Here is a 103,950-nt window from a genome sequence, read left to right on the forward strand (position 1 = left end):
AAAACAGCACGTTTAGCATTGATTTGTGATATCGGAGAATTCGGATGTAATCGGTTTGTAATAGCGAGAGACACAACGGAATGTCTGATAAGTGTCTGTGTATGATTGATGCCCTTCTGGCTCCTTCATTTCTCTACATGGGGTTTCCACCCTGAATCTGGATTGAGAAGAAGGGGTAAGAAATGTTTCGACCATGACGTTAGGGCATCTCGTTATATACGTGTTCATATTCAGCCACTTTTCTTCAGATAAAGAAAGAAAATGCGGACAAGAGTGTGTGTACTCTTAATTCATCTCGAGAATCACTAATTGTTGATTCATATTGAGCATCAACTAATTGCTAATTCATAGTGAGCATCACTAATTGTTTTCATAAAGATGCATCACTAATTGTTTTCATAAAGATGCATCACTAATTGTTTTCATAAAGATGCATCACTAATTGTTTTCATAAAGATGCATCACTAATTGTTTTCATAAAGATGCATCACTAATTGTTTTCATAAAGATGCATCACTAATTGTTTTCATAAAGATGCATCACTAATTGTTTTCATAAAGATGCATCACTAACTGTTGATTCATAGTGAGCATCACTAACTGTTGATTCATAGTGAGCATCACTAACTGTTGATTCATAGTGAGCATCACTAACTGTTGATTCATATAGTGAGCATTTAGAATTACAAATTCATAGCCAGAATTGTGATTTGCTAATTCATAGCGAGCATTATGATTCGATAATTCGTAGTGAGCATTACAATTTATGAATCCACAATGAGAGTTACATATTGTTAGTTCGTAGTGTGGGCATTAGTGAGCATTACGAATGGCGATTTCATAACCAACACATTACCATTTGTAAATTCATAACCAACACATTACCATTTGTAAATTTATAACCAGCATTACCATATGCAAATTTGTATCAATCAATAGAATTTGTAGATTAATAGCGCGAAAATATGAATTGTAAATTAATAACGAACATTACGAATTGTAAATTAATAACGAACATTACGAATTGTAAATTAATAACGAACATTACGAATTGTAAATTAATAACGAACATTACGAATTGTAAATTAATAACGAACATTACGAATTGTAAATTAGCAGCGAGCATAACGGTAAATTCCTAACGAGCATTACGAAGTGTAAACTCATAGAAAGTAGGATGATACTGTTACGGAAATCATGAAGATGTTGATTATTTATCATTTATTATGTCCTCTTTCACCTGTAAATATTCATTTCTCTGTAAATCTCACCAAACCGACGACAAACTTGGTGAATTTAGTGACCGCTCCGATGATTTGGCGATGTCTTGACGCCAAGTGAAAGGAGTGGATCTCACACGAGAATATTAAAAAGAACTTTCTAAAACTTTTCTTTTTCCTATATAACAACGCCACCAAAACGGAACTACGAGCAGTGTTGTAGAGTTTTTTATAATACGAGATCTCTTTGAATGTGAGAGAAGCGTGAATACGTCAAACCGCTGCTTGCGAATACGTGAAAATAGCTGTTCTGTAGAAAAAATCTATGTGGTCCTTGAAACTGATTCGTGCTTTGCCATCTCGAGTGCTTGTGAGATACATTATCCGGAACAATACGTTTATTCATGCTGAATATTATAATACGTGAATTCATAGCGAATGACATGATACGTTGGATTGCACCGGAACACCGTTGCTGTCGTGCAGGGCCGGACTTAGAAATTTCGCGGCCCGGTGCAAAAAAATTTTGCGGCCCCTCCAAAAAAATTTATGCAGTCGCTCCCCAACTTGTAATTTTTTAGACTTCCGAAAATAAAATTTCCCCTTTTAAATCTTGAAGGGGGAAAAATTGTTCAGGAAGAACTCATTTTATTACGCTTATTTTTCCACTGTTTCAGGAACGCGTTGATAGTTGAGATCGTAATCAAACATGGTATATTGAGAGGAAATTGCGTTTTAATTAATTTGACAAAATTTATAAATGACTTATAATAATTAGCGTGTTCCACCTGCTTACACTTCATCGTGGCTCGAATCATATTGAACAGACATGCATTTCTGACATATTTTTAAAGTGTTTCATCATCTTTATCAAAGGTATGTTACAGTGCGATAACTTTGATCATTTTTCGAATCTTATTTTTGTTTTTGCGCAACTAATGTAAATAATAGTAGTAAAGGAATCGAGTACTGGGATTCACGAAAATAAAGTGTATTCCGTTTAACGTTCCCACTTGGAAAGTTCTCGCTGCGTACGACTTATTTTCATAATTCTAACTTTTACTAACACTTGAAATTTCCCGTTTAATGTGTTTTCCCGCCTACAACGTTTTTTAAGACGAGTTTTCGAAAAACGCTTCAAGTGGGATTCATTATATGTGAGCACGCCGATGTTATTACTTGTTTAAAACCAAAAGTTTTTTGCCACAAATAATATCCAAGATTGCAATCTCAATATTTGAATATTCAAACTTGAAATTCAAAAAGATGCCCTTGTATAAGTTGTCGAATATTAGCAACGCTACTGCAATCAGTCTAAACCTCAGATATAATTTATTTAATAGTTGGCAAACACATTTTCTTATCAGAGAATGAACTATCGGGGCTACAAGCAACGTCGCCTACGTCCTAAATTTTTAGACATTTGTGCTCTTAAATGTTTTTATGCATGGACTCCCTGTTCATGAAACAAAATATCTCTAATGTCGGTACTAAATGAGTAATTAGATAGAGAAAACAAAATCAAAGGAAGAGACGTCTTACCTTTTTTTTTGAAAGCTCAGTTCTGAAAATTGTCACAATTTGAAATTCATGCATTTTATATCCATCTTCCGGGATATATGAGAGAATTACTGTATTCTCAGATGGTGGCGTTAGGAAATTTCGAAGAAGCTTTCAAGCCTCCCTAGCGAGGCAGTAACTAGGCTGGGGCAACCGGGGGCCCTGTCCCAGGGGCCCCGAGCCGAATGGGGGGGGGGGACTCCCAAAAATTTACATTCATTTTGATTAATAGAAACCCTTTCAGGAAGGGCTCCAAAGAAAAGTCTGCCCCGGAAAGGCACACTACGGCCTTGCACCCTAGGAAAACATGACAGTTCCCGGGAAGGTATGCAATTAACACTCCGAAGGCCAGTCGAAGTTGCCTCATTCTGAGGCAGTCGTCATCTAGAGATATCCATGTCACAGGCTACTATGGCTAATGGAAGCGCCACCGGATGAAACTACGCATTGTGAGTACTATTGGTACCTTCAGACCAGATGTTAACTCCAATGAGAGGGGAGGTTGTCATTGGGAAAAAATTACTAGATTTCTTTTGTGGTGTCCCTTTCGTTTGATGTCCTTGGCATGTTTTTTTCCCTTGGTGTAGCCCTGTTATATCTTTAATAGCAGAAAAAAGAAAGGCCAGACTTTTTTCAGGGGTAAAGAATGTGACCACTTGCATACACTCTTTTCCTATTTGAAATAACCTAATGCCATACCTAATAACACTAAAAATGATATTATAGGGCTTCTAACTGAAAGTCTCCTTTCACAATCAATAATAGTTTGATAGGGGGAAAATTAAATTTTAATCAAAAATTTCCAAAACATCTGCTGAGAAAGAAAAGGTTTTCTTCCGGAAGAATTGCGGCCCTGGAAATTGAAATTTTGCGGCCCGGTGCGACCGCACCTTTCGCACCCCCCCCCCCTAAGTCCGGCCCTGCTGTCGCGAATCAACCACGTGGGTATTCGTGCCACCGGAGGGTGAATTCACCATGAACACCAATACATGAGGAAAAATTTTGAAAATAGTGTGCTTGAATTTTCATGTACATTTTGTGTATTTTATGGTTTTTTTTAACTTCAACACACGCTGATTTAAATGGGGAAAAATTAAATACGACAGCATCTTCAAATGGATCGAGATTGTGAATTCAATATAAAGGGTGCCATTCAAGTATTACGTCAGCATCGATAGCGGGGTGGGGATTTTGGTTTTGCTGACTTTTGATAACGGGGGGGGGGGGGTTTGTATGATGGTCACGTCATCAAAAACCTTTTGTAAAAATATGAAATATTCTTAATCGCAACTTATCCGATGTGCTAAAAACGAGAAAAACCTTTCGCTAGTTTGTGGGCACCTGAACTAACATTCTCGCTATTGATAAGTCCTGTATAGAGTGTTGAAGTTTTGTATTCTGCTGGTTTACAGAATGGCAACTCTTCTGTTTTGTGTTTATCTTGTACAATTTACTTTTGATATGAGTGGCAACTACCAGTCTTGTTTACGCGGCCATGCTGTACGGTTGTATCTGTCTATCTCTCTATACAATTAAACTTATATTACGGGATTCCCTGCGCCCAGTCAATGTGTTTGACTATGAATTAGTTTCATAATTTTCACATAGAGCCACTTCATTGATCTCTAAATGTTCTGCGGATCCTTCAAATGATTTGGAAATCTGTGGCGGGCCGCTTAAGTGCTCTAGAAACGTGTCGCGGATTGCTTAAGTGCTCTAGAACTAAGCTACGTGTCACTCAAGTGATCCATAACTATGCCGCGGATCATTTAAGTAATCTGGGAATGTGCCGCGGGTGACTGGTTGAGTAGAATTTCACTGGGTCCACTTAAGTGCTCTAACATCGTGCCACATATGTGACCCCGCAGTGTGATTCTACATCCCCGTTGAAAATTCGTCACAGAGAGCAGCAGGCCTTCCTACAATGGTATGTTGATGACAGAACTATACATAACTAACATTACTCAGAAACAAATTTCACGGAAGGTTCACCACACGCACATTCCAACATGTACCAATTCGTTAGAAGTTCCGCAGAGGAATATGGACGAGGTGTATGTCTGGTTTAGTAGTAGTGCAAGATCTACATCACTCAATGGATCTCTAAATTAGTTAGATAAAGGATCCCTAATTTAGTCTGATGCTACTAAGTGTTCTGGAACTGTGTCGCGGATCACTTAAGTGATTTGCGAATGCGCCAAGGGCCTGCTTAAGTGATCTGATAATGTACCATGGCTTAAATGCTCCGGAAATTATTATTTTGTTAAACAGTAACGTGATCCTCACTTATTCCCAAGGGATCAGCATGATCCGTGCAGAGAATTTGTTAGTGTTAGTAAACATCCATTCCCGAACCGGCATTCGAACCCAGACCTGCACAGTGAGAGGCTAGCTCCCTAACCACTCGCCTGCCAGGCGGCCGGCAAATTCATTCCCGGGGCATTTAAGCGGCACATTCCAGACTGGAATTGTCGAGCCACTTAAGCGATCGGTAAGTGTACCGCTTAGTTCATATTTACAAAATTAGGTTTGAGAGATTAGATAACACCGAGGGCCACATTTGCTCCGCGCGCTATGGGTTTAGCATATATGGCTTAGAGGGTGGATCGAAATGAATTTCTTAAAGAATAAAGAAATTTCGAGTTCTTATTCTTCAAATACCATTGAAATTAACAGAAATCGATTATAAATAACGTGCAAAGGTATTTTCTTCCGAAATTTCAATGTTTTAATCCATTTTTTGCATTAAAAAGTAAATAAATTTTTGATCGTCTGGAGGGGTAGATATGCGTTAAGAAGTAGATGGCAGATCTGATGAAATTTCGCGGACTGGGGTGGGGGGGGGGGGGTCAGAGTCTTGCTGACTTTTGCTGACGGGGGGGGGAGGCGGCAAAGGGGTCAAAAACGGTTAAAAATCTGTTGACATAATACATGAGCGGCCCCCAAAGACGTTTTGGTTGCACTCAGTTACGAGCGAGCCTCACATCGGATGTTCACTTATCCGGAAATAACAGATGACAGAAAAAGGCAGTGTGAAAAAAAATAATAAAAATAATAATAATACGGTTTATTATCGTGGCCATTGTTCTTGCTCAAGACGCCGTTCAGTTTGACCCATAAGAGCAGTTTTAGCGCTTCCGAAGCGGGACAGACCTTCTTCCGAAGGACAAATTCTGTGATTTGCGTTTAGTGACGCTTGTATGTAGCATATTGTAAAGCTGATGCAAGCATTATTATTTTTTTTTTTTTTTTTTTAGTGCGCTAAGAAACACATATTTTACTATATAAACTCTCACTCCCGACGAATTTATTATGCAGTGGTTTATAGTGACGTCGAATACTGACGTAAACGATTCACTCTCTCTCTGACGTTTATACACGCGTTTTATTTCCCATCCATGCATCACAATGAGAAGCTTGTATCTGATATCCAACGTTACAAAAACTATCGGCAAGTCGAGATGTGCGTGTGAAATTCTTATCTCATTCCCACAGGTTCCCTGAACATGTATGTCAGGAAATGCCTGCTGCCCTATACGCCGAAATGCGACGAATTTAGGGAGATAACCGACGGAAAATGAGAATCGTAAGCCCCTGGTTCACATTTGCAAATACTGCGGTAGCATTGGGAGTGCTAGCACCCACTTGACGATTTTTTTTTTCCTTCGTAAGAAAAGAACTGGAGAGCAGTCATTGGTGAAAATTCTTGAAGGGGGTTTTAAACCCGCTTTTTCTATTTCCCATGTGAACGGATCTTTAGTATCACTCGATCCGACACCTTTTACACAGTCAAACCTCGTTAGCGTTTACCCGAGTAACTCTACACTTTTTGTTTTAACACTAGGTCACTTTTATTAATATCAACGGTCTTCTATGGCGTTCCTACGTTATCAAACTCCTGATAAGCCTCGTTTACATGAGGAAACCAAAAATCCGGTATTCTTCACTTCACAATAGGGAAAAATTCGCAAAGTTTATGGAAAAGGTGCAAAAATCCTCATAGAAGAAGGTGTATTTCCTCGTCTTCCCCTACGAGGGAAAAATGTCGTCAAGCGGGTTCCAGAACTCCCGATGCTACCATGCGTCTCCACACTCCACTTTTGAAAAAGTGTGCCTTCACATAAATTTTCGTAAAAATCGAACACTCTTCATACAATGTGCATGACAAGCTCGATGTCCACTTATTTGCGGTTTACCTGTCATTTTTGATGGGGGGGGGGGGCGGACACTGTATATGTAAGGCTTAAAAAATTGAAACAAACAGATACAAACTTCACGGAAGGTTCTCTACACGCACACAACACATGTGCCAATTCGTTTAAAGTTCCGCAGAGGAATATGGACGAGGTGCATGTCTGGTTTAGTAGTAGTAGCATATGTATGGCTAGTAGGCCTTCAGCCAGCACCTGCTCGTGACATCAGCAAGTTGTACATTTTCCCCTCAGAATATTCAGGGAAAAATTCCGCTGCTCGTGATAGTAACATCGTTGTGTGGAAATGAAACGATCGGGCTCAGAATTTTCGATTTGCATGCCCCACATCCAATCACCATGCGGTATTTGCGAGCCAACCAGCCAGATTCTACGCCAAAATAAGAAGAAACGAAATAGGATGCTGTGGTTCAAAATGCGACAAACTTGCCAAGCATTCTTACTGGCGTTACAGATGAACTTGGCAACCCGTGGAGGCCTTCTACCCATCGAGCTTATATTACTGGAGGGAGCATCCAGCCGCCGCGACGTCGTCTACATCTAATGCAATGATACCACGTGATTCGGTGCAAACAAACACGATCTCCCGTAGAGATCAATGTTAAAATTGCCGATTTTAACATAGAATTACGGAAATTTAGTAAGGTTTTCCGCCGCATCAATAATGTTAAAAATTGGATTGAATTCTCGATTTTCGAAATATTGAATTCGCTTAGAGATACGAAGCCCAGAAAATTAAATATAAATTAATTAGCCAGACCAACTTTTGAGGTTTGTATCCATGCAATAACATTAATTTCAGCTTTTTATTTATAACTTCTCAAGCACGAAAATGAAAATTAATGTCTCCGTATTGTCTTATGTTATTCAATTGCATCAATCCATATAATTTAGGATGTTTTGAAATTAATTATGGAATTATTTCTTTATTAATTATTATTTATTTCATTACTTCGTCTGGAGTAATTGCTTTAATCAATTCTGGATTTGTTCCTTTCATTATTGCTGAAATTATTTTTCGTTAACGCTGATATTATTTCTTTTACTAATGCTGAAATTATTTATTTCATTAATTTTGGAATTATTTATTTCATTGATTCTAGAATTTTTCTTTCATTAATTTTGGAACTATCTTTTACTTTAATTCTACTTCTTCAACTTTAATTTCCAAAATTTTAATTTTACTTTAATTTTCTTCACTTCTCAACTTTAATTTTACTTCAACTTCTAACCGCTTTCATTAATTTTGAAATTATCACTTCATTAATGCTGAAATTACTTCTTTCATCGATTTTGGAATTATCTCTTCCATTAATTCTATAATTTTCTTTCATTAATTTTGGAATTACCCCTTTTTCTTAATTCTGGAATTATTTCTTTCATTATTAATGCTGAAATTATCGCTTTCATTTATTTTGGAACTGAAATTCTGTTTCATTAAAACGAATTTTTCTTTCTTTTATTCTGGAATCATCTTTCATTAATTCCGAATTATCTTTCATTAACGCTGGAATTATCATTTTCATTTATTTGGAGCTGAAATTATCACTTTCATTAATTTTGAAATTATCAATTTTGTCAATGCTGAAAGTATCTCTTTCATTAATTCTGGAATTATCTTTAATTGCTCTCATGAAAGAAATGCCACATGCGACTCATGAAAGGAACAAATCGAAATGAAAGAAGCAGAAATGAATGGATCTGCCTGTTTTTGCTTCAAAAAATGCTTGATTGAAGCTGCGGAATTTCTTCAATGTAATTTATATGGGCCCCACAATTAATTTAAAAACATCCTAAACTATATGGATTGATGCAAGTGGATAATATAAGACAATATGGAGACATTAATTTTCATTTTCCTGCTTGAGAAGATATAAATAAAAAGCTGAAATTAATGTTATTGCATGAATATCCACCTGAAATGTGGGTCTGGCTAATTATTTTATATTTAATTTTCTGGGCTTCGTATCTCTAAACAAACTCAATATTTCGAAAACCGAGAATTCAATTCAATTTTTAAAATTATTGATGCGGCGGAAAACCTTACTAAATTTCCGCAATTCTATGTTAAAATCGGCAATTTTAACATAGATCTCTATGGGAGATAGTGTTTGTTTTCACCGGATCACGTGGCCTTCCGAGGAAAGATGTTGGGGGACACCTTTCTCAGCACTGCCAAGGCGGAGACCGCTGACGTCATGCCCCCTCCAGTAATATAAGCTCGATGCTTCTACCTCTATCAGGAGGTGCCCGTTGCACTTTACTTTAACTTGATTAATTTGATTCTTCGATTTACATAATTTTTGATTTCTTTGCACTATATGTAATCTTTGACGTATCAATAAATTTTGGTTTTACCGGAGATGCCCTGTTCCCCCCCCCCTCGGGGGGGGGGGCAAAGTGCTTGCGTTGCTTCTTGCGACAGAGCCTGGGTATCTCGCGGTTTCTCCAGTTCTCCAGGAAGTGCTGCTTCAGTCCCCGGAGACACGGCTCTGAGATCGGAAGAAGCCCTGCTGCAGAGGCTCTCAATTTTTATTTTCACGCATATTCCCATTATATAATTGTATTTGCGGGTCACCGATGATTTTGGGATCGTGAACACTGTTTGTTCATTATTAAGATCCCCCCCCCCCCATATGCACCTGGGAACTCCAGGCTCTACCCAAGTGGTCTGGAAAGTATGGTTCTGACTTCAAAGTGAGATTTTTCCCTTTTTTTAGCATTAGAATTTTTTATATAGGAAAAGAAATTTCTTACTACATTCTTTCTTTGGAATTTGCAATCGATGAATAAGGCATTAGGCATTTCGTGAGTCATGAAAATGATATTTTTCATCTATATATATAAAATTGATTTTCTGTGTGTGTGTGTTCTCTATACAAATCTACAATTTTAGATCGATCGTCGCCAAATTTTGCATATATACCAAATGGGACCCGACTTGAACGATAAGCTACTTTAAAATTTCGTCAGAGCAGGGCAAGTGCCCCAAATGGGCAAAAAAACTGTCCGGCAACAATGGTTTTTGGGTCTCAACAATCACTTTTCCGAACGTTTACTTTTGTTACCGTGGTTCCCTAGCAATGCGTTGCAGACGTGTATATGCCTTGACAATGGTTTGTCACTTCTTTAATCCTGTTAGTATATGTATATGTATAATAGTTTATGCTTTTATAATGGTTTGCCAATACTTTCAATACTACACAATACTACTATTCAATACAGTTACATTTCAATACTCTCAGTAGTGAGGCTTTATGAATATACGTCATAATCATCAGCATCGCTTTGAGGGTCAGGAAAAGGGTGAGACTCATAGAAATCACTGTTAAAATTGCCGATTTTACTGTAGAAATGCTGAAATTTTGTGGGGTTTTCCGCCACATCAATAATTTTAAGAATTGTATAGAATTCCCGATTTCTGAAATATTGTGTTTGCTTAGAGATATACTAAGCCCAGGAGATTGAATATGAAGTAATTAGCCGGACCTACTTTTGAGTTGGACATTCATGTAATAACATTCATTTCAACTTTTTATTTATATCTTCTCAAGCATGAAAAATTAATGTCTCCGTATTATCTTCTGATATTCAACTGCATCAATTCATATAGTTTAGGTTGTTTTAAAATTAATTATGGACCCGTAAAAAGTGCATCGAAAAAATTCCACAGCTTTAATTAAGCATTTTTGAAAGCTGAAACAGGCAGATAATTAACTTGAAGTTTGGGGGTGGGGGGGGGGGAATAGAAATACATAGCAAAAAGGAATATATTAAAAAAGGAATGAAAAGTATATATTCATTTCTATGTTTCTTTAAATCTAGATTTGCTTATTTCATGAGTCGCACAGGAAGTCGCCATATTGGTTAACTTAGACACGGTTTGCATGTCCCTCAAAGAAAAAGGGAGATATCACGTGATCCAAACAGCCTCATTGAAGAAAACCCGGGCAACGCCGGGTATTATAGCTAGTATTATTATATTATTGATAATGTTTCGGTGAACAAGGTGTCCTGTAACTCCTAATGCGGTCTTTATCTCATCAACCGTTCGTAGTAGAAGTACGGTCTTAATTCTAGAACTGTTCGAAATGTTTGCTATGCACCAGTTTCAAGAATGAAAATACAGTGCGTCACATAAAATAAAAAAAAATCTAAATTCCTATACGGTCACCCTCCCGTTCTCTAACCTCAAATTATTAACTTGCTGCGCTGTCTCTCCTGAGTCCAACAAAAAATATTCCATGTTTCTAAGTGCAATATTCACCGAGATATTCGAATTCGAAACTCGAAGAAAAATTGAGAACGAACAGCATAAATGAGGAAAGAAGCGTTGTCTGCTTGGGACATAAAAGCTTGGACTTCCCTTTATTGAACTGACCGCCTAGAATCTGGGCTCGAATTGTACTAAACACGTTTGGGACACTTTGAAGAAAAAAACAATACTCATTTCGTGGACACCTGCAGCTGATGTTTCGTAAAATATGCCATCAGCACATTTCTGCAAGCTGGTTCAATACATGTCTCATCGTATGGCAGAAGTATAAGTGCGAGGGGTAAGTGTCAGCGATGCAAGTGGTCCCACTCGTTGCTAGATGGTCATCCTCAATTCTGCGGCACTATAACGCAATAGGCCGGTCCAAATAAGACTACTCGATCGAGTCAGCTATGAAAAAGAAAATGATTAGTTCATCATTCGGCTCATCTCCACTGGTATTCAAATAGAAAATAATAGGTTTTCCCCCCCCCATTCAAGGTTGAGTTATAGGCTATTGTTACATCGGTATATAGTATATTGTGTAACTCCTTATTTTTCTGGAATGTTCATTTGGAAATCATAGAGCACTTTTGTTCGTAAGTGGTTTATCGTGAGGAAGAGTCTTCAGAATAGGATCCGAATATGGGTGGAAAAGCCTCATCGGTCGTGATGAACAATAAAGAAACCGACCACGAATCTTTATGTGTCATCTCTGCGCTGTGGTTTTTGAAGTTCGGGTTGAACGAAGATTCTCGAAACATGTTATTAAATACACACTCTTTCTCTCTGTCTTTTAGCGCAAAGAGATAAAAAATCACTTTACCGTAAAAAGGGAGAAACGAATTACGCAGGAATGCAATACAGTACAACACATGCGTATAGGTTTTTGTGACTATTGGGAAATTGCAATCGGAAATCTTCTCATTGTGTCCTTTCTATTTCGCGACCTATATCAATACCAAGGTCAAGAGAGGGAAATAATGTTTCCAGATATCAATCAAAGAAATACTCTGTGTGTGAGAATACATTAGAATCTCTTTAACAATCAATACACACTCACATTTTTTTTTGGGGGGGGGGGGACAGAACATGGACGGGCAGGCAACCTAAACACTTTTCAAGGTATCCAGCCATCGTTATGGTTTCAGAATGGCAATTTTCAATTTACAGAAGGAAACTACTTAATTATCAGCGTCTTTACTAAGCCATCGTTTACCAATGGCTTCACTCAATTGTCATTTGGTGGCTTTAGTCAGTGCCGGTGTTTAGACGTCATTCCAATCATGACTTCCATGATTTAATTTGGTTTTCTCATTTTACGAATGCAAATACCAATATACAAACACCAAAACTGGAAAATTTAGCTTCATATCATCTGCAAACTCGCCAACAATCCCATTGACACCCTAATAGACTTTATCGATAAAAAGTAAAAAAGAATGGGTCCAAGGCCACTTGCTTGATGGACTCCACTTTTCACACCTGTCCAAACAGAAAATTCCATGTGACCTATCATATCCCGCTGTTACCTATCTCTCAACCACACGATCCAATCCAAAAAGTTTCTCCCAATCCTAATCTCGTATAAACTCTTAAAGAGTTTGCCATGTTGGACCCGATCGAATGCTTTCTATAAATCTAGATAAACAACGCCGACGTATTCCCCTTTTCTCGAAGATTTAGTCACGTGGTCATACAAGCTATTCCCCCCCCCCTTCCGTTTTTACTTCCTGACGATCGCATTACTGCAGTGCGATCGCAGTATTCGCAGTGGTGAAGTACAGACCGATTTCTACATAGCATTATGTTGGCTAGCAGCTGTATCCTCGACTGCACAATGAGGGTCAGCAGAAGTTTGTTTTCTGTGTTTCCCAACTTCGAGGTGCGAATACGAGTTGATCTCTCCGTTAAAAAGTCTCGCCATAGAGAGGAAAAAGGCTTACAACGGGGGGGGGGGGTACTCGGGCGTACCTCCCACGTAGTCGCAGGGGTGGGAGGGGGAAGCTTTGTAGGCCAAAAACGCCTGTACAAGGTTGCTCCAAAAATAGGTTTCACACGGGTAGAGAATTTTTCCCAACCCACTTTTGCATATAACAGTACAGATAGTCAATCATCATACTTCACTCAAAGTTTGAAATATATCGAACAACTAAAACTCACGCACACTAGATAACACCAGCAGCATTTGTTGCACACCCCGAGGGAACCTCTGGTCAATTCAATCGAATATTAAATGTTTATGTAAAATGCAATGGCCGTGGTTGTCAGCAATGTATTTATGGTCTAAAAAATAAAATCCAAACATTATGGGCTCCCCCCAGAGCCCTGTCTGCTTGTATCCCACTTTGTGTGAGTCATGCCGTCAACTGATTACCACTTGGGACAGTCATCAAATAGCTATACATATATACAGTACAATACAGTCCAATGCCTGAGCGAGCCGTGTTAAGTGAAGCATATATGGAGAAACAAATTTATAATTTTCCCTCTGACTTTCTAACATCACCTTTCTAACAACCTTTCTTCATCTTAAACAAAACCATCCAGGTCTGACACCCTCCGGTCAAAGCAAAGTTAATGAATGCATGGCAACAACCAAGTTCCTTAGCTCTCAGATCTCTTATTTGCATTTAAATGGGGCTGAAAGGGGTCGGGGCGGGGAAATTTTTTACGACAATTAAAACTGAGACTCGGAAAATTTTAAAAAGAGCAATTAATTTCTTCTCGATGGTCAAAATAGCGAAGTTTTGCAGATTGTGTGAAATTCACTGACAAACTTAAAACTATGTTAAAATAGGCATTTATGGCTAAAAGTTCGGAAAAGACAAAAGAAAGTTGGTAATTTACAAGAACTTCCCAGCTCTGATTATAAATAACCTTTGACTAGAAATAAAATACTACAGTGGAATGTATTCCACACACGGGGGGAAAAATATATAAACACCAGGCAAAATACTCTTCTACCAGATCTCAGCATGTGGGGCCCCGGGATGGACGCATGTGTTGAGACGGCCATGGTTCCATGGGCAATCCAGTGCTTAGGAAAACATTCGTCCAGGCAGCACCTCCTAGAGATAGAAGGCCTCCACACGCTGCTCGTGACGATAGCAAGTAGTCCAACCTCACTCAGAATATTCAGAATAAAAAAAACAAATCCGCTGCACGTTCTAGTATCATCGTTGTGCGTATGCATCGTTGTGGGGGGGGGGCGCCTTCAACGGAACCTTCTTTTTACTACAACTACCACTCACTGCATACAGCTGCTATACAGGAGAAAATTAAGAAATTTCCTTACTGACCAATGCCGACTAGACCTGCTAAATGCGACCGCCATGCACGAAAGTGAACAAAAGAACAAAAGAAGCAAATTTCAGCGTTGGCTCCTTTTTTCTTTTGGGTATGGCGTTAGCTTTTATAGGGTGGGATGCCCAGAGGAATCTCTATTCACCCACTGTTAAAACCTGTTCTGAGCAAAATTTCTTTCTTTTTTCCTCACAAAAAAAAACATACTGTACTAAGAGACTTGTTTTAACCCCTTAACGGTCAAGGACGAGATACCTCGATCCAACGCAAATTGAAAAAATTCATTCTAGCTCTCCCGGTTTTTTTTTACCTTTTTCCTCATCATCACAAACCCTATTGACTGAATTTTGTTTTCACCTTTTTATTTAACAATTTTTTTTTCACAAAAAATGTATCCATCTGATGTAAACGAGAGAAAGCGCGCACACACACGCACATATAAGGGTGAGGGGGCGGAAGTGAAATTTACTGCACTGATATTTTTCTCTCTCCCCCCCCCCCTCCTATATTTCTAACATGCGAACAAGGAAAGCAGTTTTTTCAACAGATTTATCGCTGATACGTCAAATACAGAAAAACCAGACACACCTCCACGTCAGATACAGATTATCAAAATTTGTTGCCAAAAGTCTGTACGTAAAGGGTAAGTAAACTACAATTGCCACAAATAAAGAAAGGAAATTGACGGCGACTGGAGCAAAAAATCTCAGTCTCCACTTTCAAATGTCTGGGTTCAAATGACCGTTAATGTTCACCTTCAAGCTATAACCTCGTACACGTTCCTCTGTGTGTAATTTCCAACAAATCAGTACATATCGGAACGTGTTTCGTGAGTGTATGTATATGCGTGGCCCTAATGTATCTATCTCGACAGTGCTGTGGTTTGTTTCGTGTTCTTGCTGGTGCTGCCTTCCATGGTAAATGCATGTTATGTAAGTATTATGTTGAAGGTCTGCCTGCCCCCTGCAAAGATCTCTGTTTCAACTGGATTCTAAAAATAATCACACTTTTCTCCACCAAATTTCATTTACTGTTGATGCGCTCTCTCTGTGCCCCATCACTCTCCCCCCACTCAGGGTATGTTCGTCATAAGTTCGGGCCCTGGGCAAATACTAATTTCCATGGCGTCTCTCTCCAGTGTGTTCTCTGAGACAAAGACTGAAGAAGGGGAAAGGGATGCCTATATAATACAAAAAAAAAACAGCAAATTTCGGGGCCCTGAAAATTTGTGGGCGATTTGCATGTATTTGCCAATGCGAGAAACAGGCCTCGCTCTCCCCCTTTTTTCCTTAACCAACTCCACAGAGGGGTACACTGAGGCGGTGTCTACAAACTAAACATTTCGGAATGGCCACCTCTCACAGCTAGACAGGTCGCACAGCGCGACGGTATACTGGACACGAGGCAGTTGAGGAGTCCCTGTGGCAATTGGTCCCACTCCTGCAGCAACGCAGTTTTCAATTCCGGGATGGTTTCGGAGGGGGATGGTGAAATGCAATTGCCCTCACAAAAGCGTCCCAGACATGTTCTATTAAGTCAGGAGATCTGGCTGGCCAATCCATATGCCGAATATCCTCGCTTTTTAGATAATCATTGACCAGGTGAGCTCGATGTGGATGAGCGTTGTCGTCCATGAACAGGAACCGAGGGCCAACTGATCCCCTGAAAAGTCGAACATAGGGTTCTAAGATCTCCTCTCTATACCTCCTAGCAGTTACGGACCCTCTATCAAATACATGGCGGCCGTCCAACATGATTCCTGCCAAGACCATGATACTTCCACCAGGTCCATTTCCCTGATGTGGGATGGATGGTATGGGGTACCAGGCTCTCTCCAGATGAGTGTACGTCGAGAATCATCTACAAACTAAAATTTTATCATTTCTGTTGAAAATTTAAAATAATTACTATTTCAAAGATATTTCGAAGATATATTATTAATAATTATTTTTTTAAGAGGTTAAAATAATATGTAAAATAATATTAAGAATAGCCTCCTGCATCTTTCAAACGTGTTCGTAATTCCAATCCGCAGTTAAACATCTGCAAATCAGTATCATCGGAACGGATATAATCTCCTTATGTTACAGTACTACCTTGTTCTAATTTTTAATTAACCCTCTGATCGGCAATGACGAGATATCTCGCCTTATTCTCGAGATATCTTCCTTAAAAACTTATTTTAGCGAAGGTGTTTCTAATACGGATCGGAGAAGCTAATGGATGGGGTTGAAATTATGTTTGAGGAAAGTGTTAAAGCAACCAAAAACGTATACATTTTACTGTCAACGTAATAAATCCAGTTATTATGCATGATCTCGCCGACAATTTCTTTAAGTTTGGTGAATTTTCCTAAATTTATCACTTTTACCAACGGTTGGTGAATTTGAGAAATGCTAAAAAAAATATCGCTTTTACCGGTGATTATACATAATACCCAAGCGTCGTTGGTGAACAAGATAAAATCGTACTAAATTCATCGCATTCTCCTGTTATTATGCCTAATAGCCATTTCGCATTGGTAAATATGGCAAATTTGTTATTAAAAATGGCATTACTTCAGCCAAACTCTAAATCGGATTTTATGAACTCCGATTTAACGAATTTTTCCGTACATTCTGGAAATAACTCCTATAATTAACTTCTACACTCGTGTGCAAACACATTATGTCAAATTTCTAAAAAACTAGTGGACAGATTTTAGTGAAATTTGGTACAAATACGCAAAGAGATGTACCGTACTAAAGTCATAGTACGCACTCATGATTGTCAGTAAAGCTCATCATTGCAGGAATATCCACAATCCACGTTGCGAGATCGAACCGAAAATGTGTCTACCATGGGGTACGGCCACCTCTCATAGCCAGACAGGTCGCACAGCGCGACGGTATACTGGACACGAGGCAGTTGAGGAGTCCCTGTGGCAATTGGTCCCACTCCTGCAGCAACGCAGTTTTCAATTCCGGGATGGTTTCGGAGGGGGATGGTGAAATGCAATTGCCCTCACAAAAGCGTCCCAGACATGTTCTATTAAGTCAGGAGATCTGGCTGGCCAATCCATATGCCGAATATCCTCGCTTTTCAGATAATCATTGACCAGGTAAGCTCGATGTGGATGAGCGTTGTCGTCCATGAACAGGAACCGAGGGCCAACTGATCCCCTGAAAAGTCGAACATAGGGTTCTAAGATCTCCTCTCTATACCTCCTAGCAGTTATGGGCCCTCTGTCAAATACATGGAGGGGTGTGCGGCCGTCCAACATGATGCCTGACAAGACCATGTACTTCCACCAGGTCCATTTCCCTGATGTGGGAGAGATGGTATGGGGTACCAGGGTCTCTCCAGATGAGTGTACGTCGAGAATCAGTGTCCAGGCAGAATCTCGATTCATCTGTGTAGTGCAAGGTGCTCCACTGAAGTCTGGTCAAATTCTGATGTTATCTGCACAATGCTAAACGCGCGCTCTCTTGTGTGCTGCAGTTAGCGATACGCAAACAATGGGTCTTCTGGCATAAAGCCCTCTCTCACGAAGCCTTCGGGCAACAGTAAACCGTGAAACTCGAGTTCCAGTGGCAGCATGCGACTCACGTGAGAGCTGTGATGGTGTAGCTGAAAAGTGCCAAATAACGATCCTCATTGGTCGTCGTGGCTCTTCGACGACCTTGTCCAGGTCCTCTCGATATGGGTCCAGTGGCCCGAAACTGTTTCCACAAATTTCAGACGACACTGGGCGTAACATCGAGCTCTGTAGCCACCTGCTGTCCTGTGTTGGCCTTGCCTCCAATCTACCGACGATTCCCATCGCATTCCGTCATCCATACGTTTGTGGCTACTCATTTTACCTAATAGCTTATAAAATTTACCAAACTCTTGCGAGAAGCACAGCGAATGTCATGAGGAGTACGAGCCCACGAATCGTGGAAAATGCCTTGTGCCCTTATCATCCCATTCGTGGTTACAGCTCCACACGTATACGCTTACGTATTCGACACTGAATATATGCATACTTCTTCGGTGGCATTATTAGTACCGTTGGTTCAGTACTTTTTGTGAAAAATTACACAAAATGTGCAAATTCTCTTAATTTTGCAGACGAGTGTATTTGACCAATTCTGAAATCGTTCTCCGTTGTAACGAATAAAATTAGTCCGATTTAAAAATTTTACGATTGCACCCCGATATAATGAACTCTCTTTTAACAAATTCTCTCATTTAATGAATTTTTACAAGTTTTTTTGCTTACATGCAATCAGACGCCACTATAAAAAACTCTTATTTGATGAATTCTTCAATCGGACCTGGATATAACGAACTCCTTTTAACACATTTCACGATCGAACCCCGTTATAATGATCGGATGATTATTCCACTCATCCTTTCTTCTTTACCGCCTAAATGTTAAAAAAAAAGTTTGTTTAAAAATGATTAATTTCAATTTAACGAATCGGAAAAAAAGTGATAAATTTCAAAGTAAATAAATTGTTTAAATTTTAAGGTAAATTTTGGTTGAATTTCCTGGTAAATTAAAATTTACCAGGTATACTCTCTTGGATATCTTGTGTAATCACCGGTAAAAGTGATATGTTTCAGTATCTACCAAATTTACCAACGACACTTACGCCGTTAAAAGTGATAAATTTATCAAATTTACCGACACGATTAGCGGTTATACTCAATAGGGCCTCGGCCTAATTATGCATTTTAGGCTTCTCGGCCAACATTATTGTATAAATAAATAAACCGATTTGTCCCATTTATTGTAACACGCACATTTTGCATAACTGACAGAGTATAAATGCTTCTCGATCAATTAAAACTGCTGGCTCATTGAACACATTCACGTACAAAGATTCTGAAATACCTTGCAGTGTTAAAGAAATATTTTATGTGTCACATTCTGAGAAATATGCGGTGACATTTCGCTTTGCCGACGGTCAGTTTCAATCCATGTCATTGTATTCTCTCGTATCTCGTTGATTTCCATCAAATTGCATGCCATGACTTTTTGTGGCGAGACGAAGACCCACTGGTCTACATACCGATCCATAATGGTATCGAGAGGCAAAACAGTCTTTCTTTTGCGGTAAAACGGTGAGTAATCAGATTTAAAACCCACAAACAGCGGGAAGTATTGCTGACCAGAATTCTCATTGATGATAAAAGGAAATCGTGCAATTTGGTGATTCAAAATAAGTATGGATGGTCCGATTAATCGATCATTTTTTTAATCGCATTAAAAGAAAATTCGATCAATCCGATCAAAATTCGATTATAATTTTTATTAATAATTGTTTAATTTCACTTGATTTGTTTGACTTTACCGATTAAATGCCTAAAATTATGTTCCTATACATAACATCTCAGATAAGTGACCGTATTTAAAAACATTTGAATCAATGTTTTAATCAAATTTTTCGACATGAGGAAACACAAGTCGATTCAACGAAAGCTAGTGATGATTTCTCAAATTACCGATTTAAGACAAACACGACAAGATCCAAATTAAGAAATTCCAGGATATGACAAGCATTTTCAGCATATCGTCTTCTCTTAGGGGGGCCGTTCAAGTATTACGTCAGCAAATTTTTAGCCATTTATGACCTCCTCCCCCCCCCCTTCTTGTCAGCGAAAGTCAGCAAAACTCCGACCCCCCCCCCCTGTCAGCAAAATTTCGTCAGCAATGCCCCCGTCCCTACCTCGTAACGCGTATTGGTAGGATCAGAAACGTACTCGGGAGGGGGGGGGGCATAGGAGGAGGGGGCTCGTGCGCCTCCCCCCCAGACAAAAAAAAAAATTGAATGCAAAAAATATTTTTAAAAAAAGTTAAAATCTCGAAAGTAAATTTTATATTATATTATCTTTGTATGTTATAATCAATTTCTGTTAATTTCAATGCTATAGTAAACCCTTGATCCGCAGACCAAATGTGGCCCTGAGGGTTATCTGATGTGGCAACTCGCCCGGACAGTGAGAGAGTGGTGGCTCGATTCCCCACAGAGGAATGTGAATTTTCTTTCCGAACACCATCTCGATCTCCTCTTGGTTATCCAGGCTTTCGTACTTCGTAATACTGACCATATTTCCTTCTCGCGAAAGCGGGAGAAATTCAGGTATCTCGCCAATTTGTGACTTACTGCCAGTGATCGCGTACGATTCATCACTAGTGTTCAACCTGGAACCTCATGGCTCCTTTCTGATCCTAAGATATTTTAACGGGGCCTCGGCTATTAACAAAGTATCAAGTACCAACTAATAATGCTATCAAGTGAAATAATAGTTGGGGGGGGGGGATCGTAAGCATATATATATATACACTGCTGGCCACTGTAAATGCAACACCCTGAAGGAAGGATGCAAATAATATGAAATTTACAACATGCATTAGCGGAGGTGAGATATGCAAATGATTAGAATTTCAGCGCAGACGCACATCACGCGCGCCTGTGGCGCCACTTCAAAGCGCTATTTAAGGCTTGGAGATTTCGACGATTTGAAGTACGGCAATTGTGTTCTTCTTGTGGTTTTTTCAAAAAAACGATCATCTTTTGATCAAGTATCCGAGTTCGACAGAGGAAGGATAGTGGCCTACCGAGATTGTGGATTATCTTTCAGGGAAATCGGTAGTCGTGAAACCAAACAACTGTAATGCGGATATGTGATCGTTGGATGCAGGAGGGTACGACGGACCGACGTGTTCGATCGCATCCACCTCAGTGCACCACTTCACGTGATGACAGGCGTATTGTGCGTATGGCAGTGACGGATCGCTCAGCCACATCACGAACCATAGCACAGCACATTCAGTCTGTACCGCATCATCCAGTGTCTGCGCGTACCATTCGACGCCGTTTACAGCAGAGTGGTCTGTCCGCAAGACGTCCATTGCTTCGTCTACCCTTGACGCAGAACCACAGACGTCTCCGCCGCCAATGGTGCGATGAAAGAAGGATGTGGACGGCACAATGGAATGAAATTGTCTTTACTGACGAGTCACGCTTCTGTCTGCAACACCACGATGGTCGGATTCGAGTCTGGAGACACCGTGGAGAGAGGATGCTGAACAGCTGCGTTATGCACCGCCACACTGGTCCTGCACCGGGTATTATGGTATGGGGCGGTATTGGATATCACTCTCGCACTCCTCTAGTACGCATTGCCGGTACTTTAAAAAGCCAGCGCTACATCTCCGAGGTGTTGGAGCCAGTTGTCCTTCCTTACCTTCAGGGCTTGCCCACAGCCATATTTCAACAGGATAATGCGCGACCACACGTGGCACGCATTGTCCAAAGGTTCTTCGTCAATCGCCAGATTGAATTGCTTCCCAGGCCAGCTCGCTCTCCGGATCTTTCGCCGATAGAAAACATGTGGTCCATGGTTGCTCAACGATTGACCCAGATTACATCCCCAGCTGCCACACCAGATCAACTTTGGCAACGCGTGGAAGCTGCTTGGTCTGCTGTACCCCAAGAACACATCCAAAGTCTCTTTGAATCAATGCCGAGGCGTGTGGCAGCGGTGATCTCCAACAATGGCGGCTACTCTGGCTACTGATTTTGGCAGGAACCACACTTCACAGAAGTCTATAAATTTAATCATTTGATGCTTGGTCGACATGCTATCTACAAAATAAATATTGTTGCGATATCTCTTGTCTTTCTTGGTGTTGCAATTTGGGTGGCCAGCAGTGTATATATATATATCATAACTGTCCATAGATGCAGGACCAATTTAATACATAGGTCAATTAGGGAGAAGGTCGTGGCCTCGGGTCCATTGGGAGATCCTAAATCAGGAACCTTCAAACTTTAAGACACATTGCGGGCTAAATTAAACTTCCCACGGTGCCCGCGGGCCACCAAGTCATACTGTGGTATTCTCGGTTATTAATCAAGGTATCCAAGAAAATACTGAACACTTTTATTTGCTCTGAATTTATTTCTCATTAAATTTTAATTTATTTTCAAATAACTTCCTTTCATTAATTAATTATTTCTTTAATTGAATCTGTGAAATTTGCCCGATGATTCTGAAATTATTTCGTTCAAAAATTATTATGTTTTTCATGAATTATTATTTTTAACAATTCTGAGAGAGAAAATTGATTTTAACAATTCTGAAATTATTTCCATCCGTAGTTCTGCAATTACTTATTTCAATAATTCAGTAATTATTTTCATTAATTATAGATTTTTATCAATTATGAATTTTATTTTTCAACGATTCTAAAATAATTTCTTTCATTCTTTTTAGCTTCTCTGTGAATTCTGCAGTTGTGTTTTCCTTACAGATGCCAAAATTGTCCTCTCGAAATATGTGGCCTATATGCCTCAGTCATACGCCTCAAAAACTGTTTTGGCTCCGGGTCCCCCCGAATTCGTTGTGACGGTCCTTTTAATATATCATACGCACAATATTACAATAAATTTGCAAGGTATCTAATGGTTGCAAATACAGATTTTCCTGTTCAAAGAGCTCTTTAATGAATGCTTTTTTTTTTTTGGAATCCAATCGTTTTTCTATGTAAAGTAGCTATTTTCTAAAAATGGTCTGCGGACCACAGCGAAAAGCTCGGAGGGACACATTTGGCCCGCGGGCCAGAGGTTGAAGACCCCCTGTCCTAAATGATGCGGTTTGACACTATAATTTTCAAATTTGAACTATAAAAGACAGCTCAGTAGATCCTCGGTATAACGGACTCAATTATAATGCACTTCGCTTATAACGCAAAGTTAAAAAAATTGCAATAATAATAGTAATAATAAAAGAGTACTTGTTTTTATCTGACGAATTTGAAACTCGTTTCAAGCATTTGAAAAAGTATTGAAAGTTTTAAAAGCATTTCCAAGCAAGCGATTAAACATCGACCGCTCTGTTGTTCTGCGTAAACATGGATCCGTTGCATGTCTCATACCACTACTACTAAACCACACATGCAGCTCGTCCATATTCCTCTGCGGAACCTCTAACGAATTGATACATGTTGGAATGTGCGTGTGCATGTAGTGAAACCTGATGTGAAGTTTGTTTCTGTTATATTCCCGTAACGCTTGTTATGTGTAGTGCTGCCATCTGCCACCAGTTTTTCTAACTATGAGTGAAGTGTAATGATTGAATAATTTATCGTTGTAGGCCTGTTGCTCTGGGACTTTTTAATGGGGAGATCGGCTCACATTTGCGCCTCGAAGTTGGGAACCACAGGAAACCAACTTCAGCCAACCACCACGGTGACGTTCGAACCCGGATCCTCGCGATGCGAGTCCGTCACTATGACCACTCGACCACTACAGCGGCGCATGTCTCACCGCTCATCAGCCAGAAAAATTAGGATAAACCACTTCACGTACAAGCTTTTGGCAACAAATTTGGAGTATCTCTATTTGACGAATCGGCGATAAATCTGGTAACCTCGTCCTAACCAAACTGCACGTTAGAAGAAGGAGGGGGGGGGGGGTGTATAAAAGGAAAAATCATATGATAGATAAGGTAGATAATGTACTAGTAAGATAATTCTATGTATGAGAAAAAAAATCATTAACAGGAGTATAGAAAGAAAGAAGAAAAAGAAAAAGCAACTTTCTTCTCAGTAGATAATAGGGTTGATTAAATCTCCGCGATGGTGAAGAGAGAGAGAGGAAATAAAACACAGAGAACTTAAGTTTGTTCCACTGACGTTTGGACGCAATATTACGTCCGTGATCGTAAAGGGGTTAATGCACGTACATTTCTCTTTCAATATAACCTTATCTTGGCGGTCGTTTTTATTTGATAGACACAGTCAACAGTTTTTACAAATGACTACTGCACTTTAATTGACTCCCATCTTCTTGAATTACATCCCTATAAGAATTATTTGTTATAAACCGGGCTTTCATTAAAACGGACAACCTTCACAGTCCTTCTAGTCCGTTATAATGAGGTTCTACTGTATATAATGTAGAACAGCGCTTTTGAACCGGAGGGGGACCCTGAGTAGGCTTCTTTTTAGAAGACCGCAGAATAATTTTCATTTACTATCACTGCATGAATGACACATTTTGTGCTGTGAAATTGCAACTCATTCATTTTTGTTATAATTTGTCAAAAAATAAATTAATTAAATAAATTTTAGATTTTATAGGAGGGCGGCGTTGAAATTGCCCTTCTGACGCTACAGGGAAGTCGGCGAAGTATTGACTTTGACTACGGGTAGTTCGCGGCATCAAAAAAGGTTGGGAAATACTGCTGCGTACCACAAATTTGTGAGCTGCAACTCTCAGTTAAGTTCGGTGGTCTAAGAACATATGAAATTTCTTTTGGCCGGAAGACCTCCGTGATGTTGAGGTGATGTAGGGTGTTGCAGTAGAAGAAAAAATGTTGGAAAAGCTGCGTTAAACTACCTGTCATAGGAGCGCGATTGGGCAGAAATCACGCCAAATTCATCGATTTAAGACAAAAACATTAAATATATGGCCAATCTGGGTACAAACTATCCTCTCTTAGTTTTGCTTTCTGCTATACAGCGTACAGTGCGCAATTTAAACCTGGCTTAAATAAATTTCATTATAAACGTATATGTGTATACAGGGTGATTATTTAATTCCCCTTACCTTTCTGTCGCACCATGGTCATTTTCTGCACATGAGGGATAATTAGACCGGGACCTACAATTTATTGCCGATTCCGAACGGCAGACTTGTTTTTTATAGTCATTGAGATGTTGGTGTGCTAACCCCTCGATGGGGGACTCAATGCGGTAGCAATTTTTTGCTGCGGTCAAGTCGCCATTTTTTGTTGTACCCCTGTGTCAGGAAAGTTTTCTAACAAGGACGAACCGGGTATCGAACTCGCGACACCTCTAACCATCCTTTGGTACTTAAGGCGAGTATCTTATCGACCTGGGCTACCGCGCCCCGAGAACCGTTGATACCAGAGGCATACTTCCAATTGGGAAAATTATCCAAATAACGTCTATATAGAACACAGATACCTGACTCTTGGTGCAAGGGACTGTATAGTTATTGAAATATGAACATTAACTTTTTTACATTGATACCCCGTCCTCAGAAACCCAATTGGAAAGTTGCTTGTGCTCTCTTTCACTCTCGAAACTCATACAGAGTTATTTTTGAACACATTTTGAACATTTCTCATGGTAGAACTGTACTTCTGCGACGAGCGGTTGACGAGAAAAGGACGAATTAGGACTTACAGGACACCCTGTATACTGCATTAAGGGACACACTCCCCGTCAGCGGATTAAAATTCCTGTCTCATAGATGTCCGTTATCTAGAGAATTTTAATTGCAATATTGAAGTTTTTCCTTTACCATCTGAAATGATGTAGGTACATGCTGTTTGGAGAATTGTAGACATTTCACTAATTTTAAGTGTAAGTGCAAGTAACGGCACGGCAAATAGGATCTTCAAAACAGGGCGCCCGTACCAGACGCGGGGACCTGTGCGAATAGGCCAGTCGAACGTCTTCCCTGGGAAGTCGAAGGGGGACTTCCCCCCCCCCGCTTGCGTCGATTATATACATTTTAGTTTTAGGGGGGGGCAATCGGCGTCTTCCGTTTCAAAATGTACAGGAACGCTCAAAGAAAGAACATACAAAAGAATTTGAACACACAACTAAATGTAAATTAACACAAAATTGATGAAAAATTCAAAACTGAGGGAGCTCTTAAGAGCATCATGTGCTCCCCAAGGCCGCTGTGGTGGTCGAGTGGTTATAGTGACGGACTCGCGATGCGAGGATCCGGGTTCGAACCCCACAGTGGTGGTCGGCTGAAGTTGGTTTTCTGTGGTTCCCAACTTCAAGGCGCAAATGCGAGTCGATCTCCCCGTTAAAAAGTCTCGCCAAAGAGAGCAACAGTCCTACAACGATAAATCATTCAATCATAACACTTCACTCATAGTTAGAAAAACTGGTGGCAGATGGCAGCACTACACATAACAAGCATTACAGAGAAACAAATAAAAACTTCACGTCAGGTTTCACTACACGTACACGCACATTCCATCATGTATCGATTCGTTGGGGGTTCCGCGGGGGGGGGGGGTGTGGGAGGGGTGCATGTGTGGTGTAGCAGTAGTAGGTAGGGCCTCCAAAAAAATGTCTCGGGGATCCATAATGTTCTTAAGTCAGCCACCTCGTTGGGCAATTTGCCTGTTGTGGCGTTGTATTTGTATTTGTAATTTTGAACTAAATGAGAGGAAAACTAATGGCAATTTAAACGCGATGAATTGAAAATAATAGAAATAACTAATATTCGAGCATCAGAAAAAATATCAGAATTAATGAAAGAAATAATTCCGGAATTGATGAAAATTTAGAATTAACGGGAGAAAATAATTACAGAATTCGGATGATTATTCAGAAATGATGAAATTTATCATTTTTCAGAATGAATGCAGGAAATAATTTCAGAATCGGTGAAAATTCAGAATTGATACAAAAAAATAATTTCAAAATTAGTGAAAATGCATAATCGATGCAAGAAATAATTTCGGAATTGATGAAAGCAGGGCCGTCTTAAGAGCATCATGGGTCCCCGGGCCAAGTGATCTTTCTGAGGCCCTACCGGGCAAATTATCGGAAATTTTAACCAGATCTCATTTTTGTGAGGCCCCCTTTCTCTTGAGGCTCCGGGCTGTGGCCAGATGGGCCCATGCCTTAAGACGGCACTGGATGAAAGTCTCCAATCATTAAGCGTTAGGGTGTGACCACCACCTAAGGGCGGCTGTGTTTCAAAATACTACAGTAAGACCGCGATTAATTATCAAAGCCAATGTGAACCGAACGTCACTCGGAGAATGGAAACCTTGGATAATCCGGACCTTACAAAATGTTGGCGTTAAATGGGGAAAAAAAGAAGGGAAATGAAGTCTTAAATAGGGAAAATTACTTTTACACAAAAGTTATTTTTAATTACTTTATGGCACAATAACAACCAGGAAATAAATAGAGTAAACTCACTGTAAATAATAGAGTGTAAGATATTTATAGTTTACATTCCGAGGATTACAGGGCTCTTTAAAAAATAGTTTTTCAGTGTCATCTGTCATTGAGCCATCTCAAATGCTTCAAGGAGCACCAGGGTGCTCGTAAACGATAGATTCAAGATGTTTTGTCTTGTCAGGAGCGATATCAATTTATTTTGCTAATCGACCTCCTCAGAAAAATGATTTCTTATCGCCTCCTGGCTGAGCCAATCAACAATTCCCATGTTGCAGCTGTGTCTTTTATAGCGTCCGATTGTTTTAGCGCCTTTCCCAGGGGCTATATCACTCATTTCTGAACTCCGGACACCCTTGGACCTTTCACACGCATCGACATTCTGTGAATAAGTTTGTCGAAACACTAGGCGTTTGGCACATCGTTTTACTGAACCAACCAGTTTTGTAAATTTTTTCTACGAATTCATGAAGTACCTAAAATAACCCGACACTCTGTAAATCGAGGTCTAACTATTCTAAAATACTGGCGTCTGATATAACCCGATCAACACATTCAGCTATCAGTAAATTAGGTAAAACCTTTCAGACCCGAGCATTGATTTTATGGAATTTTCAAAATATTTTTGCATTTTTGATACTCAAAAAAATGCATTAAACGCATAAATGTCAGAAAAACCTTTCTTTTTCCTCCGCCAAGAAACAATTCACTTTGCTCAATTTTTCTTTTCAGCCAAGATGACATCCAGGGTGTATTCGTCTTCACATAAATTTTTCTCCCAGAATTTTATTATTAAATTTTAAGTTATCGATAAAATTTCTCCCTGAGGCACTTTCTCCTGGAAGCCATCTCAAAAAAAAAAAAACCACTGAAAGTTCAACTTCAAGTTCTGCCATCTGATGAAAGCCCCTCAAATATCATTATCTACAGTATTTCTAACTCAATACTTACACAATTCTTTAAGTTAGAGCTTAACTCTCTAAAGTCAAAATTCTATATAGCGAGAAAGAGCACAACACACATTAGTAGCAGTAGGGTCTGAAAGGGTTAATACCTATTACATACTCACACATTCATGAAATTTAAGTACATCGCGTGCTTAGTCTCCATGCAACTCACAATACTCAATATAATTCCAGGTCAAACCGAAAATACAATTAACCAACATTTATTGACATAATACAAAGCCATTAACCCCACGATATAAAATGCGATTTCAAAATACAATATGTACTAGCATATTAGAAATTCGACCCTGAATATACGTTGGATTTCAACAAAAAAAAAAAATATGATTTTCTCTCAATATATATTGGAATATAGATATGTGTAAAAAAAATATATAATAACCATTATGCAATATTACGTAATGTTTTCTTGTATGCCGATGGCAACACGTGTAAAAAAGGAGAAGAGAAAAGGGTTGTACGTGTGTTACTTTGAGAGAACCTGACCTCAACGCTGTTAAAAAAAAAAAACGAGTCGGTCGGCAACGTTTTCTTTATTACTATTTCTTATACATGTGTCTACCTTTATTTCACGTATTTTAACCTTTACATGTTTATTATTATTCTCCGTCTCTCTCGTGTGTTGTGTGTGTGTGTCTCTTTCTCCTCTTGACCTAGTGAAAGTTTGAGCTGAATCATAACACGGCGCTGATTCCATACCGAGATATTGTGCAAAAACAAGCAAAAGAAACATACATAGTAACATCTTTCAATTTTATTTCGGAGAAAGTGGTTCCGAGGCACTTGGAGATTTGGATTCGTCTCGGGGGGCGTTTTTACACGGATATGGCAGATTTTTGTCGGGGAACCCAATCGAAGGAGTTTTAGGCTGAGTATAACTCGCGATTGATTGGATTGTGGATTTTATATGAATATTTTGGTGACTTTTTGACATTCGCTGGATTCGATAAAGGTTCGTTTGTTTTTTCTATAATTATTCATAGTTTGAAAGTAATTGATGCATTTTGTTCATAAGAAATGTGATAAAATATGTGTGAATTTTTTTTTTATCTATTGTAATGGTTTAACATGATAGAAAATTTTCTCGCCGGGTACGGGACTGCCAGTAAATTATGAATTATTACCGTTTTTAAAAGTATTCAATTAATCATTCTAGACGATTTAAAATTATTTAAATTAATATAACTTTGAAAAGCAAAACTGTTAAAGCTCGCGTGAATGAATTTGAGCTGAATTGGCAGTTTTACCAGGTCCCCCCCTGGTTCATCGGAAATACGCATATGCACAGAAATAATACCAAGATTGAAACAATCGTGGATTATGCCAAAAAGGCTCTCGCCAGAAACTGCCATGATTCTCTACACAACTCTGACTACGAACATCATCGTGAAATCTCCAACTATAATAGCACTGATGCTGTTAGACTTAAAAAGCCTAAATATTTTCTCGAGATGCCCAGACACAATGTTCCGGGTGTCTGTCGTGTATATCTTACATGTGTTAGGCCGGGATTACAATATAAATGTTTAATAAAAGTCCTTTTATAAAACTTGAAAAATTCCATCAATAAAATCGCCGGTTGCATTTGCTCGAATTTAACCAATGCACTTATTGGTTGAATTTTTCAAGTTTTATAAAAGTCCTATTATAAAACTTGAAAAATGCAGCCAATAAGGTCAACGGTTGCATTTTCTAAAATGTAACCAATAGCCTTATTGGTAAGATTTTTCAAGTTTTATAAAATGAATTTTATAAAACTTGTAAAATGCCACCAATAAGGTTATCAGTTTCATTTGCTCGTATGTAACCTATGAACTTTATTGGTTGAATTTTTTGAGTTTTATACAAGGGATTTTATCGTGTAATACCGGCCTTATTATGTATAACATGTCCTACTTGTGTTGTATGGCTAAGGCCGGCATTACACTATAAAAGGTTTGTAAAAGCTCTTTGATAAACCTTGAAGAATTCAACCAATAATAGTCTCGGTTACGTTTGCGCAAATGTAACCGAGACACTTATTGGTTGCATTTTTGAAATTTTATAAAAGAAATTTTATCGAACTTTTATAGCGTAATACCGGCCTAATTTATCCGTACTGGCACAAGGCATAGTAAATACTTCATGATTTACACGTATACTTCCAATGTAACCAAGTTGAGTACCTATACCTGTATATCATTAATTACACATCACTATTGATATGTTGCATCTTAGCCATCGTATGGTGGCTTAATTATTATTTATATTACGTCATATCACATAATTAGTTAGCACCAATTTACACCAATATGGTGGTACTATGATATTGGGAACATATATAGAGAAACTATGATATCCATTAGTTCCTGTGAAGTTGGCTGTTAATTCCCGGGGTGAAGATTTACTTCAAGCCACATTTCTAAATTTTTCACCATCTTGAGATGGTGAGAGATGACGCGTAAATTGTCACATCATCCCTATTCTCTTGCACCAACCATGGCTTCAATGCACTACTGCATTTAATTGGCAAAGCGATGATGAAGGGGTATGAGCTGTTAAAGTGTCATCTAAGGCACCCCGATATGCGTGTGAAGATTCGAAGCCGAATCGTAACACGACACTGATTCCACACCGAGATATTGTGCGATAAAAATAGTCATACAAAGTGCATCTTTCAATTTTATTTGGAGAAAGCGGTCCCAGCACTTGGAGATTTGGATCCGTCTCGGATGGCGTTTTTATATACGGATATGGCAGATTTTTGCCATGGGAAATCCGTTTGATCCAGTTTTAGGCGCTGCACACACCTCGTTATTGATTGAACTTTGGCTATTACATGAACATTATGACGACATTTTGGATTCGATAAAAGTTCGTGTTTACTTCTACAAACATTCATATTTCGGTAACAATGTACTTTATTGTTTGAAAAAGTGTTAAAAACATTTAAAAATTCGAAACTTTATTATGACAACTTGCCCCCGGTGAGAAAATTCTCTATCAAGTCTGACACTAAATTATTATTCCAGATGAAAAATCTTTAACTAATGATTCAAAGTAATATAAAATTATATCGATTGCTATAAATTTGTATTGTTAACCGCTTTACGATGAAGGACGTAATATTGCGTCCAAACGCCAATGGAATAATTTCCAGCAAGTCTCCTCGTTTTCTTTCCTCTCTCATCACCGCAAAACTTTGTTGCAACCCTACGAGAGGGTGCGGTAGCCCGGTCGATAAGATACTCGCTTAAAGTACCAAAGGATGCTTAGAGGTGTCGCGAGTTCGATACCCGGTTCGTCCTTGCCAGAAGACTTTCCTGACACAGGGGGGTACAAAAAAAATCGGCGACTTGAACGCAGCAAAAAAAATCTACCGCAGGGAGTTCCCCCATCGAGGGGTTAACGCACCAACCACTCGATGAGTATAAAAAAAAAAAACAAGCCTGCCGTTCGGAATCGGCAATAAATTGTAGGTCCCGGTCTAATTAGCCCTCGTGTGCAGAAAATGTCCGTGGTGCGACAAAAAGGAACAAACAGCAACCCTACGAGAAGAAAAAAATATTTTTACCTCTAAATGTACCCTACTATATACATGTACATAAGAGTAAAAGAGAACTGGTAGGTGATTGTGAAAAGATAAATCTGCTTCGTATTTTACTCTCTTATCTCTAAGTATTACTGAAAATAGAGAATATATTACCTATTATAATGTTTTTCCCCCTCTTTTTTTTCTAACATGCGGTTAGGTTAGGACAAGGTTACGATATTTATCCGATTTGTCAAACGGAGATCATCCGAATTTCCCGCCTACCACTTGTAAGCGAAGCGGCTAAATCCTTCAATCTTGCATCATTAAGTTTGAACTGAATCTTAACACTGTTGTGCAAAAACGAGAATAAATAGTCATGCAAAGTAACATCAAAGTGGTCCCAGCACTTGGAGAACCCGATCCGTCTCGGCGGGGGCGTTTTTACATGGATATGCCTGATTTGGGTGGCATGGACTTCAGGTACGCTTCAGAAAGTCGCCAAATGTGGCACACCTTGGAAACGTTAATTTTCTTTGTGCCCGAACTGGATTATACTAACTTCTGTGTCTGCTAGGGCATTAAGCCTGCTTAGTAAAATAATAATAATAACGGGGGCGTTATAAAAAAAAATTACCTTTTCTTTCTGATTTAATCAAATGCTTTTCAGGGACATCAAGATGATAATAAGGGGTCTCGAAGCTACACAAATATTCCGATACATTTACATTGCGGTAAGCCGCAGCATTTCTTATTAATCTTTTTATTATTCATATTCGTGGGGGGGGGGGGCTATGAAAAAGTAACAGCATAATCACATCTATGGTTATAGCTGTTCATGGGCGGAGATACGGGGGGGGGGGCAATACCCCACCCCCAGAGTTAAAGGTGGAGTCGACTGATCTAATGTATATATCAGTTGACATCACCGTTCCCCTCCCTCCAGACTTCCAAGTCAATTCCGCCTATGTAGCTGTTGCAATTTTACTACGTGCCCCCTTATGTCTTATTTGTATAATTCGCATGTTAGCGATTGGACGAAGCGTTTTCTGCACTATTGCGTTGGTGAACTTTGTGCGATTTCCCTTTAGTCGCGCGGTGGTGCTGTTGCTGCATATTCTGCTCCCAGTCGCGTTTCAGCCCCCCACAGGCGTCGGAAGTATTTTCGACCCGTGGCTGCTCATAAAGGTGTATGAGGGAGGGTTCACGGAACCTTTGCCCCCGATATTTCACCTCCGACATTTCGTCCCCGACATCTCGCCCCTGGCACGTTTCGTCCCCAGTACATTTAGTCCCCGGAAATTTCGCCCCTGACATCTCACCCCGGTACATTTAGCCCCCGGACATTTCACACCGGGAATTTCGCCCTGACCTTTCGCCTGCCCTGACCATATCAGTGACCCAGTGAGTGACCATATGAGTGACTCAGTAAGTAATCAAGTAAATCGGAAATTTATCTCTGATATTTCGCCAGCCCTTATCGTACGCGTGACTCTATGAGTGAACATATGAAATGGTACAAGTGAGTTGGACATTTACTCGTCACATTTTGCTTCCCCTGATCGCATGAGTGACCAAGTGAATGAATACATGAGTGATCGAGTGAATTGAAAATTTATCCCCGGACATTTCACCTGCCCTGACCATATGAGTGACCCAGTGAGTGATCATATGAGTTACTCAGTGAGTAATCAAGTGAATCAGAAATTGACCCCCTGTCATTTTGCCTACCTTGACCGTACGCGTGACCGTATGAGTGAATATATGAATGATAGTGTGAGTGACCACACCGGTGTGAGTCGTAAATTTGGGAAAAATATTTTATGCTTAAACTGAAAATTCTAAATTCTTAGAATTCATTAAAGTGTGAGTCACTTGGTCACTCAGTGTTACGTAACCACCTATAAAAAGGGAGGGGATGAGGAGGATCATCTTTGCAGACAACTCCACCCTTTGCCAATCACTCAATTGCTCACTCTGTCAATCACTAAATCGTTCACTTTGTGAATCACTCAGTCGCTCACTGGGTCAATCATACGGTCATTCACTTCATCAATCTTTCGGTCACTCATGCAGTCATTCACTTGGTCGCACATTCACTTATGCGTTCCATCACTCAGTAACTCCCTTGGTCACTCACACGGTCAGTCCCTTGATCACTCACTTTAACACTCGTACCGTCACTCACCTGGTCACATATACAGTCACTCACTTGGTCACTCGTACCGTCACTCACCTGGTCACATATACAGTCACTCACTTGGTCACTCGTACCGTCACTCACCTGGTCACATATACAGTCACTCACTTGGTCACTCGTACCGTCACTCACCTGGTCACATATACAGTCACTCACTTGGTCACTCATGCAATTAACCACTCGGTCTCTCCCTTGATCACTCATATGCTCAATCACTCAGTCACTCGCAAATTTATTCAAGCATTCACTCTGTCTTTCATTCCGTCAGCCACTCGGTCACTCATACGCTCAATCATTCACTAGGAAACTTACACCAGTATTTAATTAGCCACTCACTTGGTCACTCATTCGGTCAGTCACTTATTCACTCAAACGTTCCATCGCTCAATTCCTCCCTTTGTCACTGACACGGTCAATCCCACTATCACTCACTTGATCACTCATACAGTTAATCACTTGGTCGCTCATGCGGTCATTCATTTGCTCACTCATACGGCCATTCGGTCATTCATTTGCTCACTCATACGGCCATTCGGTCATTCATTTGCTCACTCATACGGCCATTCGGTCAGTCACGTGGTCAGTCATACGGTCATTCACTCATAAAGTCAATTGCACACTAGTTGATACGGTCACTCACGTGGTGAGTCATTTGTACGGTCACTAACGCACTCCTACAGTTCATTTCACACTCACTTGGTCACTCATACGGTCACTCGATCATTCACACGGTCACTCATACGGTCACTCGATCATTCACACGGTCACTCATACGGTCACTCGATCCCTCATACAGTCAATCACTCATACGGTCACTCGATCCCTCATACGGTCACTCATACGTTCAGGGCAGGTGAAACGTCGGGTGTGAATTTTTAGGCCAGAAAGGACTGAATTCACCCTCAAATTGCTCCTACATTACACGGAATGGAGGGGGTGAAATGCGTTCTTGACCTAGCTGCCAAAGGTTCTAATTTCAGCTGTCGATTGGTTTTTAGCAACAAGCCAAACGTATAAAACTATTTCAAAAAAATGTCAATTCATACAAAATGTTTTCAATAGTTATTTTCATGTTGACACTTTCTCGGAACAGCGTGCGAAAATTAAAACCTTGTTTACAGTCATCACTACACAGGGCCGCAACTAGGGGGTGCAGGCGGGTCCGGTGCCCCAGGCGCGGGAAACGGCCCCCACATCCTGGAGCAGGACCCGTAGGCTAAGAATTTTGGCGGGCCTCTTCTATAGCTAATTTACAGCGTGAAGAAACTAAAAAATTGTAAGAATTGTCCCGGGATCAGAGCTAGAGCCCTGTCAGTCTTACCCTTGTGGGAGCCACGGCGCCGGACTAGAAGGGGCGCAAATTTCAGTCTTCAACCTCTCCTTCGACATTATGGGGGGGGGGCACCAAAATGTGTGCTTGCCTCGGCTGACCAAGCATCTAGTTGCCGCCCTGACTGTACACAAGTCCGCCAAAAATAAGTTATTTGAGCAGGCTATCGAGAGTGAAAGTGAATTACATTTTGACGTCAACTAGAAAAAAGAACCTGAGTTTGTCGTCCGGTCAAGTACCCATTTCGATGCAACGTAATTTTGAATGAATAAAGTGCAAACATGGCGCCCTTGTTGATCCAGCGTCCGATGCATCAGACGCCCCCCCCCCTCCCAACTGCTTTTTCCTAGTAGCATCCATGTTTTTATCATTAGGAACATCAGTGTCAATTTGGTTCGCCCGGATATAGGTGATGATCAAATATTAACAACATTAGCTGTAACCAGCCTAAACCTGGGGATATTCCGATAAATTCATTTAATAGGAGGCAAACACATGGGCCTTATCAGAGAATGAACCAATGGGGTTCCTTCCCCTCCAAACCTTAACATGGCCCACCGGGAACCACAGCGATTGCAATCTAAATTTTTTTAGGTTTTGAATTCTGTATTCTAAATGTTTTATGCATAAATTGTTTTTAATGTTACAAAGCATCTCAGATATTGATACTAGATGAATAAGGGGATTGACGAAAATATCCAAAACGGTCAACTGAAAATGGAATGAGTCAACACCTTCTATAGCAGAAGGCCTCCGCGCGAAGTTCGCGAGGTCGTCACTGACCTCGTCCACCCAAAAAGGTGATTTCGTATATCCAATGGCTACAGGTGAAATGGACGACTTCAATGATGTCAAAGCTTTGCGTTGAGACTTTCTCCTATTGATGCATACAATATGTGTCAATATAAGGCTGATAACATTTTCTTTCACTGGCTCCAGGCCCATTATGTTCCCTCCTCCCTCCAGTTTTCTCAATCGTTGTGAAGGTGGGGCCCAAAAGAGTGGCAGCGCACGGTGTCTAGTGAATTTTTATTATGCTCCAAAATTTTAAGAATTTGTAAATAAAAAGCCAAGACTGCATCTCCCCTTACAGCCTGCAGTGCACCCCCCCCCCCCACTTGAGCCGCTCCTGGGCTGTGCGTTACTTTGGCGTATGAGCCGCGTCGGCGAAGCTATCCCGAAAATTCGCGACTGTGCTCTTAGCTCGCATTTAATGAATGCATCAGAAATTAGTTTCCTCGGAGAGTCTTTAATCCAAAGTAGTTTGAGTTTTTAACGGACGAAACACTTTTTCTGAACTACTGAAATTTTATTTCTTCTCTTTAGTCCTGATCTAGTACGTCTCCCTATAGCGATATACCCATGACACACAGGTACCGCAGCCCAAGAGCCATTTCTATTTATATGCTTTTAGGGACCATTCAAGTATTACGTAAGCAGATTTTCATCCATTTCTGACCCCCCCCCCTTGTCAGCAAAAGTAAACAAAACACAACTCTCCCCCCCCCCCCCGTCAGCAAAATTTCGTCAGCAGCTTAGAACATTTCATATCTTCAAAAAGGGGTGGTTGATGACGTAAGCAACCTCTCCCCCTTGTCATCAAAAGTCAGCAAATCTGAAACCCCCTTTCCCCCCCCCCCACCCCCTCGACGATGACGTAATACTTGAATGACCCCCCTTACAATATTTATTGCTCTCATCCTCTATACCAGCGGTTCTCATCCTTTTTGGGCTCCCGGAGCCCTTTTCAGTATATAATTTCTATGGCGGAGCCCTGCTTCACTCGAGGAGCACTTTTTGCATATAATTTTTATGGTAGAACCTTGTAGGCCTCTTATTTTTTATTTATCTATCAAAGTTACTGATTTGTTTTATTTTCCTCGAGTCACCGCGGAGACCCTGGGAAGTGTACACGGAGCCCTTAGGGTTACGCGGAGCACCGGTTGAGAATCGCTGCTCTATACATTCCCTAAAAATTGATATTAAAAAAAATAGAATGTACGAATGTTCCAATATTTTACACAATACACGTCTCTTCTGCTCTAGTACTTAATAAATTTTTGTTTCCTTTAATTAGTTCAATTTTCTTTCATAAATCAAACTAGCTATTGTTCCCTATATATTTCTGTTCTCTCTCTCTCCTCCTTTCATTGAAATGTATTTTTCTCGCCCCTAATGGAAGTATCCGCTAAAAGAGGAAACCTGGGGTTTTTGGGAAAACGGAAAAGAAAAGATTACATTCTAGTTCAGCGGTTCTCAACCGGGGCTCCGCGGCCACTCGAGGATAATAAAATAAATCAATAAATTCGATAAACAAACAAAAAGAAGAGGCCTAAAGTGTACCTTCATATAAGTCATATACTAAAAAGGGCTCCTCGAGTTAAACAAATACAACGCCACAACAGGCAAAATGCCCAACGAGGTGGCTGAGAAAAAGATGCCCATAAAAATATGGATGTCATATATTTCCAAAAAAAATATATATATAGCAACCCAATTAAAAATACAATTAAACAGGGCTCCGCCATAGAAATTATACACTGAAAAGCGCTCGTCGTGTCAGAAAAGGTTGAGAACCGCCGTTCTAGTTAGGTTACTTGCACAACTTAACTAATATTATATTAATTAATAATATATACATGACTGAATAGTAATCATTACAAATAGGTAGCGGTTCTCTGTCGAGGAACGAGCATTTGACACCTCATTTGTTTTAAAACAAGAGCCTCATTTCTTTTTTTTAACTTCCTTCGTTAGGGACTGCTTATATTTTTGGCATGGGGCCGTTCAAGTATTACGTAAGCAAATTTTTAGCCATTTTTGACCCCCTCTCCCCCCACCCTTGTCAGCAAAAGTCAGCGAAACGCTGACACCCCCCCCCCACTTGGCGGCAAAATTTCGTCATCAGCTCTGCCCCTCTGAATCCTCATATTTTCATAAAGGGTGATTGATGACACGTAAGCATTATCCAAGCCCCCCCTCCCCCTTGTGATAAAAAGTCAGCAAATCGGAAACCCCCCCCCCATCCATGATGACGTAATACTTGAACGGCCCCCATGCGTCTAATAAGCACACAAATCTATTCAAAACTTAGAATTTTTACACGAAGCTCAGGCCTAATGCCTAATGAACTGCAGCAAACTATATAATGCCGAATTATCAGAGGCGTAAAGTTATACAAATACAAATACAAATACAAATACAAATACAACACCACAACAGGCAAAATGCCCAACGAGGTGGCTGATAAAAAGATGCCCATAAAAATATGGTTGTCATATGTTTCAAAAATACAGCAACCCAATTAAAAATGCAATTAACACAAATTACAAACAATATATACACATGATAAAATATTATACAATGCCCATAAAGAATACTTATGGTTGTCTTATTCTAAGAATGGATAGCTTCCCGATTTACCCCAACATGTTTATCGTATTTCTTTTTAAACGTGTCAATTGTGTTACAATTTACTACCTCCGGGGGTAAGCTATTCCATTTATTAACAACCCTATTGGAGAAAAATTCCCTGCGACACCATAACCTTGCATTGTCCCTCACCAATCGATACTGGTGTCCCCTTGTAAAAGCAGTCGATTGGCGGTGTACTAAAAGTTCATGGTCCATCCTATCCATCCCATTGAAAATTTTGAACACTTCGATCATATCTCCTCGACACCTGCGTTCATCCAATGTAAACATATTCAAAAAATGAAGTCTTTCTTCATAACTCAAGCCCTGTGTGCCAATAAGGACACGCGTAGCTCTTCTCTGCACCCCTTCAACCAAGTCTATGTCCCTCTGTAGGTATGGTCTCCAAAACCTTACAGCATACTCCAGTCCAGGACGAACTAAGCCTCGAAAAAGCGGAAGAATGACTTTAGGAGAACGCGAAGAGACCTTTTTGAAAATGAGACCAAGCATTCTATTCGATTTTTTGACAACCGCTGAACAATGTTCAGAAAACTTAAGTCGCTCGTCAATGAGAATTCCCAAATCGGTGACTCTAGTTGCATCCGGGATAGTGACACCATTCAACTCGTAAGAGAACCGTGGGTTGTTCGAACCAAAATGAGCGACCATGCACTTATCTACGCTAAACGTCATGCCCCATTCATTTGCCCATGCTGCAATCTTGTTTAAGTTGGTCTGGAGCAACTCCCTATCGCTTTCATTCCCGATTACCCCCATTAGCTTCACATCATCTGCGAATTTGCTAGTAATTCCATCGATACCCTGATCGAGTTTATCGATAAAAAGTGAAAAAAGTATGGGGCCAAGGACACTTCCCTGAGGAACTCCACTTGTGACGTCTGTCCAACCAGAGAATTCCCCGTTCACCATAACTCGTTGCGACCTATCTCTTAACCACGATTCTATCCAATTCAGCAAGTTGCCCCCTATTCCAATCTCGTGTAAACGCTTCAAGAGTTTGCCATGTTGGACCCGATCGAATGCCTTCTGGAAATCAAGGTAAACCACGTCGACATTTTTGCTCTTACCCAAAGCCTTAGTCACGTAATCATAGAAGCAAAGGAGGTTAGTTACACATGACTTCCCCTTCCTGAACCCATGCTGATTATCCGACAATACATTATTCTCGTCTATCCACTTCACAAACTGCCTTTTGATGATAATTTCCAAAATTTTCGCGAGGGAGCTCGTCAAACTCACTGGACGATAATTAGACACCACTTCTCTACTACCCTTCTTAAATATAGGAACAACGTTAGCCAGTTTCCAATCTCTCGGGACGATACCCTCAGCAACACTACTCCTGTATATCTGTGCGACTGGCCCCAACAATTCATTAGCACCTTCCCTGAGAACCCTGGGATAGATATCATCTGGTCCTGGTGCTTTGCTTGCACATACATTTCTTAGAAGATTTAGGACCTCCACGTCTTCCACTTGAATATCGTTGAGCGTTTTATTACCCCATGCAACACCCGTATATCGAATATCATTATCTCCATTAAAAACCGACGCGAAAAAGTCATTGAAAGCACTACACATGCCTACATTGCTCTCTACTTTTGAGCCTCCTATCGAGAGGGGGCCAACTGTCCCCTTACATCCATTATTGACGTATCGAAAAAATGATTTTGGGTCAGAGCCAATGTTATCCGCCAACCTAGATTCAACTTGCTTTTTACTATCCCTTATCGCTTTCTTCAACAGTCTTCTTTTATCAGTAAACAATGATAGGTCACCTCGTCCACTTTTATACTCTCTGAATGCTCTTTTCTTTTCAAGATAAAGGTTCCGCACGCTATCCGTGAACCATAGAGGGTGTGATGAAATTCATCACACCCTCTAAACTCACACTCTAAACACCCTCTCACTCTCATCCAATATTTACCACTCTATCTGTGTGTTTATATCTACACACACACAAAAACTTCAAAACGTTACTTTCTCATCTCAAATCGGCTTCTACACCTTGGCAAGTGAAAGAACGATTGTATTTCGTCCATATAGAACTTAATATTTTATCCGCCGTAATATTACGTCAGTAACACTGGACGGGTTAAAAAAAAAGTGAATTTCGTGACTGGATGTGTAATTGTCTTTTAGGGGTTCCTTTCTACAATTATGTTATTTGTATCTGTAATTCGCCTAAAGCAGGACTGTCTCAAAAGTACCATGGGGCTTCCGGGCCATGTGATTTTCCAGATTCCCTACCACGAAAAATTTGCATGCTTACCCTCGAAAATTAACATATCTCGCTTTTGTCAGGCTTTCTCTTCTCTTGAGGCCATGGCCTCACACGGGGGGGGGGGGTCTAGACCCTGCCCTCTCTGACAAGGGTCTAAATCCGGGACGATTGTCATTATTTTTTTGTTTTTCACGATATAAATTAATCATAGAGGAGCCCATGAATAGCCTTGCTTGAGGGAGGCGCTTTCTCCGGGATGTTGGGGCAACGCTTGAGGCCGTGACCGGGTAGGCCCATGCGTTGAGACAGCACTGGCGTTAAGTGTTATTTACCGAAGTGATCGGCATGGAATTATTTTTCGGAAGGAGTTTGGTACGGCAAAGAATGTAGGAGAGATACTAGCCTAGACTAGGTCTTTTCGTTTTAAAATCTTTCCTTAAAAAAAATCCCCGTGCTACAAAACACCGGGTTTTACTACAACCCACGGTTCCGACGCCACTGTCAGCACCGATTTTTTTCTCCCATTATTGACGGTGTTAAACTGCTTCTGTTGGGCTGAGGCCGGCCTAGCAACTTCAAATCCCGCGGAATGTATTTTCTTACGGTGAATTTTACATTTTCGTGATTTTTTTTTTTTTTTATTATTCGGTGGTATCAATGTACCGTCCATTCAATTTTTTGTGGATTATTTCGATTTATAACGTGGACTAGTGCTTTGATACACACACACGTGTAATAATCCAGTCTGTGTGTGCCCTAAGGATTATTGTCCGATTATTTCATGGATTATTGCTGTGTCTTGGAGGAAGTATGGGGGGGGGGGAAAGAAAAACAGGTGAGCGGTAGAAACTTTATCTCCCTACGTTATGCCTCGGAATGCGTTAGGGCAACACTGTCTATATCAGATGATATAAACGTTGTCGGCTACGATTACAACCCGAAGTCTTGGTGCCCATAAGAGTTAACTCCGTTTTCACCTTGCAAATCAAAAATAAGATCGGGGTTGAAATTTTCAGACTAGTTGTTGTAAATTTTCCAACTAGGTTCTCAAACAAATCCGAAAAATCCTTGTTCCGAAGCCCCTTCCCCATACTCTTAAGGTGACGTTGATTACATGAGCATTTTGGTGCCGCATTGATAATCGTCGAATTCGATAAAGGTTCGTTTTTTTTTGCTTATAGAAATTTCATTTCTTGCCGGAAAAATAGGTTAAAAAAATAAACTCTCGATTTCGTCTAAAAATTACATTAATTACAGGTTAGTTTCTCGTTTTACACGATTTAAGTATTAAGAATTTAAAGCCCATGATTTATCTTTAACATTCAGATTTTGAAATATTGAACGCATTTTCTTCTAAAGAGTGTATTGGTATATGTTTCTAGGAAAAACTTCCGCCATGACTAAAATTTTCTAATCGATCGTTCCAAGCGATTTGAAACGATATCACTTGCTATAACTTGTATTGTTAAATTGTTGGAACGTCTATCCTGAAATTGTCCATTTGAATTAATTTTACGCTGCAAATTAATCTCGTGATTGAATGGAGTTATACAGCGTGTTTCAAAAAAAGAATCACGCGATTTTTGAAATGCGTATATTACGAAAAATATTGAACATAGACACTAAAGATTAATTTTATATTGCATGGGTAATCAAAGTTTTTTTTGATTACAAACCAAATTAAAGGTCCTCAGTATGTACGCCTTCGGATGCACGGCATGTCTATACGGCGGTCAAATTCGTCCCAAACTTTTGCGAGCATGTTTGCATCCACTGCTGCTGTTATGCGTATCTTCAGTTCGGCTAATGTAGCTGGAAGGGGAGACACACATAAACGTAGTCCTTTATAAGCCCCCCCCCCCCCCCACAAGAAGAAATCGCACACTGTGAGGTCCGGTGATCTTGGAGGCCAGTGATGTTCAACCGAATCTCTCGTCAGGTCCCGTACGGCCGATCCATCGTTTAGGAATGCGATTGTTCAAAAGTTCTCGAACGTCCAAGCTCCAGTGTGGTGATGCCCCGTCTTGCTGAAAAATGAAGTCCTACGAATGGGTTTCTAACAGTGGGAAAAGCCAATCTTGACAAACACTGAAGTGGAGGCCGAAGGAAGACCTTAAGCGCTACCTGTCGGCAACTACGTGAAAACTCGAGATTTCCCTCTTTCCACCTATACATTATTCGATCAAAACGGATTAAAAGCTTAATAATGATTTTTTTTTAAATCGGGTGATTCTTTTTGAAACACCCTGTATTTTTGATATTACATAAAAATTTTGGTAGAAAAAAATAGTCATACAAAGTAGCATTTCTCAATTTTTTTGGAATAATTAATTCCCGTACTTCGAGATTTCGATTTGTCTTGAGGTGGTGTTACACTGTAAAAGTTTTGTAAAAGTGCTTTGATAAAACTTGAAAAATACAGCCAATAAACTGATCGGTTGGATTGGCTTGAATGTAACCCATCAGCTTATTCGTTGCATTTTTCAAGTTTTATACAAGCACTTTTATAAAACTTCTATAGTGTAATACTGGCCTAAGACACGGATATCCTTATGAAAGTTTGATAAAAGATCTTTTACAAAACTTGAACAATGCAAGCAATAAGAGTGCGGTTACATTCAAGCAAATCGGCTAATTTTCCGGGGTTTTTTTTCCAGTTTTGTAAAAGGTCGTCATCAAACTTTTATAATGTAATACCGGCCTCAGAGGACCCTTTCACATATGTCTAAGACTGGGATTACACTGTGAAATTTTCATAAAAATTCATTTATAAAACTTCAACCAATAAGGTTACCGATCACATTTGAGTGAATTCAACCAACAAACTCATTGGTTTGTTTTTTTTTACAAATTTTGTGAAATATCTTTTATCAAACTTTTATAGTGTAGTCCCTAAGACCAATATTGCACTATTAAAGTTTGTTAAAATTATTTTAAAACTTGGAAAAATGTAACCAATAAACACATTTGTTACATTCGAGCGATTTTAACTGATCCGCCTATTGGTTGCATTTTTCAAGTTTTATAAAGGAAGTTGTACAAAACTTTATAGTGTAATCTCGTCCCAAGACCAAAATTACACTAAAATTTTTAAAATTATTTTATAAAACTTGAAACGTGCATACAATAAACATTTTGGTTACATTCGTGCGAATGTAACCAATATGTTTATTGGTTGTTTTTTGGTTTTGTAAAAGATGTTTTATCAAACTTTTACATTGTAATCCCGGTCTGATTTCGGTCTTGAAATTATCTCTATTTATTGAGATGGAGTGGTGGGCAATGTACTGGGTTAGGAGGAGGAAGTCTTGAAATTTCCCAGTTGGAGGAATTTTAGGCTACATACAAACTGTTATAACGACATCGAAGATTCAACGAAATTTTTTGGCGTTATAAGCGAAATGTCCGTTCACCCGAGGTTGATGATTTTAAGGCCGGGATTACACTATAAAAGTTTAATAAAAAAATATTTCGCAAAACTTCGAATGTAACCGACATGCTTATGAGTAGAATTTTTTAAGTTTTATAAAAGAATTTTACTAAAACTTTTACAATGTAATCCCGATCTAAGACTTTTTTGACGAAAAAAATAATCATAGGTAATCAAAAACACTGTGCATTGATTTTTTTTTTTTTTTGGACGAGGGTCAGTCGCACTGTTCGTAAAATCTATCAATTTAATCCGAGGGTCAATTGCAGTGGACCAAAGCTTCCTAGATACTACTAGTACATCTAGGAGGCTTTGGCTGGACTCTCCTCTTATCAGATCGGTTCGTTGCACCGGATGGAGATAGATAAGATTCGTCAAACCTTATTTTATCTATAGTAGATCAAAGCTAGTTAAACAGATTGTACAAAAATTACAAATTTTATGCAGAATATTGAATCTCAGGGTGGCTAGAAGTGGAGATACGTTAAATGCAATCACAGTGCAAAAGTTGCATATTGATGAAAATTATAGTGTAATTTTGAAGCTGGATTTACATCACAATCCTGAGAATTTGAATAGGCAATTATGCAATATTATAAGACGTCGTTTCATGCAGCCCAGTTTTAACGGGGAAAAAATCCAGGAACTTGGTTTAACGAATGATTACAAATATAACTCAGATATAGGAAAGTAGCTGCGTTGGTCTTTTTGTTTGCTTTATTTGAAGCACGCAGAGGTTGCAGACTGTTTTGTAGAACGGTCGCACAGAGGCAGCTCTCATATGGATGTGCTGTGTGGAATAGAAATCCAACGCAGCAGATGCGAAATAGATTGGATGTGGCGCAGAGACCCTTCCTCTTATATATAACGGGGGCATACGTTACCACGGCTACCGACGTGCTATACGTTGCTTCGGGGAACCCACCGCTCAGCCTATTCATGGAGTATGAATCACGTCAGACAGCAGTTCTGCATCTTGGGGAGGACATCCAGATTAATGATCACCCGGTCAGTTCAACCCAATATGAGCAGAAGCACATGGAGTAGCTACATCATCCAAGTGTTGGCATCGCGCCTCTACAGGTTACGTGGTTCAACTCTACCGGATCCTCGATGGGATCTTTGGTCACCGACGAGACAGTACGGATATTCACTGACGGCTCTCTGATCGGGGAGGCAACGGCATGTGCATACGTAGTCCTCGACTCATCGGATGTAGTTAAAGAGACTTGGAGTAGTCGTCTGTCGCAGGGCGCAAGTATATTCCAAGCGGAGGCGTATGCAATCTTGAATGCGGTCATCTGGGCCTCGCAACAAAGCTCCCCGGTGGTCATACATTCAGATAGCGCTTCTTGCCTTCAAGCTATCTGCGATCCCCGCTCAACACATCAGGATATTCGTAGGATCCGACAGCTACTTTGCTCCCATCATTCGATTCGTATAATATGGGTTAAAGCTCACACGGGAATTACAGGTAATGAGATGGCTGATCGTCTGGCCAAGGATGCCACTAGTTCGACCACAGAGGGACAACACTTACTGCCACGCAGCCACGTCAAATACCAATTAAAGAGTGAGCTGTTGAGAAAGTGGCAAGCACAGTGGGATCATAACGTCCCGAAAGACGCATATAGAATCCAACGGCATGTTCGCTGGCATCCTTTCATTTGGTCGCACGAAAAGATTATGGTTACAGAGCATGGTCCGTTACCAGTATATTTAGAACGTTTTAAAAAGTCAAACAATGACAAGTGTCGTTGGGGTCAAGTCCTGCCCGCACACTAAACAGTTCCATTTCGGCCACATTCCGGATAATGGAAAGCTTTGCTGGAAGCGACGCGTACTTCAGAGCCCAATCAACTTCGGCCGACTTCGCCAGCTGATCCAATTCCTGGACAAAAATCTCAATCATATCCATACCAAATGGGTTGGCACGAAGCGTAAACGAGGTGCTGATGTACCAGCTACAGTAGGTGCTTTCGCCCGGCCTCTACTAGAACATACGATCTTCGGCCTCGTCGCCGAAACCCATCTACTGAGATCCAAGCGACGTTGCGCCTATCGACATTTCGTACTGACGAATGTCTAATCAACTTTTAAGTTGAGATTATATTCCAGAGACAATCAATCTTAATTAGTCTTGGCGATACTACGATTATTCAAATCAACTCTTTACCATAACAAGAGCGTGATCTGGCGGTTATACCTTTCGGAGTTCTTTAATTTCTTCCTCCGTATATTATGATACGTCCATTGACGAACATTGATTATATGTGCAATCTATATGTAATATTTTTATTTATTATTCTGAAGATATTTAATAAAATTTCCAGACACACCCATCCTCCAGGAACGCTTCGATATCTCAATGAGATGAGAAGCGGGGTGTGTTTGGTTTTCAAAGGTCAAAAACTGTTTTGCGGAAGATTTGACGTCCATCCTACCGGAGGACCGAAAGCTGTAGAACTATGCTTACTGTACAGCAGATACTTAGGTGGGAATTTTGCTACTTTTTAGTAACGTGAATATGGGTTTATGATAAATTGGAAGCAGTTGGAACACAACGAACGCGCGCTCGCGTGAATCATTCATACTCGCTTTAACGCAAGAGCGCCTTATCCCAATATCTATGCATTCATAGAAGTTATCAAACAAATCCAAATTTATGCTTATGAATTGAAAACAGTGAGGAAGATTGCTTCATTTTCAAATTTCTTGTTTGTCAAATATCAAAACAGAGCCGACGAAAACCTGGTCAGTGGACTTTAAAGTGAAAATTAAGCAATGAATCACAAGAACTGAAAAATTTACAGTACGCTGTACATTAAGCACAGCAAAACCCCTATCGAAGTATCAAAACAAAAGATATAAAATGTATAAGACATTTTGTGTGAATTCCAAAAAAAGAATAAAATAAAAGGTGAATGAAAAGAAAGTTTCATCACAGAAATTTCATGAAATTTAATGCATGCAGTTTCAAAGGTAAAAAAAATCGATGGGAAAAAATTCGAAATCAATTTTCTCCAAGTGCGGTCAAAATGATATCGTTCTAGTGTTAATAAATGTTTATAAAAAATTTCTCCAAGATTTGATACCAATTAAAAAATTTTTAATTCACCATTCATAGTGATATGAAATCGTACTGTCATAACTGGAGCCCGGATTATTTGCACTAAAAAAGTAGCTAAATATGCACTCAAAATTTTTTTGTATTTTATATCTGTATTGCATTCTATCCTGTTTGATTTTATTGTTTTTACATTTCTACGTCATACCTTGCCGTAATTGGATTGTTCTCTGTAGCGTGGTATATTTAAATAAATAAAATTGCCAAAATATGCATTAAAAATTACCCGAAAAGTCGTTAAAAATCTGTGTTAAAACTGAAAATATGCGTCAATAATACCCCTCAAAAAAAATGTTTTTGAAATATATGTTTTCTATTTCTTAGTGCATATTCATTTACAAACTGCTCATGCAAATAAACTTCTACGTTTAATTTATTCGGGAATTTATAGTTACTAGTAACTACTCAGGATTAAATATTTGCTCTTTTGAGAAAAGACTTATTCCTGAACACCAGTTACAAAATATAAGAACGGCGTCAAAAAATAACTAATTCTTCACGAAGAATTGGACTAAGACTTTTAAATTTAATTTTAAAAAATTATAGCCACACCGTGTGCAGCACACGCATTCGTGGGAAGCAAAAAAAAAAAAATCCAGCGCTCAGCTAGGGCTTATTTTAGCAAAAAGTTGCCGAGACTTGAATCGCGCCTGCACTTCACACACAGCTCACCACATTCACCATACTATTATTTAAAATACTGAATTTTTTTTCCATGCTTAATAAATGATTCGAATTCTCAATAACAATATTTCAATTTTGATAGTATTAGTGCTTAAAATTCTCTAAAATGCGAGATTTTCCTGGGAAATAAGGGTGAACTCGTCGCCCTTAGTAAATGGGGGCTAACAAGAGTATCCGTGACCTCTTTTTCCGGGTTCTCCGCATGATCAAACGCCCCGGAACCCTTAAGAAACAAGGAAGTTTTTTTCGAAAGAAAAATTAGCGATTTAGTGTTGCCGATACTCACTCACAACGCTGTTCTTTATTTTAAATTTCAAGGAGATATTGTCGTTGAAGAAAACTCCGGACCACTCTTGGATGACTAAACAACTTAGAAACAGTGACATTGAATTTTTTCACATCGATTTTTTCTTTATTTTTGAACCAGAAGTTTATGAATATCACTTTCCGTTTCATTGGGGAATTATAACTTGTAAAAACGATGTGTTTCCGGAAATTATTTATCCACTAGAAGTGAGGATTCTTGAATTGCGGAATTTACGGAACACCCCGGGCAATCTTGACACGCGACTCTCGTGGCGCATGAAACGCAACGGGGACCTCAGTTCCCTAGGGGCTTCCACGATAACATCTTGCGTAATAATTTGTGAATGTAAATTACGAGGCGGTTCCAAAGCCCTCTTTCATTTTGCCCTGGGGCTATAACGCTGTTGAGACGGCAGTAGGGATAAATATTCCTCGGATAATTATTCAAAAATTGGATTTCTGTATTAGCCTTATAACTGTTAAACGTTCTGCAAGAAGTTTTACTTTCGAATTCCCTGACCTAGAGTGTGTCGGTATGTGAGAGACAAAAAAGAATGACCTGGTGAGAAAGACTAAAACAATGACGGAACAGGGGTTCTTAAACATTTTCCACCCTCGGTGCCCCTTTCAACGCTTATTCGCATCTCTCCAGAGCAGTTTAACAAAGAATCTTTTCGAAAAACTTTCATCGTGGCAGCCGTTCCGCAGCGCCCCTGACAAAGATCGGTGGCGTACAGTTTGAGAACTGACCTAGAGGATGTGAAAGCATGCGAACGTCCAAAAGAGTGACTAAGACACAGGAATATTTACGGGAAGTGGGTGGCTAAGCGGGCTATAGTCCAGGGCGGCTAATTTAGGGGAATAAGTAAAAGAAACAAAACAGAATGGATGAAGTTCGGAAAAATTTGTACAGCCCACAGGTGATAAAGCAAATCTGCCTCCAGAAGGACCCCCGAGACAAGCCCTAAAATTATGTGACCCTTGTCAATTGCTCGAATTTCCGCTTGGGAAAAATAAGAAGTTGACGAAGCGGCGTCTCTGCTTTTTCTGACAACACCTGAGCCCATTATCGGACACGATAGCCCAGGTCAATAAAATACTCACCTAAAGTACCAAAGGATGTGTAGAGGTGTCGCGAGTTCGATACCAGGTTCGTCCCTGTCAGAAACTTTCCTGACGCAGGGGGTGCCTCAGAAACGGCGACATGACCACAGAGAAAGATTGCTACCGCAGGGAGTTCCACTTCGAGGGATTAGCACACCAACCTCTCGTTGAGTATAAAAGAATTCTGCCGTTCGGAAACTGCAATGCATTGTAGGTCCTGGTCTAATTAGCCTTCGTGTGCAAAAAATGACCGTAGTGCGATAAAATGATCTCAATGCCAATATTCACCCGAGGAGGACCCCTGGGCCATTCCTCACAGGGCCGGGGGCTGTGTTAAGATGTCCCCGGGGTAATTTATTATAGAACTAGGCAATCTTCAATTCAGAAAAAAAACTAAATGGGTGAACACACAAAACGAAATACACTATAATTAATACACTCCGTTGAAAAATCACCGTTGTAAAAACGCATGCATTAAAAGCGGTTTTGTTTTTGTTGGAAAATAATTATGGTTCTTGTTCGTGGCGCCATCTGTTTATATACGTGAAGGACATAGCCGAATGTGCGTGTGCGTGCGTCGTCACTCGTCATAACCAAGTTCAGGAATTTCCGGAAACTCCAATACTTTCTCTCGCATATTGAGTTCATATGTACAATACGAAATATCGCTACTCTGGAATCTCTGCTGTTATACGAAATATCTCTCTGAAATATGAACAATACTATGAAATATACTGTTGCCCGCTCTAATCAGAGCTGCACAGAAAAAAAATATTTTGTAATGATGAAAAATAATTTTAAAAAATGTTAGTTTAAATATTTATTTTACTGCAAAATTTCATCAGTTGACTGTTGCTTATTGTAAAATGATATAAGTAAATTTTTACAAATTAAAATTGCTCTCTATTTTAGTAAAAGTGTAATATCGATCCGATGCTCCCGTACATGTGAAGTAGAGCATCGATTAACCAAAACGTCGGTTAAGCGAGAGTGTTGCATTCGGAAAATTCAAATTTGCGCGCGATGTAGAAAATCCGCTAGTGCTTTTAGTGAAGCGAAAGAAAATTTTGGTCTTTTCCTGAACTGCAGGCCCCTACGTTAATGGCCATTTTGAACTTGGGACAGGAATTTTAATGCCGGGCTCGAGGTCAAAGCCTCTTTCTAAAAGGACCTTCTGTAACTTTGTTAATTTTATTTCTGTAATTTTTTGAACTAGGCCAGTGATTTTGTGCTATTTGTAAGACGTGTGATACAAAACAGTTTTGTGTTTAATATCACTGTTTCTATTCTTCACATTGCTCCTATGACATTGATCATTCACGGAAAAGAATTGTACCAGTTATCCGAACATCCCCAGTCCTCAATTGTTTTTGATAATCGATGTTCTACTGTAGTTCTTTCAATCAGTCAGTCAAGCCTCTTCAACAACAGACCGAAAAAAAAAAACCCTCGCGGGTTGTACTCGTATTATTTTTGATACAAACAGCAACTGTTAAAATTTTGAAGAAAACTCGATACATTAACTAATATTATTGCTCATAAAATATTTATTAATATCAAATGTTTTTTTTAATGCTGTACATTAGTCGAAAACCAGTCATCAATATAAACCGAAGACTTATAACAGTTGGGATTTTCATTTGATAAGATTCTGAAGGGGTGCAAGTTCAATTTTGTTTTTCACATATATAATATAAAACTTTAGTTTTCATTATTTTCTGGAAGGCATATTTTGCTGATAAAGTTGTATTTTTAGCCGTTAATTAGTTATGGAAAAAAAGAACCAAGAAGGCACCGTTTTTGTTTTTTTTATCATGGTGAATATGGACGTTTAGAGTCTGAGAATGAATGCTTCCGTGTAGTTTTTCCCCCACAGAAAAACCGTATAAGGTAGCGTGGTATTTGTCATTCTCCACAGATATTGAAATTCTGTGCGCAGAGTACGTGGACTTCATTTACGCAGGGATCCCCTCTATTATGAATTTTTAATGTATAAAACGAATGCAGCATGTGGTGACCTCAGTTGTATAGTAGGCGCTTCCACGATAAGATCTGGCACATTCATTTACGACAATAAATATGTATTTAAGAGGTGGTGCCTAAGCCCTCTTTCATTTTGCCTTGGAGCTATTAATGGTGTTGCTACGGCAATAGGACACTATTTTTTGGATAAATATTCCATAATTTGAGTTCCATGGAACAGCTTCATTATCATCGAGGGTTCCACCGGACATTTTTTTGTATGGGTGGTGTATTTTGTCTATCGCACTCGCGACGCACATAGTGTTGTTCCAATCTTGCCGGTCAAAAATCTGTTTTCCAAAACGCAGATGCGGCTAGTAAAATGTAGCTAACATTGAAGGCAAATAGCGTAAGGATAAACTTAAAGCCAGACATTGTTCCTCTGTGTTATTTAATTAGAGTTGGACAAAATCAAACTCTCTTGAGCAGTAAATTGATTGTCTCTAATATCAACTTCGACATCGTAACTACAGCTACTTTACTACGGAATTTTTAACGAAATGGTACATGCCGAAATGTGTGTTCTGGGTGCAAGTGTGGCCCTCAGAGACAGTTATGGTTTAGCTACCTGTGGGCTATAGAACAATTTTGCCGCCCTTCTTCAATTCCAATCTAATTTTCTTGACCATTCAACCTGAAATTTTTCAGTCGCCCCTCCCCACCCCTTTCCTTTTAATACGCCTTTGTCTCTAAGACGCTCTTTTAGTTTCTCACATGATTACTCTCTAGGTCACTCAATCACTTACTGACACGTTTTCCAGGTCATTCCCATGTTTCTCTCACGATCTCTCAATGTAACTCCTTTTGTTGTTCCTTGCTGTCTATGTCAGTGTTTCGGTCACTCCCATGCCTGCGCAACTTCTTTGTCACTATTTTTTGCCTCACGACCTTATTCATTGCTCTTCAAGTCAATCTTTCGGACACTCCCATGCTTGTACTCTTTTGGTTATTAACTGACCTGATCCCTCTCTATATGTCACTCTTTTCAGCATGCACATGCTTTCCCTCTCTCTGGTTCATTCTATTCATTCCTCGCTCACTGGGCCACTCATTCAGTCACTCACTGACATTGACACATGTTTTTTCCAACTCACTCCTATGATAGATCACTCTTTCCGTCACTCCCATACTTACTCACTCTTACTCACATGCTCGCACACTCTTCGTTGCTCACAGATTTGATAGTTCCTTGATCTCTTGGCAGAAGCGGATTTATCATTTTGCCACCGTTCTCCCACTTCACTACTTTTTGACCAGTCATTCCTTAAATTTGCCGCCCTGGACTATAGCCCGTTTAGCCCCCATATAAATAAACCTCTGGTGGCCAACGTATTAATGTTGTTACAATAGTGCTTGTTTCGTGTTCTTACTGTTGCTGCAAACAGTCTTCCATATTTATAAAATAGACCGTCACTGCATATTTTAGTGTGTTGTTGTTATTCATTTTTCTTATCTCCAATCTAGTAATGATACTAAATGCATTATTATAAATTTTTGAAAGGTCACGCATGTATATTTGCGTTCAATATGAATTTGTTTCCATTAAATATAAGATAAGGCAACACGAAAGATACGATATATTTTTTCCGATTTTTATAGTTGATTCGCTACATCCGATAAAACAAAATTTTATACTTCACGGTGATTTTTTTCAAGTTTAATTGAGTGTTCAATTTATGCAGTAAAACATTTGAAAAATTAGCCGCCAAATTCCGCTTGTTTTGAAGGTATTTCTGTCGGACGCAAATGTACAGACAATGTGATTGTATTTAAAGTTCCCGTACTCTGAGTAGTTTTTTCTCAAAAACTGCTTAGCAGAATTCAGCTAAATATCTAGGATATCATAATGAGACCATGGGGATATTTATGAAGTAACAAAAAATAGTTCAATTTCGGACCACCAGGTGGAAAAAGTAGCTCTTTCTATTACATTTTACATTTGCCCATGGTCCATATAGCCTACATACCAAGTTTCAATGTTATACGTCTACCAGAACCTGCGCTACATAAGTCAGCAGAGTATACTGAAACTACTCAGACCTATGTAGTGCCCGTTCTGGTGGAGGTATTCCGTTGAAACTTAGTACATACATATACGCTATATGGAGTCAATAAAAACGCCACTTTTTCACCTGGTGGTCGAAAATTTAACTTTTTTTTTTTTCTTCTTAGACCTCTCTCCCATGGTCTCTTTAAGATATCCAAAAAAAATTTGGCTATATTCGGATAAGCAATTTTTGAGGAGAAACTCGGAGTATGGGAACTCTAATCATAATTACTCTCATTCTTTTATGGTCATTTGGAGTGAAAATTATGTCAAAACAATATCACTTTGACTTTATGAATTACCGGCATTTGCTCAGTTTAGATTTAAAAAAAAACTAAAATTCCTTGATGATTTCTTATAAACAAAGCCGAATATTCAGAATAGCAAAGGCGTCAGATAAAACATGGTTCTTCAAGCCACAAATCTTTCACATACAAAAAAAAAATTCCGCTTCTAACAGTCTGTTACATCTGTCAAAAATATGGAGCAATTTTGAGCAACCAAAATTCAAACATTAGATCGTCTGAAGCCATTTCATTCCAATTACCAATACACTGTCATTTCTTAACGGTATCAGAACATATAAAACACTCAAGAAAACAAATGTATTGAATACAACTGCAAACATCTAATTTTTCGAAAACAAATTAATTTTAGTTGATTTTAAACTGCGGATATAACGTACCAAAAACCATTCTTTTAACCTAGAAAATGATTCAGATATAGCATACTGCGAAGAAAAACCTGTGGGAAAATATTAAGCCAAAAAAAATTACTTATTTTTGCAACCTTTATTGTACTCGGGTGGTATCTTGATGTATATTTCGGAGGAAATCGTGGGAATTTCTTTAATAACGAAAAATTAAGTCAAAATAATTACAGTTGCCACTGATAGATGACTCTGCAACTAATCAGAGTGGGTGCCTCCCCCCCTCCTGGATCCAGAATAGATAGCTTCCAAAAGCCAGAAATACAATTACCGGACATATAATGCACCATACGCTCTTTGCTCCCACAAATTTTCCCTCCTCAGCATATTACTCTGGATCCGTGCCTGTGATGGATGGATGGATAGAAAGCGATACCTGTTAGTACGTACGTACGTGTATTTTTTTAGGAAATTTCTTGCCATGGGGCCATTCAAGTATTACGTCAGCATCGATGGGGAGTTCCGATTTGCTGACTGATGACAAGGGGGAATGGGGTTCGGGTGATGCTTACATAATCAACCACCCTTTATGAAAATATGAAATATTCTTAATCTCGTTGCGCCAAATCTTACTCGGTGCGCCAAAAACGAGAAAAACATTTCGATAGTTTGTGGGCACTCTTGAAGAAACATCCCCCCCCCCACTATTGATAAGTGCCCTACAAGAATCACTTTAGTGATCTCTAAATGTTTCGCGGACCCAAGTGATCTTGAAATGTGTCCGGGCCGCTCAAGTGCTCTGGAACTGTGCCGCGCATCAATCAAGTGATCCGTAATTATATGCCGTGGATCACAAACACACTTGAACAATCTGAGAATGTGCCGCAGGTAACTTGAGTGATGCAAAACCCCACTGGGAGACACTTAAGCGAACTAAAACTACGTCACATGTCACGGATCTCTTAAGCGTTCTGGAACTGTGTCCCGGGCCATATAAGTGATCTGAAAATGTGCCACGGGCCACTTAAATGCTCTGGAATTGTACCACGGGTCACTTAAGCGATCTGTAAATGTACCGCTTAGTTCATTTTTACAAAATTAGGTTTGAGGAGAGCAGGGCGCATCAGATAACCCCCAGGATCATATTTGATCAGCGGGTCACTTAATGGGCCTTTATGCGACTTAGCATTATATGGCTCAGAGGGCGGGTCGAAATGAATTTATTAAAGATAAATTTTGAGTTCATAGCATTGAAATGGCATTGAAATTAACAGAAATTGATTGTAACGACACGTAAAGGTATTTTCTCCCAAAATTTCAATTTAAAAAAAAATATATTTTTTGCATTAAAAATAATTTTTTTGATCGTCGGGGGGGCCATGAGACCCCCCATGCCCACTCCCACCTGTATACGTCTCTGATCCCACCAATATGCGTTAGGATTCACAGGGGCAGAGCTGATGACGAATTTCTCCACTGACTAAAAATTTGCTGACGTAATACTTGAACGGCCCCTAACAAAAAACAAAATTTTTTTTTCCCCTCTTTCTAAGCAAAATGTATCATCGATGCTTTTTAAAATCATGGAATGTTTGCTTTTTTGTGATACTTTGGGATCACCAGATGGCAGTGATAAAAGAACAGCTGTTGCGATCGTGTAAAGCAGAAATTTTCACTGTTTTAAAAGCATCAAATTTACCTGTTGAAAGAATATGCAAAAACATGTCGATTGGTGACATTTTTAACGTTAGTTGCTTTTTTATAGATAAATTATAAATATAATTGCCAACTTTTTGAACGAAAACTATTAGTGTGATCCCAAATAATGGCAGTGACATCAAAAATAAAATATTAGCCAAAGATTTATGCATGTTCTCTGTTATCCTATAATAAATTTTTAAAATTCCCCATGACATATACCAACCAGCATTCATTCTATATCAAATTTAATTACGTGCCTCGTAAGCTTATTCTGTCTCTGACAATCTCAATAATGCACTTTATGCATGTAAACAATAACTATACAGAACACTACCAATAACGGACACCCGTGGTACGAACGAGGAGTTTCCGCTAATGGCTAGGTAGGTACGATATACAGTAGAACCACGTTTTATATACGGCCTTTAGCTTCGGGCGCAATTGGTTCTTATACATGTTAATATTAAAATGTGTATGTGTTACTGTGTGTGCAAGTGGTTCACCGGCGGTTGTGCATAATCACCAATCATCTCTCGATAAAGAAAGTTTGATTAAGTTTCACTGCATTTAATAACTTTTATCGGCAATTATGCGTAATTCCCAAATGAAGTTCGAAAGTCTGATAAATATGGACAAATTTATAACCTTTAGGTAGCTTCATTAAACCAATTAATTATTTTTACCAGTACATGATGCGTGCACTTCACATATTTCGCAATGAAAACTAATTAGAATAAAAATAAGTGTGAAGAAATAAAGTCATTATCAGTCTCGTAATGTTGGCTTTCTTCGCACGTATAAGCATGTGCAAACAGAATCAACATTACCATTCGAATTCACCATCCTGGACCACAGTTTCGTTCAGTTAAGTAATTGAATTGGCGATTTATCGTATTTACCAACCACAGCTTGGAATTGAACATTTAAAATTCTCGGTTCGTCACAAAAATTAATAAATTAGTTTTGAAGGAAAGAAATTAGATTTTGCTTCATTTTACTGTCCACTATCGAGAGTATCCACTAACGGGGAGTGGAATATACATTAAAGTCCTATCCCACTGGACGGGGATCATAAGTTTCCGCTAACGGGAGGTATCCGTTAGGGGTCATTCAAGTATTACGTCAGAATCGAGGGAGGGAAGGGGGGGAGCGGGGTTGCGATGATGTTGACGTCACCAATCTTAATGACATCTCACTCGGTGCGCCAAAAACGAGAAAAACCCTTTCCTAGTTTGGGGCACCCGAACTAACATTCTCCCCTAATGATAAATACCACCTTACAGAGCCATCAATGTTTCACGTATCCTTCAAGTGCTCAGGAGATGCGTTCGGGCCGCTTAAGTGCTTTGGAAATGTGGCCGGGCCCCTTAAGTGCTCTGGAACTGTGCAACGCATCACTCAATTGATTCGTAATTATGCCACGGATCACTTAAGTAATCTGGGAATGCTCCGCGGGTAACTTGAGTGATGTAGAACCGCACTGGGGGCACTTAAGTGCTCTAAAATTGTGCCACATGTCACTGAAGGGATCCCTAAATGTGCCACGGATCGTTTAAGCGATCCTGGAGCTGTGCCGCGGGTTACTTAAGTGATCTTTGTATGTGCCGCAGGCCGGCTTCAGTGATCTGAAAATGTGCCAAATGTGTCGAAATGGGGGGAAGGGGGGGGGGTTTGAAGGTTGCTTACGTCATCAACCACCCCTTTTTGAAGATATGAAATATTCTGAGCTGCTGACAAAATTTTGCTGACGGGAGGGGGGGGGGTCAAAAGTAGCTGAAAATCTGCTTACGTAATACTTGAATGACCCCTTAGGAGAGAGGTGGCCATTTTGCTTGTTGTGGCTTCTTGTATTTGTATTACATATATACTCTTCTCGAATCATTCAGGGGTGTATGATATGAGCTTACTCGACTATTTAATTCAGTATGGATGTGAGAGACCTAACCCGCGCACTAAAGAATTGTTATTGATTTTTCATCAGTTTTCAATGTACAAACTGTACTGACGGTTTTAAACAGCAGTTGAATTGTTTCCCGCGTAATCGATCGAAACACCCCCCCCCCCCCCACTCAATCGGACATTGTGTGCTGGAACCAGGACAGTAGAAAGAAATTTCGTTAGGGGTCTAAGTGATAGAACTATAGATTTGTCCATCTTTTACCCTCTTTTCAGTCATTTTTCTCAAATTCCGGGGGCTGGGGGACCAGAACCCGAAACCCTCCCCTCCACTAGGCTGAGACCGTTGATATCCAATTAAGCGGGGCCGACTGTATTATTTGATTGTTAATTAGAATTATTTTTTTTATCACGTTCCTGTGGCCTACCAGCACCATGGTCTGCGGGTCATAGATTGAGGAACGATGTATTAGACGATTCTAAACACATTGGGCCGGGATTACACTATAAAAGTTTTTTTTTGTAAACGTGCTTTTATAAAACTCGAAGAATACAACCAATAAACTGATCGGTTGCATTTGCTCGAATGTAACCGATCAGTTTATTGGTTGTTGTATTTTTCAAGTTTTAAAACAGCAATTTTGCAAAACTTTTATGGTGTAATTCAGGCCTTACATCAAATTCAACATCACGTGCTTTTTTTCGCCCCCACGTGCTCAAACACACTAAAAAATGAACGACACGTGCATTTCAAAACCTTGGTAAAATACTACGCGGAAGTTGCATCTAGGTGATGGAGTAATATGTACAATAAAAGAAAAAAGAAAGCATTTTTATGCGTTTCATTCTTTAGTGAAGCTGTACAAACAAAATCAATGACAAATTACTATTACGTGTCCTTGTTTTTCTTTATGGTTTTTCACAATAGGGTTAGTAATGTTTTACTTCATTTCAATGGCAATTTCCATTTCAGTGCCGGATTACGAAAACTTCCCGCCGCCGTTATCGCCTTTGATCTATCTATCTGTGCTTTCTGTGGAAAAAACAAGAATGGAATCTTTGAGGAATTTGAATTATGGATTAAACAATTTCCTCGACCAAGGAGGTAAATATTTCCTTTTAACTAATTTCTCTGAAGATCCATCGTTAAAAATAATTTTAGAGCTTGCAGTGCTTTTCTAGATGTAGGTTTTGTAACAAAAAAACAAAGTCCAAACATTGTAAACTTGTTTACTTGTACGTAACTTGAACGGGTTTGCAAACAGTATGACTGAGACCGACATTACACTATAAAAGTTTTTTTTATAAAACTTGAAGAATGCAACCAGTGAGCGGATGTAACCGATACGCTTATTGGCTGCATTTATAAATGTATTTTATCATGAAACTCTTAAAGTATTAGGGGGTAGGGGGGGGGGGCCTATGCAAGATTGTCGTTCGCAGGCGGTATACCGAGTTTGAAGGAAGTACAAGGAATATTTTCCAGAGAATTTTCAGTCTATATTTTTCAAATTAACAGAAATTGATTAACATGAAATATACAGTAGAACTTGGGTTAACGAGCATAATTCGTTTCCATAAACGTGCTCGTTATCCGAATCACTCGTATATCGAATCAAACTTTCTCGTAGGAAATAATGTAAGTTTAGATGATTCGTATCACAATTATTCATTTACGAAAAAATGGCATTTAGTCAATAATTACATGGTTCTCAACTTCAAGGTGCGATTGCGAGCTGATCTCCCCGTTGAAAATTCTCGCCGCAGACAGCAAACAGGCCTACGCCGACACAATTATTCAATCATTACACTTCACTGATAGTTAGAAAGATTGACGGCAGATGGCAGCACTACACATAACCATCACACACAAAAAAAAAAATTCACTTCAGGTTCAGTACACGTGCATTCCAATATGTATCAATTCGTTGTACATGCGTGGTTTAGTACTCCATAATTACTCGCTTATCTGCTGGCCCACAGTGATTATTTCTTTTTCTGTGTGACTTTAAAAAGGAACCTATCCAATGGCTTTTTCCTCTTTCTGAGGATTTTGCGGGAATGAGAGATTGTATTGTCGTTGGGCAGCTTCCATTTGGATGACCCTTTTCTACAAAACTTTGAGCGATTTCCCACACGCACACACACACCTCTCTAATATCATTTAAAATGAAGGATTCCCTCGAATTTCCCTTCCTCAGATGAGATCTCGTCCATAAGCTTTTGCTGAGGAGACACGTGAGTTCGGGGAATGATGTCACTGTCCGCTACCAATACGAAGGTTTTTAACTGCTGACTGATGTAAAGATATATAATGAGGACGTACGTTCGATTTCCAGCAAGGGCAGTTGCATTTTTTCTCTTTCCAAAATGCATCTTTACATCAGCCGGCTGCTAAAACCCTTCGTATACTTCATTTCGTCTATGTTTTTCCCAACTTCAAGGCGCGAATTCGAACTGATCTCCCCGTTAAATAGTCTCGCCACAGAGAACAACAGGCTTACAACGGTACAATCATTCAATCTACTCATAGTTAGATAAACTGATGGCAGATGGCGGCACTACATAGCAACACGGAAACAAAACTTCGGGTACATCTTTACTCCAACATCTACCAATTCGTTAGAAGCTCCGCAAAGGAATATGGATGAGCGGTTTAATAGTAGTTCGCCTGTGTTCCGTTCCTAGCTGTGTATCTTCATTAGTTCTCTCAAATGTCGTCTTCATTGAATTCCATTCCCATTGTCTTTTCCAAAACTCTAGGAGGATTCTGCTTCGTTTCACATGCTGACTGCGAGCGATAAGATTATCTATAATCGCAATTCTCGTCAATTTTCGTTTGTTGGTAGAAGCGAAAACCCATCAGTTCAGTTACGATCACTCTTAAAAAACACTGTTTGGTAAACAAAGCAAATTTTTCTGCTCGTAATGGGAACCATGCACGTTAACAGAGTTATTCGTTAACTGAAGTTCAACTATAAAAGTATTTTCTTTCGATCTTATAATTATTTCACTAAGTAGTTTAAAAATATATTTAATTTTTTTATTGCCTTGGTGGGTCATGAGCCTCCTGTGCCCCTCCCTTGATACGCCTATGAGTGGGAAGTGGAAGGTGAACGCAACTTAACAATAGGTAAAGACCATAGTGATCGTACGTCCTACATTTTACGGGACCGAACTAGTTTGTTTTCGAATTGTTAGGCTGTCTCGTCGATTTCAAAAGTTCGAATTTTGTAAACTTTTTATTGTTGTTTTCGTCTTAAAATATTGATAATTTTATTCAACTATAATTATAAGTATGATCATTAATAAATTATACGAATTATCGTTTTTTCTTCATTGGTTTGCACGATCCAAATTCGATATTTGTTTTTTTATTACACTCGAAGACCCAAGGGTTAAAGATTGGCCTCTGATGCAGACACCGTTTCCAGGATGGGTCATGATCGTAGCCTATATATATTTCATAAAAGTCGCAGGTCCGCAGTGGATGAAGAAGAGACAGCCTTATGACCTCCGCAGCATCATGATCTTGTACAATTTCTTCATGGTGTTCGCAAATCTGGCGATTTTTGTTGGGGTAAGTGACATTTTCAGTACCGTATACTAAATACATACTTGACTTATAATTACGTGATGTCTATAAGGTTATGACAACAGATGCAACTAGATAGTGATTTGCAGGGTCATGAAAAAAATTATCAAAAATGTTCAACTTATATGATGCAAGTGCACGCAAATTTTTAACTGATGAATCACTGAATGATCAATCTTATTGAGATATCTTTGTATTGGGAAATTTCTCATGTTTCATACAGTGAATTTGTCACGGAAAATAACTGATAATTGCCAGGATTTTTTAAGGATCGGAGCAGTTGCTGATCGCATGGGGTACTTTGCTTTTAGATCTAGTATTATGATTTAAACTCCAGAGCTTAGTGTTAAATGAAAGGTAACCTAGGGGGCATACCAGCTTCCAATGTAAAGAATAATCCGAGTGAAACTCATTACTACAAAGAGTTTCAATCGAATTATTATTTATAAGCATTGGAAGCTGGTATATCCCTCAAGAACGTTGCTGCAGTTTTTGATCTTCAAAAATGAAAAATTCATATAGCAAACGTTTCACATTGATAATTCTCGTATGAAAAATAATTCCCATCGTCATGCGGCATCTTTTGCCAACGTGGCTTGAGCTGCGCGAAGTGCCGGTGTGAAAAGCGCCCTTTTCCTACGCACAGAAGCCCATAGATACCTGCAGCAAGCCTGCTTCATTTGCATGAAGAATTCAACATAATTTCTAGGAGAACATGGAAGAGAGTGTGTAATTTTTTCTGATGCAAGGAACCATGGAGTACAGGATATGAGTTTTTTCCCTATGAACTTACGATAAGAGATCATCATATCCACCCTTGTGTCAATGAAAATCTTTCGTAAATTTAACAAAATTGCGGCAGAACCCACTGACACTTCTTTGAATACCAAGACACTCGATTTCATCTGTTTTTTCTACCTGACATCTCTCGCATTAGGTCCAACCACCTCTATTCTTTATCAAAGGAACTCGTCCTCTCAATCCACGCAAGTGAGCTTCATTCGTTCACTTTAATACACTAAAATGAACATTGGGAGGTACCTGATAGATCCCATGCGCGTCCTTGGGTCCCAGAATTCTAATTCTGCACTGATGGATCAACCATCAGGGAATCGCGTCACGTTGGCAGTGATTCTCGATGGAAAATTACATTGAGAGGATTATCAGAATGGGGCCGTTCAAGTATTACGTAAGCAAATTTTTAGCCATTTTTGACCCTCTCCCCCCCCCCTGTCTGCAATACCACTGTCGTCATCAGCTCTGCCCCTCTGAATCCTAACTCATATTTTCATAAAGGGGGGGGGGGGTTGATGACGTAAGCATTATCCAAACCTCCCCTTCCCCCTTGTCATCGAAAGTCAGCAAATCGGAAACCCCTTACCTCCACCCCACCCCCCCCCATCGATGATGACGTAATACTTGAACGGCCCCACTGTGACTGACAATCCTGATCAGCATTTCTGACAGTCATACTTCATGAATTGAGACATTAACAAATGAAATCTTCAATATTCTTCAGTCAAAAGTATTTTGTCATGTACCATGTGATTACAATGTTGAGCAATCGTGATAATTATACGATAAATATATCTTATCAAATTCCGATTACTCATCGCAGCATCATTATTCAACGTTACAAAGCATATCTCTTCGATGCCTTTCGATACTTCGTTCTTTTACACGCGTTAGAAAGCACACGCGTGTCGAATAGGAAATTCCTGCCTAAGTCATTAATTTTACACAATCAAGCACATCGCGAAATACCTTGATTACTGAAACCATTAGGCCGGTTTAAGGAAATCGCGCTGGTAATAAACGAACGAAGTAATTAAGGGGGAAACTACAATTTGTCAAGAGCTCGAAGGCGAATCTGGAATCCTGATTGGAACTGAAACATTCGCAAAAAAAAAAATATATGTTCGGAAAATTTCTATTGAAATTTAGAAATTCAATGACTCATCAGAATGAATAGATTTCTTTGATAAGCAGCCATGAAACAATTAGATTTCATTTGAATTATTGAAATCTAATATAAACTGAAGAGCCAAATAAACTGGTAAAGGCATGCGTATGCAAATAAAGAGATATGGAACCAATCAGAGTACGGCGCAGTGATTCTATCTATCTATATAACACAACAAGTGTCTGGCATAGTTGTTAGATCGGTTACTGCTGCTACAATGGCAGGTTATCGAGATTTAAGTGAGTTTGAACGTGGTGTTATAGTCGGCGCACGAGGGATGGGACATAGCATCTCCGAGGTAGCGATGAAATTTGGATTTTCACGTACGACCATTTCACGAGGGCACCGTGAATATCGGGAATCCGGTAAAAAATTAAATCTACGACATCGCTGCGGGCCGGAAAAAGATCATGCAAGAACGGGACCAACGACGACTGACGAGAATCATTAAACGTGACAGACGTGCAACCCTTCCGCAAATTGCAGCAGATTTCAATGCTGGGCCATCAGCAAGTGTCAGCGTGCGAACCATTCAACGAAACATCATCGATATGGGCTTTCGGAGCCGAAGGCCCACTCGTGTACCCTTGATGACTGCACGACACAAAGCTTTACGCCTCGCCTGGGCCCAACAACATCGACATTGGATTGTTGAGGACTGGAAACACGTTGCCTGGTCTGACGAGTCTCGGTTCCAATTGCTTCGAGCTGTACGGGTATGGAGACAACCTCATGAATCCATGGACCCTACATGTCAACAGGGGACTGTTCAAGCTGGTGGAGGCTCTGTGATAGTGTGGGGCGTGTGCAGTTGGCGTGATATGGGACCCCTGATACGTCTAAATACGACTCTGACAGGTGACAGGTGCGTAAGCATCCTGTCTGATGACCTGCACCCATTCATGTCCATTGTGCATTCCGACGGACTTGGACAATTTCAGCAGGACAATGCGACACCCCACACGTCCAGAATTGCTACAAAGTGGCTCCAGAAACACTCTTCTGATTTTAGACACTTCCGCTGGCCACCTAAATCCCCAGACATGAACATTATTGAACATATCTGGGATGCCTTGCAACATGCTGTTCAGAAGAGATCTCCACCCCCTCTTACTCCTACGGATTTATGGACAGCCCTCCAGGATTCATGGTGTCAATTACCTCCAGCACTACTTCAGACATTAGTGGAGTCCATACCACGTCGTGTTGCGGCACTTCTGCGGGCTCTACACGATATTAGGCAGGTGACCAGTTTTTTTGGCTCTTCAGTGTAATTATTTAATTTTTGCTTACCAAGTCTACTTGTTATGGTAAAAGCCCGAAGATTGGTGCAACCTAGGATTCACTACTTGGTAAAAGCCCGAAATACTTGGCTAATAAATTAATGAACCATTAATCAACTCATTAGTTTCCGACGCTATGGTATTAATTAATTTGTAGAGCCTCAATATATATTCTTATATGTATTATTATTATTACTTTGTACATTGGCTCTCTCTTAACAAGCACGCTCTGGTCACGTGAAAGAATCTCAGTACATTCTGTACTGAAACACGAGATGATCACGTGACCGGATGCCCCTTCGGAGGGTCCGAAGGGTCATGTGTGTGGGAACATCAGTTCAGCTCCAGCTCTCACACGAGATGCACTAACGTAGTCTTTCCTCTCTTAATATATGTACCATGTAAATAATATCTTCTATATAGCATCATAATTAAAGATAATGTATCTACAACTACGTCTCATTCATACGGAGTCAGATGCAATTGCGCTACCGTAACCACCTAGTATTAGATTTCAGCAAATTTATTAGACGTTCGTACTTTTCGGAGTAAATGTAATTACTGCGGACAATAAAAGCCCATTTTTAATGAAATTATATTAAATAATTATGAAAATTAATTGATTAATAAGCTTCATTGATTCATTTTGCTTTTAATGTCAAAGTAAATTAATTAGTTAGCTATTAATGAGAACTAATGATTTGTTAATTAGCGTCAGGAACTAATGACTTCGTAGTGATTAATTAATTCATTTGTTGATTATTAAATAATTATAATTATTGACTAAAATATATACGGCAGGAGAAGTTAATGAATTTACTATGGTTAATTGATTCGTTTAAAACGGGCTTGGATTGGTAAACGTCCGCAATGAAAGCGTTTATAAGCGTATTTCGGTATTTTACCAACTCTGGCCTCAGTGAAACCTAAGTCTTACCGTTAAATCCTAGATTTTACCAGTTTTCGAGCTGTTACCGTAACATACTCATGCTGAAGATCTCAATCCTTGTCCCGCGGTCTAAAATTTTTCAGACCTTCAGACGGAAAATTCACCGGCCAACTTCATCACTTGAAAATTCACGAATCAACAGAAAGTTCACCACTGAGATAATTCTTCACCGACAACAGTCGACACGAGTCAGTGAGACAAAGTGAGCGAGGAATGTCTAAATGAGTGAGTCAGTAAATGATGCAGTAGTTAGTGACTGAGTGACAAAGTGGTTAGGGTTGGTGAGTGAGCGACCCAGTGAAACACTGACATAGTAAGTGACATAGACCTGGTGATTGTGTGACAAAGTGAGCGGCCTAGTCAGTAAAAGAACGACCTGGTGATTGAGTGCGTGTGATAGATTGAGCGACCAAGTGAGTAAGAATGTGACTACTACTTAGTGAGCGACCAGGTGATTGAGTGTCTAACTAAGCGAGCAACCTAGTGTGTTGATGATAGAATGATTGGCTTAGTGAGTGGTCTAGGAAGTAATGATCGACTTAGAGAGCGAGCTAGCTCTAGTGACAGGCCGGTTTCGTCCATTCATTCACTTGTTACTTGATCATTGATTCACTTGTTACTTGATCATTGATTCACTCGTTACTTGATCATTGATTCACTCGTTACTTGATCATTGATTCACTCGTTACTTGATCATTCATTCACTCGTTACTTGATCATTCATTCACTCGTTACTTGATCATTCATTCACTCGTTACTTGATCATTCATTCACTCGTTACTTGATCATTCATTCACTCGTTACTTGATCATTCATTCACTCGTTACTTGATCATTCATTCACTCGTTACTTGATCATTCATTCACTCGTTACTTGACCAACTGCATAGGTTCTATTTCACTCTCATAAAATTCAATTTTTTCCCCCTTTTTCTTAAAATAATTCTTTTTTGTGTACAGTCGGGCCCCCCGTATTCGCGGGGGTTACGTTCCGGAGATGACCGCGAATACGGAAATCCGCGAATAACCGAAACCATAGGTTGTTTTTTTTTGTATATCTCGTTTAGTGAACATCATGAGAGAGAGCAGGGTGACGCAGAAGTAAAAAGGAATGTCAAAGAGGGTGCAGTGATTGTTGGCGATGTTTTCTGAAAGAACATTGTGATTTATATTTGCCATTTTTTCTTCATCACATCATCAAGTATGTTGACAAGGCTTCCTCTACTAATTTTTCTGCATGCGAGGAACGTAAAATAGAGGGATCTATGTTATGAAAATAATCTATTGCTGATTTGAGCTTGCGAAGCCCTTCCGCTATGTTGCTTTTGGTTGAACTTGTCTTCTACTTCTTGATCTTCATCTCGTACAGTTTCAGGACCAGTTAGCTGCATTAATTCCTCCTCGGTCAATCCAGTATCAAAAGAACTTTGAATAGCATGTATTCACTCTCAAGGTACCTCTTGACTTCCGGTACGAAACACCGTTTAAACCAATGCAGGAAAAGTGTTTTCATAGTCCAAGCCTTTTTATTGTTCGTCCAAAATACTGGGAGCTTTGGCTTATCCTTCCCTTCAATGCTCATGGATTCGCAGATTCCATTTGCGCAAAACAACATAGTAAGTCTGTCTCTACTTGCCTTAAAACCAGGAGCTCGATTTTTTCTCTTGCTTAACTTCTTTGCGGCGTTTTCTTCCAAAATAATGTAGTTTCGTTAGCGCTAAACACCTGCTGATGTGCATAACCCTTCTCTTCAATAATTTTCTACAAAGTCTTCAGAAATTTTCTAGCTGTCTCCTTGTCGGCAGAGGCTTGATCGCCAGTAATTTTTGTATTGCGTGATCCGAATTATTTCTTAAACCTATGAAACAACCGTTACTTGCATAAAATTCTGATGAAATAGACGTTTCATCAGCCTTTTCCTTATGGAAGAGTAAAAAATTTTGCCTTTTCTGTTATAATATTACAAAAAAACCGCGAATACGGGGGGCCGACTGTATATATATCACTCAGAATGTACATAAATTTAGGGAGATATTCACAAATTTCATGCACACAGTAAATACGCACACTCTGAAAAACAAAGTAATGACAATTTGGAATAGATAGAAACACTTCAGTAATTTAGGGTGCCTTAGACCACTCAACCACGCTGACAAGCGCCCGAAAGGCGTGGTGGTAAGATGTCTACCATCATGATCCCTGGTTCTAACCGAGGGAAGAATGTAAATAAGATATTTTCCCTAACGAGCTTGAAGATGCCATCTATCGATGATCGCTCATTTCCAACCCAACTCGTTAATGACAGTAAGTTGCAATATAGCGATATGGCCGGAGTTGGTATGTGGTGAACTAGGGATTTAGGGTGGCATGTTGCTTGGGGAAGGTGGTTTTAACGCGGTTCCCGTTGAATTCATTTTTAATATTGATTATGTAGTAAAGATCCCTGTGCATCAAATTAAATTGATTTCCTTGAAGAGACCTCATCCGTCGGTATGCATCGTTGTTTGAATGTGTATTGATGTTTTTTCCCGAATATTTTTTACTGGCTTCGTGGAACCCTTGGGCAAGCTGCATTTTGTCCGCGGGCTAGTGTATGAGCACCCCTGGTCGAGAACGTCAAATCAAGGTGATTGTTTCTGCGACAAGAAAAAAACTTGAGCTTCGTTAACCCCACATTACCCTCATTCTACTCTAGAATGACCCGTAAAAAAAATTCTGAAGTGCAAAATGGCCCACTAACAAATATTTCGTGCACTCATGCTGTAGGATGTTAGCATAGGGCCGTCATTATTGCACTTAAAAGTCCTTTTTTCATCAAGAGAGCCAGTACAACAACTTCCTACTTTATTAATTGGAAGTTAGAACACAGGGAGGACGTATAAAAATTTGGATTTCTTATTGTTACACACTATTTTCACTCTCAAAACTGGCACATGATATTTTTTGAACGAATGTTCAGCATTTTTTAAATTGGTATCATACCTCTAAGACGGACGGTTGATGAGATAAAGGCCGTGCTAGCACTTACAGGACACCCTGTATATCTTTGTGGGAAAGATCGCAAAAATGAATAGTTGTACAGGGCAGTTACTTCGAAAGAAACGCCAAATAAACAGGTTCTATCTGTATTCATTTCGCGATAAAATAAGTCTCGGAACTTTCTGAACGTAGTAGCATAATGAATGATTATGACGTGACACATGCAACATTTTATCCATTTATAGATAACTAACTATACCCGGCGCTGCCCGGGTTTTCTTCAATGAGGCTGTTTGATCACGTGATATCTCCCTCTTTCTTTGAGGGACATGCAAACCGTGTCTAAGTTAACCAATACGGCAACTTCCAGCGCGACTCATGAAATAAACAAATCCAGATTTAATGAAACATAGAAATGAATTCCCCCCCCCCTTTTTTTAAGGGGCGCTACGTATTTCGATCCCCCCACTTGAACTTCAAGTTATGCATCTGCCTGTTTCTGCTTCCAAAAATGCTTAATTAAAGCTGTGGAATTTTTTCGATGTACTTTTAATTAATTAACCCGTAATTAATTTTCAAATATCCTAACCCACATGAATTTACGCAGTTGAATATCAAAAGACAATACGGAGACATTAATTTTCATGCTTGAGAAGATATAAATGAAAAGTTGAAATCAATGTTATTGCATGAATGTCCAACTCAAAAGTAGGTCCGGCTAATCACTTCATATTTGATCTCCTGGGCTTCGTATCACTAAGCGAACTCAATATTTCAAAAATCGAGAATTCTATACAATTTTTTAAATTACTGATGTGACAGAAAACCCAACCTAATTTCCGCATTGATACAGTGAAATCGGCAATTTTAACACTGACTTCTATGAGGATCACCCTTTTCCTGACCCTCAAAGCGATGCTGCTGCTGATGATTATGACGTCTATCCAAAAAGCCTCATTACTAAGAGTATTGAAAATGTGGCAAACCATTATAAAGGCATAATCTATTGATTGTGCATATACATTATACTAACAGGATTAAAGAAGTGACAAACCGTTGTAAAGGCATATACACGTCAGAAACGCATTGCTAGGGAACCACGGTAACCAAAGTAAACGTTCGGAAAGTGATTGTTGAGGCCCAAAAACCCTTGTTGCCCATTTGGGACATTTGCCCTGCTCTGACGAAATTTTAAAGTAGCCTATCGTTCGAGTCGGGTTCCATTTGGTATATATGCAAAATTTAGTGATGATCGATCTAAAATTGTAGATTTGTATACAGAACAGACACAAACACACACACACACACACAGAAAATGAATTTTATATATATATAGATAAAAAATTAGTTTTTCTTCCACACAGCTGTTCCACAATTGCATTTTCATCCATAAATACTTGCTATGTCGATGTATAACGTCCGGCACTTTTTCTTCCACAGATCGGAAGTTTTGGCTGGTTCAACGGTTACAGCCTGAAGTGTCAACAGATCGATTATTCGAATAGATATGATGCTGTGATGGTGAGTAGGATACATAAATTGATTCTGATTGAATTAAATAGTTTGACGTCCGTCATATATATATATAGTGTCATAAATTGATGATTATCCATAATCATCAATTATGACACAATGGTTATTATGCACAATAAAAATTGGTCTGCGTGATAAATTTTCCTATGTTTATATCACTTTTTACGTAGAATATGTGAATAATTCCCGAATGAAGTTGGTAAGTATGATAAATAGTGCACGGATTATATGCTCTAAAAATATGCAAAATATGCTCTAAAAATATGCAAAATATGCTCTAAAAATATGCAAAATATGCTCTAAAAATATGCTTTTAAAAATACACTTATAAATGCAAAATGTGCACTGAAAATCCCAAAATATGCATTTAATACCCCAGAATATGCACTAGAAATCTTGAAAAGTCAAAAATTCCGATGTACAAGAAATGAGAAAATATGCATTAAAAAATCACTATGCGAGAAAAAACAGATGTTTTTGAAATACATCTTTTCTATTTCTTAGTGCATATGTATTAATTTATAAAAAAAATATTCCCTCACAAATAATCATCATCAACATTGTAATGCCGGCATTCTTTACATCTATCAGCATTTTCAAACCTCCGATCATCATCGATCCAATCTATCATTCTAGAACAAGTTTGAGCAAAATGCCCAGAAAACTCAGATAAATTCGTTGACGATTTTTCACATTTACCCCCAATACGAAGTGGGAATGATACATAATCACCCATTCTTCCTCCTTACCAGTTCGTAGCCAGCAGCTCTGTAGTAAATCACGTACATGTACCGTGACACGCACAGAGTGATTCAAATTGCTTGTCCTAGGTATTAATTTTGTAATTGTTGACTTATACACTTCCAATTGCAAAAAGTTCTTCAAATGCCACGCTGTTCCTTTAACCGATTTTTAAAATTTTTCTGATCGGCATAACAACTGCCACATTTGAAATAGCGAAACCTTCACAAATCGCCATCTATTTTATTTTTTCGATTGCGAGCTGATACCACGCTTCCGCCCCCCCCCCCCCCACCCCAAAACAAGAAAGATGGCAGCACCATCCTGCCTTGTAAGATGGTAATAAAGAAAGGCAGTCATGCTCTTGATGCCATGCTAACTGGTTGTAGCAATGTCCATCGCTATAGTTAAGTGGACCAAACAGTAAATAGCCAAGCAGCAATATATAACACATACCTCATCAAGAACAATGCGGGAAGTGGCGGTCCTGCATACGGGATATCACCGATTGTAGCCAAAGGCTGTAATTTATGACAAATTTGCTAATTACTGTAAAAATGGATGAAGCAGTGGGCTGCTAGAAATCGCACCAAACAAAAATGTATTTGACGAAACAAAACATTCGATCAAATAGATGGCCGTGTTTCATTAAGAAAAATAAGGGGATCTTGAATACGGTAAAATACGGGACATCGCCAATTGTCATCTGAAAGTTGCCATAAAAATATCTCTAATTGTAGTTAAAATCAGTGAAAAATTGAGAAAACGTTAAACCCGACAAATACGTAAGACGGATATTTGTATTTAAAGCCATAATTATTAAAGCGCTGTTTATTCGAGATTTTGCTCATTTCGTTTTAATTCTAGTATAAAAAATTAATTAAGACTCATTAAATCCCATATTTAGAATCAATTTAATGTAATAAATTTGATTATTCGTAAAATTGAAATAATGGAAAACTTGCTGGGAACTGATGACCATATCGAGTCTTGGAAACCACGAAGTTTCGTGAAGCATTTTTGTCACTGATTTAATGTACTCATTTCTGACTGACACGTAAATATTTTAGAAACGTGGATATTTCTTTGTTGGCATCGGAAGAGACAGGGCAACAACTTTCTAATTCGGTTTTTGGGCACAGGGCGCCCGTTTAAAAAGTTAATTTTAATAAATCCCTCGAAACATTAATGAAATTCCTGACTTTACGCAAGAATGACTCAAATATCTGTCACCGTTTTCTTGCTATTCACATTTTGAAAACCGTCAGGGGATTGTGGGACACCATATTCAAGTAATGCAAGCGTTTAAATCACACGAGTGCACAAACCGCACAACCGTGCGGTTAAAAATAATATGTATACAAATTATGTAATGCATTACTGATTGTGTTGCTAGACTATAACCAAGTACACAGAAAGTGACCCTGTCTTCGCCCTTTAGTGTATTAGGTTTTCTGATTTTAACAATATCTGTAAATCAATGTTTTAGGCAGGGATTACTATAAAAGTCCTTTTATAAAACTTGAAAAATCCAACCAATAAGGTTATCGGTTACATTCTAGAAAATGCAACCGTTGACCTTATTGGCTGCATTTTTCAAGTTTTATAATAGGACTTTTATCAAACTTTTATAGTGTAATACCGGCCTTATTCATTTCGTATGGGTAAATATAAAATACAATTTTCTATTACAGATGGCGGAAATGGGCTGGTGGTTTTACGTCACGAAATTCATTGAGTTCGCTGACACGGTAAGAATTTATGAAAATTACTCGATAATTGCATCATTATTGAGGGACAGATTACAGCAATAATAAATGTATAACCAAATTCGACATGACAAATTATTACACGGAAGTCGCAAATCGATTGCATTATCGATCAATTTCGACAGCATTTAACATCATGAATTTAAATTTTTAAGGAAAAATGGCCATGATTATATTCCAGTGATATGTATGCACTTTTTTTTCCCCCCCTCTCCACAGATATTTTTCGTGTTACGAAAGAAAGAAAGCCATGTATCAGCCCTGCACGTCATCCATCACAGCATCGTACCTTTTAGCCTGTGGTTTGGGCTCAAGTTTGCTCCAGGTACAGTCAATGCGAAACAATCTTGATTCATTGCCATCGGATTATAGTGTTATGAAAAAGTAAAACGTTAATTTTGTTTTTTCTTCTCCTATAGGTGGTTACAATTCCTTTTTCCCGTTCCTGAACTCCCTGGTACACGTCATCATGTACACGTATTACGGCGTCGCAGCCTTCGGACCAAAGTTTCAGAAATATCTATTCTGGAAAAAGTACATGACGTTTATCCAGATGGTAATTAATGGTTTATATACATATGTGTATACAGTATAACAATTTAATTCCCGAGTATTGATGCAAAAGATATATTCCAACCAGAACCGTAGCTAGCAAGAATTTGGATTTAGGCCCCTTCTTGCCCATTTTTGGCCCCCCTCTTCCAAGTGGGCCCTGTGTGAGTGCACCTGTTTCACCTGCCCTGATTCCAACTATGTGTAACTTACCTCGGCCACTACGGAGGTTCCCCGGAGGGAGCATTTATTTTCTTAATAAAAAAAATTACATTCTACCCTAGGGAGCACCATTAACATCTCGCGAACAGCAGTTTGGTTTATCTGGGGTTTACAATAAGTATTTTACATTAGGGGCCGTTCAAGTATTACGTAAGCAAATTTTTAGTCATTTTTGACCTCCCCCCCCCCCGTCAGCAAAAGTCAGCAAAACGCTGACCGCCCCCCTCCCCCTTGTCAGCAAAATTTCGTCATCAACTCTGCCCCTCTGATTCCTAAATCATATTTTCATAAAGGGTAGTTGATGACGTAAGCATTATCCAAAACCCCCCCTGTCATCAAAAGTCAGCAAATCGGAACCCCCCCCCCCACATCCATGATTACGTAATACTTGAACGGCTCCTTATAGAAAAAATATTAGCATATATATTATTACATTAGCACATTGTCATAGTATTATTACAAATGAATTTTGTATACAGTGTTCTACACTTTGGTGCAGAGAAAAAAAAATTAAGTTCAAATTTCCGTCGATAGAGGCGACACTGTATGCCAGTCCGGCAGGAGTGATCGGACCGGAACGTTCGTAAAGCTTTAGCCGTTGATTCCTGGCCGAGGTGGAACGGACAAACGTGAATGTTCCCGAATTTTATCGTGTTATACAACGAATCGCTGACACCTCTCATGCGTCAATCTTTTTGACGCATGAGAGACTGAATCCCAGTACTAAGCAAATTATGAGTGACTTCGATTTTACGATGAGGCGACGATGTTTCTGCCGAGTATAAAAACCTCAATGATGAATGCAAAATATTTCCTCTACACCAGTGTTTCTCAACCTTTCTGAAAACAAGGACCAGTAATATGACTTGTAAAAATAATTTGACGGTCCACTTGCGGCCCGTATTGCGTTACTTACCTGTAAATTATACCTTTGTCCCGTTTTTTCAACGATTCTTATTTAATTTGTAATAATTACCAAAGCCGTAATATGCGTGCGCGCACACAGCGTTTTCATAGTATAAATTATGATAATTATGGCGAAATTTAGTGATAGCCCGTATTTAAGATCGCAGTTTCATGCATTCTCCTCGATGATGGAAGGTGAACTCAAGTATGAAGGCATAATTTTAATTGAACCCATACGGATATTACTAACATCAATTGCAACGGGTGAATAATCAGGTCTGCCTGCTGACCACCTATGCCATCGTCGCGGACCACAGGTTGAGAAACGCTGCTCTATCTATATATATAAAATTGATTTTCTGTGTGTGTGTGTGTGTGTGTGTGTATGTTCTCTATACAAATCTACAATTTTAGATCGATCGTCACCAAATTTTGCATATATACTAAATGGGACCCGACTTGAACGATAGGCTACTTTAAAATTTCGTCAGAGTCCCTCAAAGAAAGAGGGCGATATCACGTGATCCAAACAGCCTCATTGAAGAAAACCCGGGCAACGCCGGGTATTATAGCTAGTACTATATATATTGCTGAAGAATTTTGCCTTTTAACCAACAATATTTTGAAATTTTCAGGGTCAGTTTGTCCTCGTAGTCGTTTACGACATATGGCTTCTGTTCAACGGATGCGACATTTCCAAAACTTTCCTCCTCTTGAACATCATGCATGCGATTCTATTCCTGGTGCTCTTCTACAACTTCTTCAAGAATCGCTACGCCAAGCGTAAGAAGACGCCATCGCCGAAACTTAGCTCGGAAGCCGAGACGAATGGCGATGCCAGTGGCGTAAATCACCAGGTTGAAGCTGTCAATTCGAAAGCCTACGAGAAGGATCGCGACGGTTTGGTAAACCGATCTCGTAACGGTGTCGTCTCTTAACGTTATAACTGAAATTTGTAAATTGAACATTTTGCCCAAAGAAAAAGAAAAATCATGTAAAATGTAAGTGAGAGTGAGAGGCACTTTTATATTTATACCATGTAAATTCATGTTAATGTCATTTGTGGTGGATTTCTTCCTCATTTTACGCGCTTTATTATCGATATATATATATATTTTTAAAGGAAAAATTGTATTGTAACAAATTTTATTGAATTTTATCTCGGTTTTTTCTGAGCAAATGCCTTCACGAAGAATATTACGATTTATCGAATTCTTACGATTTTTATCCGAAATTTTTGTCGGTCAATTGAAAATTTGTTGAATTTATCGTTCCAGATCTTTTTATGTGTATGTATATATATAGTATATTGCATGTTTGAGTCATCTAGTGCAATAAAAAAACAACTTCATACAGTTTCGTTTCCCCACCCCCTTTTCAATTTCAAGAATCATCTTGCATTTTGTATTGAACGTTTCTTGTGTGATTCGTCGATCGTATATTCTGATTGGCAACACGAATAATCGCCAATGACGTATGATTGGATCTATAACCCTAGACCGATTTATCATCACCTAGAGATAGAAGGCCTCCGCGAACACAGTCTATAGCAGAAAGCCTCCGAGCGAAGTTCATGACGCCACTGAAGTCATTCATTTCACCTATAGTCATTGAATATACTACAAAAAAAGGGAAAGATTTCGCATTTTCTTCGGCCTACTATATCCAATGTCTACAGGATATATGATATTGAAATGGATAACTTCTGTGATGTCAAAGCTTCGCGCTGAGACTCTGCTATAGAAGGTGTTGCCTCCGCACGCTGCTCGTGACGTCAGCAAGTAGCCCATCCTCAGTATTCGGAGGAAAAAATTCCGTTGCACGTGCCAGTACCATTTTTGGGCGGAAAAGCAATCTGGCTCAGAATTGGCGATTTGTATACCCCCTCATTCAATAACCATGCAGTATTTGTGAGCCAACCAGGAAGATTCTACGCCAAAATAAACGAAATAGGATGCTGTGGCTCAAAATGCGGTAAACTTGCTAGGTAGGCTTGATGACGTTACAGATGAACTTGGCAACCCGTGCGGAGGCCTTCAATCTCTGGGAGGTGCAGGACTTATCCGCTAGGTTTGAAAAGCGTGTCGTCAACTTATCGCTAAAGTCAATAGCTGTTCCCTAGGCTATTTTTCCTAAACGATTAGACGTCACTTTAGCAAAAAGGATTTTCCCCCCACCCAAACAAGGAAAGGGTTCCAAGGTGTCCTCAAAATAATATGAAAAAATTTCTGTGCATGCATATCACCGAGAAAAAAAAATAGCGGAATGCAATTAATAAAACAGCAAAAATTTATTAAAAATGACACTTGTAACTCATCACCTCTCGCACTTGGCTATATCTATAATCACACTCTCTATAGCTCTCTTTTTTTTTCTCTGTGCTGTAACTAATCTTGCTATTTGAATGACGTCACTATAGGATTGGTGGATTCTTAAATTCATTCTTGGCCTCTAATGGTGTTCAGAATATTAATTAGAATTTTTTTTGAGTGACCCATAACAATTCTGTCGGTTTTTTTAAATTTCTGTGCACATTTAAAACAAGAATCGGTAATTTTTCAAAATTTTTTGAAGACGTCACCTTATAGGATCCTTTCGTTGTAAAATGGATGACGATGTGTGTGTCCACTAGGTGTTTCCAGTTGCCTTAGAACTCCGTATAGCTCAGTGTCTTCCGCTGCTTTTTTTTCCTTCAACAATTTTCCGAGACATCACTTGAAGCGCGAATAAAAGAATGGTGGTCTGAACCTTTATTTGCCGGGGCTGGCATTATCCTTAATTTATGGACATGAGTGTATATATGATTGTGTGTGGGGTTATAGGAAAAGCCTATAAATACTAGCAGGCTCATCACTAAGAATAGCAACCCTTTGTGCGCCCGGTGATTCCGCGAAAATCCTAAAATTCGTATCCATCATATCCGCTATTACCGAGCACCGGGACGTCATTATTGCCTGATGAGTCCCCCACCCCAGTATCTTTAGACGGTATATGATTGGTTATAGTGAGATAGTATTTATACACACACAACTTAATTCGTCACACTTTTGTTCAAAGATTACTGATGAGTCAATCTGGTATTTCAAGGAGCTGTAATTGTTGGTGTTTCACACCAATAAATCTTCCGTCTGTGTCGGCCATTCTCTGCCACGTCGCTGTAGGTCTATGCGCGGTAATAACTTCTTGCTTTATGTCGCTGTTGATCAATTACGAAAATATAGCCTACATGTATTGCATTCGCAGCTACATAACTTCACCTCGGTTGACCATATTCGTCCGAGAAAAATATGGAAAGATTGGATTCTAAAATACGGGACATCACCAAAGTTTGTCAATTATTACTATAAAAATAGAGATGGGCTGAAAATAAAGGACTTAAAAGGGGAATAAAGAAAAGTTGTGAGAAATTTTAATACATGTAATGTAAATTATAAATTTTTATAAGTTTCGTCCCTATTTCAATAAGGAATCATTATTGATTGAGCCCGCACAGGCGACAAAACCCCAAATGCGCCTTAGCTTTATGCGTATAAAAACTCATGGAAAAGACTTGTCAAAACTCAAAAAGAAAATCACTGATGTGAATTTAAAAACAAATGTATAATTTATTATTCTTTTTCAATCTGCAAGAGTGTTACGAAGTTATGCTCAAACTTCTCGCGTATGATTTTATTACAAAATATGATGTGGAGAAAATTCTCTTAGTTCCTTTTTTAACCTTCCTTTTCTCTCTTAGTTCCTTTAACCTTCCTTTTCGGAATATCTGACGCCAGGCTTCATGTTGCTTTCATCTTTGGGTTTAACAAAGCAGTGTTGATAAAAGTTATAGAACAGAACGAAGAATAACCCGGCTGCTCCGATGTCCATGGCGATGCTGGACTTTGCAGTGCGGCATCCACTCAGCGGGATGAGGACGACAGCGAACGTGAGAACGATAATGAACTGGGTCTGCAAATGGAATAATAGTTGTACGTAAGTAAAATAGATCGGTGATTAGAAGTTTCCGAACTGAGTAGAAGTCCAGTACTTACCATCTGCATGATTGTCAGGTACCTCTTCCACCATAAATACTTGACATATTCTGGCCCCATGGCTGCCAAAAAGTAGTACGAATACATTACAATGTGTATGAGACTGTTGATGATGACCGGGAAAGCTTGCGCTCCACCTTAAAAAAGAAAAATAATGTGCTAATAATTGCTAAAAGATAGATAGACATGTATATGCATGGTGCCCCAAAACACACACAATTCCTTCAAAACAAGTTGTGATATTTTACGTCAAGAATAATTTTAAAACCTATGGTTGCAAATGACATCTGTTTTCAGCTAATGTTCACATGGGATTTTTGCTATTAGGGGGGGGGAATGTCCTGGGAAATCCCCCCCACACATTATACCGGTTTTTTTTGGGAGGGGAAGAAAATATTTTTTCCCTCCGTGTGACAGATTGCCTGTTATTAGAAGGAAGAAATTTCCCTGTCCCTCCTCATGATATGAGCAAGATTTACATATTTTGGTGATCACACACACTCGAGCGGTGTGATGTGCACACCTCCCGAATTAGAGGGTTGAGCGATGGTTTCTATAGCAAAAATTGTTTGTTTTGATATGAGTGCTATAACCTCTCATTTCGGTGGTAAAGTTCAACATTCAGATTCCGCTCTCCCTAATTCATAATTCGCCAAAATATGGTAACCTTGCTCACATTTCCGGGTAATTTCCTTCCCGATGTGGAGGGGGTGGGGTGTTCTTCCTTCCTATCATGAACAATTGACAACACCAACGGTGTTGTGCTGGGGTATTTTTTCCCCTACATTACTTGGGTTACTTTAGGTATAACTTTAGGTAAGACGCCTGGAAAGACTTAACAGGCTCATCGAGGCTGTAAAAACCAGTTCTCTTTCCAATGTAACGTCAAAATGACGTCCTATAAAAAGAAAACGGCATAGGGGACAGCTATTGGCTGTGCCCGAGTGGCATGGTGGTAAGATGCTCGTCTACCATCGTGAAGGTTGTTTCAGGGTCCCGGGTTCGAACCCAAGGGTGGATATAGATATTATATTTTCCCTAACGAGAGAACTCGAGGCGACCACCGATAGACAGCGCCTTCGCTTCCAACCCATCTCACTAATAGCAGTAAATTGCGATATGGCCAGAGTTGGTGTTAGGTGAAGTAGCTACTGGCTGTAGCGCTGACGTAACAATGCGCATTAATGGTGGATGATAAATTTGCCTGTATTTATACAGTGGCTATAACATTAGATCTCTCTTCCTCCTTTTGGCGCCAGTAGTTTGAACTGCATGCGCCCGGGAAAAAAATGTGTTTGCCAATCAAGGCTCTATTGCAAAAATTATTTGTCTTGACTCCTACTTTTGTTGTAGAATTCTAGGACACCCTGTAAATATGACGAAAGACGTCACTCTCCCTTGTTAATACGACAGATATATATACCCTGTAAATATTAATTAAGTATTACTTCTCTCAGTCCTGAAAAGAATGAACCCCAAAATTGGCATCAAGGCGTGATGAGAGATATGGAGTCTTGTCAGCAATTTTGTCTTCTTCCTCAGCACGAAAAATATCTGGGGGGAAATCAAAAATTACACTTTACCTCCAGAAACTTTAACCATAAATGAACAATATATCTTGTTAAGCACATGAGGAATTCATTTTTTGTAATCACGATACATATTATTGGTGCATTAAACATCAAATATGACACTTGGTTTCATAAGACCGAGATGAACAGAATTAGAGCCGTTGTCTAACACTTTCCTATCGCTGCTGAGCTGATTGCTGGGTATTTGCTTATATTTTTGTGACAAGGGATGTGTGTGAAAATTTGCGCAATAACTATAAAGTCCTATCTCTGATTAATAGTTGTATGTTAAATCACAATTCTACGAGTAAAGCTGGCATTGTACACATAGGCGGAGATACACTTGGAAGTCTGGGGGAGGGGGCACGAAGATGATGTCAGTTCATATATACATTAGATCAGTCAACTCCACCTTTGACGCTGGGGGACAATGCCCGCCCCCTGTATCTCCGCCCATGATTGTATAATAAAAATTTTATATCAGTTATTTCATATAACTTTTGAAAAATGAAATCAATAAGTCAGTGAATTACACTGTAAAAGTTTGATAAAAGATCTTTTACAGATCTTAGAAAAAAACAACCAATAAGCTTTTGGTTACATTCACGTAACCGATGTGCTTATTGGTTGCATTTTTTAAATTATATGAATGAACTGTTGTAAAACTGGCTCATTTACCAATAAACTACGGTAATAGTGTGCAATAGTTTCACATAAACAATCTCTAATTGGTGTAACTAAAATTGTGGATATTTAAAAATTAAGAATTTTTTTGAAGACATCAATAGGGGATTTCTTTTTTACGGTCACTTCTCTTTTACGGACGAAACTCAATAGTGTCCGCAAAAGAGGGGGGATTTGGATTGTAATTCTCCCCGTTGGCGTACAGGCTTTTAACAACAAATTTGAACGATTTGTAGTCTTCAGCAGCATAGGGGTCATTCAAGCATTACGTCAGCATCGAGGGGGGGGGGGTTTCGGATTTGCTGACTTTTGATGACAAGGGGGGTTTGAAGATTGCTTACGTCATCAACCACCCTTTTGGAAGATATGAAGTATTCTAAGCTGCTGACGAAATTTTGCCGACGGTGGGGGGGGGGGGGATCAGTGTTTTGCTAACAAGGGGAGAAGGGGGTCAAAAATGGCTAAAAATCTGCTTACGTAATACTTGAATGGTCCCATAGGCGTACGCAGAATTTTCTCGACGGGGGTTTCAGAAGGGGTTTCGAGGGGTTTTTTTTCCTTCTGGGGGTGGTTATTTTTTTTCCTGCAAAATAACGCTATAATCTTGGCTCGGGGGGGGGGGGCGATTAGTACCCCTAAACCCCCCCCCACCCCCTCCTTGTGTATGCCAATGTTCAGCAGCGTCTAATCTAATGTGTCTCAGAAATTGTTATCTTTGCGGAACAGGTTTTCACTTCTTCCCATCCTTTTTTCACCAGCCCCCACCCTTCTCCAAAACTTTTCAGAAGGGTATACATGTAAAAAACGGCATAATATGTGGTGTTTATGTATATGTTGCGGTAAATGTGACAAATCCGGTTATTATGCATAATCTCCAATTTCAAATTGTTTCATGAATTTCCCTAAATTTATCACTTTCACCGGTGATTATGCCTCAAAGTACCAAATCGTCGTTGGTAAAATTAATACGCATTAAAAAAAGTAACACTTTTTTAGTGATTATGCATAATATCCAAGAATCGCTTCGTTGGTAAACATGATAAATCGTCCTACAAGGTAAGCTATACATAATAATTCAATCATGTATCGTATCATTACATCGGAATACGATCGTAAAATTCCGTATCATTATATCGGGGTTCGACTATATTAATCACACATATGGACTCATTTGGAATTTTTTTCATGTTTATCAAAGTCACCAATGGCACTAGGGTATTATGCATAATCACAGATGAAGGCGATAAATCTCAATATCGAATTTACCTACGACGCTCGGTTATTATGCATCATCACCTGTAAAAGTGATAATGTTTTCAGTATTTACCAAATTTACAATGATGGTATTATACCCATTAAAAAGTGATACTGTATATTTATCAAACTTACCAAGACGATTGCTAAGTTTGCATACATAATAACCAATTTATCACATTTACCGTAACACGCATATATTTTTCAATCTATAGTGATAATATAAATCAATCATGGGGTCACGAATGAGGCGTCACGATGAGGGAAACAAGAGAGATATATATATATATATAGCTTGTCCCAGTGGCCACAAAATGGCTTGTCTTTCCGAGTTCACCTCAGCATAATATCCAGAAAATATGCTTCCTTGAAAGAGGAGGGAACCCGGACAACACCTTCTGCAGCAGAAAGCTTCCACGCGAAGCTCGTGACGTCACTGAATTCGCCCATTTCACCTATAGCCACTAGAATAAGGGCTCAATAATCCTTATCTAGTCGCCTTAATTTCATCTTTAGTCATCGAAAAGGCGAAGATTTCGAATACGTCATCCTGTTACATCCAATGGCTACAGGTGAAATGGAGGACCTCAGTGACGTCAAAGCTTCGTGCGGAAGCTTTCTGCTACAGAAGGTGTTGGCTCGAATACGTTCAATCTTTTCTAGTCCCAGATCATCTTGCTCTGTTCGGTAAAAGGTTGAAAAGAGCACAAAAAATGAATTTGAAAATGATAACTCGGGGAAACGCGTGTCTAAAAAGTTGCTAAATACTCCTAAAATGATCACTAGAGCCCGGAAGTTTAGGCATTAAACATGGTCAAAATAGGCAGGCAAAAAAAGAAGTAAAAATGCCTAAAATAGGCACTAAAAAAGGGCATTCATAATTTATGGACGAAAGAAAATATAACTAGAAACTATGGTATTAATGCTCCAAAAACTAGCCGAAAAATTGGTTGCGCTTAATCCGTCTACTGTTTTAATTGTAGTTTATAATAACTGCATTATTATCCAAGTTAAATTGATTTCAAGCCCAAAACAAAATGTTAGTGGACCCTCAGGATTAGGTCGATTCCAGGACCATCAGTACGAGACGCAGCGTAGAGAAAATTATCTGTTGGGGGCTCCCCTTCGAGTTGCGAATAATTCTCATTTATTTGTTGTATTATTTGGAATTATCATTTCAAAAGTTGACACATAGCTAATTTGTTCTTTTGTTGTACAAAAAAAATTAAACTTTTCTTTTTCAAATTCCCACTTACGCGGGATGCCTTTAAGCCCTAGACCCTCTGTGGCTACATCTGCCTCGCACCTTCGAGTGCGGCTCTGGTCAGTCTAATCGAATGCTAAATATAGGTATAAAATAAACAGCCATGGTTGCTTGCAATGCATTCGCGGTGTAAAATTAAAGTCAAAACAACATGGGCCCGCAGAGTCCCGTCTGCTCCTACCCCGCGTAACGTCAACCGATGGCCACTTGGAACAGTCATAGGTCAGGTATACATGAACAATACAGTCCAATGTCTGAGCAAGACATGCTATGTGAAGCATGTGGAGAAACAAATTTATAATTTTCCTCTGCTTTTCTAGCATAGGCCTCTTCATTTGAATTAAAATCATTCACATCTAATGGGTCGTATTCAAGTGTCAGCAAATTTTCAGCCATTTTTGACCCCCTCCCCCACCTTGTCAGCAAAATTTCATCAGCACTGCCCTCTACCTCCTAACGCATATTGATGGGATCAGAAACGTACGTGGGGGGAGGCCATAGGGGGTTCGTGCACCTTCCCCCCCCCACATAAAAACTATTTTTAATGTACAAAAAATTAAAATTTCTAAAGAAAATATCTTTATATGTTATTATAATCGATTTCTGTTCATTTCAATGCTATTTGAAGGCTATGAACTCAAAATGTCTCTTCAAGAAATTCATTACAACCCACCCTCAAAGCCGTATATGGTAAACCCTTGACCCGCGTGCCAAATGTGGCCCTGAAGGTTATCTGATGTGACTTGCCCCCCCCCCTCAAACCTAATTTTGTTAAAATGAACTGCGCGGTACATTTACAAATCGCTTAAATGACCCGTGGCACAATTCCAGAGCAATTAAGTGGCCCGTGGCACATTTTCAGATCACTAAAGTAGGCCTGCGATACATTCAAAGATCACCTAAGTAACCAGCGACACAGCTCCAGAACACTTAAACGATCCGTGGCACATTTAGGGATCCCTTGAGTCACATGTGGCACAATTTTAGAGCACTTAAGTGCCCCCAGTGCGGTTCTACATCACTCAAGTTACCCGCGGAACATTTCAAGATTGCTTAAGTGATCCATGGCATAACGTGGCATAATTACGAATCACTTGAGTGATGCGTTGCACAGGTCCAGAGCACTTAAGCGGCCCGGACACATTTCCAAAGCACTTAAGCGGCCCGGAAACATTTCCATAGCACTTAAGCAGCCCGAACACATCTCCTGAGCAGTTGAAGGATCCGTGAAACATTTAGAGATCACTGAAGTGGCTCTGTAAGGGATTTATCATTAGGGAGAATGTTAGTTCGGGTGCCCACAAACTAGCGAAAGGTTTTTCTCGTTTTTGGCGCACCAGTAAGATGCCATCAAGAATATTTCATATTTTCATAAAGGGTGGTTGATGACGTAAACATCATCTAAACTCTCCCCCCCCCCACCTTTGTCATCAAAAGTCAGCAAATCTGAAACATCGATGCTGACGTAATACTTGAATGACCCCCTAACACCAGCCGGTCAAAGGAAAGTTAATGCATGGCAACACCGTGAGATTCAACATTCGGAGTTGAAAAATTTTAAAAACGGCAATTATTCTTTTGTTTTCAATGCTCAAAAGAATTTAAATTTTGCTTCTGAAATTCACTTAAAACTATGTTAAAATTGACATTTATGGGCAGTAAAAGTTCAAAAAAGGCATTTTTACAACAAAAAAAAGTCTGAAAATAGGCAAAAAAAAAGGATTTATGGCATTTTGCCTGAACTTCCGGACTCTGATAATCACTTCTTAATTAAAATGCTCTATACTTACAGTATCCATATATTCCAAGTACTTTATCATGTATAATAAGTGAGCGATAGATACTAGCTGAAAATAGACAAAATAAATTTCTAACATGCTTTAGTTTGCATTTGGAATCACATGACTGTGATAAAGATTCATCACGAGAACAATTGAATGTGCGCATCTTACCTTGTATTCGACTGTGTTTTCTTGTAATAGCAAACCTTTGCACAGGATCTCCCATGACGTATACCTCACATAATAAATTGTCTTCATAAAAGAAAAGAGATATATATATATGTTACAAGAAATGTGGAAAAAAAAATCGGTTATTATTCGTAATAACCGGTTAATACGCATATTTATCAATCGTCTTGGTAAGTTTGATAAGTTTATCACTTTTGTCAGCGAATATGCTTAATACTCGGGCGTCGTTGGTAAATTTTATAAGAACTTGAAATTTATCGCCTTTATCTGTGATTAACCATAATACCCTTATCGTGATAATTGGTGAATATGATAAATATCAAAAAAATTCAGAATGAGCCTAATATGTGTGCTGAATATACACTCATGTCCATAAATTAATAAAGATAATTCAGAATCACACGGAAATCGAAATCTAAAGTAAAAATTTCACCAGTAGAATTATCACACACATCTGTAAGAATGATATGCAAATTTCAGGAAGCCACCAGATGATGCCGATAGTACGTCGCAATGACGAGAGTGTAAGAGGGGGGGTATATAAGGAATGGTGGCAAAGAAGTGAAATTGTTCACAAGAGTTCTGTAAGGCGCTCAGTGCCATAAGCGAATAGTTATGACGCAGAGGACGCATGTGGATGATTTTTTACGTGGTAGAATTATCGGCCGCCTGGAATGTGGACTTACTCAGATCGAAGTATCCGAGGAACTTGGAATTGCCCAAAGTGTCATCTCTAGGCTTTGGCAACGATTCCAAGATAACGGAAATGTCAGTAGACGTTACACTACAGGTCGCCCCCGAGTTCCAACGCCGAATGAAGACCGGTATTTGGCAGTAACTGCCTAAAGAAGCAGACGGAGCACAGCATTCGACCTGTCTCCTCAGCTATCTGTAGCCACGGGTACCACAGTTTCAAGGCAAACCGTATACAGACGTTTGGGAGATATTTGTCTATATCTCGCAGGCCTGTCAGATGTGTTCCGCTCACGGCAACTCACTGTCGGCAGCGATTAGCCTGAAGTAGAGAACATGCAATGTGGACATCGTCACAGTGGGCTTGTGTGATGTTTTCCGACGAGTCCAGGTTTATCTTGCAGTCTGATTCACGTCGGACTTTCATATGGAGAACGCCAGGTACCCGTTACCACCAAGACAACATTATTCAACGACACCGTTACGGTGGTGCAGCATTGCTCGTTTGGGGTGGAGCTATACTGGGTTCCAGAACAGATCTGCATGTTCAAACCGGAACCATGAAAGCCCAAATTTATCGGGACATCATTCTGGAGCAACATGTACGTTTGTTTAGGGGTGCCATGGGCGCAGAATTTGTGTTTATGGATGACAACGCCCGTCCTCACCGAGCAAACATCGTAAACGAATGCCTTGAATCTGAGGATATAACCCGTATGGAATGGCCAGCATTCTCACCTGACTTGAATCCGATAGAGCATGTGTGGGACATGCTTGGCCGACGAGTTGCAGCCCGTCAACCACCTCCTACATTTGTACCGGAACTTCGGGGAGCATTGCTTGCTGAGTGGAGTGACCTTCCCCAAGATCAGATCAATAATTTGATACTCAGCATGCCTAGGCGTTGTACGGACTGTATTTCATCGCATGGGAGACATACAATGTATTAACCATCATACCAACCATGTAATAGTAAGTTTTTGCAAAGGAGATATTTTTTACAATTGCTCCAGGGAGCAAAAATCCTAGTTTTTATGAATGGTATCATACATACACCATCGTTTTTGTTCCTTATCTTTTGTTTGATAAATGGGCTTTATGAATGAGTAACGTTTGTTTTGTTTCTGAACCTTTATTTGCCGGAGCTGGCATTATCCTTAATTTATGGACATGAGTGTAGTACGGTTTATCATGTTTACCAACGACGCGACGCTTGGGTATTATGCATAAATGCCGGTAAAAGCTTTGATAATTTTATTAGTACTTACTAAATTTACTAATGACGCTTGGACACTATGCATAATAGCAAGAAAAACTGATCGATCTAGGGGAAATTTATCAAATTTACCAACAACGCTTTTGTGCTTTGCATAATCACCGGTAATAGCGAGAAATTCAGGGAACTTATCAAACTTACCAAAACGCTCTTCGATTATGCATAATACCGGTTATTATGTATAATAACTGAATTTATCACATTTACCGCCACTACACGTGAAACGTTTATTATAATCATGCGCGAGTAAATCAGATAAATTCACAACTCTAATAAATATAAATGTCTGTATTATAAAATTTAACAATTATGTCAATCAAACACATCAATATAATTTTCTCTTAACTATGCCATTTAACATAGATGCAACACATTTTTTTTAATGATCAATATTCATTTAGAGTTAGTTACTATACAACGCACGCTTCTTTCTTTTTTCAGAGAAAACATTTAGTTCAAATCCCCGTCGTTAGAGGGCCTTGAGAAGCCAGTGCGGCAAAAGTGATTGTACCTGTATTTTTCTTCCATCTCTTCTGTGTCTGAAACGTTCGTAAATTTTTTGTGGCAATTCGTGACTGACAACGAAAGCACCGGAAGGTTTCATTCTCAAAAAATCATGAAAAAGCTTCCCCTCTCCCTAAGAAACTCTCTCTAGTAGCAGTGCAACCTCGTTTATACGACGTTCAAGAAACCGAGCCAAAACGTCATATTTAATGTGTAAGGGTGTGAGGGGCCGTTCAAGTATTACGTCAGCACATTTTTAGCTCTTCCCCCCCCCCCCGTCAGCGAAATTCTGACCCCCTCCCCCCCCCCATTGTCAGCAAAATTTCGTCATCACTGCCCCCTACCGCATATTAGTGGGATCATAAACGCACGTGGGGGAGGGCATAGGGGGCTCGTGTGCCTCCCCCCCCCCAGAAGAAAAAAAAAATTTGAATTAAAATTTCGAAAGAAAATACCTTTATATGTTATTTAAATCAATTTCTGTTAATTTCAATGCTATCTGAAGGGTAAGAACTCAAAATTTCTCTTTGAGAAATTCATTGCGACCCACCCTCTAAGCCATACATGGTACACCCTTGGACCGCGGACCAAATGTGGCCCTGATTATTTAAATTAAGATTTATATAAAGTTATCTGATGTGGCTTGCCCCCCAAACACAATTTCGTAAAAATGAACTAAGCGGCACGTTTACAGATCGTTTAAATGTCCCATGGCACAGTTCCACAGCGTTTAAGGGGGCCTGTGGCACATTTTCAGATCAGTGAAGTAACCCGCGACACAGTTTCTGAATACTTAAACGATCCGTGGCACATTTAGAGATCCCTTGATTGACATCTGGCACAATTTTAGAGCGCTTAAGCGGCCCCCCAGTGCGGTTCTATATCACTCAAGGTTTTTTTCTTTATAACGTGATCTTCACGTATTCCCAGGCCCGTCATTTAGGGGGGGGGCAGGGGGGCCGTTACCCCCTCCTGGCTTTTGAAAATACATTAAAAATGGTGTGTGTATATATATATACAAATATATATATACATACATCGAGTGCGTGTGCTTTGCACCCCCCCCCCCAAAAGTTGAAATGACCGCCCTGCGTATTCCTAAGGGATCACTGAAGTGGCTCTGTTAGGGATTTATCATTAGGGAGAATGTTAGTTCAGGTGCCCGCAAACTGCCGCTGTGGTGGTCGAGTGGTCATAGTGGCGGACTCGCATCGCGAGGATCGGGGTTCAAGGCCCACCGGCGCCACAGTGGTGGTCGGCTGAAGTTGGTTTTCTGTGGTTTCCAACTTCAAGGCGCGAATGCGAGCCGATCTCCCCGTTAAAAAGTCTCGCCACAGAGAGCAACAGGCCTACAACGTAACAAATATTCAATCATTACACTTCACTCACAATTTGAAGTATAGATGGCAGCACTGAAATATCAAGCACAACAATTCACTTTGTTCCAGACACTGCCACGAAGCTGGGCTGGAAGAGATCTCGGCAACGGGATAAGTCCGGCGGCAGAGCCCCTGGCGTTCATTCATTCAGGTGGCCGCAAACTATCGAAAGATTTCTCCCGTTTTCGGCACACCGAGTAAGATGTCATTAAGAATATTTCATACTTTCATAAAGGGTGGTTGATGACGTAAGCATCATCCAAACCCTCTTCGCCCCCTTGTCATCAAAAGTAAGCAAATCGCAAATAACCCCCCCCCCTCCCATCGATGCTGACGTAATACGTGAACGACCCCTGAACATAGTGCGTCCGTATTTCTGATTCTGGAAACCCACGTCATCTCCAGTTGGTTAAAAACCCGAATTTCGAGCTTAAAAAGTGGAAATTCGGGTTTCCAGAATCGGAAATACAGACACACTATGTTCACACCCTAAGTCTTTTAAACTGAAATTTTTCAAAGAAAATTAAAATAACTTGAAAAAAATTAAATTTAGTAGAACATTACCTTTGGGACACGACACTGGCAAAGTTGGTGTGCAAAGAACTTACTGAAAATATAATATACACGCACACACTTGTCGAACCCACAGTTTTTACCCTTCACAGCCGTTTACTGGCACTTCCTAAGCGTGATAATGGAGTCTTCTTCGGTGCCACCGACAAACCGTGAAACTCAGATTCAGATTTATTTGACATCCGCGAGTATATCTTGTTAAGACGAATCTAAAGATACCCCATTGATAGAGATACGTAAATTTCGCACAAAAAAAATTTAAATACCAGAAATTTCGCATTAATTCGTAAAAAAATTTCAGGTGATAAATTTCATACATATTCCCAAAAAAACAAACCAATCCACCAATCTCACCAGTTCCACCAATCTCATTTATCTATTTTTTTTTTCCGGTTTTTTTCGTAAAATTCCCTTGAAATTGGAGATCAAGAGAAAATTTACCAAGTTACTCCAAAGTTTACCAAGTTACTCCAAAAAAGTGGCACGAAGGGATTGTTGGATCCTTCGAAATTGTCTCTCGATTTGTTCCATAATTTTCCCACAAAAGGTGGAAACGAAAGTCAGCTGAATTCGTATTTTACGAGCTAGAATTTCATTGTCGAAACTTTTCCTCGAGATACTTAGAGCCCTTTCACGCGGACGCGGGTCCGAAAGAATTACGCGGGTCCGAACTATTGGTACATAAAATGGAGCCTCTCAAACGATGCGGAATGCGCCCGCAACATGGAAGTGTTCGTCCGGGTCCGGGTGGCGTCCGCATGTGTCAAAACTTGAGTGCGGGCTCCACATCCGCACATGAAGATTTTTTACATTAGGTTATATGGAGATATACATGCGACGCGGGTCCAGGTGGAATTCGCCCGGATCATTGGCTACTTTTAAAGATGATTTTGCACGGAATTCTTTTAATTATTTGCCGTAAATACCCTTAAAAACACCATATGAAGGTCCCTGTTCATCAATAGGATGTGCCCACATATGTCTATTTCTCCGTTTCCTTCTGAAATAAAGGAGATATAGCAACTTTAACTGCCTACGTGTTACATACTTTACAAAAGAGGATTGTTCATTGAAATTATTTACAAAAAAATTATGGTGCAAAATATGGGTAAATTTTGGCGATTTTTGAAAAAGTTGTATGTTGCGTTAAAATTAAAATTCAATAAAAAAAAATAACCATCAAATTAAAATCCTAAAAGCTCGTGTTAACGTACCGTAAACTGGGGTGACTTTGTGCGACTTTTGAGGTTTTTCCTTGATATCTTCCCTTATGATTTGCCTAGGCTACTGGGGATTTTACTAAAGGTAGCATCACATCTCAGCTTTCCATTTCTGGTTTAAAAGAAAGTTATGATGACAGGGGGAAAGGGCAGCAAATTTTTTTTGCGTCAAATCCTTTTTTATTGCATTCCGGTCGCGGTAACTTTACTTGGAACCCTTTGGAAAATGAATATCAACAGTTTTAAAAGTTGCGAAAAAGAAAAACAATTTATGTGCCGAATTTTTCCTATTGCGGTCAAAATAACCGCTTCCGTAGAAGTTTGAAATTCCGTCATTCTAGTGTTAATAAATCAAAAGTTAAGGGGGTTGGTGCACGCAAATTTTCCAATGAAACACATTTTCCAAATTTTCTGCGTCTCGCTGTGTTCAAGTTTTTGTTCTACCTGTACTAAAATGATTTTTAAAATATTTTAATATAAACGCTGTCAGGCATTAGATATGCTAAGGTTTTTCACTAAAATGCTCTTTTCTCAAAACTGTTTTTTATTAGATAAGGAACATTTTTTCGAACGCCACTCGTTGAAATGTCTTGAAACTTTGTGTATCTCTCAAAACTATGGTGTTACATACTTTAACGCGGGGATATTTTATTAAAATTATTTTTAAAAATTTTATGGCTCAAAATATGGGTAAATATTGGTGATTTTTGAAAAAATCGCATGTTGGTTCATATTTTGCGTAATTTAGTTTTGTGAAAAATTCGATAAAAAAATAACAATTAAAACCCTAAAAGCTCGTGTTAAAGTATATAGCACCATAGAATTGAGAGAGACACAACGTTTCAAGACATTTGAATGAGTGGTGTTGGAAAAAATGTTCTTTATTTAACAAATAATCTTGGTTTTGCGAAAAACGCATTTTAGTGAAAAACTTTAGCAGGTGTATATATATAATGCCTGCCAGCAGTTTATATTAAAATATTTTTAGCACAGGTCGCACAAAGACTTGAACACAGTTAGACGCAGAAAATGTTATATTATTTAAAAATTGAAAAATTGGAAAATGTGTTTTTGGAAAATTTGCGTGCACCAACCCCCTTAACTAATGACAAAGCAAGCATACAATCATCATCACCTAATAACGGTAAATTTTGATATGAATAAATCATTTCTGCCAATTTTTAAGGCATCTTAGGCTGGGATAACACTGCAAAAGTTTCATCAAAGATCCTTCACAAAACGTGAAAAATGCAACCCGTAAATGTATCGGTAGCATTTGAGCCAATGTAACCATTGGTAGCAGTTTTAACGTTTTATAAAAGACCTTTTATTAAACTTTTATAGCGTAATCCCGGCCTTACGCATATCCCCAAACACAATTACAAAATTGATGTTTGGATTATAAAATTTACCAGAACAAAAATTTTAGTTCCATTGTTGCATGCATCCAGAAACAATTACTCTTCAGAGACACAAAAAAAATGAACTTACACTTATCAGGAGCGAAACGTAACTAAAGACGAGAAAGCCATTGTAAGCAATCATGGCTTTCCTCAGCTCGTAAGGTTTTCTATACTTCATGTACCACGGTCCAACATAGTTCGTGAAAATGACATACAAGAAAGACATTGTTACGGGCTCCCAAGAAGACTTCAGGAAAAACCATTTCCTCGGTGTAGGATCTGGAAACGATTGTCATATAACGTCATAAATTTCAACAATGATAATTTCAAATAGGAAACGCGTGATATGAAGGCAAGCTTACCTCCAGCGTTCAAATCAATGAAATAGTCCATGATTCAATGTGTCGTTTGAGGTGGAATTTTTCTCAGGGAAAAATACGACTCCAAGAATTTGGCTAAAAAACAAAGGAGAGTGTTTTCATTCGTTTCTAATAAGCTTATATTGTTAAATAATCCAACAATACATTTTCAAAAATCAGCCTTTTCTATATACGGCAGTAGAGATTGTCAGTAATTCTTTTATTCTAGACAACAATTAAGTTTTAACGATCCTGTGTTGCGTTTTTCCTGTGCTACGATAAATTAACAAAAATATTTTAAACAGACAGCTATAGATCTTCAAAAATTATTTCTCCTCTACCCAACAATAGATCTTCAATAACCATTCTTCTGCAGACAAAAAATAATAATTCCTGACTATCCTCTATATAACAATAGATCTTCAAAAACTATTTTCCTCTACACAACAATAGGTCAATAACAATTCCTCTCCAAACAGCAATAGATATTCAACAATTATTCTCCAGACAACAATAAATCTACAACAATTATTCTCATCTTGACAGCAATAGATTTTTAGATTTTCAACAATTATCCGCCTCTGGGCAACAATAGGTCTTTAACAATTATTCTCCTCTAGATAACACAGCAGATCTTCAAGAACCATTCTCCTCTAGACAACAAAAAATCTTCAACAATTAACCCCCCCTACACAGCAATATATCTTCACTACTATTATTCTCCTCTGCACAACAATATAGATATTCTACTATTATCCTTCTCTAGAGTAGACAACAATATATCTTCAGCAACTACTCTCCTCTAGATATCAATAGATCTTCAGAGAGAGAAGAGCAATTACCCTTCTCTAGACAACACCAGATCTTCAACAATTATTCTCCTCAGACAACACAGTAGATCTTTAAAAACTATTTTCTTCCGCACACAACAATATATCTTCAATTCGACTATTATCCTTCTCTAGACAACAATATATAACCTTCAGCAACTATTCTCCTCTGGCCAACACTGAAGTTTCAACGATCTGCCACCCGTGTAACGATAAATTATCAAAAGTTATTTGACTACTACAGTCGAATCCCGTTTTAACGAATACCGTTACAGCGAAAATCTCGTTTTAACGAACACTTTTTTAATCCCCCAAATAAGTTCACATAGGGACAGCGCTAGGTAACCTGGAATTCCTTTATAACGAAATTTCGTTTTAGCGAAGTGATTCGTCCGATCTCTTGGCGTTCGTTATAACGGGATTCGACTGTACTAGCAAACCACTCTTATTCCTCATCCATATTCCTCTATCGAATTTCAAACGAATGGGTACATGTCGGAAAATGCGTGTATGTGTTGTGAACCTAACGTGAAGTTTATTTCTTGGGAATATCAGTTATGTGTTGCTTGTGAAGTTCTCCCATCTGCTTCCTAATTCGAAAGCAGACAACTTGGCTGGCTATTTTTCGCATGCACCATGCGTTAATTTTTGAGATGTTGTTGGCCTGATGGCTCTCTGTTAAGAGTCTTTTCAGATTGGAGATCGGCTCGTATTCGGGCCTTTAAGTTCGGCAACCACAGAAAACCAACTTCAGCCGACCATTACTATACCCTCAGTAAGGTTCACACATAAGTCATAGCGACAAAGTTATTTGGCTGGACAACAATCGATTGTCAATATTTTTTTCAATCTAGACAACAATTGAATTTCATAAATTTTTCTCTACAATTGATTTTCATACATTTTTCTACTCTAAGCAACAATAATTTTTTTTAAATAATTCCGACAACAATAGATTTTCAAAAAAATAATAATTTCGACAATAATAGATTTTTTAAACAATTTTCCAATTCAAAATAATTCGAAATCCCCTTCACCTGAGCAACGGCAGATTTCCAACAATTTTCTTTCTTTACGCAACAATAGATTTTTACCAACTTATTTTGGTCTAGACTCTAGACCGCAATAAATTTTCAACTCTTCTTTACCTATACATTATGATTGCATAAAATTGATTCAACTTTGTATAAACGATAGATCTTTGAGAATTTTCTTTATTTCTCATTTTTTCAAAACATTTTTAGACCTCTATAAGCAACGATAGATTCCCCTCAATTCTTAACTTTACACAATAATAAAGGTTCGACGATCGCCTACGCAACGATACATTTCTCTTACGCTAGCCACAACAATGGATTTTCAACAACTCTTCACTTTTAACACGCAACAATGAAATTTTGATTTCTTGACTCTAAATAGCAATAGTTTCAATGATACTTTACCTACTAAATTTTTTTTTAAACTGTATATACAAAAATGGTTTTGGAAATTATTCACGTCTACCCAACAATAGAGTTTCAACGATTGTTTACGTGCTCAACTCCAGTTACATTTTCAACGACTTATTTTTTAGAGATTCAATGGTTCTCTAACTTCTGAACGTTTTTTAACTCCAGTATATCACAGCCTATATTATTAACATTCTTAAAAACATAGGCAACAATAAAGCTTCAAGGATTCCCTAGCTATTACAATTTTTCAACTCTAGACAGCAGTGAGGTTTCAGCGATTCGCCTACTCAACTTTCTGAACTGCAAACAACACGATAAAAGACTTTTGACAATTCTTCGAGTCCATAACAATGAGGTTTCAGCAGTTCTTAACGTATGAAACAATATATTCACAATAATTCATTCATTTATAGTAGTATTCATTTCCATGGCAAATAGGAATTATTCAAAAATTAATTTGCTGCAAGAAGCAATAGAATTATTGCCTTATATTTTCTATATACGGTACATAATGGCATATTTTTAACTTATAACTAGCTTCAAATATAGTAAAAGATTTTCTCAATTTTTCTTCTCTAATGCATGAATTCGTCCAAAGGCAAGGCTTTCGTGTTCGGTTCTTATAGTCTAATATATTTTTATATAGTCAACTATGGAAATATGTTAAAATTATTTAAACTCTATAAACATTAACGTTTTCAAGTTATTTTTAGCTCTTTAGTAACAATAAAGGTGTCTGCAATTCTGCCAATGAAATGGTTGTATAATATATTTCAAAACTTTTTTAGCTTTAGACAGCCAAGTATTTCCATGATTTCAGTAGCTCTATGCCTACCGATACGTTGAAATGAACTTTGTGTTCGAATGAATTTTCCGCCTCAAGTTAAATTACGAGTTTGAAACTTGCTTTTTCGATGGATTTTTTGTAGAATGTTTGGCAAATTTCTTGTAAATTTGATGAAACTTATTTGAAATTACTCTAATTTTAAATCAGACGCTAATATATATATTTTATTCTTCTAAGTTTCTGTTCAAATGATAATATTGTAATAATTTATTGACATTTCTGATGTGAAGTACTCATTTAGATAGCCAGACCTAATCAGGGAGGAAAAAACAATTTTAATAAAGCTGGGATTGCTCTATAAAAGTTTTACAAAAGTTCATTTATAAAACTTGAGAAATCCAACCAATAAGCGCATCGGTTACATTCGAGAAAAAGTAACCAATACCTTTGCTGGCTGTTTTCTTTTTCAAGTTTTGTAAAAGATCTTTTACCAAACTTTTATAGTGTAATCCCGGCCTAAAAAAAATGTGAATTATTTTTCTCAAACTTACTACTGATTTATCCAACAGCGAGGGAAGGAGTCCTTAGATCCTCATCGATGACTTTTAATGAAGACCTTTGCGATATATCTTAACATGACTCTATATATAATTATTGGAAAAAAATAGCAGACCTTAATGTGAGTCATTTGGTTTTCCTTCAAGATAACAAACAGAATTATGTAAGGTTAATTGTCGAAAAAAGAAGTCGTTTCACCTCTCTGCCAAGGTCATTGTAAAACGACTTATGAACCAATTCCTTGGTGTTTTCGTAAAATTAGTTAATCAAAAACAAATACATGTAATTTGGTGTGCTAACGTATGATGAGGTAATCGGAGTTGTTGACTGGACTGTGCGTTTTTCGTGTCGTTATTCCTGAATAAAATCGATCAAATTGTCGTTAACTTCGAATAATTACCTTTTAATTCAGGCTCTTCGCTGAATCCCGGGCATCGTACGTTCACGAAGCAAATAATTGTCTGATGACGCAAGAACTACCGTATCACGCACTCGGGTTCTGAAGGTTTTCTTACGGGATGGTTTTCCGTGTAATGGACTCGGAACAGCTACCTTTTCAACGTATTTTGTGGAATTTCGAGCAAAGCATCCGTTCTGATTCGATACGATAACGTAAACCAATCAATACTGATTGGGATCAAAAGGAACCTTGTTTCTCATTGTATCTAATTTTTAAGTATTGCTGTCTCATTGTCTGAGGTGTATGTGCTCTTATTCATAGAGTGAAATGAGCCACGGTCGGCGCAATGCAAAGACATGCAGGATTATGACCAACCTAAGAGGGTTCCCTCAGATGTCACTCAAGTTCTGAGGAGCGAGAACGTGGCCGTCTGTTTCTTTGCCACAACGCTTTTCATACGTGCGAACGATACTATTCTTACCAATAGTAAGAAATATGATCTTCATAACGGGGATAACAGACTAAAAGGGCACCTCACCACCCAAAGTCAAATCACTCAGTCTACCTCTAAATTTTTGTCACTGGTGTACTTGGCCTAGTTAAGTTCTGGAAAGATGAATATGAGTTTTCCACTTCTGGAAGCTGACCCAGACAAGCAAGGCTAAAGCGCTGACAGATGCCTACAGTAGACGTAGTTTGGAATCTGTATCGAAACATAAAATAAGATGAAGGCAACATGTCTCGAATCGACCCTCTGTTGACTATTAACTTAGAGTTTTGTGCCTGTTTTGCATATTCAGATCTGTACTGTCAAGGATTGAAGCGTTTGCCTTCGGTAGTTTATCCCGTATGACCTCAGGGCTGGGTCGGAAGGTGCAGTTATGAGCCTCAGCATTAGTGGAAACCACTTCTCACGTCGTCTTCATATAGCAAAATGTCCCCTTGCTTAGTTTCCAAAGGCCAAAGATGACCACATTCTACAAGGGTAAATTCGTTCGAATAACTTCTCATGGTGAACCTCGGTGACTTGAACTGGGAAGTTCACGCTGAAATCTCCTCTTAGACAGAACATAGCCCGCCGCTCTGTCTCAACGAATAGATATAAGCTGGTCGTCAAATACCTGGGCAATGCTGTAAAAATGACGCTGAAGGCTGCAATCGTGAACCAGATTTTGGACCATGATCTGGGCAATCGGGGCTAAAGCACCAGCTGGTGATTTCGAAACCGCTCAAGTGAGCATAATCTGTATTTCGACCGAGACTGCTAGAGAAAATTTAAAAACGGTATTTACATGAACCTCTTGTTTTTCACTTGTTTTTTAGGGGAGACATCCTCCTTCTATAATATAAAGCAAGCTTTCCAGTATATTACGGCAGGACGGAGCACCAAGCTGTACAAAATCATGTCATTAGCATCTCAGAGTAATTAGCCAAGTCCAAACCCTTTGATGTTCATTGGAAGCTCTCAGGTCATCGGAACTGTCCGTCTGTCATGTAGTTACCAGCCATATAATAGCCCAGTCCAACTAGGTTTAAGAAAGCCGTTGATTCACCAATAAATCATAGGCAAATAGGATATCAAGAGGATTGGGTTTTTGTTATTTCACGTTTTTTCCTTCGCAAATATATAATTGGGCAATACACAGAAATTATCTTGGAAGGAGACAAAAATCATGTCTCGACTGAAGACGTGATAGAGAGAGAGAGAGATAGGAACATTTTTCTGTTCCTTGAAGATTCTGTTCCTTAAAACAGCTCTAAGCTTTACCTTTTAGCAAACTGATGCCGAGCTACAGATGAAGCAGTACCAGAGTGATTATATCCAGTCCACGAATCCAAATAAACCCATCAAAGTCAGTATTGAAATAGGTTCGAAGGAGCATGCAGCGCCCAAAAATCTTCGGTTGACATAAGACTGCATATGACGCAAAATAAGAGGAAAAATTGAGGAAATGAATTTACTGACCGATTTTCTTTCGTACGGAAATGAAAACAGCATAAATTTTTGCAAAGAAATCAAAATGAATGACTGCTCGTTTCATTGCGCACAGACTCCCTTGACGCATGATTTCTACGCAGGACATTGTTACTAATCACTCCCAACTAACATTCACTTCAAACTACACGCATGCACAACCACTGAATAGAAACCGATCTGTAATTTCCACTTGACACGAGAACAAACTTTTAAAGATACCAAAAGCCCCACTTGTGTCAGGTAGTTCGGGGAGAACTAATATCGAACTAACAGGGTGAACTAGGAAACGCCAACTCATTCTGGTGCCGTATTTTTAAAGGAACGGGGTCCAATCAGGATTTCGGTAATGTCTTGACTAATCCTTGCTCTTATATTTCATATATCCCCGAAACGGAAGCAGATACCCGTCCATAAAACAGTTCAATGGCCTTTAAGAAATGCAATCAATCGAAAGTTATTGGTTGATGAACAAAACGACACGAGCTTGAATTATTAGCATTAATTACTCCTTGGTGCTTAAAATAAACTGCGGAAGATCAGAATAGCTTCCTGAAACTTCTCTTATCGATCATAGTAAACAAATCTTTCAATGTGATTGGATGTTAATACACTGTACCTATACATATAACAATGTGCAAAAACAAAGTATTGTGAAAATTGTTCGAAACATTCTCTTCTTTTGAGAGTTGCAAAATAGTATTTAATGTTGTTGTTAGAGGAAGTTGATATCTTTTTTCTTAAGGGAGTTTTTCAATTCGATGGGGCAATAATTGTCACATCATTTAGGACTTATACATACGTAAACCCTACACATCCCTATCTATCTTTAGGACTTATAGGAAGTTGACTCTGATAGAGATATCATATATTAATTGATTATTCGCATGGAAGCCATTGACCTTTGATTTCGAGATTAGATTATCGTTCAAGTAATTAAGAAAATTCATGACGAAAGAAAACTGTGACGAGGATATCTCAAATATATTGCATCTTCAAAAACAATTCCAAGCAACGAAATTCAGAACATAATCCAAATTCAAGGATGATGTCACGCTCCGATTTCCATAGGAAGGTTTTGATACTAAGATGAATTTAGGAAAGCGAGAAAACCCAACTGCCTTTGCGGGGAATCGAACCCACGTCCACTCACTCGATGATTGAACGCCCTTAACCATTAGGCCGCAAAGGAAACGAATTTCAATCTTTCCTCGTGTGCATTGAACGGGACCGTGCTTGGACGTTCGGATCTAACCAACACCGCCTACAGAACAAGGCCTCCGCACGAAGCTTGTGACGTCAATGAAGAAGGCCATTTCTTCTATTGCCATTGGATATACTGCAAAAAAAAAGGAAAGATATCACATGCGTCGGCCTGCTATATCCAATGGAATAGAAGAAATGGCCTTCTTCAGTGACGTCACGAACTTTCTAGCGGAGGCTTGTTCTATAGGTGGTGTTGATCTAACTCGGGCCAAGCTCACAATTGATAACACTGCCACCAGATGGCAACTTAGGCGAGGATTATACCACTCTCCCTTTTTCGTACGAAGATTTTTTTTCAACAGCTGGTTGATGCGAGGACGCAAGAAAATTCTACTTTCCTGCGGGAATCGAATACCCGTTCTCACTTGCCGGGCGAGCGCCCTAGGCAACTGTAGTCTGGTGGAATCGAATCTACGTCCTCACTTGCCTGGTGGGCACCCTAGACCAGTGGTTCTCAACCGGGGGCCATATGACCTCAGGGGGGCCCTAGGATATTCCACGGGGGCCACGGATGAAAATCTGACAAAAGGGGACCACGAAGAAGTTTGTGGAATTAAATTTTTTTAGTCACTCTGACTAAAAAAGTTTAATTTCAAACAAAAAATGCATAGAAAATATTTTTCGCAATTTTTCCGCTATTCAAGTAACATTATCATGAAGAAGGTGTAGAGCCTCAATATATATTCTTATATGTATTATTATTATTATTACTTTACTTTGTACATTGGCTCTCTCTTAACAAGCACGCTCTGGTCACGTGAAAGAATCTCAGTACATTCTGTACTGAAACACGAGATGATCACGTGACCGGATGCCTCTTAGGAGGGTCCGAAGGGCCATGTGTGTGAGAACATCAGTTCAGCTCCAGCTCTCACACGAGATGCACCAACGTCGTCTTTCTCTCTCTTAATATATGTACCATGTAAATAATATCTTCTATATAGCATCATAATTAAAGATAATGTATCTACAACTACGTCTCATTCATATGGAGTCAGATGCAATTGCACTACCGTCACCACCTAGCATTAGATTTCAGCAAAGGAAATAAAAAAAGCGTTGCATGTAATCTCGGTGGGTTTACGTCTTGGGGATGACAGTGGGGCCTAACACAAACTATAGAAGAGGTTTAAAGCAAAATGGAGTAACTGTAAAGACAGAAAGTTGTGTGTGTTCGAAGACTTTTCATTCAAAGAGGGCTGCCATAAAGAAAACAAAGATTTGTTGACCATTCATTGACATTTTTTTGAGTGCTGGTAGTAAATGCAATCCAAGAAGTAGATGGGTGAGAAATGAAAGCTTGTGTGTAAAAAAAAAACCCCATCGTTTTCATGCAATTACAGACGGATAGCCATCTAGTTTATCACAAAGCTATATTCAGCCAGCACTGAGTGGTCTGATCATTGATCATTTTTGTCGCATCACGGTAATTTTCTGCACGCGAGGGCTAATTAGACCCCGGGACCTACAATTTATTGCCGATTCCGAACGGCAGGCTTGTTTCTTATACTGATCGAGAGGTTGGTGCGCTAACCCCTCCATGGGGGACTCCGAGCGGTAGCAATTTTTTGCTGCGGTCAAGTCGCCATTTTTTGTTGTACCCCTGTGTCAGGAAAGTTTTCTGACAAGGACGAACCGGGTAACGAACTCGCGACACCTCTAAACCTAAGTGGTCCGATGGGGAATATATTTATAAAAATCGAATAAAGAACGATTGCTCTGGGATATTTTTTTCAATGAATTTTTGGAGAGGGGTGTGCCAACACCCATTGCCTCCACTGAAAAGAAATAAAGTCGAATTCGGTTATAACGAACTCCAAGAGACCAAAACACGAGGAAAAATACCCGCGAAATTAAATTTTTTAAAACTACATATTGCTGTATAACTTAAGAAACGGTAATTGCATAAATTTGCTGTTGTTTCAAAATTGCGAGTGTTCATATGCCATTCATTTCAATTTAACAGGAAAAACGTGATTTTAAACATATTTAAGACGGTCTTAACGTCATTTGGTTTGCTAATTGGTTTATATGCAATCCAAGCAGATAATGTATTGGGACTTAGTGGGACTAAGATTGACACCACATCTTTAAAGTTTTTTTAATCTATACTGTAATGCTTCCTATTAACTGCCCTACTACGTAAGCCTGCTGCTGGCCTGCAACATCCCAAATAATTTCAATGCAATTTTCCTATTCTGCAAGAACAATGTTGTGGACATTAGAAAAGAAAATTCTAAAATGGCGTATGACCACATTTAAAGCAATTTAAATCCGTTTATTTGAGAGTCAGGGCATCTGCTGATTTTTCAGAAAAGTGTAATAAATTCTCACGTAAGTCTTCACTTTGAAATGTCCACAACCGGCTCAATGTGTATCTTTGTATCAGTCAACCTAAAATTTGTGGTTTTTAGTGTTGATAATACGCATGCAAAACCAATTCAGCGACGCGTTTTTCACAATCTGCAAAAACCTTGTGGATTTGATAGTTGGAAATGATGTCTAAATGCCAGAGATTTGGAGATCGAGTCAAAATGAAAATGCCAAATAATTGAAATTGTGCTTCGTATAAATGAAATATTTTAATATTGAAAGCTATATACACTGCTGGCCACCCAAATTTCAACACCAAGAAAGACAAGAGATATCGCAACAATATTTATTTTGTAGATAACATGTTGACCAAGCATCAAATGATTAAATTTATAGACTTCTGTGAAGTGTGGTTCCTGCCAAAATCAGTAGCCAGAGTAGCCGCCATTGTTGGAGATCACCGCTGCCAGACGCCTCGGCATTGATTCAAAGAGACTTTGGATGTGTTCTTGGGGCAGCTTCCACGCGTTGCCAAAGTTGACCTGGTGTGGCAGCTGGGGATGTAATCTGGGTCAATCGTTGAGCAACCATGGACCACATGTTTTCTATCGGCGAAAGATCCGGAGAGCGAGTTGGCCAGGGAAGCAATTCAATCTGGCGATTGACGAAGAACCTTTGGACAATGCGTGCCACGTGTGGTCGCGCATTATCCTGTTGAAATATGGCTGTGGGCAAGCCCTGAAGGTAAGGAAGGACAACTGGCTCCAACACCTCGGAGATGTAGCGCTGGCTTTTTAATGTACAGGCAATGCGTACTAGAGGAGTGCGAGAGTGATATCCAATACCGCCCCATACCATAATACCCGGTGCAGGACCAGTGTGGCGGTGCATAACGCAGCTGTTCAGCATCCTCTCTCCACGGTGTCTCCAGACTCGAATCCGACCATCGTGGTGTTGCAGACAGAAGCGTGACTCGTCAGTAAAGACAATTTCATTCCATTGTGCCGTCCACATCCTTCTTTCATCGCACCATTGGCGGCGGAGACGTCTGTGGTTCTGCGTCAAGGGTAGACGAAGCAATGGACGTCTTGCGGACAGACCACTCTGCTGTAAACGGCGTCGAATGGTACGCGCAGACACTGGATGATGCGGTACAGACTGAATGTGCTGTGCTATGGTTCGTGATGTGGCTGAGCGATCCGTCACTGCCATACGCCTGTCATCACGTGAAGTGGTGCACTGAGGTGGATGCGATCGAACACGTCGGTCCGTCGTACCCTCCTGCATCCAACGATCACATATCCGCATTACAGTTGTTTGGTTTCGTCCAACACGACTACCGATTTCCCTGAAAGATAATCCACAATCTCGGTAGGCCTTCCTCTGTCGAACTCGGATACTTGATCAAAAGATGATCGCTGTTTTCTACGAGGCATAATTGATCGTTTTTTTGAAAAAAACCACAAGAAAAACACAATTGCTGTACTTCAAATCGTCGAAATCTCCAAGCCTTAAATAGCGCTTTGAAGTGGCGCCACAGGCGCGCGTGATGTGCGTCTGCGCTGAAATTCTA

At 39.2% G+C, this 103,950-nt stretch overlaps 2 protein-coding genes across 2 annotated transcripts; one reads left to right on the top strand and one right to left on the bottom strand.

The window, feature by feature from the left end:
• The first annotated feature begins 28,896 nt into the window (after positions 1-28,896).
• LOC149083634 (very long chain fatty acid elongase AAEL008004-like) lies at positions 28,897-75,967 on the top strand. The gene is made up of 8 exons (XM_089234118.1): positions 28,897-29,408; positions 59,099-59,230; positions 61,515-61,705; positions 70,334-70,414; positions 72,862-72,918; positions 73,156-73,261; positions 73,356-73,492; positions 75,252-75,967. The coding sequence occupies exons 2-8, from the start codon at positions 59,176-59,178 to the stop codon at positions 75,552-75,554; spliced, it is 930 nt and encodes a 309-aa protein (XP_089090244.1). The 5' UTR covers positions 28,897-29,408; positions 59,099-59,175; the 3' UTR covers positions 75,555-75,967.
• A 2,230-nt stretch (positions 75,968-78,197) lies between these two features.
• Positions 78,198-96,525, bottom strand: LOC149083635 (very long chain fatty acid elongase 7-like). The gene is made up of 8 exons (XM_089234119.1): positions 96,417-96,525; positions 92,801-92,893; positions 92,527-92,717; positions 85,373-85,453; positions 85,211-85,267; positions 80,096-80,201; positions 78,648-78,784; positions 78,198-78,564 (listed from the first exon to the last, which is right to left on the bottom strand). Exons 2-8 carry the CDS (start codon positions 92,829-92,831, stop codon positions 78,358-78,360), a joined length of 810 nt encoding a protein of 269 aa, XP_089090245.1. The 5' UTR covers positions 92,832-92,893; positions 96,417-96,525; the 3' UTR covers positions 78,198-78,357.
• Between the last annotated feature and the right edge of the window lie 7,425 nt (positions 96,526-103,950).

Source organism: Pholcus phalangioides, unplaced genomic scaffold (assembly GCF_987345545.1).
Source record: "Pholcus phalangioides strain wild (caught in Gottingen) unplaced genomic scaffold, Ppha-v1.0 ptg000008l_1, whole genome shotgun sequence".
Lineage (NCBI taxonomy): Eukaryota > Metazoa > Arthropoda > Arachnida > Araneae > Pholcidae > Pholcus > Pholcus phalangioides.

Bases quoted from the DNA above. Each gene is read 5' to 3' on its own strand.
- LOC149083634 (XM_089234118.1), top strand. From the start codon at position 59,176: ATGGAATCTTTGAGGAATTTGAATTATGGATTAAACAATTTCCTCGAC. The intron at 72,919-73,155 runs GTAAGAATTTAT...CCCTCTCCACAG, and splicing joins TCATTGAGTTCGCTGACACG to ATATTTTTCGTGTTACGAAA. The intron at 73,262-73,355 runs GTACAGTCAATG...CTTCTCCTATAG, and splicing joins TGGGCTCAAGTTTGCTCCAG to GTGGTTACAATTCCTTTTTC.
- LOC149083635 (XM_089234119.1), bottom strand. From the start codon at position 92,831: ATGGACTATTTCATTGATTTGAACGCTGGAG. The intron at 85,454-92,526 runs GTAAGTTCATTT...TCTTTTATGAAG, and splicing joins ACGTTTCGCTCCTGATAAGT to ACAATTTATTATGTGAGGTA. The intron at 80,202-85,210 runs GTAAGTATAGAG...ATTTCCCCCCAG, and splicing joins ACTTGGAATATATGGATACT to ATATTTTTCGTGCTGAGGAA.